The 129,108-nt window shown below is 39.4% G+C and overlaps 1 protein-coding gene across 3 annotated transcripts; it reads right to left on the bottom strand.

Moving 5' to 3' along the window:
• Window positions 1-43,354: 43,354 nt before the first annotated feature.
• Window positions 43,355-116,533, bottom strand: LOC134227046 (fasciclin-3-like). Of its 3 annotated transcripts, none has more exons than XM_062708255.1 (6): window positions 90,586-91,057; window positions 45,035-45,158; window positions 44,416-44,960; window positions 44,200-44,360; window positions 43,925-44,135; window positions 43,355-43,483 (listed from the first exon to the last, which is right to left on the bottom strand). In XM_062708255.1, coding segments are annotated over exons 1-6 (1,116 nt in total). In that variant the 5' UTR covers window positions 90,659-91,057; the 3' UTR covers window positions 43,355-43,481. The 3 variants fall into 3 exon arrangements, with proteins under 3 accessions (XP_062564239.1, XP_062564237.1, XP_062564236.1); XM_062708253.1 differs by lacking the exon at window positions 43,355-43,483 and adding an exon at window positions 116,402-116,533 and having other exon boundaries at window positions 43,722-44,135; window positions 90,586-90,873; XM_062708252.1 differs by lacking the exon at window positions 43,355-43,483 and having other exon boundaries at window positions 43,722-44,135; window positions 90,586-91,053.
• Between the last annotated feature and the right edge of the window lie 12,575 nt (window positions 116,534-129,108).

The following is a 129,108-nucleotide window of genomic DNA, read 5'->3' as shown; positions in this document are numbered from 1 at the left end:
CCGTCGATAACAAAAGTTTCGGAACAACCGCGAGTACAAAATAATCTACCAGAAGGCTTACTACTAATTCAAGAGCATGATTCAACAGTTCGAAATATGCAAGTTTTTAAATAAATTCAAAATCATTCATATCTGTAATCCGCGCGCGATGCTCAAACTTTTGTAGACTACACAAAGAAAGGTTAAAAATAAACTACGTCAATAAATTAAAATCCATCATCATCATCGAGGCGAACGTTATAGCTCATTAATGCCTCAATAAATAATAAAAATAAAAAATGGTCCATAAAAATCATCCGTTGTTAAAAACTTCGTCAAGATACATGTGTTATCGGGTTAAAAATTGCCGGGTAGCTGTTCAAAAGGCTGCTTTGACGTGTGAAATACATTGTCTCTTAAACTGCGTTAGCGTGACTGCACGTTTGATGTGTGAAGGCATCGAATTGAAAACATTTATACCTTTAAAAACAAAGAGTTTTGTGAAGCGCCATACAGAAAATAGGGTGTTCTCACATTATCCGCGTGTCTAGTATTATAACTATGAATATCACTTCCTCTTTCAATTCGATCACACAAATATCGAGGCAGTAAACCGTTTATTACTTTAAAAATGAACACCATAGTCAAGTACACTATTCTTTGCTTCACTGACAGCCATTGTAAGGCGTCCAACAGGAAAGTTGAGGAAGTGAATCTATCACATTTTAAAATCAAACGCATTATTTTATTTTGTAAGCGCTGCAATCTCGATATTTGTGTTTCGTTAGCCAAGAAAAGGATGGAAGGGCAAAAATCCAGATGAGGAGAGATGATTGATTTATACAAGAGTATTTTGCTACCAATAGTCAAATCGTGTTTTAATCGACAGAGCATTCCATACTTCTTGGCTATTTTCTTGATAACATTGTCAATATGTATGTCAAATTTTAGCTTGTCATCAATAATCACGCCAAGATATTTAATATCGCGGACGCGATCAATTGTCTCATCATCAATTTTAACAGAGACATCCTCATTTACTCAGGTTCGCGAAATTATCATGTATTTTGTTTTATTAATATTCAATTTCAATTGCTTGTATTTCAACCATCTACTTAGAGAGTTTAAATCCTCGTTCAAGCGTGAAACGGCATCTGCTAAATTTTTAGCTGCAATGAATATCACGGTGTCATCAGCAAAAGATTTATATCACAAAATCGTAAGACTCGTCGCATGTCATTTATATACATAATGAATAAAATAGGCCCTAATACACTTCCCTGTGGCACTCCTAGCGTGTTCTCCACGGGACTAGAAACAGAATCATTAAAAGCAGTCCTTTGAGATCTGTCAGACAAATAGCTTTCAAACCAATTGTATGCAGATCCCGAAATTCCAAAGCGCTTGATTGTGCTCAACAATAAGGGCCGAGAAATTGTCTCAAAAGCGCGTTTTAGATCCAAGAACACAGCAACAATCGTATCTTTACGCTCTACATTTTCCTTCCATTTAGCTAATACCAAGTTCAATGCGGTTTCACAAGAATGACCTTCTCGATATCCCGATTGTTCCGGTATCAGCAAGTTATTTCTATTCAAATACTCAAGCAGCTGGCCAAAATTTTCTCTAATGTGTGCAACATATTGATAGGACGAAACTCTTCGGCTTTAATCGTCCCAGCAACTTTTTGAATCGGAATCACTAGAGATTCCTTCCAAACTTGTGGCACGTGCCCAGTTCGTAAAGATTCATTTATAAGGTCCAGCAAGTTGTGTCCGATGACATCAAAGCAGTCTTGTATTACCTTGGCATTAACATTATCGACTCCAGCCGTTTTTCCAATTGAAAAGCAAATATTTTCAAGTTCTTCTAATGTTATTGGGTGAAATCCATCAAATCTACAATTAAAATTAATCGGCTGTTTTATTTCGTCAGGCTCATCAACTAACTCAATTGACTGGTTAATCAGTGAGACACTGTTGACGAAATATTGATTGAATTTATCTGCAATAACTTGTTCTGACTGTTCTAATGTGCCATCGAAGGTTATGGATCGCGGTTTGCTACTATTAGGTTTTAACAAGGATTTCAAAATTTTCCATAACTCTTTGCTGTTATTTTGATGCTGATCAATTTTCCTCTGAATATATTCGCATCTCGTTTTTTCAACATATGCGAATATTTATTACGCGCGACCTGATACCTTTTCCAATGAATAGCATTATTACTTCTACAAAATTTTCTGTACAATTTGTCCCTTTTACGTTTGAATCGTAAAAGATCCAGATTGTACCAGCTGTTCGAGTTTTTCAGAGATACATATTTATGTTCTATTAGATTATTGGTACAGGTTTTCAAAACGTCAGTAAGAACAGCTGATTTTGATATAACGAACCGACGTTTGATTGAAAATCCACGTTTCTTGCGACAAGACTCGAGATAGCTTGTTTTGAATATTTTCTCCAGCACTTTAATTTGATAAGATCACTATTATTATCACTATTATCATCTACGTTAATTACTAGAGTTTCATGATCGGTTATTTTCAAATCACAAATCGTTACCGTACTAACGGAATCGAAATTAGAATATACATGATCAATTAAAGTTCTACTGTGCTGAGAAATACGTGTATAATCGAAGACCTTTTGTTTCAAATCAAAAAGTCTGCTAACCGTTTCAAATGATTCGAATTATGGATGTCACACCAATTGATATTAAAATCGCCAGCGAGTATATTTAATTTACTAGGATCTATGAACATCTCCAACCAGTTCTCCAAAATTTCAACAAATCGCTGGTCATTTGAACTGGGAGAGTGATATAAAACTCCATAGTTACCCATCTTCATGCCACGTTCAACTGCAATGCCTAAGAACCAGTTACCATCACAAACTTCGTTCAATTGAAGCTTGAATTGAACCGATTCTTTGACATAAATAGCAACACCGCCAGTGTGTCTTGAATGTGATAAACAAGCAGCTACACTGTAACCCGGGATACTGTACTGTTCGAAAGAATCACTGTCAACGATATGCGTTTCAGATAAAAGACTAAAATGGACGTTTATCTTCTACAAGCTGACGTAATGCAACGTAGTTTGTAGAGAGACCTGCAATGTTCAAATACAAAATATCGAATTTATTTACATTCATACTAGAACTTGGTTGCTATTCATTGAAATGCAAGCTGCTCTTTTTGCGATCAACTAATCTTTTATACACTTTGCATTCAGTACTGAATGCTCCGTGTTTAACGTCCAAATTCGTTTTACGTTCTTGATTCATTTTATTACAATTAACACATTTCAATACAGATGACGTGCATTCAGATGTCTTGTGAGGTCCACTGCACTTAGAGCACGCGATAGCGTTTTGCAATCTGTGCTCATGTGCCCAAATTCTCCACATTGGAAACACCTAAGGATACTAATCTCAGGAACAACGAGGCACCGATCAAACCTTACATTTACTTTTCTCGCGGTCAACAAACAGCTATGACTGTCTTTATCGACTTCAATCACAACGTTGTACTTGTTGTATTTGAAACGAGGATTTTCAAACACCCGTATTACTTTTTACATCATTGATAGCGATGTCTTCATTCTGATCTTTTAAAATCTGAATGAAGTCATCGGAGGAAAGTTTCTCGCTCATGCCCATCACTTTTAATCTTGGCACCGATGAGGGAACAACAGCATTGTAATTTTCACCCAACTCGCTTTGAATGCCTTCTTTCACAACATTAATACTATATCCTGTTGCACACTCAGCAATAATAGAGCCGTTTTTCCCGTTTCTAAAGTTACTGATTTTGTGTGTTTTGGATCTAATTTGGTGGTCAAAATTTCCGAGTATCATCGCTACTCTGGTTGGACTCTTTCGGTTTTATCACTATAACCGGACGAGCCTTACGAACAACCTTCACATCATTAGCGGTCGTACTTTTGTCTTAGCTTTATTACTACTATTACTTTTCATCCCAGTGCACTTCTTCTTAACAATATCCGCGAAACTAACCTTTTCATTAAAAACATCATCAGACGACGCGTCTGCTTCCTGAACCTTTCGCTTTTTACCTCTGGGATTAAGTGCCGACTCCGAAGTCGAACGAGATGAACCTTGCATTACATTCATTGCATCTACTTTACTGCGCGCATCAAATTGTAAAAATGAACCTTTCATGTTTTCCAACTCATTTAATTCTTTTCAAAAGCACCTAAGTAACATTTTTCATGAATTAATTTGAATACTGCAATCAATAGTTTTCATATTGTTCTGTTGATTGCAGTACTCAAATTAATTCATTAAAAAATGTTACTTAGGCCCTTTGAAAAGTTATGCGAGATTTATAGTACAGCAAAACGCCATCTAGTAGAAAATCTAGATGGATTATTCCATTGCTGACAAACGTTCATTTCGAACCAAAAACCGCAAGTTGCTGGTTGATTTTTTGGTCATATACTCTGTCTCGCTCAAACCAACAGCGAATAATCTAACGACTACTTTCACGAACACTTTATTGTCAGATTTTCTGGATATGATACACTGCGCGGCGTTTGTAATGTTCCCAAATGGGTACTTGCACAAAACTTCACGCGGCGAATGACTGTCGAAAGGTACGGCCGCGACAAACGATACACCGCAATCCTATTCATCCAAAAGAATCAAGTAAACGGGGTGCAGAAAGCGCGGCGGTATTGTCTATCCGGAATAAATTTTACCGCTTTTTATACCGAAGTTGGATTTTTCTCGAGTTACAGGCAACTTTCCCAACTGCGGAGGTGGTGCGCTGGATTCGCCTAAGGATGCCCTAAACAACGAATCAATTAATTTGACAGGGAAAATTCCGGAAGAAAGTTCGGTTCGGAGGTCCTGACTTCCGAATTCTAACAGTGCTACGCCGACAATACCTTTCATGAAAGGTTCGCCGCGTGCAATTTTGAGAAAATCAGGCAATAAGGACCAGCCACTTTAACCGACCGTGTCCATTTAGCAAGTATGGTGTTGAATATAATCTGTAGATTAAAAAAACAGTTTAATAAAGTAAAAAACTCAGCAAGTAACCGCACAATATTGAGTAAAACAAATTAAGTGTGTAGCATTTCCACATTCAATGAATAAATTTCGCACCGTGTATACTGACAGCATTAAAGTTTGTGTTGCTTCTTTCGTGCTTTATTGATGATGCTAACCTCTCAAGCAAAGCTTTCCAAAGCTTCAAATGTGGAACACGAAAACTAACACACGCGCTATAGAGACCGAAGCCGATGACTTTATCCGCTCGCATCAACACAGTTGTAAAATTTCATCGTTGGAAATAAAAATCGCATTCGTACATGCTTTCTCGTGCGCTCGTTACGTTTGCTGCCATTTTTTCCTGCTTTGGAAGGAAAGAAGAGGCGTGTCATTGAGGCTAACTGCTTATTGGGTTGGGTGGTTTGGGTGGAATGATGGTGTAGTTTGGGCATTTGGGTGATTTGAACATAACGACATCTCACATTTAACCTAGTAGGACATTTGGCTGAATAGGGTACTGCACGGAAACATCTCTTTCTCTTTCGCTCCTCATAAATTTTGACGTTTACTGTCCTTGTTGCTTTCTAATTTCTTTGCAGCGTGAAAGAGACCAAGCAGTGCCCTATAGGACATTTGACTCAATAGGACATTTGGCCGAATAGGACTTATGGTCGAACAGGACATTTGGCCGAAAAGAACAAAAAGAATGTATACTATTTCGCCGAAAAACCTTTTTTGGATATTTTATCGCGGTGCGAATGTACCAATTCTCCAAAGAACTCATTGCTATTGGGTCCCCTTGCGGTTGCTGTCGAATCCTGCTGGAGTAGGCGACTATGTGATCTGTGAGGCATGCAGGGAGGATGCAAGGGTTGACACTTGCGTGTTCAGAGTTAGATCAGCGCTAGTCAGGAAAGAAAATCTGAAGCTATTCCCACCCTGTAGGCAAAACTGGGTGACAGGATCTGACGGCATGCTACAAAGCCTGGCCATTAGCCGACTCACCGTTTCAGGTCGGTGTAACCCGGCCCAACTAAGAGATTACAATGACTCTGCTTGCAGAATTCTTCTTTTTCTTCTATGGCTCCACATTCCACATGGAATTTGCCCAGCTAAGCTAAATCTAAGCTAAAGCTAAGCTAAAGCTAAGCTAAAGCTAAGCTAAAGCTAAGCTAAAGCTAAGCTAAAGCTAAGCTAAAGCTGTTAAAGCTGCTAAAGCTAAAAGCTAAGCTAAAGCTGTTAAAGCTAAGCTAAAGTTAAGCTAAAGCTGCTAAAGCTAAGCTAAAGCTGCTAAAAGTTAAGCTAAAGCTAAGCTAAAGCTAAGCTTAAAGTTAAGCTAAAGCTAAGCTAAAGCTGTTTAAAGCTAAGCTAAAGCTAAGCTAAAGCTAAGCTAAGCTAAAGCTAAGCTGCTAAAGCTAAGCTAAAGCTGCTAAAGCTAAGCTAAAGCTAAGCTAAAGCTGTTGTGCTAAAGCTTAAAGTTGCTAAAGCTAAAGCTAAAGTTTAACAGCTGTTAGGAAGCTGCTGTTAAGCAAAGCTAAGCTAAAGCTGTTAAAGCTGTTTAAACAGCTAAAGCTAAGCTAAAGCCAGTTGCTTAAAGCTGTTAAAGCTGTTGTTGAACAGCTGTTGCTAAAGCTGTTAAAGCTAAGCTGTTAAAGCTGTTAAAGCTGTTGCCCAGTTGCTAAAGTTAAGCTAAAGCTGTTGCTGCTAACAGCCAAGCTAAAGTTGCTAAGCTAAAGTGCTTAAAGCTAAGCTAAAGCTAAGCTGTTAAAGCTGCTGCTAAAGCTGTTGTTAAAGCTGGTGCTTAAAGCTAAGCTAAAGCTAAGCTAAAGCTGCTAAAGCTGCTAAGTTAAAGCTAAGCTAAAGCTAAGCTAAAGCTAAGCTAAAGCTAAGCTAAAGCTAAGCTAAAGCTAAGCTAAAGCTAAGCTAAAGCTAAGCTAAAGCTAAGCTAAAGCTAAGCTAAAGCTAAGCTAAAGCTAAGCTAAAGCTAAGCTAAAGCTAAGCTAAAGCTATAGCAAATGATCTTTTCAGCTGTCAAATGACCAGTTCGACGGAATCAAACTGTTTGATGAATGTTTCGTCCGTCCAACTGACATTTTTAGTCAAATAGTATTTACGTCCACATGATGTTTGGCCATAAATCGCTGAATGACTTGTTTGGCTAAATGGATCCTTCGATCAAACGTTCAGTTCTGTCAAATTGAATTCGGCTACCCGCCCTTGCAGCAGCGAAGGTCACAAGTCGTAGACTTGTATCGTTCGTTTGCGAAATAAAGACTTCTCGTATCGACTACAGTGTGAAATGAACCTTCTCTCCTGATTTTTGCGTTTGGGACTCTGATGACTATTTAAATATTTTTCCAAATAAGTCATGATGGAGCTAGACGCCAAATTAAACTAATGATGAATTCTATTCAGCTTGGAGAAATCACTTCAATAAAGTATTTAAGAAACTGTTATGAATCAAACCATTGAAGCACAAATATGCTTCGAACGCCATTCTTAAATCTCTATCAAACAACCAAATTGTTTTTATTATTATTTTATTCCCCCAAAATCTTAATTTTTCAAGATCAAAATGGTACTACCTATACGATGACAGAAATATAAGTCGTATTTAGATAAAGAAAAAGTGAAAAATGAGATATATAAATTACTGAAGGAAGGAAGAAGATGGCAACTAAATATGGTGGCGCCCAAGATTAAAACCGGTCATATATATTCGGGAAATCGGTTTCCGCGAAAACGTTACGGAATCGCGGATGACAGTGCTAAAGTGCGTCGATTTACATGACAGACAAACCGTCTCCTGCCGGGAGTGTATGAGGCGCGTCGTATTAATTAGCACCGTCAACCACCAGTCAATCTGCATATGATAATTAGCACGAACCGTTCGCCACTAATCATGCCAGCAAAATGTATATTCGCAGAAGATAAGGACTGATGATGATCTTCCATGTGGTGACGGAAACGACAGTTTCAACCCAATTATATTCTAGTTCTTAGTGTTGCGAGCAAACTGGCTTTGTTTTGATTTCGATGGGTCAATCGCGATTCAGCCTGATTTTTATAGTCGCTAATTTGAGTATCATTGATGATGCTACACGAGATGGGCTGGCGAAAATATCGAAGAACAACCAACAACCGATTGGGGTCGGTCTGTTTTCGGTTCACGGCGAACTTTAATCGTGTGCAAGAAAACGGAAGAGTTTTTATGAGCTTGCAAAGTTTTAGACGTCTTTGATTTTATTGTGGCTATTCTCAGCATGATTTATGTATCAGAAGGAAGTTATATTCTCGGAAAAAAGTACACGTGCCGTTTTAACTGGATGTAAAAGTACGCATTCTAAAAATACGCCATACATCTTTGGGAGAAGTATTTAAATTTTTATCTAACATCGACAGTGAACAGAATTTGCGGGATTTTATTTGTCTTCGATTTTTTTTCAGACCGGTTTTTGGGAAAAAATAGTTCGTTTATTTCTGGCTCAACAATCGCTGGGTTAGCAACGAAGCTTGGTTGAGGGTAAATATTTGCGCATAATATTGAAACGACCCCCTGGATAACTTGAGCAGTTCACAACTGACAATGATTTCCTGGAGCATCGAGGAAAACATAAGACGCTCGAGTTAGTCATTCACGCTGAGGTGACGAAATCCGGCTGACCCAATTATCTGTTTTGTTGACTTGCTCAGCTGATTGTGTAAACAATGTGTTAATTGAAGATGTGAGATCGTTCCGTTGATGATCTGCAATCGACACATTTCTGCCATTCTTGTACTTTTGCATCCGGGTAGAATCTACCCGGTAGATGGTAAAATTACTCGAAAGCCAGCTGAAACAAATATATTGGATGAATCTTGCTTCATTTCCTCGAATTTTCTGTAAGTAATCATTTTTCAATGGGTTCTCATTGAAATGCATCGACACCGTGCACACAGAAAAAATAATGAAAAGTAATCATCGCGTAAATAATAAAGACGTGGTAAATTACACTATTCTGGGCGTACATGGATCTTTTTCCAACAAGTTCGCCCTTAGTATGCATTTGCATAGCATTATGACACTTATTCGTATAAAAGTGACATAATGCCATTCAAATTGCATATATTCGTGATAATATCGTTTGAATTAACGCTCTTTTTAGCATTCCCTTTATGTGCATTACCTTCGTGTAAATTTCAACAACTTTTTCTATCTGTGCAGTTGAAATTTGAAAACATTCGGGAAGCTTTGTTCTTAATTCTATACTAGCATCTATTTGACAGTTTAGAAGTCCAGGCCAATTTAGAAGCGATTCGGTGGCCATGTAGAAGTGACGCAAGGGCAAAAAACGTTTAAATTAAATGGCAATTCCAAATTCCAGAAAAATCGAAAAAAAAGAATGGATTGCTAGCTACATCGATATCTTCCTGATCGGGTTGTAAGAGATGCTGGAACTTTTGGAATTTTAGAAATAATAACTTTTGTATAAGTTTTGTATTTTTGAATAAAGTCAAAGCATTACTACTAAGAATCTGTAGATTGAAAAAGTTTTTCATAATTTATAGGGACACGGCAGGTATTTCCGTCCATCGCCGTAGGGGCTCAAACCAACGGAAGCAACGTTCATTTGAACTCTACTGTAGCAGAACGTTTCTCTTGAGCTTACGATTTGGTACAGATGAGTTTGGCAAACAAGTGTCTCTTTTATTGGTTTTTGAGACTATGACGAAAAGACGAAAATACCTGCCGTGTCCCTACTTGCTGCTGTTTTAAATGTTTTAATTGTACTCAAGGCAGCTTATGAATGCTTATAGATAACTATCGAATATTGAATTTTCTTACAGTTCTGCATGAGAACCTTCTAAAATTCGTGCATATGGAGAAGCGTGGTACATCTTATGTTAGTGTCACTACCCGAGCAAAGTCGGTTGACAAAATGAGAGAAAATTGATATAAAGCCCTTATGTTGCGATTATACTGAAAATAAACTTTGATGTCAATTATTATTTAATAAAAATTGATATCGAAACATGTATTCAATAGGGGAAGGGCGACTTGATTACTTGGGAGACTTGAACCCCCATGTTTACTGCGAACCAAAATAATTTTGATCTAGTGTATGTTTTAGTATAGATCCTCTAGACAAATGATCGTTATGTGATGAGTTTTATTTTGTATTAATTCTGCAGGACGGATTGTTTGTTTTGACCCTCCTAAAGATGTTTTTAGTGGCCCTTAAAATTTGAATTTCTCCTAGCAATGACCAAATGCTATAATTTTTTCACAGCACAAAACCATGAATATGATAAATGATCTGTACTAATCGAAATGAATGAATTCCTGGGGGAATTCAGAATGAATTCCTGGGGGAATTCAGAATGAATTCCTGGGGGAATTCAGAATGAATTCTTGGGGGAATTCGGAATGACTTCCTGGGGGAATTCTGAATGAATTCCTGGGGGAAATCGGAATGAATTTATGGAGGAATTCAGAATGAATTCCTGGGGGATTTCAGGATAACTTTCTGGGGGAATTCAGAATGAATTCTTAGAGGAATTCGAAATGAATTCCTGAGGAAATTCGAAATGAGTCCTGGGGAAATTCAAAATGAGTCCTGGGGAAATTCAAAATGAATTCCTGGGGAATTCAGGATGAATTCCTGGGAATTCGGGATGAATTCCTGGGAATTCAGAATGAATTCCTGGGAATTCAGAATGAATTCCTGGGAATTCAGAATGAATTCCTGGGAATTCAGAATGAATTCCTGGGAATTCAGAATGAATTCCTGGGAATTCAGAATGAATTGCTGGGGGAATTCAGAATGAATTCCTGGGGGAGTTCAGAATGAATTTCTGGGGAATTCAGAATGAATTCCTGGGGAATTCAGAATGAATTCCTGGGGAATTCAGAATGAATTGCTGGGGAATTCAGAACGAATTGCAGGGGAATTCAGAATGAATTGCTGGGGAATTCAGAATGAATTCCGGGAGGAATTCAGAATGAATTCCTGGGGGAATTCAGAATGAATTCCTGGGGAATTCAGAATGAATCCCTGGGGAAATTCAGGATAAATTCCTGGGGGAATTCAGGATGATCTCCTGGGGAATTCAGAATGAATTCCTGGGAATTTAGAATGAATTCTGGGGAATTCAGAATGAATTCCTGGTGGAATTCAGAATGAATTCCTGGGGAATTCAGAATGAATTCCTGGGAATTCAGAATGAATTCCTGGGGAATTCAGAATGAATTCCTGGGGAATTCAGAATGAATTCCTGGGGAATTCAGAATGAATTCCTGGAATTCAGAATGAATTCTGGGAATTCAGAATGAATTCCTGGGGAATTCAGAATGAATTCTGGGGAATTCAGAATGAATTCCTGGGGAATTCAGAATGAATTCCTGGGGAATTCAGAATGAATTCCTGGGGAATTCAGAATGAATTCTGGGGAATTCAGAATGAATTCTGGGGAATTCAGAATGAATTCCTGGGGAATTCAGAATGAATTCCTGGGAATTCAGAATGAATTCCTGGGGAATTCAGAATGAATTCCTGGGGAAATTCAGAATGAATTCTGGGGAATTCAGAATGAATTCCTGGGGAATTCAGAATGAATTCTGGGGAATTCAGAATGAATTCCTGGGGAATTCAGAATGAATTCCTGGGAATTCAGAATGAATTCCTGGGGAATTCAGAATGAATTCTGGGGAATTCAGAATGAATTCCTGGGGAATTCAGAATGAATTCCTGGGGAATTCAGAATGAATTCCTGAAATTCAGAATGAATTCCTGGGGAATTCAGAATGAATTCCTGGGGAATTCAGAATGAATTCCTGGGGAATTCAGAATGAATTCCTGGGAATTCAGAATGAATTCCTGAATTCAGAATGAATTCTGGGGAATTCAGAATGAATTCCGGGGGGAATTCAGAATAAATTCTTGGGGGGAATTCAGAATGAATTCCTGAGGGAATTCAGAATGATTTCCTGAGGGAATTCAGAATGAATTCCTGGGGGAATTCAGAATGAATTCCTGGGGGAATTCAGAATGAATTCCGGGGGGAATTCAGAATGAATTCCTGGGGGAATTCAGAATGAATTCCTGGGGGAATTCAGAATGAATTCCTGGGGGAATTCAGAATGAATTCCTGGGGGAATTCAGAATGAATTCCTGGGAGAATTCAGAATGAATTCCTGGGAGAATTCAGAATGAATTCCTGGGGGAATTCAGAATGAATTCCTGGGGGAATTCAGAATGAATTCCTGGGGGAATTCAGAATGAATTCCTGGGGGAATTCAGAATGAATTCCTGGGGGAATTCAGAATGAATTCCTGGGGGAATTCAGAATGAATTCCTGGGGGAATTCAGAATGAATTCCTGGGGGAATTCAGAATGAATTCCTGGAGGAATTCAGAATGAATTCCTGGAGGAATTCAGAATGAATTCCTGGAGGAATTCAGAATGAATTCCTGGAGGAATTCAGAATGAATTCCTGGAGGAATTCAGAATGAATTCCTGGAGGAATTCAGAATGAATTCCTGGGGGAATTCAGAATGAATTCCTGGGGGAATTCAGAATGAATTCCTGGGGGAATTCAGAATGAATTCCTGGGGGAATTCAGAATGAATTCCTGGGGGAATTCAGATTGAATTCCTGGAGGAATTCAGATTGAATTCCTGGAGGAATTCAGATTGAATTCCTGGAGGAATTCAGATTGAATTCCTGGAGGAATTCAGATTGAATTCCTGGGGGAATTCAGATTGAATTCCTGGGGGAATTCAGATTGAATTCCTGGGGGAATTCAGATTGAATTCCTGGGGGAATTCAGATTGAATTCCTGGGGGAATTCAGATTGAATTCCTGGGGGAATTCAGATTGAATTCCTGGAGGAATTCAGATTGAATTCCTGGAGGAATTCAGATTGAGTTCCTGGAGGAATTCAGATTGAATTCCTGGGGGAATTCAGAATGAATTCCTGGGGGAATTCAGAATGAATTCCTGGGGGAATTCAGAATGAATTCCTGAGGGAATCCAGAATGAATTCCTGGGGGAATTCAGAATGAATTCCTGGGGGAATTCAAAATGAATTCCTGGGGGAATTCAGAATGAATTCCTGAAGGAATTCAGAATGAATTCCTGGGGGACTTCGAAATGAATTCCTGGGAGAATTCAGAATGAATTCCTGGGGGAATTCAGAATAAATTCCTGGGGGAATTCAGAATGAATTCCTGGGGAAATTCAGAATGAATTCCTGGGGGAATTCAGAATAAATTCCTGGGGGAATTCAGATTGAATTCCTGTAGGAATTCAGATTAAATTCCTGGGGGAATCCAGATTGAATTCCTGGATGAATTCAGATTGAATTCCTGGGAGAATTCAGATTGAATTCATGGAGGAATTCAGATTGAATTCCTGGATGAATTTAGAATGAATTCCGGTATGAATTCAGAATGAATTCCTGGGGGAATTCAGAATGAATTCCTGAGGGAATCCAGAATGAATTCCTGGGGAATTCAGAATGAATTCTGGGGAATTCAGAATGAATTCTGGGGAATTCAGAATGAATTCCTGGGGAATTCAGAATGAATTCCTGGGAATTCAGAATGAATTCCTGGGAATTCAGAATGAATTCTGGGGAATTCAGAATGAATTCCTGGGGAATTCAGAATGAATTCCTGGGGAATTCAGAATGAATTCCTGGGGAATTCAGAATGAATTCTGGGGAATTCAGAATGAATTCTGGGGAATTCAGAATGAATTCCTGGGGGAATTCAGAATGAATTCCTGGGGGAATTCAGAATAAATTCCTGGGGGAATTCAGAATGAATTCCTGGGGAATTCAGAATGAATTCTTGGGGGAATTCAGAATGAATTCCTGGGGGAATTCAGAATGAATTCTTGGGGGAATTCAGAATGAATTCCTGGGGGAATTCAGAATGAATTCTTGGGGGAATTCAGAATGAATTCCTGGGGGAATTCAGAATGAATTCTTGGGGGAATTCTGAATGAATTTCTGAGGGAATTCTGAATTCCTGGGGGAATTCTGAATGAATTCCTGGGGAATTCAGAATGAATTCCTGGGAATTCAGAATGAATTCTGGGGAATTCAGAATGAATTCCTGGGGAATTCAGAATGAATTCCTGGGAATTCAGAATGAATTCCTGGGGAATTCAGAATGAATTCTGGGGAATTCAGAATGAATTCCTGGGAATTCAGAATGAATTCCTGGGGAATTCAGAATGAATTCTGGGAATTCAGAATGAATTCCTGGGAATTCAGAATGAATTCCTGGGGAATTCAGAATGAATTCTGGGGGAATTCAGAATGAATTCCTGGGAATTCAGAATGAATTCCTGGGGGAATTCAGAATGAATTCCTGGGGGAATTCAGAATGAATTCCTGGGGGAATTCAGAATGAATTCCTGGGGGAATTCAGAATGAATTCCTGGGGGAATTCAGAATGAATTCCTGGGGAATTCAGAATGAATTCCTGGGGGAATTCAGAATATTTCCTTTGGGAATTCAGAATAAATTCCTGGGGGAATTCAGAATGAATTCCTATGGGAATTCAAAATGAATTCTTGGGGGAATTCAGAATGAGTACTTGGGGGAATTCAAAATTAATTTCTAGGGGAATTCAGAATGAATTCTGGGAATTCAGAATGAATTCCTGGGAATTCAGAATGAATTCCTGGGGAATTCAGAATGAATTCCTGGGAATTCAGAATGAATTCCTGGGGAAATTCAGAATGAATTCCTGGGAAATTCAGAATGAATTCCTGGGGAATTCAGAATGAATTCTGGGGAATTCAGAATGAACTCCTGGGGAATTTAGAATGAATTCCTGGGGAATTCAGAATGAATTCCTGGAATTCAGAATGAATTCCTGGGGAATTCAGAATGAGTTCCTGGGGAATTCAGAATGAATTCCTGGGGAATTCAGAATGAATTCCTGGGGAATTCAGAATGAATTCCTGGGAATTCAGAATGAATTCCTGGGGAATTCAGAATGAATTCCTGGGAATTCAGAATGAATTCCTGGGAATTCAGAATGAATTCCTGGGGAATTCAGAATGAATTCTGGGAATTCAGAATGAATTCCTGGGAATTCAGAATGAATTCCTGGGAATTCAGAATGAATTCCTGGGGAATTCAGAATGAATTCTGGGGAATTCAGAATGAATTCCTGGGGAATTCAGAATGAATTCCTGGGAATTCAGAATGAATTCCTGGGGAATTCAGAATGAATTCCAGGCGGAATACAGAATGAATTCAAGGCGGAATTCAGAATGAATTCCAGGCGGAATTCAGAATGAATTCCAGGGGGAATTCAGAATGAATTCCAGGGGGAATTCAGAATGAATTGCAGGGGGAATTCAGAATGATTTCCTGGGGGAATTCAGAATGAGTTCTTGGGGGAATTCAGAATTAATTCTTGGGGGAGTTCAGAATGATTTCAGGGGGGAATTCCCGGGGTAAAAACAAAGAAATACAGCAGCAATCTCGTTGCTGCTTTTTGTCAACATGCGTGCTCTCTGATCAAAACAGTGACAAAAATAATTTTGACATTGGAGCTTTGAGATGAAGTGATGAACAGTTTCTCTGTTTCACGCTTAAATTGGCAATATTTAAACCGCCTTTGTTACGATCTTTGCATTGAATACCCTCGACAACAATCATCGCTCTCACCGGCACCCTGGAAGTCGGATAGCAAAATCGTTCAAAAAGTTTCTTATATTTTAGCCTTCTTGCCCTCAGATACATTCAATCTAAATTACAAGCATTCTATGTAGTTGAAAAAGTGACCTATTCTCACCCCCATTGTCATTGACGATGGTACTCCTAAAACGTGTCATGCTTTGTCATGGAGTAAATTTTTCGGAATTCTACTTTCCTCATATTCTTTGAAATCAAAAAATAATTCTTAGATTTGCATGGCTAAACTATGATTCATTCAAACGTTACTCCTGCTCCATATAATTTTTTATACATGCAGTGTGGTATGACTTGCATGCTGGATAGTAGACTGGCCCAGATTACTATGGGGAGAAAAAAATGTTGTTGAATTCCACGGGCACCCCCAAGTGTGTCTTTGGGTGAGAAAATCAATCTCTGAAAATTTCAGCTCAATCGCTTGTTGCATAAGCTGGCGCATTTGATTTGAAGTTTGTATAGGATTTCAGCCAAAATGTATAGGAAAATACGAGCAATCAGGAACCAATTTCCAGATCAAATGAGTGAAGAAGGTGTATTTTCCTATACATTTTGGCTGAAATCCCATACAAATTTCAAATCAAATGCGCCAGCTTATGCAACAAGCGATTGAGCTGAAATTTCAGAGATTGATTTTCACCCAAAGACACAATCCTGGGGTGCCCTGTGAATTAGACAACTTTTTGTTTCCTGGGCCAGTCTACTGGATAGCCAAAACAGACCGCAAAAGACGTGAAACGGAACTACCCAGCTGGTTCTCAGTGGCCGTTTCATGAAAATATAGCCTCCTTTAGTAGCCAATTTTCGACATCCTACAGATTGTTCTGCGAAGAAACCAAGAGATTTGATTAAAAATAGCTGAGATCTGAATACTCAAAGTTGCCGTTCCACGTTTTATGCGACCTTGGTCCTTTACGTTACAAATCTTGGCTCGGCACTTGTAGTGTTAATCATCGTCTCGCAAAGCCACTTCAGTTAGATACCCATATTCGTTTTATTTCGATCTGTTATCATTTCATTATATTTCCGGAACCATAGCCATATCTCCTCTCCATATCTCTCGAGAATTCCTACTGGATGTAGCCAGATTTGGTCAACAAATGAGTTCTAGTTTCAGAAGGAAAAATGCATTTTTATCATGCCTTTGAAAAACTCGGCAAAATGAAGACAAAAATCTAGAGGAGTTTCTGTGTCCGAAAGTCTCGGTTTTACCAAAATCCGACTTTGCTATGCAAAGGATTGCTAATATAAATTTCGAATTTTTTTTTGCCTATCTCAACCTTTTCATCTAACCCATAAGTACATAAATTCTGTTTAATGATTTTTTACTAAAAAGAAAATTATAACGATTATAACGAACGGGTTGCTGAGTCAGGGACCTCTTATTAAATAAGTTTGCATTTTAAAAAAGAACTGTTTCGAATGGTGATAAAAAACTAAGATAGATAATTGCTTTTGATAAATTTCCAAACCGTCGGATGTTAGATTTTCTAACAATTCTGTATAAGAATCTACCAAAACCTGTATAAGAACTAGGCATATGCGAAATTTTCAGTACACGCTAAAAATGAACTACTCAAAATTGAGTCGAATCCGACTCATTTTCATTAAAAACGGGACAACTCAAAATTTGAGTAATATATACTACTTCAATAAAATAATGATTTCGCGAAAGTTAAGCTTGGCCTTCCATCAATTTTTAATACGACAGATGCGAATCAAGTCTATCTATCTATCTAAGTGCATTTTACGACAAACAGACTCCTTCTTTTAATCAAATTTTGAGTTGTCCCGTTTTTAATGAAAATGAGTCGGATTCGACTCAATTTTGAGTAGTTCATTTTTAGCGTGTAATTCAATACAGTTATGGCAAATGATTTCGCCTGTACGTATGCTATCTACATTTTCGGTTTAATTAAATTCAATGCTGTTACTAAGGATCACCCTGTAAGTTTTCCCTCCTCAAATTTGCGTTGAATACAACCAATCCTCTATAAAAACGACTCAATTTAAAATCTTTAAAAATGGGTAGACGATTCTATGTCTATTAAATAAAGATTTCGTGACAGATTAGGACGATCTTTCATATTCGACAGCTAGGTAGCAAGTCTCCTAGCAGTGGTATTGAAAACTTCTAAATTTTCACTTCATTCTCATTTTATTGGAGTAGTTTTTTTTTGCTCATTCATGAATTGTACCTTTTTAAACGCAAATGATTCGAATTCGACACAAATTTGAGTAGGTCAGGCCAGATATGCATTCTGAACAGAACATGAGCCATAAGCGTGCCTTGGTGTTCTAAATTTCGAGCTTTGAACACAGTTCAATGTGCACTGGGTTGGTACGCAAGCAAAAAGGTTAACGAAGGTTCCCTAGATTTGGAACCATGCAAAAACATACGAGCATGCTTGATTTCTATCCGTTAGATGCCCACGTGTTCCATTACTAGACGAAAAATGTGTAGCGCTTGAATTTGTTTTCCTAGGATACAAGTTGCTATGTTAGATCAGTGCTCTTGAACAGTATGCTGTGTTCAGAACGTTTTGAACGCAACACGCGTTCTCGTGCTTAGGATGCATCTCTGGATCAGGCTTAGCGTGTCGTTTCGGCAATCGGGTTCGCCTGCACATATGCTATCGACATTACGCATCAGATTTAAATTCGATGCTGTCACTTGGGTCTGCACGCTAAAAGTAAACTACTCAAAGTTGAGTCGAATTCCACTCAATTTCATAAAAAAAACACGGGACTACTCAAAATTTGAGTAAAATATACTACTGCAATAAAATGATGATTATCAAACTAGGAATCTGTTTGCTGAAAAATGCACTCAGATAGATAAACTTCAACTGTCTAAGACGAGTTCAGTACTTTCCATTTAATTCCACTACGTTTTGTTATCTTTTCAGATACGTATTTTGACCGACAAAACACTGGAGACGGCCTCACAGTTGAAGTCGAAATACGTATCTGAAAAGACAACAAAACGTAGTTGAATAAAATGGAAAGTACTAAAATCGTCTAAAATAGTTGAAGACATTCCACTAAAAGAGCTTTAATAATTTTTCTACATAAACTTGTTTCCCATCAGTCGTATCAAAAATGACGTGAGGACATACTTAACTCACGAAATCATCACTTTAATGAAGTAGTATCTTATACTCAAATTTTTAGTAGTCCCGTTTTTTTATGAAAATGAACCGTGTAGTTCATTTAAAGCGTGTGCAATGCACGCTGAGCCTGACTTGACTCGTTTGACTCAAAATTGCATCCATTCCGACTAATCGTCGTTAAAAATAAGACAAACAAAAATTTGAGTAAAAGTAACTTCCTCAATAAAATGCGGATTGCACTAATATTAAGGATCTGTTCGCTGTAACAAGCCCTCAGATAACTTGATTATTGGGATCACTTAAAATGCCATTCATGCGTGGCAATGATTTAAATGGATTGACTCATTATAGTATATAGAATTCCCAACCGTGACGGCATCTAACCATTCCTGGCACGATAATGCAAATAAGTTTCTTATATGTCCTAAGAAGGTTTCCATTAATGCCGTCATCGTTTGCTACACTACTGGGATCACGATTGCGATATTTCCAACCGGAGAGTACCATTGTGGGCGCATCGATTCCAAGATCGAAGATTAATCAAGTTTCTCACGCGGAAAGCAAACAGTCAAAGATGACTCAGAAAATTCATTTTAATATCAATTCTTTGGAATAACCATTCGAAAGAGCGTACCGCATAAAACTATGACGTTTACGATGAGTGATAATGAAGAGTTGAGAGATTTTCTCTTACAGCCGTCACGTAGGAAAATAATTTGTTCCTCCGCTGGCACATCCATGTCATCCCACGGGACGTCCCACCCGTCGTTTTTAGCTTATGAAGTTAGGGTAGGAAAAATGCGAAAGCTTTTTCCACATCTGCTGAGCTGATCAACGAACGATCGACTGCTGCCATGTCGAAAAGTCAGGCAGTGATGTACTGTATGTAAAAACAATGATAATGAAAATCGATTGCTTCTTCTTCTTCTTCTTATTGGCATTACATCCCCACACTGGGACAGAGCCGCCTCGCAGCTTAGTGTTCATTAAGCACTTCCACAGTTATTAACTGCGAGGTTTCTAAGCCAGTTTACCATTTTTGAATTCGTATATCATGAGGCTAACACGATGATACTTCTATGCCCAGGGAAGTCGAAACAATTTCCAATCCGAAAATTGCCTAGACCAGCACCGGGAATCGAACCCAGCCACCCTCAGCATGGTCTTGCTTTGTAGCCGCGCGTCTTACCGCGCGGCTAAGGAGGGCCCCAAAATTGATTGCTTGTTTATTTCTTTTACATGTTTAATTTTTTTAAGCAGAAATGTTATACTTCAAGGTTAACATAATCAATACACATATGATCGCTTTTTCAACTCCATTTTTCATAATTACCGAAAATTGCTGGAACACAACGTCGTAAGTAAGAAAAAATAATATACTCTATGATCATCTTGATGAAACTGATGATTTAACTAAATAACTCTAAAGAACAGCCTTTGTTTGAAAGAAGGCTTAATTTCAAAATGCAATTGTAACACTGAAAATGCCAATAATGATAAAAATATACAACTCGCAAAAGATGTCCTATGTTTAGAAGAAGATATTAATGTTCAAAACCGAAAGAACAGCCCATAATTAAAAGGATGAAAATCTGGAATAAAATCTCCAACTTTAAAGCATTGAAAGTGTTGTCCCAATTTTTTTATTGTAACTTCTACCTATTAACCTACAAGGTTCAGAATTGGTATCCAAAATAAAAGCTACTGTTAGGCTAAAGCAGCGGTACTCAACCTTTTTCTTTAGGGGTACCCCTTCGAACTTTTGTATTTTTTGAGGTACCCCTTTTTTCGTTGTAAATAAAATTAACGTAACTCGCAAAATATATGAAAAACGAACCTGAAAACTAACGAGATATATGGCTCTCCAAAAAGTTGTATAAAACGTTCACTATTCCGTGAAACTTTCCAATTCAAATTACGTTTATACATCAAGCTTCCTACAAGACCTTGAGGACTTTTAGAGCCTTCCGAGCCTCTTAAATTAAGGCTTCTGAGCATGTCGAAAAGGCGTTTCCTAGACCCTTGAACGGAGGTTTTCAAGCCTCTTGAAAGAATAAATCCGAAACTCTTTAAAAAAGGCTTCCGAGCCTTTTGAAAGTAGGCTTTTGAGCTTCCTAAAAGGATGCTTCCGAGCTTTTGAAATAACCCAGTCAACCACGGATCGTATATAAAAAGAGAAATTTTATCGCATATGTTGCTATTTCGTGTCACACTCGTATATGGCTACTTATAATGATGAGCAAAATATAGTTACTATCGTATTAAACACCTGCGCCTGGAATATTTACGATTGTTTTCAAAAAAAGTTGTATATCAATATAAATAATATCAGCCATCTCGGATTAAATCGCAAATGTCGTTTATAAATGCACGTAATGCCATGGGTTCATTCACAAATTACATAACGCTGAATAGACCATTTTCAACCCCCACCCACCCCTCGTAACGTGTTTTGTATGGAAGGGTTCTAAAATTTGTATGGGCCGTAACGCTCGGACAGACACCTCCCACCCCTAATGCGTTATGTAATTTGTGAATGGGCCCCATGTGAATCGTATATTAACGAGTTGTTTGACGTAGGGGAATGACGGCTTTGGCAGGTTTTGTTCTATTATTGGCAGGGGGGTTTTTTATGACTGACTATGCTCAAATTTGGCCTGAACATTCTTTGCATATCAAAGAATATTGTGGCCAAATTTCATAAAATTTGGTCGACAAAAACCCCCCTGACAATAATAGAACAAAATCTGCCAAAGCCGTCTTTCCCTATTTAACTTCTTATTTCTGCGCATTATTTGCAATCCATTGATAAACCTTACCGATTACTTTAATGAATTTTCACTTAGTTTATCCGATATTATGAACTTCTGTTTGACGTTTATCACTATTATGCTGTCGATTATCATCCAATTTGATACCACGAATGATTAAAACAATCAAAATATCACTAAACAAAACAAACTCGAATGTAAACACTGCGAGCACTGTGAATTAAAACATTACCGATGTTGACATTTCATCATCGTTTATCTGTGCGCAGAATCGTTTAGAATTCTACGTAATCGTTTTTATGTACGAACACTATCGAAATAATATTTGGCTGTTTTCATATACGATTTGGGCCCCTTTTATATTTACAACAACAAGGGACACATATCGTATAAATGTAACAAGTATCGTACACTGGACCATCGAAGCTTATATCAGTACTAAATTTTCCTCTACATTATGAATTGAAAAAATTCACTGCTTTTCAAGAGTTGCTGGATAGCATAAGGGTAGAGGGTTAGCCTTTAGATCCCGGGGTTGAATGTTCGAGGCAGGTTTTTTTCTATTATTTTTTATTTTTATTATATTTTCTGGATCGTAATAATGCTTACAAAAACTCAAGAAAATCGTTGTTTTATACGTATATGGCCTCCACTTTAGTAGGTATATAGTGAATCTATGCATTATATACGAATCATTTCGTTTCTATATGATGACCTATATCATTTGCTATACATATCAAAATGTTGACTGGGGGGGCTTCCAAGCCTCTTGAAAGACGACTTCCAAGTCTCTTAAAAGGGGGCTTCCGAGCCCTGTCATTTCGTCGTCGTAAAGATCTAGAAGATTCTCCGCTATCTGTGCCATCATTTGTAGAAGTACCGAAGTCCATGTCTTCTCCATCGAAAGCAGGACGTTTATCAATAATTTGATCGCCGTTTCCGGTCAAGTTTTGCGGCAATCGTTGGATTTTCTTGACGTCATTCACACTACGCGAATACTGGATCCCATTTGCGCTCATAGCAACCACTTTTGCACCATGCTTTGCTATTATCCTGAACCGTTCGTTGGAGAAAGTAGCATCCGTTTTGCTTCTTCGATATTGTGCGAGCAACACATCATCACCAACATTGATGTCGGATTCCTTAGCCCTCGAGACTGATCTGCGTGTCGCTTGCTAATCAATTTGGATAAATCATCCTGTTCGCGAATGTCAAGACGATCGAGCTCTGTTTCAGATGGCTTCCACAGGCTAGGAAAAGTTCCTCTGTACCGCCAGCCTACCATTAGCTCAAAAGGTGTAATGCCCAACCTAGAGTGAGGAACTAACGTGTTACGACGGTGAACATACTGCTCCAATGCATCACGCCAGTTAGAACCTTCCAACTTCGAAGCTGTCAATGCTTTATTATGCCTGGATTCTGCCTTTCCACGGCGCCATTGGTTTGAGGGCATAATGGTATCGATTTACATATCTTGACCCCTTATCTTCCCAGTACTTTGTAAATCCCACACTTTGAAACGGAGGTCCATTGTCGCTTTGGATCCTCACCGGCATCCCCATTGCTTAAAAATTCCGCAAAGCGCGGAGTTTGTTTTCTCTGCATCCGTCTGCTTCATTTCAACTACATTTAAGTATCTGGAGTACGTGTCAACGACTACTTACCAAAAATTCACCCGTTCCGAATCCTGGAACTTTCAGGAAGTCTATCTGTAGCACCTCCCAGGGTCCCTCCGGGAGCGCTCTGCTTGACAACGGGATGGGTGGATTCTTTCTGGACAACTGCGTACATACTTTACAGTCTTTCACGTACTTTTCCACGGATACTGACATGCCAGGCCACCAGAAAAACTGCCTCATGATTTTTTTCATGGCGACTATACCAACATGTCCGCTGTGTGCTGATAGCAAGGCTTTCTGTCGAAGTGATTCGGGTAACACAGCACGATCATCCTTGAAGATAAGAAATCCGATGAACCGCATATTATTTTTTTGAGCTTCGTACATTTGCAAATTTCTTGGCCAAGAGTTGTATCGCAGCGCTGTTCGTACACTTTTTAGCACTTCGTCTTCTTCGGTTTGTTTTTCGATTTCTCCCCATGTTATGTTCATATGCCCTACGTCGAGCGTGTACAAAAAATGGTGCTCATCATCCTCTTCGACCGGAACTGGCTCCTGTGTCTTGCAGATAAGTCTTGACAAAGCGTCGGCAACATTCTCATTCCCTGGGACCCGCTCGATGGTGAAGTCGAACGCTTGTAGGCGGAGTGCCCATGCGTCAACTCTTGACAAAGCGCGTTTACCCAAACGATGCATGCCGTTGAATATAATTTCATTCGCTTCAGCATCCGTTCTGATAACGAATGTCCTGCTAAGTAAGTATGTGGAGAACCGCTCTACTCCCCATACTACAGCTAAGCGCTTCTTTGTGACTTTGGGGATACCTCTTTCCGTGATTGTTAGCGATTTAGAAGCACATGCAATAATTCGAGCTGAATTATCATTGTTGTACTGAACCAGAATCGCTCCTAAACCTGCTGGAGAAGCATCCACATAAAGCTCGATCGGGTCAGTTTGACTATAGTATCCGAGAGTTTTATAGCCTTCACTGCTCTTGTTTTCAAGTGATGAAACTCCTGTTCCTCGTTATTTGTCCAATAGAACGTATCTCCATTTGCTAATGCCCTCAAATTGTTTGCCGTATGTTTCGTTCGTCCAACTGACATTTTCAGTCAAATAGTATTTGCGTCCACCTGATGTGTGGTCAAAAATCGCTGAATGACTTGGTTGGCTAAATGGCTCCTTCGACCAAACGTTCAGTTCCAAATTGAGTTCGGCTACGCGATCTTACAGCAGTGAAGGTTACAAGTCGTAAACTTGTATCGTCGTTGTGGAATAAAGACTTTTCGTATCAACGACAGCGTGAAATGAACTTTCTCTACTGATTTTTGCGTTTGGGACTCCGATGGCTATTTAAATATTTTTCCATATAAGGCATGATGGAGCTAGACGCTAAATTGAACTAATGGTGAATTCTATTCAGCTGGGAGAAATCACTTCGATAAAGTATTTAAGAAACTGTTGAATCAAACAATTGAAGCACAAATATGCTTCGAAAACCAAAGTTAAACGCCTATTGATTAAATATCTATCATATTACAAAATTGATATTAGTATAATTATTATTTTATTCCCCAAAAATCCTAATTTTTCAAGATCAAAATGGTAGTACCTATACGATGACAGAAATATAAGTCGTATTTAGATAAAGAAAAAGTGAAAAATGAGATATATAAATTACTGAAGGAAGGAAGAAGAACAACTAAATATGGAGGCGCCCAAGATTAAAACCGGTCATACGTATTCGGGAAATCGGTTTCCGCGAAAACGTTACGGAATCGCGGATGACAGTGCTAAAGTGCGTCGATTTACATGACAGACAAACCGTCTCCTGCCGGGAGTGTATGAGGCGCGTCGTATTAATTAGCACCGTCAACCACCAGTCAATCTGCATATGATAATTAGCACGAACCGTTCGCCACTAATCATGCCAGCAAAATGTATATTCGCAGAAGATAAGGACTGATGATGATCTTCCATGTGGTGACGGAAACGACAGTTTCAACCCAATTATATTCTAGTTCTTAGTGTTGCGAGCAAACTGTATCCTCCCCGGCTTTGTTTTGATTTCGATGGGTCAATCGCGATTCAGCCTGATTTTTATAGTCGCTAATTTGAGTATCATTGATGATGCTACACGAGATGGGCTGGCGAAAATATCGAAGAACAACCAATAACCGATTGGGGTCGGTCTGTTTTCGGTTCACGGCGAACTTTAATCGTGTGCAAGAAAACGGAAGAGTTTTTATGAGCTTGCAAAGTTTTAGACGTCTTTGATTTTATTGTGGCTATTCTCAACATGATTTATGTATCAGAAGGAAGTTATATTCTCGGAAAAAAGTACACGTGCCGTTTCAACTGGATGTAAACGTACGCATTCTAAAAATACGCCATACATCGTTGGTGGAAGTATTTAAATCTTTATCTGACATCGACAGGGAACTGAATTTGCAGGATTTTATTTGACTTCGATTTTTTTCAGACCGGTTTTTGGGAAAAAATAGTTCGTTTATTTCTGGCTCAACAATCGCTGGGTTAGCAACGAAGCTTGGTTGAGGGTAAATATTTGCGCATAATATTGAAACGACCCCCTGGATAACTTGAGCAGTTCACAACTGACAATGATTTCCTGGAGCATCGAGGAAAACATAAGACGCTCGAGTTAGTCATTCACGCTGAGGTGACGAAATCCGGCTGACCCAATTATCTGTTTTGTTGACTTGCTCAGCTGATTGTGTAAACAATGTGTTAATTGAAGATGTGAGATCGTTCCGTTGATGATCTTCAATCGACACATTTCTGCCATTCTTGTACCTTTGCATCCGGGTAGAATCTACCCGGTAGATGGTAAAATTACTCGAAAGCCAGCTGAAAAAAATATATTGGATGAATCTTGCTTCATTTCCTCGAATTTTCTGTAAGTAATCATTTTTCAATGGGTTCTCATTGAAATGCATCGACACCGTGCAGTTGAAATTTGAAAACATTCGGGAAGCTTTGTTCTTAATTCTATACTAGCATCTCTTTGACAGTTTAGAAGTCCAGGCCAATATAGAAGCGATTCGGCCATGTATATGTGACACGAGGGCAAGTTACGTTTAAATTAAGTGACAATTCCAAATTCCAGAAAAATCGAAAATAAAAAGAATGGATTGCTACATCGATATCTTCCTGATCGGGTTGTAACAGATGCTGGAACTTTAGAAATAATAACTTTTGTATAAGTTTTTTTTTATTTTTGAATAAAGTTAATGCGATAGTACTGAGAATCTGTAGATTGAAATAACAGTTTATCATAATTTATACTTGTCGCTGTTTTAAATGTACTCAAGGCAGCTATGAATGCTTATGGACAACCATCGGATATTGGTTTTCTAACAATTCTGCATGAGAACCTACCAACAAAATTCGTGCATATGGAGAAGCGTGGTACATTTTATGGTAGTGTCACTACCCGAGCAAAGTCGGTTGACAAAATGAGAGAAAATTGATATGAATAAAGCTCTGATGTTGACATTTACTGAAAACAAACTTTGATGTCAATTATTATTTAATAAAAATTGATATCGAAACATGTATTCAATAGGGGAAGGTGGAGCGACTTGATCTCTTGGGAGACTTGAACCCCCATGTTTAACCGCGAACCAAAATAATTTTGATCTAGTGTATGTTTTAGTATAGATCCTCTAGACAAATGATCGTTATGTGATGAGTTTTATTTTGTATTAATTCTGCAGGACGGATTGTTTGTTTTGACCCTCCTAAAGATGTTTCTAGTGGCCCTTAAAATTTGAATTCCTCCTAGCAATGACCAAAAGCTATAATTTTTTCACAGCAGAAAACCATGAATATGATAAATGATCTGTACTAATCGAAATGAATGAATTCCTGGGGGAGTTTAGAATGAATTCCTGAGGGAATTCAAAATAAATTTCTGGGGGAATTCAAAATGAATTCGTGGGGGAATTCAGAATGAATTCCTGGGGGAATTCAGAATGAATTCCTGGGGAAATTCAGAATGAATTCCTGGGGGAATTCAGAATGAATTCCTGGGGAATTCAGAATGAATTCCTGGGGAAATAAGAATGAATTCCTGGGGAAATAAGAATGAATTCCTGGGGAATTCAGAATGAATTCCTGGGGAATTCAGAATGAATTCCTGGGGAATTCAGAATGAATTCCTGGGGAATTCAGAATGAATTCCTGGGGAATTCAGAATGAATTCTGGGGAATTCAGAATGAATTCTGGGGAATTCAGAATGAATTCCTTGGGAATTCAGAATGAATTCCTGGGGAATTCAGAATGAATTCCTGGGGAATTCAGAATGAATTCCTGGGGAATTCAGAATGAATTCCTGAAATTCAGAATGAATTCTGGGGAATTCAGAATGAATTCCTGGGGAATTCAGAATGAATTCCTGGGAATTCAGAATGAATTCCTGGGGAATTCAGAATGAATTCCTGAAATTCAGAATGAATTCCTGGGGAATTCAGAATGAATTCTGGGGAATTCAGAATGAATTCTGGGGAATTCAGAATGAATTCCTGGAATTCAGAATGAATTCCTGGGGAATTCAGAATGAATTCCTGGGGAAATTCAGAATGAATTCCTGGGAATTCAGAATGAATTCCTGGGGAATTCAGAATGAATTCTGGGAATTCAGAATGAATTCCTGAAATTCAGAATGAATTCTGGGGAATTCAGAATGAATTCCTAGAATTCAGAATGAATTCTGGGGAGTTCGGAATTAATTCCTGGGGGAATTCAGAATGAATTACTGGGGGAATTCAGAATGAATTCCTGGGCGAATTCAGAATGAATTCTTGGGGGAATTCAGAATGAATTCCTGGGCGAATTCAGAATGAATTCTTGGGGGAATTCAGAATGTATTCCTGGAGCAATTCATAATAAATTCCTGGGGGAATTCAGAATGAATTACTGAGGGAATTCAGAATGAATTCCTGGGCGAATTCAGAATGAATTCTTGGGGAATTAAGAATGAATTCCTGGGGGAATTCAGAATGAATTCCTGGGGAAATAAGAATGAATTCCTGGGGAATTCAGAATGAATTTTGGAAGAATTCAGAATGAATTCCTGGGGAATTCAGAATGAATTCCTGGGGAATTCAGAATGAATTCCTGGGGAATGCAGAATGAATTCTTGGGGAATTCAGAATGAATTCCTGGGGAATGCAGAATGAATTCTTGGGGAATTCAGAATGAATTCCTGGGGAAATTCAGAATGAATTCCTGGGGAAATTCAGAATGAATTCCTGGGGAAATTCAGAATGAATTCCTGGGGAATTCAGAATGAATTCCTGGAGGAATTCAGCATGAATTTATGTGAGAATTCAGAATGAATTCCTGGGGTAATTGAGAATAAATTCCTAGGGGAATAAAGAATAAATTCCTGGGGAATTCAGAATGAATTCCTGGGAATTCAGAATGAATTCTGGGGAATTCAGAATGAATTCCTGGGAATTCAGAATGAATTCCTGGGGAATTAAGAATGAATTCCTGGGGAATTCAGAATGAATTCCTGGGGAATTCAGAATGAATTCCTGGGGAATTCAGAATGAATTCTGGGGAATGCAGAATGAATTCCTGGGGAATGCAGAATGAATTCTGGGAAATTCAGAATGAATTCCGGGGAAATTCAGAATGATTTTCTGGGAATTCAGAATGAATTCCTGGGGTAATTCAGAATGAATTCCTGGGAATTCAGAATGAATTCCTGAAATTCAGAATGAATTCCTGGGGAATTCAGAATGAATTCCTGGGAATTCAGAATGAATTCCTGGGGAATTCAGAATGAATTCCTGGGAATTCAGAATGAATTCCTGGGAATTCAGAATGAATTCTGGGGAATTCAGAATGAACTCCTGGGGAATTCAGAATGAATTCCTGGGCGAATTCATAATGAATTCTGAGGAATTCAGAATGAATTCATGGGGAATTCAGAATAAATTACTGGGAATTCAGAATGAATTCTGGGGAATTCAGAATGAATTCCTGGGAATTCAGAATGAATTCCTGGGGAATTTAGAATGAATTCCTGGGGAATTTAGAATGAATTCCTGGGGAATTTAGAATGAATTCCTGGGGAATTTAGAATGAATTTTGGGGAATTTAGAATGAATTCAGAATTAAGAATGAATTCCTGGGGAATTCAGAATGAATTCCTGGGGAATTCAGAATGAATTCCTGGGGAATTCAGAATGAATTCCTGGGGAATTCAGAATGAATTCCTGGGGAATTCAGAATGAATTCCTGGGAATTCAGAATGAATTCCTGGGAATTCATAATGAATTCTGGGGAATTCATAATGAATTCCTGGGGAATTCAGAATGAATTCCTGGGGAATTCAGAATGAATTCCTGAAATTCAGAATGAATTCTCTGGGGAATTCAGAATGAATTCCTGGGGAATTCAGAATGAATTCCTGGGGAATTCAGAATGCATTCCTGGTGGAATTCAGAATGAATTCCTGGAGGAATTAAGAATGAATTCTTGGGGAATTCAGAATGAATTCCTGGGGGAATTCAGAATGAATTCCTGGGGGAATTCAGAATGAATTCCTTGGGGAATTCAGAATGAATTCCTTGGGGAATTCAGAATGAATTCCTGAGGGAATTCAGAATGAATTCCTGAGGGAATTCAGAATGAATTCCTGGGGGAATTCAGAATGAATTTCTGGGAGAATTCAGAATGAATTTCTGGGAGAATTCAGAATGAATTCTTGGGGGAATTCAGAATGAATTTCTGGGGGAATTTAGAATAAATTGCTGGAGGAATTCAGAATGAATTCCTGGGGGAATTCAGAATGAATTCCTGGGGGAATTCAGAATGAATTCCGGGGGGAATTCAGAATGAATTCTGGAATTCAGAATGAATTCCTGAATTCAGAATGAATTCCTGGAATTCAGAATGAATTCCTGGAATTCAGAATGAATTCCTGGGGAATTCAGAATGAATTCCTGGGGAATTCAGAATGAATTCCTGGGGAATTCAGAATGAATTCTGGGGAATTCAGAATGAATTCTGGGAATTCAGAATGAATTCCTGGGAATTCAGAATGAATTCCTGGAATTCAGAATGAATTCCTGGGGAATTCAGAATGAATTCCTGGGGAATTCAGAATGAATTCCTGGGCGAATTCAGAATGAATTCTGAGGAGCATTCAGAGTGAATTCCTGGGGAATTCAGAATGAATTCCTGGGAATTCAGAATGAATTCCTGGGGAATTCAGAATGAACTCCTGGAATTCAGAATGAATTCCTGGGGAATTCAGAATGAATTCCTGGGGAAATCAGAATGAATTCTGGGAAATCAGAATGAATTCCTGGGGAATTCAGAATGAATTCTGGGAATTCAGAATGAATTCCTGGGAATTCAGAATGAATTTCTGGGGAATTCAGAATGAATTCCTGGGGGAATTCAGAATGAATTCCTGGGAGAATTCAGAATGAATTCCTGGGGGAATTCAGAATGAATTCCTGGGGGAATTCAGAATGAGTTCTTGGGGGAATTCAGAATGAATTCTTGGGGGAGTTAAGAATGAATTCTGGGGGGAATTGCCGGGGAAAAACAAAGAAATACAGCAGCAATCTCGTTGCTGCTTTTTGTCAACATGCCTGCTCTCTGATCAAAACAGTGACAAAAATAAGAAACAAATAAAATTCCTTTTCATTGCTTTGTTTTTGACATGGGAGCTTTTAAATGAAGTGATGAACAGTTTCTCTGTATCACGCTAAAATTAGCAATATTTAAACCGCCTTCGTTACGATCTTTGTATTGAATACCCTCGACAATGGGTCTGGGGGGTGAGAATTGGTCATCGCTCTCACCGGCACCCTGGAAGTCGGATAGCAAAATCGTTCAAAAAGGTCTTTTATATTTTAGCCTTCTTGCCCTCAGACACATTCAATCTAAACTACAAGCATTCTATGTAGTTGAAAAAGTGACCTATTCTCACCCCCATTGTCATTGACGTTGGTACGACCTAAAAACGTGTCATGCTTTGTTTAGGATGGATCCTATGGAGTAAATTTTTCGGAATTCTACTTTCCGCATATTCTTTGAAATCACAAAATGATTCCAAGATTTTCATGGCTAAACTATGATCCATACAAACGTTACTCCTGCTAAATATATTTTTTTATACAAGCAGTGTGGTATGACTTGCATGCTGGATAGCCAAAAACAGACCGCAAAAGACGTGAAACGGAACTACCCAGCTGGTTTTCAGTAGCTGTTACATGAAAATATTGCCTCCTTTAGTAGCCAATTTTCGACATCCCACAGATTGTTCTGCGAAGAAACCAAGAGATTTGATTGAAAAATAGCTGAGATCTGAATGCTCAAAGTTGCCGTTACACGTTTTATGCGACCTTGGTACTTTACGTTACAAATCTTGGCTCGGCACTTGTAGCGGTAATCATCGTCTCGCAAAGCCACTTCAGTTAGATACCCATATTCGTTTTATGTCGATCTGTTATCATTTCATTATATTTCCGGAACCATAGCCATATCCTCGGCCATTCCTACCGGATGTAGCCAGAAGTGGTCAACAAATAAGTTTCAGTTTCAAAAGAAAAAATGCATTTCTATCATGCCTTTGAAAAACTCGGCAAAATGAAGACAAAAATCTAGAGGAGTTTCTGTGTCCGATAGTCTCGGTTTTACCAAAATCGGACTTTGCTATGCAAAGGAATGCTAATATAAATTTCGAAAAAAAAAACTTTGCATATCTAAACCTTTTCATTTAACCCATAAGTACATAAGTTCTGTTTAATGATTTTTTACTAAAAAAGAAAATTATAACAATTTGGGTTGTTGAGTCAGGGACCTCTCATTAAGTAAGTTTGCATTTTAAAAAAGAACTGTTGGTGATAAAAAACTAAGATAGATAATTGCTTTTGATAAATTTCCAAACCGCCAGATGTTAGATTTTCTAACAATTCTGTATAAGAATCTTCCAAAACCAGTATAAGAACTAGGCATATGCGAAATTTTCAGTACACGCTAAAAACAAACTACTCAAAATTGAGTCGAATCCGACTCATTTTCATTAAAAACGGGACAACTCAAAATTTAAGTAATATATACTACTTCAATAAAATAATGATTTCGCGAAAGTTAAGCTTGGCCTTCCATCAATTTTAAATACGACAGATGCGAATCAAGTCTATCTATCTATCTAAGTGCATTTTACGACAAACAGACTCCTAGTTTAAATGTAATCATCATTTTATTGAAGTAGTATCTTTTACTAAAATTTTGAGTTGTCCCGTTTTTAATGAAAATGAGTCGGATTCGACTCAATTTTGAGTAGTTCATTTTTAGCGTGTAATTCAGTACAGTTATGGCGTTATGGCAAATGATTTCGCCTGTACGTATGCTATCTACATTTTCGGTTTAATTAAATTCAATGCTGTTACTAAGGATCATCCTGTAAGTTTTTCCTCCTCAAATTCGCGTTGAATACGACCAATCCTCTATAAAAACGACTTAATTTAAAATCTTTAAAATTGGGTAGACGATTCTATGTCTATTAAATAAAGATTTCGTGACAGATTAGGACGATCCTTCATATTCGACAGCTAGGTAGCAAGTCTCCCAGCAGTGGTATTGAAAACTTCTTTCTAAATTTTCACTTCTTCTCATTGAAGTAGAATTTTTCGCTCATTTTTTAATTGTACCTTTTTAAACGCAAATGATTCGGATTCGACACAAATTTGAGTAGGTCAGGCCAGAGATGCATTCTGAACAGAACATGAGCCAAGAGCGTGCCTTGGTGTTCAAAATTTTGAGATTTGAACACAGTTCAATGTGCACTGGGTTGGTACGCAAGCAAAAACGATCATGGTAACGATGGTTCCCTAGATTTGCAGCCATGCAAAAACATACGAGCATGCTTGATTTCTATCCGTTAGATGCCCACTCCATTACTAGCAAGGAATGTAATTGTCGCTGAAAATGCAAAAACAAGCGACAAAAGAAAATAGCGATAACTCTTTGTCCCCATCTGCAGAGGATAAAGACATTGTTGCGTTCCATTTTATTTGCAACAAACATGGAGAACCCAACAAACAACGACAAGCTACAAATAAGCATCTAGGTTGAATTATTGTTTATTTATGATCTTTGTAGTTGAATAAAATGGATGCTGAATAATTCGCTAGACAGATTTCATTTCAGCATTTAATCTAACTAATATTCGACATGGCCTATTTATTTGTTTACTACCTTTATTTGAAGTCGAACTTACGTTTTCGTTCTTACACATTTCAGCACATTTAGGAAGTTTAACAATGTGCTGAACTAATGATTTTTAAAGTTCTCTGTTCGACTATGATGTGATGCTCTGAAAGGGTGGTCGAATTGAGTTTGAATAGTAAGTTAATAAGCAAGCATTAGACATCCTTCTTAACCTTTGTCCTTCTTAACCATTGGGTTTCACATTTATCTGATCTATCGCACAGTGGAAAAAAACATTATGCTTTTTCAGTTTGAGAGAAAATCTGGATTCTAGATCTGGAAAATTTGATTTATAGGAAAATAATGATTTATTTTCAAGACATGCTTTTTATATTCGTGATTTATTAAGCTGTCGGAGATTATAACGAACAAAACTGCTGGAGCAATGAAAAAAAATCATGCATTCATGCGGAACTAAATTTATTAAAAAGCCGGCTTAACGCCGTTGAATAACATCGGAAAATTATTGAATCTTTGGTGTGGAATCCCAATATTATCGCATTGATGTTGATCTTTATTGCGGCGAAATTGGAATAATCTTAGCATTTGACAATAACATCGCAACCGTTTATCAAGAGATTCTGAGGAAGGTCGAATAAACATTAATTTTATTTTCATAAATTCATAAATAGCATTGAGGACGGATTTTATTTTATCGTTTATCGACATTATTTTTACGTATTTTTCCTAGTGTGCGATGGTTATGACTGGCTGAACAATGGTTGAAATAAAAATCTTGTACATAGTTAGCTATTAACAAACTGTAGTTTGACAGATCGACTTATTGAATAAGAGTCCAATTATGATTCATATTCAGCAATAAGATTATTTATGTTATGCATTGAGTGAGCCATATCTAACAAATCAAGGATGGCGCGGATGGCAACGTTACCGGCGGATGATCAAATGACAGCAGTTCGAGACCCGATTTAGGAAAATTTTAAAATGATTATAAAATGATAATTTTAAAATGAAAATAGCAATTGCTTCAAAATACGTCCATTGGAGATCTTGATGATGTGTTATGTTATACCTGCTATGCGTCATTATTTTCGAAGAATTCGCATGTAGCTGAATTGAGGCTTAGTTAAAATGCTTATTAAAGGTTTAACAAAACAGTTAATAAAGTTGTTTTTCAAAATAAGATGTTGTCGTTGTATAACTTCGCCAAAATTATGTGAACAAAGCTTGAACAGAATTTGTGATAAGAAATAGTACAGACATAATTCAACACAGCGCTGAATTAAATCATCACACTGATGTTAGTTCAACTAGTGAATGTTTGTTGGGGAGGTAATTGTTGGGAACTTTTCAAACTGCGATAACTTGTATATTTCAGAAGTAAAACGCAAATCATGTCAACAGATGGTTAAGTTTATGTCTAATCTATGATAACTGATACTAATTTAACCAAAAACATCATCGGAAACCGACTACTTCTCAAAATGCGTGGCAGGCGATCATTGTCCTATTCTGTTGCAGTTTGGGACAAACGTTTATTGCGAGTTGAGTTTGTCCCAACATTTACAAGAGAGGATAATGTTGTTGTCATTGGCAATGTTGTTATTTTACATTCCTTGATTACTAGACGAAAATGTGTAGCGCTTGAATTTGTTTTCCTAGGATACAAGTTGCTATGTTAGATCAGTGCTCTTGAACAGTGTGCTGTGTTTAGAACGTTTTGAACGCGAACACGCGTTCTCGTGCTTAGGATGGATCTCTGGGTCAGGCTTAGCGTGTCGTATCGGCAATCGGGTTCGCCTGCACGTATGCTACCAACATTACGCATTGGATTTAAATTCGATGCTGTCACTTGGGTCCGCACGCTAAAAGTAAACTACTCAAAGTTGAGACGAATTCGACTCAATTTCATAAAAGACACGGGACTACTCAAAATTTGAGTAAAATATACTACTGCAATAAAATGATGATTTTTAAACTAGGAATCTGTTTGTTGAAAAATGCACTCAGATAGATAGATAAACTTCAACTGTCTAAGACAAGTTCAGTACTTTCCATTTAATTCCACTACGTTTTGTTATCTTTTCAGATACGTATTTTGACCGACGAAACACTGAAGACGGCCTCACAGTTGAAGTTAAAATACGTATCTGAAAAGACAACAAACGTAGTTGAATAAAATGGAAAGTACTAAAATCGTCTAAGATAGTTGAAGACATTCCACTAAAAGAGCTTAAATCATTTTTCTAGATAAACTTGTTTCCCATCAGTCGTATCAAAAAATGATGTAAGAACATACTTAACATTCACGAAAATATCACTGAAATGAAGTAGTATCTTATACTCAAATTTTTAGTAGTCCCGTTTTTATGAAAATGAGCCGGTTTCGACAAAATTTTATGTAGTTCATTTAAAGCGTGTGCAATGCACGCTGAGCCTGTCTTGACTCAAAATTGCATCCATTCCGACTAATCGTCGTAAAAAACAAGACAAACAAAAATTAGAGTAAAGAGTTTCTCAATAAAATGCGGATTGCACTAATATTAAGGATCTGTTCGCTGTCACGCCATTCATGCGTGGCAATGATTCAAATGGATTGACTCATTATAGTATATAGAATTCCCAACCGTGACGCCATCTAACCATTCCTGGCACGATAATGCAAATAAGTTTCTTCTTTGTCCTAAGAAGGTTTCCATTAATGCCGTCATCGTTTGCTACACTACTGGGATCACGATTGCGATATTTCCAACCGTAGAGTACCTTTGTGGGCGCATCGATTCCAAGATCAAGGTGAGATTAAGCCAGTTTCTCACGCGGAAAGCAAACAGTCAAAGATGACTCAGAAAATTCATTTTAATATCAATTCTTTTGGAATAACCATTCGAAAGAGCGTACCGCATAAAACTATGACGTTTACGATGAGTGATAATGAAGAGTTGAAATTTTCTCTTATAGCCGTCACGTAGAAAAGTAATTTGTTCCTCCGCTGGCACATCAAAGTCATCCCACGGGACGTCCCACCCGTCCTTCTTATCTTATGAAGTTAAGGTAGGAAAAATGAGAAAGCTTTTTCCACATCTGAACTGACCAACGAACGATCGACTGCTGCCATGTCGAAAAGTCAGGCAGTGATGTACTGTATGTAAAAACAATGATATTGAAAATCGACCGCTTATTTATTTCTTTTCCATGTTTAATTTTATGAAGCAGAAATGTTATACTTCAAGGTTAACATAATCAATATCTCTTGAAAGGAGGCTTCCAAGTAAGCATATGCGGTATTTCGAAAAATTTCGTTTCAGGGTGTTCCGCGGAATTTGAGTATGGCGAAATCTGATATTCTGATTTCGTTTCGTATCGTATAAGTTGGAAAATTTCGACTGAAAAATCATACTTTTAACGAAATTTAACGGAATTTCGCGGAATTTCGAAATGAATTTTTAATAATTCAAGTTTTTGAACATAAAAAAATTCGGCTTCGCTACTCAAAAATTGATACATATAAATTTCTTCCTTAAATCTCACTGCGTACAATTCTGTATCTTCAACAGAAACGCATTCAGGTTTCCACTTTCTTCTTTCCAGGTGGCACCACTGATGAAGGAACCACTCCCATAGTAACATGGCAGTCTCGATTTAATTGTCACATCATGTCCTAGCTTCCAGCAAACACGTACCGTTTTGACTCAAATTCCAAACACTTGCATTTAAATTGCCATTTTGGCTTGATTTCTCGGGTACTTATTCAAAAAGACGTTTGTGATTTTGTAAAAAAAAAGATTCAAACGTCGATTAATCCAATCTGATGGAACTCCCACGCAAACCAACAACACCAATAGGTAGCCGAAGGCTTCCCTTATCTATCTGTGGTGATGGTTTGCGTGGGAATGCCATCAGATTGGATAAATTGACGTTTGAATCTTTGTTTACAAAATCACATACGTCTTTTTGAATAAATACCCGAGATTTATGTAATTTTCTCCATAGGAGCTTGAATTCTTTCGCAATCTTGATCCTCAGTACAAATAAACAACGATGAAAACTTTTGTTTCAGGGCGCTAAAACGCCAATGTTCGGGATTTGAGTTGTTTAGTTACTCAAAATTACCTTACTTCAGTAGACCCTTACGAACCTCAACTTCAGTAGGCTCAAGTTCTCTATTTTCTCTTAATTATTCAAATCTGTTACAGATATTCCATCTCAAATGGCAATACAACGCAAAAAGGCTGAACCCGGGACTGTCCCGCATGATCCGGGACTGGCCACTGTAATCTAATGCCTACATGCAGATAACATGATAATGTTGCTAGAGTAAGCGGCTATTATTTTTAAGGCTCGACTCTCACCACAGCGTATCATATATTTTTTCTAATTGTTCTCACGCGAAGCGAGTGAGAGGTGAAGTGATGAAAAAAGGTTTTTATCTAGCAGTAACGATTTTCGTTTATCTTCCAAGGCACAAAGAAAAGCGATGGATGAAAAATGCCCCTCGCCATAACCAAAAAAATGCTCGTCTAATATTCCCAACGGACCTCAGTAAACATAAGGCGAGTTTTCTACTGCAACCAACAGCTTTCATACTGCTTAGATCTGTTGAAAAGGCCATTTTGGAAAGTTTTACAGATTCAATAAATCTTTATGAACTTGGTTGAAAATTTGCCTAGGGAATGTATTCAAGATGTTAATTGAAATGGAGGGGTGGTACTTTGAATCTGTAATATTTTCAAAATGGTAAACAGATCCAATCAATATGAAATCTGTTATTTGCAGTTAAAAATTCGGCTGTTTTTATTTTTAATGAGGTCTGTTGGAAATATTGAGCGATGAATATTTTTACGTTGTTTATGGTGAGGGGCATACTTTTGAAAATGGTAAACAGGTCCAAAACTGATCTGTTACTTATGTCCGTTTATAAAATCAAGCTAGATTATCTCTATGGGGCCCCATACACGCTTCGACATGTTGTACAACTTTGACTCCACCCCCAGGAAATTTGGTTCGGTCGGAGTAAAGTCGGACCGTCTGTGGGCAAGTTGTACTGTCAAACCGTCGTACAACTTGCCCACAGACGGCCCAACTTTACTCCGACCGAACCAAATTTGCTGGGGGTGGAGTCAAAGTTGTACAACATGTCGGAGCGTGTATGGGGCCCCTATGGCATTTTGGGTAACAATATAAAAAACATGAAACAAAATTTTTTTTTTTTCGCGAATTTTTTTATTTGTTTTTGCATTATACTAAAAACCAGACAATAAAAATTCCGCGAAAAAAAAAAATTTGGTTTCGTTCCGTAAAATTTAAAATCAAATGGACTTCGATTTCGTTTCGTTCCGAAGTCTCGGAAGTAAATCTAAATTTCATTTCGTTTCGTTTCGAAACAACAATAGCTTTTCTAATTTCGTTTCGTTTCGTCAGGAAAAATTGTGTTATCGCATACCCTTACTTCCGAGCCTCTTGAAAGGAGGCTTCCGAGCCTCTTGAAAGGAGGCTTCCGAGCCTCTTGAAAGGAGGCTTCCGAGCCTCTTGAAAGGAGGCTTCCGAGCCTCTTGAAAGGAGGCTTCCGAGCCTCTTGAAATGAGGCTTCCGAGCCTCTTGAAAGGAGGCTCTGAGCCTCTTGAAAGGAGGCTTTGGAGCCTTTTGAAAGGTGCCTTCTGAGCCTCTTGAAAGGAGGCTTCCGAGCATCTTGAAAGGAGGCTTTCGAGCCTCTTGAAAGGAGGCTTCTGAGCCTCTTGAAAGGAGGCTTTCGAGCTTGAAAGAGGCTCTGAGCCTCTTGAAAGGAGGCTTCTGAGCCTCTTGAAAGGAGGCTTCCTGAGCCTCTTGAAAGGAGGCTTCTGAGCCTCTTGAAAGGAGGCTCTGAGCCTCTTGAAAGGAGGCTTGAGCCTCTTGAAAGGAGGCTTCTGAGCCTCTTGAAAGGAGGCTTCTGAGCCTCTTGAAAGGAGGCTTCTGAGCCTCTTGAAAGGAGGCTTCCTGAGCCTCTTGAAAGGAGGCTTCTGAGCCTCTTGAAAGGAGGCTTTGAGCCTCTTGAAAGGAGGCTTGAGCCTCTTGAAAGGAGGCTTGAGCCTCTTGAAAGGAGGCTCTGAGCCTCTTGAAAGGAGGCTTCTGAGCCTCTTGAAAGGAGGCTTCTGAGCCTCTTGAAAGGAGGCTTCTGAGCCTCTTGAAAGGAGGCTTGAGCCTCTTGAAAGGAGGCTTCCTGAGCCTCTTGAAAGGAGGCTCTGAGCCTCTTGAAAGGAGGCTTCCTGAGCCTCTTGAAAGGAGGCTTGAGCCTCTTGAAAGGAGGCTTCGAGCCTCTTGAAAGGAGGCTTCCGGGCCTCTTGATAGGAGGCTCTGAGCCTCTTGAAAGGAGGCTTCTGAGCCTCTTGAAAGGAGGCTTCTGAGCCTCTTGAAAGGAGGCTCTGAGCCTCTTGAAAGGAGGCTTCCGAGCCTCTTGAAAGGAGGCTTCTGAGCCTCTTGAAAGGAGGCTCTGAGCCTCTTGAAAGGAGGCTTTCGAGCCTCTTGAAAGGAGGCTTCCGAGCCTCTTGAAAGGAGGCTTCCGAGCCTCTTGAAAGGAGGCTTCCGAGCCTCTTGAAAGGAGGCGGCCGAGCCTCTTGAAAGGAGGCTTCCGAGCCTCTTGAAAGGAGGCTCCCGAGTCTCTTGAAAGGAGGCTATCGAGCCTCTTGAAATGAGGCTTCCGAGCCTCTTGAAAGGAGGCTTCCGAGCTTCTTGAGAGGAGGCTTCCGAGCCTCTTGAGAGGAGGCTTCCGAGCCTCTTGAGAGGAGGCTTCCGAGCCTCTTGAGAGGAGGCTTCCGAGCCTCTTGAGAGGAGGCTTCGAGCCTCTTGAAAGGAGGCTTCCGAGCCTCTTGAAAGGAGGCTTCGAGCCTCTTGAAAGGAGGCTTCCGAGCCTCTTGAAATTCTCCCGGTCCCGACAATATACCAGCCAATGTTGTTAAACTCCATCATCAGCTCTTTGCACTACTAATTATGGATGTATTCAACGATATGATTTGCACTGGCGTGTATTCCAACTGCCTCGAACTTGCACGAGTAGTTCCCATATTCAAATCAGGAAGTAGAAGTGAACTTATCAAGTACCGTCCGTGTGGGAAATAAAAGGAGCCAGAATAAAGCATTTGCAATGAAATTGAAATTCAATCGTAGTAGGTATTTGAAATGTTAGCATACAAAGAAGCTAATGAGAAAAATTTGAAATTCAATCTCAGTAGGCTGACAGATTGTTCAAAGGGTGACATAGAATATAAATGAAGATGATTCAGTGTTCGTTTCTTCTGGCGGAAGGACGCTGATTGTTTATTGGCGTCTAAAGCCTGTTTTTCACGGAGAAGGTATTCAAATCGTTTGGCTACGACATTCCGATATCATGTTTATCCACGCTGGATAAAATTATGGAGCAACTCTTGGCTGCTAGAATAACCGAGTTTATGCAACGTTACAACTTAATATTCGCACAGCTTGTCGTGATCTGGTAGATGATATTTACAACACTCTATAGACCACAAAAGAATTGCTGCTGCACTATTTATCGACCTTAGGAAAGCGTTTGACACAATAGATCACAGATTACTGATTGCGAAATTGAAAGTTTGAGGCTTTAAAAGAGTTACAAAATCAATACTTGTAAGCTACCTCACGAACCGGTATCAGCTTGTTCGAGTTCGGGATAGTGAAAGCCTTCCTGGTTCATTTAGAACGGGGGTTCCACAACACAATGGTTCGAAGACAGCCAAAACCTCAAAAATTGAAATTCGTATTTCGGTCGGAATTATATTTTTCTCATTTTATAGAATACTTATGTATAGTTCAAATTAAAAATTTGAGGGAGTTCTGTTGAGTTTTGACTTTGTTACATCATTTTTAATTGAACATGAGTGTTGATATTTAAAAACGCTGTTTGACAAAGCGTTTAGATCAGCATCGTACGGCTTCAATTACATCGCTAACCCCAATATTATTTCAAGACTGCATTATCAGAGTCTTAAATAGTATGCCTATGTCAAATATAGGTGACAGAACTCAACTTAAGTTAACTTTATTAACAAATTTAGTTAAATTACTCACATTTTTTTGATTGAAGTGCTCCAAAAGTATAGGCGCCAATGAGTGCCCATAATAATTCTATGCTCATTACAAAGCTGAAAGCAATAGCTTTCTATTAATTACTATTTTGTTTTTCGAAAAATTGCGATAAGCTGCTTTTTTAACGTTGTAGTTGTTGTAGTATTGTATTGTATTTTTTGGTCTGTTTCTAATTGAAACCTTACGAAACCTTTGTTCACAACAACCTTAAAATACCTGGAAACTTCTTCAGTGTTTGTTATCGACAACAAACACTGAAGAAGTTTCCAAGTAGGAAACGAAATACGTATCTGTTTGTTGATACATAAAAAGTGAATAGTGGAAGTAAATGGAAGAATAATAGTCTTTTAACCATGTAGCATTTCCCCTAAGACGCTCTAAAATAATTAATCACTTAAAAATACCTTTTCATAATGCATTATTTCACAGCACTGTTCACTGACCTTTTAAAATATATTATTACATTGTGAACAAATAGATGATTTTTTGTTTTGTCTTGTATTAGCACATAGACAGCCAGTATTCGTTTCATGGACTCACGCTGGATCCGTCGTTTAAATGGATAGGCCACGTAAACAGGCTCAGTAGCAAAGTTCTTACCGATGAAGTGATTAGTCAGGCTATACCGCGCACTATTCAATAGCAGACTACAATATCTTATTCAGCAAGTAAATCTGAACAAAAAGAGCTACAAGTTATTCAGAATAGATGTTTGAACGGAAAACCATGGAGACATCCAACAATCGACAATGAATTGTGAAGACTCAATTCTTCCAATAAAAGCGCGCAATCTCTAATGCAAGTTTGGAAAATTATTAACGAAAATTCAACACATCACAATACGTCCTTGAGGAGAGTTTAAAGAGTTCGGGATTCGAGGCAGAATGGAAACTTAGTGATAGGTCGACTTAACACTGAGTTTGGCAGGACAAAGTTTAGCTATACCGGAAGTAAACTGTTCAATGATTTACCTGCTTACCTGTGCAAGTCAGCACCAAATCTCAACTACTTCAAGCTGCGAATGAGAAAAGATTTGAGAAGAAACCTTCCTCGCTACATTATATAAAATTGAGTCATTGGCTAAGTAGCTAGTAGTCGCTTGATGATTCAATTTTTCTGTATCTTCTCTTATCGCCACCAGCCACCACCAGCCACCACCATCTACCATCACCCACCACAACTCAACGCCCACCACCCAATGCTTATCACCATATCATATCAGTATTATAACTAAAGATAAATGAAAGTGAAATGCACTTCCTTCGAAGAGATATTAAATCTCACTGGAAGTGTTCCTTTTGATGTATTCAAGTTGAAAAGACGAGGAGCCTTTGGGAGAAGGATGTTTGTATGATTCCACTCCTAGGGGCTTTTCCCTGCTCCAAATAAATAAATAAAATATAAAAAATAAATAAAAATAAACGGAAAACTATCTCGATGAAAATAGTTGAAGAAATGCATTACAGATTACACTCTTTTCGAATTTTCTAGGTATGTGCTTGCCATTAGCAAAGGAACCAAATTCCCATGTGCTTCATTCCGGACAAATACGAATTGAGATGTAATTAAGACCATGCTGAGGGTGGCTGGGCTCGATTCCCGGTGCCGGTCTAGGAATTTTCGGATTGGAAATTGTCTCGACTTCCCTGGGCATATAAGTATTATCGTGTTAGCCTCATGATATATGCAAAAATGGTAACCTGGCTTAGAAACCTCACAGTTAATAACTGTGGAAAGAATCTAACTGTACTTGAACACTAAAGCAAGCTATCGTTTTTCCAGCTTATTCCACAATGGTCAAAAAAGTGGAATAAAGAACGTTCCGAGGATAATTTCTCAAATTTAGTAAATTCAGTACAAGAAATTGACAGCTAGTTTCCCGATTTACAGGAATTGAAATCTTTATTGGCTGAGCTCGTTTTGTCGACACTGTTTAATTCTACCTTCAATAAATAAATAGTTAACACTAATTTTCACTTATAGTTTAACATCTCTAGAAAAAATAAAGAAAACATACAAATTGATAATGTGACTTATCAGGTGAAACTGACTTTCAAAGAAAAGAGTTATAATTAGCGTTTCCGTTTTTCCATTTTCTGTCAATTATAAATCATGGGGTTTTAAATGCAATATGGTTCATTCGATTTCTGATTTCTGCACGCCCTCACATCAAATTAGAGCAAGCGAATTAAAGGAAATTCGAACCGAAAATGAGATAAACTCTCGATCCATCAAATTCCCCGATAAGTCTCGAATAGGAAACACTATTATTAATACTGATAACTCCTCTGCGGAAGGGAACGAGCCCTGCATTGCTCGCAGATTGTCGCTGACAACCGTCCCGAGCAAAACAGGTCTCCGATCCGCAAGAGGAGCGTTAACATCTTTCGGCTTTGGGTAAAGGAACAGTTTGCTCATGGCATTCTCAACACACAGGTCACTATCACAGAGCACAAGTACGTCCACAAGCTGATGAGGAAGAATGTGGTGGTCCCCCGACCGGGAGCGGCCGGGGTCGGTTCGATCTTCTGCGCTCGGATCACGTACCCCCGCGATCCCAGCTCGTTGCTGGCAGTCAGTTCAATCAGGTCCGATTGGTTCGTTGGCTCGTTGATCCTCAGCAGGACCAGGTAGTTGCCGAAACCCTGTGCGATGAAATGGTAATGTTAAAGAGTTTGCTTTTAAGGAGAAATATTGTTTACAATTTACCAAATCTTTGGGGTAGTAGGCTTGATATGGTCCCAAGCTTTGACCTTCTACGATCGTCATATCGTTGACCTTCCAAGACGTGGCCGGACGTGGATTGGCTTTGATTGTAACGTTGATAATGCTTTCTCCGATGTTGATTGTCGGTACAGGCTCTGGAATGACTAATGGACGGATTATTTTTGAGCTTAGCTCATAGTATTAAGTGATTCAACTTACATCGGAAACTGAGCGGAAGAAAGCCTCGGTAAAATCCTTTTTGAATTGCAAAGTGGTCCGCCCGGCATACGATTTTCCTTCCGTGATCCTTCAAAGTGACGAAATAATTTAACTCCTGCGATACAGACACAATTCTCCTTCCCTTGCCATCGACGCCTTCGATGGTTTGGACTGGCTGGAGATAGGAAGGATCAATAACGTCGTCGTCCAACAGCCACGTCAGATTAGACGCCGGATTGGCATTATTCGAGCTGCAAGTCAACCGCAAGGTTTGATTCGGTGCAAAAGCCCCATGTTCAACGATTGCATCTTCGCCGATCGTAATGTCCGTCGGTTCCGGACTCAGGGCGGCCTCAATCTCGATCGATTGCTGGAAGACCTCTCCGCCGACGGTCATGTTGCACTGAAACTTGCCCACGTTTGTTGACTTGAGCGAGTTGAACATGATCCCGCACTCGCCGCGTTGCAAACTTTCCCCGTAGTACTCGATTCCATTGGGAAGGTCATGCACGTCGTAGGTGTTGGCGTAGCCAGGAATTCTGACGCTGCAATGAAAATAAAATGAAATTCCTTTATTGGTGTACTGGCTGTGACGGGAATGATGGCTGATATGACTCACGTGCAACTGCTGGCGGGCTTATTGCTGCGACAAAGCAATGGAACGTTACTGGCAGGGAGCTTTGCGTACAGTTTAGGTGGGATGGTTTCAATTCCTTGGGATACAACGAGCGAACTGGTGGTTACTGCAAAAAAGGAAAGAATAAAAAATTGAATGGTTGATGAGTCATGTGAGCTTTGAAAGAGTCGTCGCAGAGTCAGAAATCGTTGTACATAATTGCATCCAGATAATCATGACTAACTGTCCAGGTTGTATGCCCTTTTTGGACAACATTCAAGAGTGAAGTACCCATTCAGAAAAAAATTGTGTATTTTTAGATAATGCAGCGAACGAAGATAGATAATGTAACATTTCTTCTTACGATGATTTCAGTCAGCATTGAGGGTGTTGGATTCATTTTCTTCCTTATTTCTCAAGTTGTCGGTTTATGAATCCGGTTAATTGCAGTAAAAGTTTTACAAATGATTTAATTTGGAGAAGAAGTCGTCCAGATTTAGTAGATTGTTTGAAAAACTGCCCAATTCTGGCGCAAAGAATTTGCGAGCTTAATTACAAACATAACTTTTCTGAAGGCAAAATTCAAACTACTATAACTAAAAAAAAACCTTCAAATTTTATCAACACCTCAATCATGACAGGAGAAGGTAAACTATGCAATGCAAGTTTCCACACGAACTACATGAAATGAACAAACAAAATTTTAACATTTTAACAGATAGATAGAATCAAATTCTAACAACTTACAGAAGAAAGAAAGAAACCAAAAATACATACTTTGAATTCTAGGGTGAAATAAAATTCTGAAATAATTCAAAAACTGCTAGAAAGAGTGAGTGTTGTTCGAACGAACTAGTCACAACTTAGCGGAAACGGCATGTTTGGTCATTTTGCAAATATATCCAAAGATGACATTTGACATACAGGTCATACGATCGTCAATGTGAATAGTTTTTCGAGCGGATCATATGACTGAAGATCTCGTTTGGTCGAACAAATGATTTGACCAAGAAACGAAATTTTCTGCAACATGAACTGTTCTGTCAAACGAAGCTTATAAATGTTTGGGTCAAATGACCCGTTAGGCCTAAAGACCATTTCGGACAAACGAATTTTTCGGCCAAATTACCTGTTCGACCAAACAGCATTTTCAATCTAATGAAATGTTTGGGCGTATGTCCCTTCATCCGGGACAGCAGAGTCTGTGGTCATTCCAAGTACATGAAGGTTTCTCTTTATTTCCGTAGAGAGTTTATTCATAAAGGCAGAAACGTAGCCTGGAGTCTTAGAGCCCTTTAACGGAACTTATTTTAGGCGTCCACAGTTTTGAGGAAAATAAAATATGTGACAACACAAATAGCGTGACGAAAGAATTATTATCACCACTCAGAAATCAGTATATCTGATATCTCCATTTTTCGTTCGGCTGATAAACATGCATTTGAGTGGTAGAAGGTCATATCAAAATTATATCAGCGTATGCAATTGTGTTATTCTAAATTTCTATAACAAAAATTGTTATAAATATGGTGCAGGATGTTATTAAAATATCTAAATTTGTATCAAAATTACACTAGTTGAAACAAAAATCATTCATATTTTATTACAATGTTTGTGATAAAATACATATTTTGTTATAAATTTATAATTGTATGCATGTATGTATGTATGTAGTAAGCCACCATCCTGACTAGAGTCTTGCTCTGCATGCGGTTCCGCTTGACAGTAAGGTTAAATTTCAATATGATTTTGAATTCAACAGATTGCTGTATGAAGGGCTAAAAATGGGGGTGGTGGACCTGTAAGCAGAGACACTTACACGAAACCCACGGGAAAATGAGAATCTCCTTCCAGCAAAATGATCCAACAAAAAGAATAATGAAATTTGCAATACTTGTCAAGTTTTCCACGGGATGGTTTGTTTGAAGAAGGGCGCGTCAACTAGATGACAACTGTTGGAGAAAAAAGTAATAGACGCGAGCGATTAATACTTCCCTTCCTTGACTCCGATTGGCTACCACTTCATTGTCCAATTGTAACTTCATTGATGCCCTGATGCATCCTCCCAACCCCAGTATATTTACATTCAAATCAGTAATATTGTAAGGGAAATTTTGTTATAATTTTATAATTAGCTACAAAAAAATTTGTTTACTCTGCAGTTGGAATTATGACAAACAATCAGAAATGTTTGGTTTTGGCTGAGCAAGAACATAAAACTAAGCCCATTACAAATTAGGCAAACTTTTCGAATTATATCAACGTTGTGATATCTATGGCTGAGAGACTATGCTACATCCAAACTTTTGACCAAACTTTTGGGCAGGATATTTGGCCGAATAAGTCATTTGAAAAGTAAGAAATGGGGAGTGAAAAGTGAGACGTCTCATCTCTCACTGTATTTATCTTCCACTTCTCATTGTAAAAAGTAAGTAGAGCAAAATGAGTAGTGTAACGTCTCACTACTTACTTCACGCTTCTCACTTTTTATAGTGAGCAGTGAGAAATGAGAAGTGAGTAGTGAGATGTCTCATTTCTCACTCTTCATTTCTATCTTCTCACTGTAAAAAGAGAAACTTTTTTATTCAGACTAAGGCCGAAGTGGCCTGTGCGGTATATAAGAGTCTTCTCCATTCGGCTCGGTCCATGGCTACACGTCGCCAACCACGCAGTCTACGGAGGGTCCGCAAGTCATCTTCCACTTGATCGATCCACCTTGCCCGCTGCGCACCTCGCCTTCTTGTGCCCGTCGGATCGTTGTCGAGAACCATTTTCACCGGGTTACTGTCCGACATTCTGGCTACGTGCCCGGCCCATCGCAGTCGTCCGATTTTCGCGGTGTGAACGATGGATGGTTCTCCCAACAGCTGATGCAATTCGTGGTTCATTCGCCTCCTCCACGTACCGTCCGCCATCTGCACCCCACCATAGATGGTACGCAGCACTTTCCTTTCGAAAACTCCAAGTGCGCGTTGGTCCTCCACGAGCATCGTCCAGGTCTCGTGTCCGTAGAGGACTACCGGTCTAATTAGCGTTTTGTAGATTGTCAGTTTGGTACGGCGGCGAACTCTATTCGATCGGAGCGTCTTGCGGAGTCCAGAGTACGTACGATTTCCAGCCACTATGCGTCTCCGAATTTCTCTGCTGGTGTCATTTTCGGCAGTCACCAGTGAGCCCAAGTACACAAATTCTTCTACCATCTCGATTTCGTCACCACCAATGCAAACTCGCGGTGGGTGGCTCACATTGTCTTCTCTTGAACCTCTGCCTATCATGTACTTCGTCTTCGACGTGTTGATGACAAGTCCGATCCGCTTAGCTTCCCTCTTCAGTCTGATGTAGGCTTCCTCCATCTTCTCAAAGTTACGTGCCATAATATCTATGTCGTCGGCGAAACCAAATAGCTGGACGGACTTATTGAAAATTGTACCACTCGTGTTAATCCCTGCTCTTCGTATTACCCCTTCCAAAGCGATGTTGAATAGCAAACACGAAAGACCATCACCTTGCCGTAACCCTCTGCGGGTTTCGAAGGGACTCGAGAATGCCCTGAAACTCGAACTACGCACATCACCCGATCCATCGTCGCTTTGATCAATCGTGTCAGTTTATCCGGAAAACCGTGTTCGTGCATTAGCTGCCATAGCTGGTCCCGATCGATTGTATCATATGCGGCTTTGAAGTCGATGAATAGATGATGTGTGGGCACGTTGTATTCGAGGCATTTCTGCAGTACTTGGCGAATGGCGAACACCTGGTCCGTGGTGGAGCGTTCGCCCATAAAACCCGCCTGGTACTGCCCCACGAACTCCCTTGCAGTTGGTGCTAGTCGACGGCATAAAATTTGGGAGAGTACCTTGTAGGCGGCGTTCAGCAATGTGATTGCGCGGTAGTTGCTACAATCCAGCTTATCGCCCTTTTTGTAGATGGGACACGACACCTTCCATCCACTCCTGCGGCAAAACTTCCTCCTCCCAAATCTTGGTAATGACCCAGTGCAGCGCTCTAGCCAGTGCCTCACCACCGTGTTTAAATAGCTCTCCTGGTAGTTGGTAAACCCCAGGGGCTTTGTTGTTCTTCAGCCGGCCAATCTCCTCCTGGATTTCCTGGAGATCCGGAGCCGGTAGAATTATGTCCTGCGCGCGTTCTCCCAGGTCTATCACCATACCGCCATCTTCGTCTGCCACATCGCCATTCAGGTGCTCTTCGTAGTGCTGCCGCCACCTTTGGATCACCTCACGCTCGTTCGTAAGAAGGTTCCCGTTTATGTCCTTACACATATCAGGCTGTGGCACGTGGCCCTTACGTGAACGAAAAAGAGAAACTTAGCGCGTCTAATTTTTACAGTAAGAAGTGAGGAATTAGGAGTGAGAAGTGAGACGTCTCACTTCTCACTCCACATTTCTCGCTTCTCACTGTGAAAAGTGAGTAGTGCGAAGTGGGTAGTGAGACGTCTCACTACTCATTTCATGCTCCTCACTTTTTACAGTGAGAAGTGAGAAATGAGGAATGAGAATTGAGATGTCTCTCTTCTCACTCCTCATTTCTCACTTTTTTAATGACCTATTCGGTGAAATGTCCTATTCGACTGGATGATTATTTCGACCAAATGACTTTTGGCCGGATGGGTTTCGGCCTAATACTTTGTTTGGCCTAGTGACATTCGGCCAAATGGGTTTCGGCGAAACGAACCCTCCCCGTTAAATTGAGTCAGTGAAGAACAAGTGGATGTGAAGCAGCAGATTTACGTTAACGTGCCGATATGTGACACAATAATTGTTGAAATTATTCAAATCATTATGTTCTACAGTGATGCTCCTCTTAGATCACCGCATGTGGATGCATGCTGTCTTGGAGTAGAGTAAAATAACTTCTGAGATCGGTGAGCCTAAGATTGAATTTCATTCTGCGACATATCCTTCGAGTGTGCTTCTAAGCGGTGACGGATGTGCTCCTCATATGTCTCATATATTCAGGCCTTTCATTTCGACCTAAAAGCGATGGTGGAGAATGCCATCGTTTTGGCAACAGTGGTAGGTGCTTCCAAGCAAGGAATGAAGGGGCCGGTGATGGAACACACGATCATGCACCCTGGGTCCGGACAAACCCCCTTCTCCGCGGCCGCCGAGAGATACTCTTACCCAACACACTGACGCCCATTACACCTAGGCTTAAGCTCACAACCTTACCGTGAGTAATAAACCGCCACTAAATTCCCATACTTTCTTATACTAAACATTTCAATACGTTTTAAAGGTTCGATAATAAAATCGGAATCGGATTCCTTGGGAAATTCTAGGACGGAAACATGTATAAAACTTGTATAGTTAACCTGTCATAAGACGAGTTTATACAATCCCATTGAATTCCACCACTTAATTGTATCTTGACAGATACGTATTTCGACCTCAACAGTGAGGTTGTCTTCAGTGTCTCGTACTTGACTCGACTTGATAGTTAAGTTGAATAATCGCAGTTTTATACTAAAAAGCGTGATTTTTCGCATAAAAACAATTTCTTGGTGAAAAATCACGCTTTTTAGTATAAAACTGCCATTATTCAACTGAGGTATAAGTTTCCGGCCTAAAATTTCCCAAGGAATCCGTTTCCGTAGAGTTATATAACATATAAAGCGTTTTGAAAAGTTTAGTATAAGACAGTATGGGACATATTGAGGTACGTTGAAAAACAAATATTGTTACGTTTAGTTTGTTTTTTTTTTGGCAATACACTAATGTTAGGATCAAGCAAGGGATATTTGCAGGAAGTGGGATAGCGGCAGCCTGGTGCCCTGGGGCTTGTCGGAGATCCGCACACAACTGGTGAAGCTCACAGAAATTGGGTGCGGCGACGGAAGAAGCATGGAAATAGTCAACGTGAGCCGGAGAAGCCTCGGAGGGACCCCATCCAGCAACCTGCGCACACTGGACGGCCAGAGCATTGGTGTTGCGGGTCGGAGAGCAAGCCAGAAGTGCGGCAAGCTGAGGACGAAATGCATGCGTTGGACGGTGATTGTTGGTCGGCCGCGAAGAGGAAGAACTTGTGTTTTTGTAAGTTGAGAAGATGAGATGGAAGGAAGTAGAAAAGTATGAGAAGACAAGTAAGCGAATGCGGTATTTCGAAAAATTTCGTTTCAGGTGGTTCGAAACGAAATTCCGCGGAATTTCGCGGGATTTGAGCATGGCGAAATCTGATTTCTTGATTTCGTTTCGTTTCGATAAATTACAAAAATTTCGTTGTAAAAAACTAGCGTTTAACGAAATTTAACGGAATTCCGCGGAATTTCGAAGCAAATCCAAACTTCTAGCTAGCTTTATATTATCCAAAATTTCGGCTGCGCCGCTGAACAAAATTATAAAACTGTTTTCAAAATTTTAAATTATACAAATTTGTCTTTCAACGTCTACTACATAACCTCATTCAAAGTCGATAAATACGTATCAAGTTTCTTCTATAAAACGTTAATAGTTAAAACGTTAATAGACAAGTTTGTGATTTTTTTAAATAAAAATTCAATCGTCTAAGACGAGTAAAGTAATTCCATTTAATTCCACCAAATATTTTGATATCTTTGCAGATACGTATTTTGACCACAACTGTGTGGTCGTCTTCAGTGTCTTGTACTTTACTCGACTCGAAGTCGAGTCAAGTACGAGACACTGAAGATGACCACGCAGTTGTGGTCGAAATACGTATCTGCAAAGATATCAAAATATTTGGTGGAATTAAATGGAATTACTTAACTCGACAACTGATGTCGATTGGTTGTGTGAGTGCTCCGCTGTCAAAAAATAGAGCTTTTAGCTGAAAATTTAATTGTCAAATGCACATTTTGACAGTAATATAGATGTATGAGTGAATAAAATGTGTAAATGCTCTATAGCGGAAGCAGTCGTTGAAGACAAGTGTCAATGATTTCAGTGACGAAACGAAAAGTTTCAATGCAAAAAGCAATACGTACACACTTAATTTTTTTTACTGGGATCTCAGCAAAATGGTCCACTTTTACCGAGATTCGCACAGCCGTGCCCCAGCAATCATGTTTTTTGTCGAGATATCTGTCAAAATTACTGAAAATCAGCAAATATTTTGCCGAAAATCAGCTAACAAACGTCATTTCTGCCGAATTATCTTTTATTTTGCTGGCGCACGGCTGTGCGGATTTTTGCCGAGCTGCAGAAATAAAAACTAAGTGTGTATTTTCATAGAAATTCGGATTCTCTGTTTTGTGAAGACAAAAAATCCGTTTTTCACAACAAATCAATGCGCCATCCAATGTCATCCAACCAACCATATGCATTCTGCAATGCCTATTCTACAAAATTCAAACTTTATTCCCTAAGTAAGGAGCCGAAATTCATCTTTGCAGAGCACAGAATCCAAATTTCATTGAAAATACGTATATTTGTGAATTAAATTCCGTTTTTCACAACAAATCTAGACCAACATTTGAAAAGGGCGTAACCGCCAAAATTTATTCCTTCTGATTCTTCGTCTACATATATAGCTATATATGTGGGCAAAGAATAAATTTTGGCTGTTACGCCCTTTTCAAATGTTGGTCTAGAAATGAACGTGCCAAATGAAATCCAACAACCCGCATGCATTCTACAAGGCACATTCTACAAAATTCAAACTTTATTCTAAAAGTGAGGAGCCAAATTTCAGCTTTGCAGGGGAGAGAAACCAAATTTCTATTTTTTTGTTAAATATCTTGGCTGTGCATATGCACAGCATATGTTTCAAAATGGACAAATTGATATGAAATTTGCGAAAAAGAATCCACGTGTGTTGGAGGGACTCGAACCCTCAACCTCATCAATCAACCCTCAACCTCATCAAATGCTTTAGCCAAGCAAGCCTTTGGCACAGCAGAGTGCGATTGATTCGCATTCTATACCAGCCCGCCCAGCCCGTTGCTGGGAGGCATGGAATGTGATCCTCTCGTTTAATAAACAATGTGCACTCGCTTGATTGTGGATATACAACAGTAAAGCACATGTGGAGATTGGACAAATCAAGCATCCGAAAGATATTCAATTTGCAAAAAAGAGAGCTAACCGTGGTGGAGGTTGGTACTCGGATTCTGATGGCTTTTCCGCAAACGTGACCTTTAAGTGGTCTTGTTGTGTAGGGGTTATCACCCCTATCTAGAGAGTAGGAGGTTGAGGGTTCGAGTCCCTCCACCAATATATTTAACAAAAAAATGGTTTTCGTACGGCCGAGTTGCCGAATAATATGCAATTAATTCCAGTTTCTATGAAAATACGTACTTTCGTGAATTAAAATGCGTTTTTCTCAAAAACTGGACGTGTTACAGAAAATCTAAATATGTATCTGAATTCAGCGTAAAAAAATCTGTTGAGTACATTAAAAATGGTTGAAGGGAGCACAAAAAGTTCAATTTTGTTGGATAGTGTTATCGATCAGTTTCCACAGCGAAGAAGCACTTGGGATATATCTTCTGTTTTAGCTGTTAAAACCTTCGAAAATTGCTTTATTTTCGGAGCTATGCGAGAAACTGGCCAAATTAGGAACATAGCCAAAACAGTTACTTTATTGTACGAGAAAGGCAAAAAACTCAGATGAAATCTTTGGAAAACTCACGGTGGATGATTTTCTTTAGAATAGGAGGGATTTTCACCGAGGTTCTCTAAAAAAAAAAGAGAACTGGCAATGCTGGAGGTATTGCTGAATAACACTTAAATGTAAATAAACTTATTAGATGATTCTGTGAAGGAATCCAGTACGTCGAGGGTGACAATGGGTCAGCGCCCTCGCCGACAGTGTGGAGATCAGATAACAAAATCGTTCAAAAAGGTCTCTTATAAATCAGTTTTCTTGTCGTCAGATACATTAAATCCATCTACAAGCATTCTATGTAGTTGGAACACTGACCAATTCTTACCCCCATTTGACCCATTGTCACCCCCGGCGGCGGTAGTAATACTCGAAAAACAAATTATTAGAAGTCATAAAGAAATTTCATAGGATATTGTCATAAGATTTTTTCTGAAATATATGTTCATTGGCATGCTCCGATATTTTTTTTTTCAGGAATTGCATCTGATGATATTTAGGAGGGACCTCGAAAAAAAAATTCCCCAAAAATTATTAAAAAGTCTAGTTGAATTGTTTAAAAAATCCTGCAACAAATACTTTAGCATTTTCTGAAAAAGTTCTTGAATTCTTGAAAATATGTAATTTTTCGACGGAAATGCGCACTAATTGAAGCCTACTTTCTTTTATTTCCCTATTTTTTTTGTATCAGCAGATACGTATTTAGTTACCTACTGTGAAAGCTTTGTTGATACGATATTTTGTTATCGACCTTCATTGAACAATGATTGGCAGTTTTAGCTCGTACATGTGAGGTTCTTCACAGTTCTTGTAAACATGAAGCGCATAAACGGAAATGACATTCGCATCGAATTCATTGATTAGAAAAAATATGTCCGAACAAACAAACTTGAAACATGACTCATTTCAACTGAACTCGCAGCTCACTTCATGTTATCTCTTATCATCTCCAGGCAGATCACGTTGTTGTTGAATTTGCCGAAGCTTGCAACACACGTTTCCTCGTTGACCATCTCCATGACTAACAAGCGCGCGGGGTGACGTTACCCGTTTGAAATGCTCAGGATCATGCAAAAACTGGCCGTCCTTAATCCCAGACGCCATAAAATGACGCCAGCCATCTGCAGGTTCCCGAGCAGAAGTTGTGTTGTTATCAGGATCGGCGAACATTCCGTCACGTTCACCACGAAGAACGTGCTGAGGCACTATGTATACCAGACCTACTGGTTTCGTGAGAGCTCACCAGTGCGATCGAACCGGCTGGCTGAAATTTCGATCGTTATTCAAATTATGCTTGGTCCCAACTTCCAACTGGTTGCCTGAAGCAGTTATGTGCATTGCAAATAAACTCATTTTACTGCCAAAATTCTGACTGCGGATTAGGTAACGAAAGGTGCAAACAGCAGCGAGTTCAAATATCAACAACAGTCTGGGCCGGACGTTGGTTATTTGGCGCCCAGTGCTTCCGGGCGCTTTGATAGCAAGGTCTTGTGAAAAAGTAAATATTCAAAGTATCAAGCTGTTGTGAGTAACAGACATGTTATTCATGCTGGCTTACTTATATCAGAATACACTAAAACTATCAATAATCTCTCTGTACGAACGATAAATTTTTGAGTCGTTCTGTCTGATCAGTATTTAATTCCATTTCGCAAAAAAAAAATCACATTAATTTGCTTTTTGTAGCTTCTTGCTAATTGTAGATGGAGATAACATACTCGAAACAATTCAAAAGTGCTTGACAGTTTTTAACGATTTGATTTGATCTCAAGCACGTCAATCAAACTCTGCGTTCAACTAAACAGTATGACACATCAGATAAAATTCGAACTTTACGCTATGAATATTCAAGCCACATTTATGCGATCGACGCATATCGTTCTAAATCAAACCCAGATGCGACTGATGGAGATACATTCGCCATCCACACTGTGGCGTACGTCCCACCTACTTCAAAACAAAACAAAAGAATTATACACTCCACGTCGTCCCATGCAGAATCCGACTCTGAGATCATCGTCACCTTTAGGACCTCTCAGCGCAGTCTGGATCACCTCACCTTCGCATCATGTGCAAACAGATGTCAGACGTTTGTACTCACGACCATCAGCCGTTCATTGTTGCCACGAGTATCAATATTGACTTTAGCGTAACCTTTTGGAGTATTGATGTGCACGGGACTCGATGTAATAAAACCCTGATTTTTTGCCATTCTCCATAGCCAATGCATCGATTGGTGTGGATGAAAATTTATTATTTTTGTTAACACATCGAACGTTCACTTGATGGGTCGCAAAATTACTCCGCACACAAAGAGTCTCAATCGGCTTAGCTCGAAAACTTGAGGTTATGTCTGCATATTTGTTTGTTTGTATTTAAGCAATAATTTGTGGGCACACTTTTCGGTAGTTAACTTGTGCTGATTTAAGTGTAACACGCTCAATTTAGCCTTTCGGTGCACTTTGATGTTCGAAAAAAGTAAAAAATAAATAAATACATTACCTTCAAGCATTTTTTGACATTCATCGTCGAAGTGCTGTTGAAAATAGCTTGTGTCAATGGAAAATTTGCAACCGACGATTGATATGGCCGGCAGATGAACAAAGCAAATCTAGCCGAAATAACGACAACTGTGACACGAAAATGAAGGAAATAGCTTCTGCCACATCTGTCAACGCAAACCACCATAAACGACCCACTGTTTATGATCGGAACGGCGTTAAATTACCACACCCCAGTCGCTCGTTAATCTTAATCATACTTGCCGATGTCGTCTTGGTAGCGTCACCAATCCTGCGATAACTACTTCCCATTCTAGACTCATCTCAATCATATTTTCCATATCGGTGCTCACCGAACTACGCTGGTGGGTATGTGTCGAACCCACTGCTCCCTGGCTCGTCTTCTTTAATGTTCATACGTGTCGAATATTTAAATGTCTGTAGATAATAAACAATCGTAAAAGAAACACCGGAATGTGTAATGACAACAGTTCTAGTAGCCACTCGTAACAATGTTCACGCTTCAAACAGGTATTACTGTGTAAACACGTTCCGCAATTCGCTTGTTAAACGGTTCAACATGGAACAGGAAAAAGCGATTTTTTCCCAATGCCCTCCATTCGCTAGGGCTTGGATGGGATTCCACGGGCTGCGAGTACAGTTGAAGAAGTTCACAGCTGACACAGAACTGACAAAATACGTCCATAACTAGATTCAAAGTCACATAGTGGAGGTCATAAAAATGTTCCCTGTACGATGATTTGATGGAAGGTCAATTCAGTTCATTCGGTAGAAACGGTCATCCACAAAAATAAAAATAAAGCAGTAAATTGATTTATGACAATTCTTTTATAGCGAAGCGGTGAAATGTCTGTGCATCATTGAAAAAATGCGAACTCTCGAGTGTTGATATTTTTAGATTATTTGGGTAAAACCAATCCATCGTACGAACAACATGTGTGCACTGGATAGTATTCCAGAACGCCCACTTTGGATATCATCGAGCGGCTTATTGCGCCTACAGAGTGAACTGCACTGTCAGGGAAATCCGATCATGCCTAATAAGCCCTAAGCTGCATGGATGCTGTGCCTATATCCAGAGGTAGATACAAAACTGTTTCGAATAGCGCTTTCATTGGAAACTACACTATTCATATAGATATAACATTGTCAAAAGGGATTGAGTAGCAAAGGAATCATTGTTCATCAATTTGTCAAAGAACAGATGATGTATGAGAATGATATTTTCTTTAGCTGAGTTGTTCAGTTGAAGGTGTACTAAGGTAGTTTGAAACATCTTGCATTTGCTTGTTATTGGTAGTTGCGCTGTTCCCAAGAGATTCAAAATATTTTCTCATAAAGAATTGGTTTCAATTGCTTCGGTGGAAAATGATTGGAAAAGAATTATTGTAAGTTAAGTTTATCGTCAATCCAGTAATAACGGTTAGAGTAAATTAATAACTTATCAAAGCACTTTTTAGTATTTTTGTTTATAGTGTGCCTAAGATTAACACCAAATACATCAACATCAAACTTCATCCCTCCGGTCAGGATACACAAATGTGACCTACAGGGACCGGCATAAATAAAAGCTCACCACTTTATTGTTTTTATACGATAGTTAAGTGTTCTTTGAGATACGTGTATGTTCAATGGATTTAAACGAATAGTACATTTTAAAAGTTTGCATTTTGACTGCATTTTTACGATTACTAAAATGTTACTAAATTTCTTACTTAACGATAAATAAGGGCCTACAAATAAAAGTAAACAAATTCGATTTTAATACCTTTTGATAGCATCGTCTAATGGCCATTAATCATAAAAAAAGATCCGTATTTTCGATTAAATTAGTTAGGAAAAATTTATTTTTGATTAGGCCTATACGCTAACCTGAAACAACTCAGTCGCTGGGTCGTTTGTACCCGGATTTTTCTGATGTTAGCAGTTGTCAAAATCTGGGTATGTCAACAAAATGGATTTGAGTCAGGTGGACCCGAAATCTGGGTAACTGAGGACTTAAAAATGTCGGAAATAGCAACATGGCGCCGATGTTGCATACCGAAGAAAATGTTGGAATTTTTCCCGAGCCGTCATCTGCACGAGCTCTGAGAGAATATTTCTCTCACCCAAAAAAGCCTTATTCCATATTTACGTTTGGAAAATGCCATAAACAAAGGGTATATAAATGACAAACAAACACAGAATGATTTACGAATTAGGAATTGAAATTGTGGTGCATTTTTTGAAGGCATTTTCGAAATGTTTACGTTTTGAATGTATGCCCTTTCCAAATGTTAAGCGAGATTGAAATCTGTGCGAGTGGTATCACAAGTTTTGCATTTTAGTATAAACTCGAAGTATCACTACCGATGCTTATGAGAATCTGTAGATGAAAACGACAGTTTTTTTTTTAATTTACCTTTTTGCTGGATAGTAATGGAAAGTTATGTAATTCATATCTGTGAGGGTAATCAGATCGTTTTTGTTTTTATTTGCAAATCTGATTAATTGTCTTAAATAATGTGACCAGACATCCCGCGTTTCGCGGGACAGTATCGCATTTTTGCTATTTGTCCAGCGCTCAAAAGCGTCCCGCGAAACATCCCACATTTAACTTATTTCTAGATAATGTCGCGCGAAATAGAGAAAAATAGAATACATAGTTAGCTATTTCTCAGTATTTTCACAGAAATATTAGATTTTTAAAATCTATGATTTTCATTGAAGCAAGTGTTTTGTAAGGCGATCGTATGGATCATAGAAGTCAAGAATAAAATGTGCTTCTGAGACTCAGACAAAATTATCTTTTTAGTTTGTTTTATTCAAGTCTTGTAGCAGTGTTGAGAAAGACTCAAACTCTCAAAACTCATCCAGGATTCAAATCAAGCACCAGTCAAACCTCACCCGACTCATGACCCAGAGAATCGATCATCGTTCATGTTCGACTCGCAATTCGCATCATTGCATGATTTCAACTTCTTCGATGTGTTCATCAAATGCTTTAAACAATGGATAGTTAATGCACAGCTAAACATAAAATGCTCTTCGATTGGGTTTTGACAAATTTGGAGCGAAATATTTTTTATAGTTTTTTATGTGAAAAACTTAAGCGCCATGCTCTGCTTACATATCGCATGCAAGTTAATTCGCGCATGAGGCTTCAATGATTGAGATTTAAACATGATTCTACCAACACTGGCTTCATACCATAGATATAATTATCTTCCATTTGTGTGGATTGTTTCTGTTCAAAGAAGAAACAACATACGAAAATGTTGCTATGACAGCAGTGCTAAGCTTTGTTCTAAAAGGAGTATCAAAATATTACGTACTGAAGCGACGATTTTATTACTGGGTACCGAAGATCGTTCACAGCTAACGAAACTGGAACCTCAAAAAATCTCCAATCTTCATATTGATTGCTACTTATACCCTGGAAATCTTGAAAATGCTCTCATTGCTAAGATTTCGACTCAGAACGGCAAAATCCCACTCCATTTCAGAGTGTTGATATTGGATATCAAAAGTGCTTTAAAAATGAATATTGTGTTTAAGGAAGTCTCACATTTCAGGAAAATTTTAGGCCGGATTATGGTCTCCAAGTAATCTGAAATAGGACGGGATTTTGGATAATCTGAGCCGACATCTATTCAGCCTCACCCGTTTGGAAATAAATTGGAGCAAAAAACCGTGGATCATATTCCTGGAGGCGAAAGCTTCAACCAGAATAGACTTTCGAGATTCGATATCATTGCTTATATCGCTACTGAAGTACAATAGTCTAACACAATTCTATACACCAGACGTTCAAAAGCTAAAAGTCGTTTAACTGCAATCCTATAGTTACAACAGTTTTGCAGACCGCTAAGCTTCAAAACTATGTGAAACTCAATGACAGCTACATTGCGCTGCACATTCAACGTTTGAATAAAGCTTTGATTTCTCACTTAACTTTTCAAAAGGACCTAAGTAACATTTTTTTCATGAATAAATTTGAATACTGCAATCAATAGCTTTCATGTTGTTCTGTTGATTGCGCTATTCAAATTTATTCATGAAAAAAAATGTTTCCTAGGTCCTTTTGAAAAGTTAAGCGAGATTTCTCAAATGAGTTACCGTTTATTGAACAGATAGCAAACTAAACCTTGATAATAAATAAGTTCTGAGCGCATTTCTAAAACAACTATGAACTTTTTTTGTCCCGCGCTCACACAATTTTCTTCTAGTCACATTAGTCTTAAAGATAAATCGTCTAGCTCAAACCTTTGTAGGGGTATGTGGCGGGACCATCATCATCATCATCATTTATTCAATTTTGTATGATTACCCTCAAATAAGTGTGACAAATATAAAAACCCAGAATGACAAAATAATTCATGGACACACTCCTCATTTGATGTTGTATTCCCTATTAACATTTTGGCTTTATGATGGTTTTATAACACTCTGGAAGAACAAATTATGGTCTTCAAGAGGGATATAAAACTTAAAATATTACTTAGGTTGCTCCCTAGGGACTGTTTACTTTTGTTCAATTCAATTATTCCAGTTATTTAAGTGCAAAGCTGGTAGTTAAAGTTGCCTCAGTGCGGTAGATAATATGAGAGGAAACAAATTTCTCTACATGTCCGAGATCTTGTACAAGATTATTTGAACCAAGTTTCAGCAACAGAAAAGTTCAAAATCAGCAGAGGGGCAGTTTGGGGCAATTGTGGCTAAACATAAATCTTTGGGGTTAGTCGCGGATAGGTCTTGAAGAGGCCGTCCAAGAAAAACAGATTTGCGAGCAGACACGAGAATCATCCGGAAAATAATAAAATCGTGAAAAGTTACGGTTCCTGTCATCAAGGAGAACTTGTCGCTTTCTATTACGGACAGAACGATTCGTCGAAGGCTGAACAAGGGATGAAGAGCAGATTTACGAAGCGATTTCCGTATAATAAATAATTAAAGCAAAACGCCTACCCGAGCAGAAGCGACTACCTCGATACCATACTCTGTTATGAACTAGCCTTAACTAGCCTAAGGTGAAATACCAAAAATTAATATGCAAAATACTTTAAAAAATACTTTGGTATTCCAATACCAAACGAATAATAATTTGTGTTGCGTTTGGTATTGTATTAACAGAGTATGTTATGCCTGAAATATTGTACATATTAGTTTGTGGTATTTTACCTCTTATGCAAGGCTGGTCAATAACAGAGTATGGTATCAATAACAGAATGAGGTATTATTGAGGCAATCTCTCCTGCTCGAGTAACGTTTGCTCGGAAATATGTAAAGATGCCCAAATAGTACTGGAGACGTGTTTTGTGGACTGACGAATCCTAATTTAAGCTGTTCAACAAAAAGCGACGTGAACGAGTTTGGCGTAAGAATCAGGAAGGTTTCCAGGAACGTCATTTACAAGCCAACTATGAAACATGAAGGTGGTAATGTAATGGTGTAAAGATGTTGCTCCTGGGCCGGCGTGGGAAATTTGGTACGCATCATCGGAACCATGACAGCTAATGTTTATATCGATATCCTGAAAGACAATTTATCTGGTTCTCTTAGGAAAGCTAAACTGGGCAGAGACTTCGTGTTTCAACAGGACAACGACCCCAAACACACTGCTAAAAAGACGAAGTCTTATTTCCGATCACGTCGTATCAAACCCCTTAGCTCTCCCAGAGTCCGAATTTGAACTCCATCAGGAATCTGTCGGTAATTCTGGACAACGGAGTGATTAAGGATGGAGTTACGAACAGGGATAATTATTTCTCAGCTCTACAGAGGGGATGAGCCAAAATCAACCCACAGCACCTGCAAAACCTTGCCGAAAGTATGTCAAAACGTTTGCAAGAAGTCATCGAGGCTAAAGGAGGTCACATTAACTAAAAGGAGTGGGAACTCACTGCTTTGAATTATTCTACCCACTATGAATTGGATATCGGCTTTTATGTTTGTCCTACCGTTTTTAATGTTTTTTTAAATAAATAAGTGTTTTTTATTAGTTGTAAGAATATTCCATTGGAATAAAATTTTAAAACAATGGGGAACAGTGTAATAATTATTATACCATTCAATATAACGGATTTCTTACACTAACGTTTTTCAACCGAGGCGTTGGGTTGGCTTTCATTTTCGCCGGTCGCTGTACATGTACAGTATCAAGTTGAAGCATCACATCTATTATTCTCATAACTGATAAACAAACGATAGAGGATCAAAACAAAATCCGTTTGTCGCACAGCAATGCTACGGAATTGAATAAGAAATAAATGAAGGATCCGGCTTTTAGTGAATAACTGCTGGGCCGATCGAGTGCATCACATAAGCGATCTTGGATGCAGATGACCGGTAGGAGATCAATTAGGGGTTGTATATTAGGGTGCCAATGAAAATCGACTTTTCGAATTTCAAAAACGGGTAGTGTTCAAAAGTTTCATCTCCTTGAAAAAAAGTTCTTATGCAAAATTTCAGCTCAATCGGACTTCGTTAAGTGTCAAAGCGGTGACTTTTTTAAAACAAGAAAATTTCGAAATCGAATTTTTATTTTTGATGCCAAATGTCTTAGGAATGCATGAAACGTCGAGATATGGTGTTATCTCTAAAACAATTTTTTGAAAGACATCTGTCAGAAAAAAAATTCTGGTCCCAAAAATTTCCAAATCCCAAAAAGACAATCTCCCTAAAAAAAAACATTTTTTTCGGGATGACACCAGATCTCGGCGTTTTATGCATTTCTAAGACATTGGCATCAACAATAAAAATTTGATTTCAAAATTCTCCTGTAACCAACCACGGCCCTCCTTGTGAAATTTTCCTGTTTCAAAAAAGTTAAATTTTGAACCTTTTGGTTGAAATTCGATAGATAGGCGTGATAACCTACACAACAAGACCACTTAAAGGTCCCGTTTGCGGAAAAGCCATCAGAACCTAAGTAGGGAAAATACCTATTCTTGGCAGTCTAAGACATTCGCCAAATTGAATGGTAAAAATAATTAATAATTGTACTAAAACACAGGTACAGCTTAACTGATATACATTTGTATGCTCTTCCTTTGATGATTGGCGTTCACTTAATACAATATCTTTTACCACAAACTCAGTAAATTTATTATAAAGTAACAGGTCAACGTTTCTTCTATTGGCATAGCAATTTCTATTATCAGCAATGGATTTGCTCTCTTTAGCAACTAGACATGGAAGTGAAAAACTGGTAATGTATTGGTGCCAAATGCTGGTTGTTTATATCCTCCAGTAGTGAAATTCATTCATATTAATCTGCCGCACGCTCATCTCGCTTCACTCAATTTTGGAACAAACTTTATTGTTTATCAAAACTGGCATAACACAAAACATAAATTTTTAGCCTTGGCATAAATTTTATGTCATGTACACAGATAGGCAAAAGCATTTAAACACATTGTAAAACAAATTTAACCCTTATGAAGCCAACAAAAATCAGACATGAATGGTGTTGTGACCGGAGATGCGATTGAAAGCTTTTCATTTTTGCTTCTGTACTTCTTGACAATCATTGGAAGACTGATTTACAATTCTATTCTTCTGACATTTATAACAAACCAAAGCCTCCTATGGTAACTATTATAAGCACTCTATCCATCACTACATTACTCCCTTTCTCTAATCTCTTTATGTTCTTCTATTTGTACAGAATATAGCAATCTAAATAAATAAAACCCAGATTAATCCACCTAGCGGTGATGGCGCCTTTCTCGCGCAAAAGGTAATAAATGTAGCCTTTACGCTTACACCTCGATGATGTACAAGGCAAAACAGTTACACCGTCTAATGTTATGATAGAAAATTTACACTAGTAGACGACAGATGGCGCTGCCAAAAGTTTCTCGGATTTCCTATGTTCGAATTTTGACTTTCGGACAATTTAGTACTATGTACATAGTACTATGAAACTGAACGAAGAGCATACTTACGCCTAAATGCGTGCAACACGAGCATCTTTATAGTACGATGAAACTCTTAATGGGAAGCCACGGATAAAATATTCATAGATGCAAGGCATTTTTCATAACACATTATTGTTCTATGTGACTATGTCTCATCACTATTTTAATACTATCTATTTTTTGCAATTTGCAATTATTATGAAATTCAATAGTGATCAACAGCGTTTTAGTCTCTGTCGGATGCAACTTGTTGCAAGAAAATCGATTAAGAGTTTCTATGTGAAAATTTGGCTAATGTTTTTTATGGCATTTTGTGCACACACACACGCACACACATACACACACACACACGCACACACGGACAGACAGACATTTGTTCAGCTCATCGAGCTGAGTCGAATGGTATATAACACTATGGGTCTCCGGGAGTTCTATCAAAAGTTCGATTTTGGAGTGAAATGATAGCCTTTCGGTACAACTTAGTTGTACGAGAAAGGCAAAATGAGTTGAAGGCTCGTTTGTCATGATTCAACTCATGAACGAATTGCGTGGGATCAGCTTTCTTTTGCTTCTATCTTCCTCGACATTTGTTGGATGACTGATTTGAAATTCTATTTTTCTTACGTTCATCATAAACCAGAGGCTCATATGTTTCTAATCTACATTGAAATATGTTTACTTTACAACACATACCATCTTTTTACAATATTATTTGAAAGAAAATTGTGAACTTGAATTAATTCAGTTTGCAATAAAAGCCACAGTAACTTTATCACTTTCTGTTAATCATCCTTCTGGATGTCTTCGTATTATCTGTTGTTAAAGGGTGGATAACTACCGTATTTTCATTTAATTTATGAACAGATCACAACCTTTCATGATGATTTGATCACTTAGAACATTGTATCTGCTGCACACAAAATAATTCTTTTCTATCTCGAGCGTACAGTGGTTCGGGCTATAGTCACGCATGTAAGCATAGTTACAATAGATTAATATTCAACAATAAAATTTTGAAATCTTTAAAAAATACAAACGTGGATAATATTAAATAATCACAACATTTCTTTTGTCATTTCATTGCCTATCAACTCTATGATTTACTCTGTAATTTATGTCCAAAATAATGAACGGTGTTTTCTATGCCCATGATTTGTTTTTTTACATGAATCCATGAAATCCGAATATTGCTGTATTCAGTTCAATTAAAACCAATTTCTAAACAACTGTAAGTTTATAAATGAGTTCGTTTCAACATTGAAAATGATATCTATTATTATCATCAAGTTAGTAATCATTTGGAGAACTATATATCTCATGAAAGCAATCCATTTTCTCTTTATTGGAGTTCCTAATAATTAACTAACTAAGGACATTGATATATTGATCGGTACTCCGTGTACAATATCGGAGATGACTATTCCGCATTCTTTATCGGACTTATCAACAGGGTTACTCTACCTTATCCAGCAAAGCTTAGTTCAAGTATGGTTCTCCACCTTCTCAATTGGACCAACCATCATCAGGATTGTCTGTGCCCCTAACACGGAACATCTTTATTTAGTGACAACTAGATATTCCGCCTTCTCAATCGGACTTATCTGAATTTGTCTCTGCTTTATAGAACTGTGGTACTCAACCTGAACGTAGAGCATCATTCCAGTACTTTGCTTTATTTTTTTCTTACTCGCCGAAGTAGTATTTGCTTGACCTAACATTGTCATTGGAAGCCATCAGGTATTCCAGGTTGCATTTAGTGTAACACAGTGTTAATCCAGTCTGAAAAGTTCTCTGCTGTTGTTTTTATCTGCTCTATAAAAGCATATTGTGAACTGGAATACCTCACTACTTTTATTGGACTTCAGAATATTCTGCAATCTTTATCAGAGCCATACAGTAACACCAACAATCAATATGAAACTAGCGATTATTTCGTGGTTCCAGTTGCGCAAATTATTAACAATCCTCGGTAACCAGAAATGTCATCTCAGTAACCAGTACGTAATCTATTAGTGGCACCTTAGAACAAGATTTAGCACTGCTGTCATGGCAACATTTCAAAGATTCATTTTTTCACCAAACAAAAACAAACTTGGAAAATGTTTGGTAAAATCTTCTGACTCCTGAAAAAAACATAAGCATAATCTCTCATTTTGCTCTATAAACTTCCTTTTAAATTAACTTTTTGTTCTATTTTAGCCACAGTACGAAAAATGACTTAATATCAATGAGATGAACACATATTTATTGATAGGAAAATTTTAACGACTTCCTTCGGCAAGCAAATATATATATGAAAAGTTGGATAAGCTTTAAAATCAGCAAAACTCTCGAATGAATAGAAAACCTAAAAAAATGCTATATACCTATAATATAATCAAAAGGTCCCATATTGCCCCTATTCAAAGCATGGCAGCACATAACATTTAGGCATCTTGCATTATATTCCTGTAACCCCCCTAGGACTCATTATGGTTTGCTGGCGTAACTACGGAAAGAAGGATCCTGTTCGGAGTGCTGTTCGGTACCCCTTGTACATAAGTAGGAAAAGGTTCCATTCAAAAGCCAAAATAACTCCACGCAGAAATCCAAAAGTATTCCTTTCGAAAGTCTAAAAGGACTCCGGTCGAAAGTTTAAAATAATTTTGTTCAGAAGCCAAGATTCTGTTCGGAAGTTCAAAAACGCCATCCTGAAGCCCTAAAGAAATCGGTTCTGTAACCCAAAAGCGTTCCCCCCTTCAGAAGTATAAAAGGATTTCTTTCGGAAACCCAAAGAACGAGACGAACTTCTTTTGGGATCATGAACGGAGACCTTCTGGTCTTCCGAACGGAACTTTTTTTGATTTCGAAAGAAACTTGGTTTTGGAACAGATTCCTCTTGCGCTTCCAAACAAAATCCTTCTAGGGATTCGGTAGGAAATCCTAGGATTTTGTTCGGAATCCCAAAAGGATTCTATTAGGAATCCCTTTCCCAGAAGCAGAAAAAGATTCCGCTTAGATGCCCAGAAAGCTCCATGTGAAAATTCAAAAATATTCTTTTAAAAAAGTCAAATAGGATTCTGTTCAGAAGTTCAATAGAATTCCATTCAGAATCCTCAAACAATTTTGTTCGGAAGTCCAAAAAAATATGCTTTAAAATAATAGTAGGAAGCTTGTAAAGTTTAGTGTGTAAAAAATGTATCAAATAGCAGTAATTGAACGACGAGCGACAGCAAACTGGACAAAATTTGTAAGATGTCCAAAAGTTTGAAAAAAAAATGTGAGGAACCTTGAAGATTTCTGTTAAATAGGATGAAATTCTTAAGAAAGGAACATGTTTAGTAAATTCATAGGATCGATGATATTTTTTTGAGATGTACAAATTTTTAGCAATTTCTGAATTCATGTTCGATAGAGGACCAAAATTTCTGTAAGTAATTTTTAAAATCCTTGAAGTAAATGTTGGTAAACACTGTCGCTGTCACTGGAATAGATACGCTTGTTCAATGTAAGTTGAACATCAATACATTTAAACTATGTTCCTTTGCTTAAAACAACTCAAGTCTTTCCGAGACGGACAGTGGTGCAGAACGGTGTGGTCCCAGAATATCACGTATTTTAAATAAAAATTAGTCAGATTTAGTCCGAACAGGTTATTTTTAAATAAATGTATTGTAATGTCTTCTAGTATTTGAGAAGTAGTCAGGCCCAAGTGAGAGGAAACCAAGATTTCTGATATTTATTCCTCGGGGCTCAGCAACCTAAATCCTTCATGTGATGGTGTTCCTGTCGGGTTCTAGACTAGGAGGTAGCTTATACAGGGAATCGGCCGTTCCGAGTCCTCCAGGTGGATCTGAATATATGGAAATTTGTAGTTTATGTAGGACTCAACCCCCGATCAGCTGAAAAATCAACGTACCTACGAGTCTGGGAGAGATGCACTTACCCCGACAATCAGATCTTCAACCGTCGGAAGCATTCCTCCTCACTTTGAGGTCGAGACTGCTGGAAGTCTGACGCTATTCGATCTACATGCTACCACTACCCAGTATTCGATGTTTTCAAGGCCTGAAACGACTCCCATTACATAATCTCCGACACACCGGCGGCGAGCTCATCACTACCCCTATCAATCTTCGTCGTACCGATGGCTTGATCAGCACATACGAGAGAACCTTCGTAGCTCCGAAGGCAAATCTCATCACCAAAAACATTCGCTTTTGTCGCACTGGCGGTGTACTCAGCCTAGACTGGACATCGTTGAACAATGCTCGAGCGGAGCGAGGTTAGTCATTTTCATATTATAACAACGAGTATAAGGACCAAAGCAAGTAATCCAATCTGGACCGTAGGGGGCGATAGGAATATGAACAGCAAGAATAATTTTGTTAATTCCGTCGCAAACGGGATTTAAGATATTAGATCAATTGCATGCCGTTTGGTGATGCTTGTGGTCGGATAAGGAGGGTTCCTATTTGAATAATTCCGCGTGATTTTGATAGACTCGTCTCGCTTGGTATACATTTACTGCTTCACATAAAAACCATCCAATCGCCTGCATCCAATCAAATTCTGAAACGTTTCAAAATATATCAATCATAAAGAAAAAAGAATTGACCTTCCTCATAGTTGAGAAAAACGTCCAACTAAAGAAGTTGGTAGACATTTTCAACATTATTATATATTTACTTTGACGTTGTATGGTACTAATTGTTGGTGCTGAGGACTGAATGGAAAGCATTTTATTTCATGTTTCTCTTCGAGCAATTGCAGATGTCCAGTTTCAGGAAAGATCGCGGTTATCCCGGGAAACAGAAGACAAGTCCAAGGAACGTTGATAACCTCTCTAGTAACATTACTCAACTCAGTGAAAGCAGAAGAAGAAAAAGAAGGCTGAAGGGTGCGAACTGGATTGAGATCATCTTGTTCAAAGATTAGGAATGCTTATTTATTTAAATAATCGATGTTCCATATTAGTATGAATGTCCACATTAGCTTGTCTACTTTCCTCATCGAGCACAGTTTTTCCAAATGCGCTTTCACATCCGTCACTGTTGCCAATATGCTTTTAAGTACTCTAGCCGAATGGTACTCGTATAAGCTACAGATGCCGACCCAGCGCCCAATCATGGTACTCCGAAAAACTTAAGCAAGCCTTTTGCGGTTGCTCCATCATGCAAACCGGAAATGGCGATTGATATTCCGCAACGGACGACAGACCGATCTAAAATATAAGACCACTGTAAGGCCTACAGCGAGCATGTAAAATATTTGGAATGGTACTCACCAATTTCGAGTATGTGCCTTGATTAAAACAAGGAAACAATACAACATTGTCACCTATCCATGACGAAACAAAAGTCTTGGAAAGCCACAGAAATTTTTAAAAATACCTACGTACATTTTTAAGAAAATTATCAACAAAATGTGACATTTAAAGGATGTTCAGTGATTACTAGAACAATGCTATAAATGCTGTACGCTGTACATAGCAGGTGTCAAAATTGAATTGCCATAGTTGATCTTATGCTATAATAAAAAGCTGCATACAGAATGACTCCCATCAAGTATTTGATCTGTTCAGTAATATGAGTTGCTAGTCCTCCAAGCTATTGGATAAAATTTGGTTTTACGTCTTACTTCAGATCAATAATAAAACACTATTCTACAAATACGTGTATGCAAAGAAAAATTAAATTCACATCCCATAACGCAACTTCAAGAAACTCACATTATTCGAGATCGCACTTTGTGTCGCAACACCGTTCACTAATTTGATTACCATTCGTACCGAACCGGGAAGGCTGGTTTTCTACAAAGATCCAAGCAAGCAGACGCTGAGTCACGCATTGTTGGTAAATATTATAAGATAGAGATGCGTTACTATGACGACCAATATAATGTCTCACCGCACTGGCACTCCACACCACACTCAACTGCACTGGTTGCTGTTGATAGTAATGAGAGCGCTCTGCGATAAGCGCGTATGGCATGCTTTGTACGTTGTCCTTCGTTTGACGGCAGTAGGACTGGCTGCAACAGCTGATATCATTGATGCAAGTAGGCGACAAATAGGAATCGGTAGGGTGTCGTTCCAAAGTATACGACTACTTTAATCATCACATCTTAACTTCGACAAACAGCGATTGAAATCGAACTTCGTTTAACAATTTTGAATAAAATTAAATTATGAAAATCATGGTTTTTAGCAGTCAAATGGACAAAAATCTATTCATGGCGTGAAGTCGAATGCGTCTGGTTCCAACAAGTGTGTCTATCGAATGCACCTACTGGAAAGGTCAAGTCCAGGAATAATTCAAAACAGGTTCCCCCAGGGGAACCGGTCCACGCTACAGCTGAACCGACTGCCAATAAATAAGTCGTTTGTTTTGGCTCCTCGTGTTTCCAAGAGGGTTGTACTTTTATTCAGCTACAGTTTTCGAAAGAAATGATAAATGAGCTATTGATGAGAACCGCCACCTGGGTCAATAGCACAAACGATAAAGATGGTTTGTTACAAAATAAAAACTGCGCCATTTACGAAATTGCTGAGCGCTCATGCCGCCGACTGTAAATATTGCAACGTTTTGTAAATGTTTGTCGATCTGTTTCTCATGGCCGGTTCATTCTTATGTACAACTGTTATGGAGGCTCTCTGTTGCGGTCGATTCATTATCTGAAGTTGTTATCTAAAGGCATGCTGCGTTCCATAGCTCACAATGGTTCTTATACATTGGGCTTGTGTTACGTCAATCAAACTTGACACATGTGCTGGAGTCACATCGATTGGTTTAATAACTTTGTCTATTTTCGAATATACATATTGGGTCTTGAAAATAAAAATTTGTACGAGACGAGCCAGCCTTGGGCTGAGAGTCTCGTTAACAAAGGTAAAAAAAAGTGTTTGAATATGATTTTCACGTTCAAATTTTTTTTAACATTTTATTTTTTTTTAAATTGTTCCAATTGAAACATGCAAAATGTCATTTAAATTATTTAGGCTCTTTTAGTGTAGTCGTGTAAAATACGTGACACTGAGAACGGCCTCACTGTTGAGGTCAAAATACGTATCTGTAATGATTACAACGTGGGGGAGTTCATTGGAATAGTACTAAACAGGTGATACAAAATGTGTTACTTTTTAACCACACGCACAAAATGTTCACACCTCTATTTCAGAGGCGAGCTCAAAGGTAGATAGTCGAAACAGAACCTATGGTGCACTAGTCTAAACGATAATACCATAATTCAAGGATAAATTTTCAAATTGGCTTATCTCCTTTTGTAAACAAGCACGCTTCGGCAAACTCCTAACCAACGAATGAAAGCGGAAGTCTTCGTCTACCAGATGAAGGTGTTGGTTCACATGGGTGTGCTATCAAACTCATCAAATTGACGTTTGAATCTTTGTTTACAAGAACGTATTAGACGTTTTTTTTTTATTTTTGTTTGTTAAACTCTACAATATTTAGATATCAGAGTTTCAATTTAACTTTAAGGTCGTCATGGAGTTCATGATACAATATTGCCGCCGCAAGCATAATTGTCCCATATTGATATGGATTTCATACTAATGTGGGACAGTTATGTGTGGTGGTGTATGTCTGGCGGTGTATGTGATAGATACTGCAGCAGTCTTCTATGAAATGGTCTTGCATTGCCATTCGAATTCAGTTGAGAGAGTGCACATCGTTATCATTAGCATTGGGATTTATAATCAGCACATCCAACACTGAACTGTTTTATCAGTTAAATCCCCGATACTGCTCCGGTCATAATTTTCACCCAATACACATTTGAACAAATGTGAAGTATTCTTGGGCCTACACACATCCATTTGTGACAAAACTATTCCTTTTGCTCATTGCCAACGGAATGAGTGCCAACTTGTGGGTGCTAGCACAAGTTTTCGGGTTCTTCCGAATAAATTTGGCCCTGGTAATCATATGAGAAAAATAATAAAATATAACTCTTTGAACTGCGGATACGCTTTCTACATCTACACACTTAATTTTTACCGGGATCTCAGCAAAATGTCGAACTTTTACCGAGAATCGCACAGCCGTGCCCCAGCAAACATGTTTTTGCCGAGATTTCTGTCAAAACTGCTGATAATCAGCTAATAATTTGCCGAAAATCAGTTAACAAACGTAATTTTTGCTGGAATATCAGTTTTTATTTTGCTGGTGCACGGCTGTGCAGATTTTGCCGAGCTGCAAAAATAAAAACTGAGTGTGTATGTTTATGTTTATTTTATAAATCCATCAGACATTTGGTAGTCTTAATGAATATAATAAATATTAAAGTAAGTACATTGGTGAAATTACAATCTACTTAAAAGGGGGGACTTTGGGAATTATAATCAAATAGCCTATCAATACTGTTCAATCAAAGCTAATTACCTATTTTCCGAGTATTAAACCACCCCACGTGGACATTAATTTACAATGTTTTGAGAACTCAGATGTAAATATGTACATTATGTGGAAGATTTTGATATGAAAAATGTATTGGAGGTACCCACTTTCCCTTCGATGGGACTCGACCCCACGACCCTCAGTCTGAGCTGATATCATCAGTCTGAGGGTCATGCACACTTAATATTTTTTAACGGGATCTCAGCAAAATGGTCAACTTTTACCGAGATTCGCACAGCCGTGCCCCAGCAAACACGTTTTTTGCCGAGATATCTGTCAAAATTGCTGAAAATCAGCAAATAATTTGCCGAAAATCAGCTAACAAACGTTATTTTTACCGGAATATCAGTTTTTTATTTTGCTGGCGCACGGCTGTGCGGATTTTTGCCGAGCTGCAGAAATAAAAACTAAGTGTGTGCGTTCGAGTCCCATCGAAGGGAAAGTGGGTACCTCCAATACATTTTTCAAATCAAAATCTTCCACACAATGTACACATTCACATCTGAGTTTTCTGAACATTGTAAACTATCAATACTGTTAAACGCAGCCACAGCATCACGAAGAGGTTCATTCATGCCATATAGTCGATTACGTGGAGAAATATGCAGGAAATGTCGTTCTCGCATTGTTTGTTCCAGAGCATATAGGTGAAAGGGACCAGACGTGACCCAGATTCTGCGCGACAGTCGCGGATCAAGTTTGGTAATCCCGCATTTGAAAATGTCCCGCTTTTCACAATGAATTTGTAAAGATTGGAGAATCTGTGGAATCCGTAAGAAAAGGGATGTATAGGAAATCTGTGACAGATCCTAAATTTTAATCAGAAGAAAAAAGGGCAGTCCAGAGGGTTATTGAATTTGAAGAATGAAGTGGCAGGGGGCCCTGGCTCCCACAAATCTTATGTACCAAAACCAAATTTTTTTGTACATTTTGGGGCCCCCACAAGGCCCCTTTCGGCTAAATCCGGCCCTGTAAGAGATCAATAAGTTGATTATACCCAGAGTTTGATAATGCAAAAATAATGGAATTAGAGAATTTGGAAAAATAAAGGATTTATATGGTCTGTGGAATGGAAACTATTTGAAGTAAGGTATTCTGAAACGTTTAAGTCATGACAAAGATCTGAATCGCAAGGATCTCAGTCAGAACCCAGGCCATATATAATGCATAAAGTGTCCCGGATTGGATCCAGAAAAATGTGGTCACTTTTTAATATAGGTTCAACCTCATGTGAAATTGTTAGGGAACGTCCACAAATTACGTAACGCTTAGAGGGGAGGGGGTTGAGTGAAGTGTTACGATCAATACAAAATTTTCAGAGGCTTCAGACAAAAGTGTGACATAGGGGGGGGGGGGAGTTGAAAAAGTCCAATTTTTGCGTTACGTAATTAATGGATCTTCCCTTATTTGAGAGTCAATTTCGCTAGTCATGAGTGAAGGCAGCTTGCGATCTGTTTCTTTTCATTTGAAGAGTGTCGATACCAAGTAATCTACAGCGGTCCTCATATACGGAAAGATAAACGAGGTCCTACCATGATAAGTGCCGAAGTGCATTACGCAAGAATCTACGCTGCACGGGTTCAAGCCTTGAGATCCAAACGCTTTGATAAGGGCTCCAGGCACAAAATTCAAGGGTAGACATAGAACGAACTAGAGAGCAGTACATAGATTGCAGACAGAGAGGACCTCAGAAGTTTTCAGATAGTTTGAAAATAAATCCGATTAGTTTTTGCGATGATGCCGTTATAGTGCGGCTTGAATGTCATGTCTTGATCCAGTGTGACTTCTAAAGCTGTAATCTAATTGTACTTCCGATGGTAGGAAAGAGCATTACATTTTTGAATACTAAAGCGTCAAAAGATTAACAGCACACTAGTGCGCCATTCTATCTACACGTAATTGCAGTTCTTCGCAGTCCCCGATGCTGTTGATAATAATAAAAGTGATAACATCATCCGCGTTGAACAGACGGCAACCAGGAGGTAGAAGTCGGTTAACAACGTGAACATGAGAGGTCCAAAATTACTTCCTTGTGGCACACCAGAAATATTGGAGAAGTTTTCAGACTGCAACGATCCAATTTCCACAGAGAGCAAACTATAGGTCAGATATGACTTGAACCAACACACCGTCCAGATGGTGAAAAACACCAAGTTGATCTAGCCTTACAAGCAATATTCTATATTCTACGTTCTGATACCTGGAGCAATATTCCATGGCTGACGCTGGCGCGATCGAACGCTGCCTTCAAATCCGTATAAACTGCATCAACTTGACCGCCAGGGTCCATTGCACGAACACACGGCGAGATAAACGCAGTTAGACTCGTAACTATAGATCGCTTCGGATAGAAACCGTGCTGAGCAGGCGAGTTTCATTTGCGGCGAAGTAGGACATAAGAAATTCTCCTGTCCGAAGACGAAAAAGAGGTATTGCAAGGCTTAAGTTGCGACTGTACCGGTCGATAGTGAAATTGCGTTAGTGCTGTCTCAGAAATTAGAAGGAAAGACCTGAAGAAGGAATTATATATCAAATGGATCCTAGATTCGGGAGCAAGTCAGCATATGATGTCAGATGAACATTATGTTCAAGGTTTATGCAAGTTCCACGAGAGCGCTAAGGAAGATGAGAAGCTAACTGCTACAAGAGAAGGTACGGTGAAGGGTAAGTTTATAGTCGAAGGAAGCAGACTGACGGTATCGCTGGAAAATGTGCTTTTCATGAATAAACTTTAATTAAATTTGTGTCGTTATCCCGTTTGCTGGAAACTGGTGTAAATGTAGATTTCAAGCTAGATCGAGCGACATTATCCAAGGCTGGTAAAACTATAGCGAACGAAATGGTTTATGGACTTACCAAAATAAATGGTTAAAAGCGGACTTTGTGAGTGCTATGCTGAGAACGAAATAATCCGATTACCGTTCAACAAGACTCGACCAAGAGCAAATAAAACCTTTGGAGCGTATCCATATAGATGTCTGTGGCCAGATAACACCGAAAACATTGGATGGGTATCAGTACTTTGTGTCGTTTATTGACGATTACACCCATTTTGCTGTTGTTTACAGGGTCCAGCAATTGAACTGCTACATAAGTGAACAAAAATAATATAATACAAAATACGTATTGGGAATCAGTTCTACAAAACGACGTCGAGCCGTGGGCACGTCGTTATAGTGATACCAGGGTTGGGTATTACGACAGGATTAGACGCAAGCTCAAGAAGGGAAGAAAACCCAACTAAGGGGTTTTCAAGCCAGTTCGCCGGACCTAAACGCTATGAATTTAACTGTCTGGAGTATGTTGGAGGCCGCGGCTGCTCTGAAATAGCATGTTTTTTGTGCAAGTCCTGAAGCGCCATCTGGTGGCCTCTGGTTAAATAACACAAGAGCTTCACCTGCTTCAGCTTCACTAACACCTGCGGGCTTCGTACAATGCGTTCCTCGATCATCTACGACGAGTGGTTAAGCTCAAATTGCAAACATGAGATGCGACCTAGGAGGAGAGTACTTTTCAAGAGAGCAACATGCATATTACACAAAGAAAGGTGTTCAAGTGGAATCGACCGTTGGCCATACCCCGCAACATAATGAAGTTGCGGAGAGATTCGAACCGAAGTCCTACCGAAGCCTTGACTGAGAATGTAACACCTGCTGAGCATTGGTACGGTGAGAAACCAGATGTTAACAAGCTTCGAGTATTTGGATATCTTTCGTTCGCGTGGATTCTTAAACAGAAGAGGAGTAAGTTGGATGTTACTGCCCAAAGCAGTGTGATGCTCGGGTACTCACTGACGCACAGACGACAGTCTGTGAAATATGGAAAAGAGATAAATGTTTGTAGCGCGAGACGTTAAATTTGATGAGTCAAGTTTTTGTTCAAGACGCAAGAAAATGAAAAAAAAAAAGCGAAACTAGTGATACTGAAGGAAGCCGTCCCCATCCCAGAAGATGTCGGAGAACAGAAAGAAGCTGAACCAGAAAACGAACTTCGATACCAGAAGTTGATGAGACTGATGATGAACAGGCATGCGTTGAGCATGTTCCGAGCTTCAGTGGTGAGCGCAGAGCTCCAGGTTGGTTTGCTGACTTTATTATAGAGCACTTTATTATAGAGCTACGCATCAGTCTACGGACATCAAAATGAGTTGAAATGCAGAAAGGCAATCAATGATGAACAAAGATCTCTGGAAAAGAATCAAACCAGAACGATTGTGAAATGCCGTGAATCCGTGAAACCGGGGTTCAGCAAATGTTTTTGACGTAAACTACGTCTAAGGGGAAGACTCGGATACAGGGGGTCAAATGAAAATTTCAAAACTGGGGACCGTCACGAAATCATGTAAGATTTGTAACGTTAATAGGTCCTTTATCTCTCAATGGATTTTAATGATTTATTTATCAATCGATTCGTAAACTCTCCACCAATTTGCCAGTAGTATTGAAACTATTGATTATCAACGCTAAACTATTGAAAAATTTAGTTCTTTCATGCATCATGCATCCCCTATACAGCGCGTTCCAATCCTTGGTAATTGCCTACTTTTAGGGTATTATCTATTATTGAACTGGGTTGTATCAATGGGGTGGCCCAGCCGCTAGACAGTGGAGTCGTAGAGTAGGAGATGCTGCTAAAGCTGGGTAGTATTGTCGTGGTTGTCGATGGTTCCTTCTCTTCTATATAGAGCGGAATAGTTGGTTCAGTGTACTATATTTGGTTTTACGTAGTTTACGTCGAGCGGTCGTGTCTTGTATGCAACCCCAATTTTTACGTTAAAAACGGATGCTGACGGTAATCCTGAGCGCTTCAAGGCCCGCTTAGTTGCCAAAGGATACCTGCAGCGGAAACACGTTGCTTATGAAGAGACATTTTCACCAGTAGCAAAACATTCAACAATTCGAATGATTCTTGCTGTTGCTACCCATCATGATATGAAGGTCCACCAAATGGCCGTTAGGATGGCATTCCTCAATGGTGTTCTTCAAGAGCAAGTGTACATGCGTGTTCCATAGGGGGTAAAAGGTCAGTCAAACGAGGTTTGCTAGTTAAGAAAATCCCTTTATGGTCTCAAGCAATCCCTTCGCTGCTGAAATGGCCAATTAAATAAGGTCCTTCTCAATAGTGGATTCGTGTGTTCCCGGCACGACTATTGTATTGCTCAATATTACCTCTGTGATGATTCAAGAGGAAGCCCTGAAGAAGTATTTGATCGACGGGAGAGTTCAAGCACAGAACGAACTTCAGTTGGTTTAAGTTTTGATGTTTGAATTCAAGCCCAATCAATATTCCCTTATTTCCTGGATTGCTTTCTTTTTTGTTTTTCATTTTCAATGGATATTCTTTTTCTTCTATGGCTGCAACTTGACCTATTTTTCAACTGTATTCTCTTAATTACCATTCTGTTTCCAAAATTGCGGTCGTCAGTCAAAATAGACTACATATATTTTGATTACAATTCTCGGGTAGGGTAAATGATGTATTTTGGACAAGCACAGGTCATTCATTAGAAAATATATCGAGATTGAATAGTATAAAACAATTGAAAACCACTAAGTTCATCCAAATGCATAACCTATCATTAGTCTTGTGTCTCCATTGCCCAATTTTTGATTAAATTACGTTTACTAGGTGTAAACTGTGATATACTGCGAACTGAAATATTTTATTTTTGGACATCAAATATATAATTTCGACATGGAAAATGCATATATTTTGGACAGAGTCATTTTCTCCTAATTTAAAAATGGCCACCTACAGATCTCAATGGTATGACTTACCTAAACGTATCCACATTCATTTAAATGCATTTATTTGCTTAACTGACATAGATTAAACCAGAAATTAACATTGTTTCGCAATCTTATCGATATCATTGAAAACAGCCTGAAAGTTGGCAATTAATGGTTCATCCATGTACTGTACATGGGGTGACCAATAAATGTCTGATACATAAAAACATAACTTCATTTTGGTCACTCCTTTTTCATCCGTCTCAAGTTCATGTTAAGCGATTGGAATATGTTAGTATCTCAATTACAATCAAACTTTGGCCGCAAGACCTCAAGATTGCCGTTTGAACCAATTTAAACGTGTTTCAGGTGCATGTTACGAAGAGTCCTATAATGCATGTTCTCCTGCATACTGGCGTCCAGCAGGCACTTTGGTAGAAAGTTTTACATTTTAGGCAATTTTAAAGATAAATACTAGTTGATTTGTGAATTCTTATTGGGAGCCGCTAGAGTTGAGGTAAAAGTATGCAATGATCATACTTTCGATAAAAATGTTCCTACACATTATCTAAAATTGATCGAAGAAGCTCAGGCTTGTCCAAAATATGTACATGTCCAAAATATATCATTTACCCTACTTATTCAAACGAACGTATGTCATTTTGTGAACAAAGATTCAGACGTCGATTTGATAACACTCCCGCGCAAACCAAGGGGAGGCTTCGGTTACCTGTTGGTGGTGTTGGTTCGCTTAGGAGTGCCATAAGATGGAGAAAATCTACTTTTGAATCATTGTTTACAAAATCACATACGTTCTTTTGAATAAGTACCCGAAAATTATGGCAATTTATGTTTACTCATTTTTAGTCAACCGCATACGCAAAAAAAACAAATCATCCTTACGGAATGGTCTTCTCTGTAAAATCTCTTGTTTTGGCTGTTTTGATACAAGCAAACGGCTCACAACCGGTTCCAAGCGGTTGCCGGTTATGCTGTCTTTTGACTTTTGAGTATACCGTTTTGGATCACGGGCTGATCCAATTGTTTTTGGCTTCGTAGAATTTGAATATTTTTTATCTTTTCTCACACCAGCAGAACGCTAACCACAAACAGCGAATAGCTTGTATTTATGATAACAACAGTCATGCTGCGGACAACTGGTCGGAATAAAATCATACTGAATAGGGAATAATTTCTACTATATGTACATTTAATATTTTATGTATATGTAGCTGATCATGAAATGAAGCTGCCTATCAAATTGAATGTCTAGGGATTGACCCTTCTGACCTTGCGCCGACCACGTGGAACAGTCTGCTTCTTTTCGACATGCTTCACACTTTCTTTTGTGCTCATGTCAGCGCTATGTGCCACTTATCAAATGCAAGCATTCGGTACGTCACACAGCTACTTTGAACGGCGATTTCGTTTCCCTTCAGGGGAGCATGAAATATTATTCAATAACTCTAAAAAATTATTCGATTATTGTTTTTTTCTAATTTTAAACTTTAAATTCAATAAGATCTAACGATAATAGTAGTTTGTGCAACAAGTTGCAAAAAGATGATTTTTTCAGCACGCATTTTTTCAGTTGTACGTTTATCCAACGAGGCTTGCCGAGTTGGATAAATACTACGAGTACTGAAAAAATTGAGTTTTGCAACGAGTTGCACACGCTATTTTTTGCAATGACGAAAATGGACTTTAATTTGATAAATCTGTACCAAAATTGTACAAACTAATTTACTCCACATGATCATTCTTGCCAATAAATTATGTTGATGCGGAGAACAATCAGATTTCATGTTACCGTGCCACATTGCATAGTTCGATAAGCCGTTGAGGGATAGATGTACTTGACTTTGGAAATTTTTGATGTCGTATCCACCAAACTATTTAATTTATTACGGGGCGCATAGAATACACTATTTGAGCACTTACCGAAGCTAATTTAGCAATATGTAGTCATGTAACTACTGTTCTGATGTTGGTTTTTCATAATAGCACCCAAATGAGTGTTATAATGAATATTATGCAACACATTTGAGTTGCATAATGTTCATTAAAGCACCCATTTCGTTGATATGGAAAAGTAGGCCGTAAGAAAAACTGTAAACCAGATATTATGATCTGGAATTGCAAAAATATTTTAAAACCCCAATTTTTCTTTTTATTTTCATTTACGGTTTTTTCTTCAATTTTATCTACAACTTTTGTTAAATGTTTTCCATTATCAGAGAGTACAATACACTGAAGACGGCCTTACTATTGAGGTTGAAATATGCATCTGTCAAAGGTACAGTCGAGTGGTGGAATAAAATAGAATTTTACAAATTCGTCTTATGACACGTGAAAGCATTCTACTAAAAGCTCAAAATAATTTTCTTATTACATTTCACTTTATTGCAACATTACGCATATTTCGATGCGTATTTCGACTACAACCATCAGGTGGTCTTCAATATCTCGTACTAGTCGTACTCGACTCGACAAAGTAAGTAAATTTGTGGACTTCGTGGCCGTGCGGTTAGTAATGTAAATCTTCTAGACGCATGCGCTGTGGAGTGTGGGTTCGATTCCCGCCCCGGTGCACAGTGGGAATAAAAGGGCCCGTAACAGTACTTATTTAGATGCCGCTATTTTAGAGGTCCGGAAAAGACCCATTCTTATGTAAAAAAATCCAAGGAATCGATTGGTGATATTTTGCCCGATTTTCCCCAAAATACACCATAAAAACGAATTATTGAACGGAAAATCTTATTTGCCGCTCTCGGAGAGGACTCAAATATTACTCAAATGTTGATAGAATATTGGTGAAATGGATTGCATTGAATTCTGTGCGTGACATAACTCAAAATTAGCCTATTTTGCCCGATTCTCCCCTAAACTCATGATTTAGGAAATAAAAGCTTCTGGAAAGTAATTTCTCGCGTTTAAAATTATCTTTGCTGTGCTGTGTAAATGTCCTGTCCGTTTTCTCATGATAGATGTTAAGTTTTCAGTCTGTGCGACCTCTGGTCGAAGACGGTGATTCTGTCTTTTAATAAATTATTTGACGAATAAACTGAAATATGTCTCCATTGTAAATTGTGTAGTAATTTGTTATAAAAGTCTGTATGAATATTCTATTATAAAAATGTAAAATATTCCATTATTAAAAATAACTTCCAATTCTTTTAATTCCTGAGAATATCCGAAGAAGAATATTAAGAAAAATATTTTTTTAGATTTTAGTGGAATGTCTTCATCTATCATAAGACGAGATTGTATTCGAAACAAACAACAAAAAATCTTTTTTTTTTTTGCTTTAAAATTTTTTTGTTGAGTTCACGGTGGCTTTTAAAGGGTTAAAAAAGAGTTCCTAAATGTTCCTTCACATAATATATGCTGGATAGAAACAGTTTTCAATGGAAACATATTTTTGGCAATGAGAATTCCCCATAGCGCATAGTAGGCGTTAACCTAGGAGTTAAGCGGAGGTGAAGGAATTGGCCTCGAAAATTCGAAATTCGAAAATTCAAAGAAATAATTCCAACACAATTTGGTTTTTTTTTACAAATTATTTAGGGAATTTCTTCAGAATTCTTTTAGAAATTCCTTTGGAAATTCCTTTCAAATTCTTTTGAAAATTTTCGTCGGAAATACCTCAGGAAAATCCTTCAAAAATGCCTGAAAGAATTTCAGGATAATTAATAATTACGGAAAAGTGTCTGGAAGATTTTCCGAATGAGCCAATAAATTAATGAAATATAAACTGAATGAATGCTCTTAAAAATTCTTTCGGGGTTCTTTTCATATTTTTAAGGAAATTCCTTAAATAATTCCTTTAAAAACTTTTCATGTTGTTCTGTGGAAATTCCTTTAAGAAATCAATCTGAAATTTTTTACGTAATACATTTGGTAGTTCAATCAGGAATTTCTTCTAAAATTACATCGAATAATCCGCCAGAAATTTTTTTGGGAACTCCTTCAGAAATAATTTATAATATTCCCTTTATAGTTCCTTGGAATATTATTCGTAAAACCTGCATAAATCCCTTAACTGAAACAATATAACATTCCTTCCAAATTTCCTGAAGGAATTTCAAACGAAATTTCTGAAGGAATTCCCAAATTAAATTTCCGAGGGATTCCCAATAGAACTTCTGATGAGATTCCCGAGAAAATGCTTAAATTTTAATAGGAATCTTCGAATGTCTATAGAAATTTCTGAAAGAGTTGATAAAAAAACTTTCAAATGAATGACCGAAGGAATTCTTTAAAAAAATCAAAAGAACTCCTGGAGTAAGTTCTGAAGAAATTCCTGAGGGAATTTCTTCCTACAGTCTGCATAGGGATCCTTCGAAAGAAGAAAGGAAGAATTCGAATAATTCCTCAAAAATATTTCGAAGGGTATTTAATTTAGATAAATTTCCAAATGAATTTTATAAATTTTCCTATAGTTCCTCCTTCAAGTTTTCAAAGGAATATCTTTAGGAAATTTCAAAGAAAGTAATTTCTGGATGATTTTCTGAGCCATCCCTGGAGGATATTGCAAATTAGTTCATGAAGGAATGTCTGAAGAAACTCTAGCTGAAATTTAAAAATGTCTTTCAGTATTTAGTTCGGAAGCTCCGTTCCGTTTTTGTAATTTTTTTTTCGGAAATCTTCGGAAATCTCTTGGATTTCTTTCTCTTAGATTTTTTTCGGAAATTGCTTAAGAAAATCCTGTCGTGATTTCTTTGAATTAATTTAGGAAATTCTATGGAAATCTCTACGAAATATCTACGAAAATTTTGTCAGGAAAAACTTACAAAATTTCCTTAAAAGAAATCCCATTTATGAATTTCTCTATGAATACTTTTGGAAATTGCTTTAGGAAATACTTCGAACATTTCCTTCAGGAATTTATTGAGAAATTCCTTAAGACCTTCGTATATTCATTTAAAAATTCCTCGGCAATCTCTTCAGTATTTTTTTTAGGAATTATTCATAATTTACTTCAAGAGTTTTTTCAGCTATTTATTCTGGGAACTCCATTGATATTTCCACAGGAAACTCTTCCAAAAATCCCTAGGATTTCTCATCTCATTCTTTAATAAATTTCCGAAAAATTTTCCAACAAAATTCCGACATAATACCTGCACGAATTGCGGTAGAAACTATGTATGGTTTCCCATACATGAAGCTACGAAAGAATTTCCGGATGAATATACAAAGGTCTTTCTAGAGCAGCGGTTCTCAACCTGGGGTACATGTACCCCTGGGGGTACCTAAAACAAAACTGCGTAAACATAAACGTTGTATTAAAATTGCAAAGAATACTTAGGTCAGGATTTTTTTCGATTTTTTAACCTTCTTCGGATATTAGAAAAAACTTACGAATAAGATGTTGGGGTCATATTGACCCAGAAATGTAAATGCTTATAAAACAGTCAAATTTTACCCGAATTTAAAAGTTTATATACCGTTCGAAAGATTTTTGTGGCTATGTGGTGATATGCTGGTTCTGGAGACAATGGCCACCGGGAAACGCCTTCCACGGGGACCTTGTCGGTCATATAAGGGGAGCATAAAATTCGCTCCGTATATGCCATTCGATCGCTAATTCTTCATATATTCTCTTAAAACGGTAATGTATGGTCCATGAGAGGGCTTCCGACGAAAGTGGCCACTCCTGGTACATGCAAGGTGCCCCCGGGGAACCCGGAGGAGGGGACATTTCCGTTTTAGCACCAAAATATGCCGTGCGGCGGCTCTTTCATCATGATTTTCCACAAAATAGATGATAATGCGCTCGAAATCGCTAAGTGACCACATTGGCCACTCTTGGAGCCTATGAGGTGCCCCCGGGGAACCCGTAAAAGGGGACATTTCCGTTTTAACACCAAAATATGTCGTGCGACAGCTCTATCGTCATGATTTTCCACAAAATAGATGACTATGTGCTCGAAATCGATAATTGACCACATTGGCCACTCTTGGAACCTCTGAGGTGCCCTTGAGGAACCCGTAGAAAGGAATATTTCCGTTTAAACTCCAAAATATGCCATGCGGTGGCTCATTCGTCATGATTTTCCACAAAATAGATGATTATGCGCTCGAAATCGATAATTGACCACATTGGCCACTCTTGGAGCCTATGAGGTGCCCCCGGGGAACCCGTAAAAGGGGACATTTCCGTTTTAACACCAATATATGTCGTGCGACAGCTCTTTCGTCATGATTTTCCACCAAACAGATGGTCATGCGCTTGAAATCGATAAATGATCACATGGCCACTCCTTGTATATGCAAGGTACCCCCAGGGAACCCGTAGGAGAGGATATTTCCGTTCTGGCACCAAAACGTGCGGTGCGCAGCTCTTTCGTCATGATTTTCCACAAAATGGATGATTATGCGCTTGAAATCGATAACTGACCACATTGGCCGTTCTTGGAGTCTACCAGGGGCCCCCAGGGAACCCGTGGAATGGGATATTTCCGTTTTAACACCGAAATATGCCGAGCGGCGACTCTTTCGGTGTGTTTTCCCACCAAAGAGATGGTTATTCTCTCGAAATCAATAAGTGACCACATTGGCCACTCTTGAACCTATGAGGTGCCCTTGGGGAACCCGTAGAAAGGGACATTTCCGTTTAACACCGAAATATGTCGTGTGGCGGCTCTTTCGTCATGATTTTCCACAAAATAGATGATTAGGCGCTTGAAATCGATAAGTGACCACATTGGCCACTTTTGGAACCAATTAGATGCCCACGGGGAACCCGTAGATGATGACATTTCCGTTTTTATACCGAAATGAATAAGTGACGTTTACGTGTGCATTACTCCATTTGATGCTGGGCACCTTGCGTGAACGCGGCGTGCAAGCTGCGTGAAAAAACTTTACGTGGAAAACTTTACGGCCCTTAAAGACATGCCGTGCAGCGGATCTTTCACTATAATTTTCCATCAAATAGTTGGTTATACTCTTGAAATCTAATATCAACCCGGGGGAACCCCAGGCCCAGTTTCGGTAATTGTGGAGTTCCGTGAAGATTTCATTGAAAGTGTCTGTGCACACAAAATCTCACTCACTTTTTAGGAACTTTTTCGGAATTTTTTCTGGCACTTGGGCTCATCCGATTGGCTTGCAATAAGTTGCGTTCAGTAGAATATTTTAGAATGCAAATAAACAAATATGAAAAATAAGAGCTATCTACCTATTAGTGTTATATTAGACTTTTCTTATATATTTCTCAACCCTTTTGAACGAACGATAAAGGCACCATCACCACTAGGTAGATTAATCTTGTTTTTTTTTCTATCAAATAGGTCATTCATTCTGAACTTAATATCTACAACCTACAAGGTACCCGCAGGATTCTCACAGAAAGAGAGATTTTTTTTATCAAAATGTTGCGTTTTCTTATCATTGTCCACGGCGATCGGTGAAAACCTCAAACTTCTATGAGTCGATATTGAAGGGACCATCGACTAATGGTAATATCGAGATGCGGAATAGAAAATCCTTGGAGAGCTGTTCAAAGGAATCATCACAGTAGCCCAGAAACTATTTTTTAATTTGACTCAGTACTCAATTGCAAATGAAGAACAATTTCAAGCGCATAATCAACTTTTTGAAGACTTGTGGCCAGGGTAGACAATGATAGACGAAGATAGAGCTGCCGCAAGCGGCACAGTACATTTGATATAACCATGAAAATGTCCTCTCCTACGGGTTCGCAGGGCATCTCAAAGGTTCCAAGAGTAGACAATGTCACTAATCCACTCCAAGCGCATGACCATCTGTTTGGTAGAAAATAACGACGAAAGAGCCGCTGCATGACATATGTTGGTGTTAAAATGGAAATGTCCCCTTCTACGGGTTCCCCGGAGGCACCTCATAGGTTCTAAGGGTGAACAATATGTCAATAATCGATTTCGAGGGCACCTATTTGAAGGAAAATCACGAAGAAAGAGCCGCCGCATGACATAAGTTGGTGTAAAAATGAAAATGTCATCTTCTACGTGTTCTTCGAGGGAGCCTCATAGGTTTCAAATGTAGCCAATGTGGCCACTTATCGATTTCGAACGCACGTCCATCTGTTTGATGGGAAAACACCAAAAGAGCCGCCGAACGGCTTATATTGGTGTAAAAATGGAAATGTCCCCTTCTACGGGTTCCCTGGGGGCCCCTCATAGGTTCCAGGCGTTGCCAATGTGGTCACTTATCGATTTCAAGCGCATAATCATCTATTTTGTGGAAAATCATGACAAAAGAGACGCCGCACGGCATATTTTCGTGCTAAAACGGAAATGTCTTCTCACACGGGTTCCCCGGGGGCACCTTGCGTGTACCAGGAGTAGCCAATGTGGTCATTTATCGATTTCAAGCGCATAACCATCTGTTTGGGGGAAAACCATGACAAAAGAGCCGCTGCACGGCATATTTTGGTGTTAAAACGGAAATGTCCCCTCCTACGGGTTCCCCGGGGGCACCTTGCATGTACCAGGAGTGGCCAATGTGGTCTTTTATCGATATCAAGCGCATTATCATCTATTTTGTGGAAAATCATGACGAAAGAGCCGTCGCACGGTATATTTGCATGTACCAGGAGTGGCCAATGTGGTCAATTATCGATTTCAAGCGCATTATCATCTATTTTGTGGAAAATCATGACGACAGAGCCGCCGCACGGTATATTTTGGTGCTAAAACGGAAATGTCCCCTCCTGCGGGTTCCTCGGGGGCACCTTGCATGTACCAGGAGTGGCCAATGTGGTCACTTAGCGATTTCGAGCGCATTATAATCTATTTTGTGGAAAATCATGACGAAAGAGCCGCCGCACGGCATATTTTGGTGCTAAAACGGAAATGTCCCCTCCTCCGGGTTCCCCGGGGGCACCTTGCATGTACCAGGAGTGGCCACTTTCGTCGGAAGCCCTCTCATGGACCATACATTACCGTTTTAAGAGAATATATGAAGAATTAGCGATCGAATGGCATATATGGAGCGAATTTTATGCTCCCCTTATATGACCGACAAGGTCCCCGTGGAAGTTGTTTCCCGGTGGCCATTGTCTCCAGAACCAGCATATCACCACATAGCCACAAAATTGATGAGTTTATCTTTCGAACGGTATATAAACTTTGTAATTCGGTTATAATTTGACTGTTTTATAAGCATTTACATTTCTGGGTCAATATGACCCTAACATCTTATTCGTAACTTTTTTTGTGGGGTCGTTCCTGTTGCACCTTAAAATACTTTTTTCATGTCAGATGCTTCATTTCCACAAAATATTAAAAGTCAAGAAATTTCAGAATGATCGGATTATCAGGTAAAAAGTTATTCTACTTTGAAGTTTCGTTTTGGGTCATATTGACCCCAACATCTTACTAAGGTTAAGTTGCCAAATATAACAACATTAATACTTTTGTTGTGTATGTTTATGAGTGCGCGACGTTAGGCATCAATACGTTAAACATTCTTCTTCGCACACATAAAGTAAAAAAAAAACACATAAAGTGGGATTCATGTCCATGCGGTGAGCTACTTCAGTCGATTTTTTAAATCAGTTTTAACTTAACATAGTTGTTATGTACACTGTTCAGCTGCACATAACAAGTACAGTCATACAAGACTTCTTTTGAAAAAAAAATCGGAGGTTACTTTGGACATTTTGGAACAATTACAACGTAAATTACTATTGCCAGTATCACCATTCGGGTGTCTTGTTGATAGTTGGATGGCAACTTTATGTTTCACATTTGGTATTTTGTACGTTTGATTTTTTTTATAAAATAAAGAATCTAAAGTAGCCCCCGGAATAAAAAAAGAAGTCCCGCAAGACGGTATTTGACTATTTGACTAATCACAATTTTTACTTCGTAGTTGGCAAGAGCTAGTTACCCTCAGTGGAGTTTGAGACAAATCGGGCACTAATTTAGACATTCTATTAAATTAATTAAAAGCCTAAGTAACTTAATTTTTAAAAGATCCATCAAAAATCAACTCTTCTTTCATACTTTAAAGTACAAAATGTCAGAACAAAAATGTGCCTGAAATGGATACCTAGTAATATCCTTTTATTTCCTGGAATTTCGTACAGGATTCCAAAGATTCACTCAGAGTCGCATATTCTCAAAATATTATCTGATACTAATAAAAACCAAATTTCGAAAATTTCCAAGAATTTTAAACGATAATTTTTATTTTTCAATGGCATTATATTCAAATTGATGCATTCCCGAATAACAGCTCAGTGTTTATTAGGCACTTCTATGGTTATTAACTGCGATGTTTCAAAGCCAAACTATTATTGTTGCATGCATATATCTTTAGGCTAACACGCCTAGGAAAGTTAAAAAAGCTTCCTAACCCATATCGGGAATTGAACCCAGCCGACTTCACTGTGGTCTTACATAAAAAGACTAACACTCTCAGGAATTATTGGCGCAAGATCGACTGTTACTTTTATATTCAACTTTACGGCTATAAAGTCTTTATTGATAGAAACGGGTTTAGTCGTTTCAGAACGTTTCAACACGGGGATTGTGTCTTTCTCAGTTGATAATTATTAGTAGGGGAGGAGGTTCGGTTGTGGGCACCCTTTTGTGTTTGGTCCATAACTTTGGCCCTGGTTGATCTTATGTCGACATTTGCATAGCAATCGAAAGCTAAACTTATAACCTTACTACTAGCAAAGAAATTATTATGATTTCATCGATTTAGAAAAAATATGGACAATTTAGAAAATTTGACATTTTTGGACATTTTCATTTCGTGGTTCGGTTGTAGGCACCCTTGAAAACTTAGCTAAAAATAAAGAAGCATGAATAAAAACCACCCAGATTTAAAGACAAGGAATAGTTTATTCATTCTAAAAGCCAGGAGATGCTAAAAAACTCAAATCAATTCACCTAGCAGTGATGATGCCTCCCTCGGTGCATTAAGGAGGATGTTGAAAAAAATCACATAAGAAAGGTCTAAAATAGCACTTTAGGTAAAGGGGTTTTAATTTTTCATTGATTTACGTTTTATTGGTATGCATCACAGTCAAAAAAATCCTGATTAATCACCCTAGCGATAATATTGCCTTTCTCGTTCATTATAAAAAATATATTTTTGCCATAAATTTTGGTCCCATAGTTCGATCTAACCAATTCTTAATAGAAAACAATGGGACAGGATTCCACGTCTAATGGAACTTATTGCAAGCAAATCGGTTGAAGCTTAGTTCCAAAAAGTGTGTGCACAAAAACTAGACATGCCCAAGGAACAAAATATTAAATAAACTCTTAATTTCAATCAACTATGTCTAAATAATTATAAAAACTAAAAGGTCTGAAGGGGTACACCGCATGAGAAAAGTTGAGATCCGATAAATTATTTCTGGAGTGGAAAGAATTTCTGAAGGATTTTTAGAAGAAATGTCCTAAAAAATCCTCTGAAAGAGTTTTTAAAGAAATTTCCGGAGGAAATCTTACAGGAATTTACGAAGGAATTTCCAACTGGAATTTCCAAAGGCTTTTCCTACATGTATTTTAAAATTCTTCCGAAAATAACTCCAAGAATTCCTTGGAAAGTTCTTTTAGGATTATTAAATTAATTAAATTTTAGTCTAAAAATTATTCCAACGGGTTTACATTTTTTTCATTTCCCGACGTTTCAGTCCGATTATTGGGTCTTTTCAAGAAAGCTTTTCTAATGACGAGATCCTGCTATTAGGACTCCAAACAGAGGATGTAATATCCCTCTCAAGGCGTGTCATTTGTACCTTCAGATTTGAATTCTAGCATCATCTTCGTCGTCCGGCTATTCGATCATCCCCAGAAAATCGTTACCTTCAAAATCGTTTTTCATCTAGAGCAATTTACAATTACAATTACTTTTGAATTACCAGAACAAATCGCCCTAGCTCGAAAAACAAATGAAACTTTATTGGTCGGTTGGGTAGATCTTACTCTGTAACAAACCACGTGAATGTGTCTTCCCAGCGTCACGCGTTACCCTACTACCAATATTGTTTATTTTTCGTATCGATATTTCCGCTGAAACACACATCCACATCCATTTATGTACTCGGCTTTCCGTAGCATTTGCAGAGTCACTTTTGCCATGCTAATTCCTACATTAATGATGCACTCGTGAATGCTTAAATTAGAATACGATGAAGGCATTCTCCGTGGATGCTCGCATTTTCTTTTCTCACACTCAAGCGCCCACATAACTTTGCATTATCACCCAGATTACTTCTCACTCAATGCCACTGCCACGCGCTGTTTTTCTCGTTTCCTTCCACCACACCGACTATTTTTGGATCAACAATCCACACAAATCGATTTCCATTTCACTATGTTGGCTATATGAGTTATGTTGGCCATCCAACATCTGGACCACTAATTGCACGCAATAGTTCACCGGTACCCGCCCCCACTTGGCCCATTAGCACCTACTTACCAATGCAGGCAACCACCGACAGCAGAACTGCCCCCGTAGAAGATGCGAACCGAAGGTGCCCCTTATTCCCCATCGTCTCGATGTTTATTTTGGTGCCCGTTGGCTAGCCGCTTTGACGAAGGTCACACGAAGAATACGGCGACGGCAAGCGATCCGAATGGCGGCGAGCGTAGTTTTTCTTCCCGACAACGACACGTACGCGATCGAAAACTGCTCAGATTTATCACTCCCCTGATGGTTGCTGATTGCGGTGTAGTCGCTAATTGCCGCGGTGCATGTCAACTCGAACTGATTAGGATAGACGCGATGCGATAAAGTTTTATTCTTCACTTTCGAGGGGTGCTGATTTGTGTATCGCTATGCGTTACAACACGGAGCGGAACCCGGGCCCAAATGCTCAGCCAACTGTCCACAGCTAAGTGTTTAAATGTGGGTTGAAGCTCGGATAGCACGCTACATGCACGCTAAGGATTGTCAACTCAGATTTGAATTGGATTTCCATTCAGCTCCGTTACTTTATGTTCAAAAAAAAGTTCAGGAAAATAAAACAAAAAGGTTCAACTTTGATGATGAATATTTTAGAAACTAATGAAATTTTAATGACATTTTATTAGTGATCCCTTTAAATAACATTGACGAGAAGTTTTGAGGAAAGGTTGACATAATAAAAAATCGGCTTTATTTGTTCAATTTGTGCCGTCAGTATGCGGATTTTTCTTAAAAATTTTAAGAAATTTATTGATTTAAAACATTAATAAATGACAGTTTTTAAGGATTAAATCACGGAACACAATAAAACTTGAATAAGAAAAAATAATGCAATTAAAACAAATTTGAAAGTATTTTTTTAATAATATTTAAGTTATTTTTAATGTGAAGCAATGATTTGTTAACGATCAAGATTGATTTTTAGTTAAATCACCTCGGAGTGTTGGCGAGGTTTTAGCGCTCCTAAAGTCTGTTTCTCTCTATGTTCTCTTCTGGATTTAGCGTTGCAACGCTCTCGACGCACCACATGCTACATGCAAGGTAGCTTACTGGCTGATTGTAGTCGAAGAGGTTTTATAAAAAATGTATCTTCGAACTGGTTAATATGGGCGAACGAAAAGCGGTTGATGAATTCCATCGAATATATTTGTGTCAAGTCAAAGTTATTTTATGACATGTGAACGCAGCTCTTTTTATGCAAATTTTCAAATTTTCAAGGTTCTTCAATTCGGATTAATTCCATGTTAGAAAATGAGGGTATAGGAAAACTGCCAAACAAAGGAACGAAACATCTTTTGAAGAACTAAGAATCTACAACACTCAAAAACAGATGGAAGATGGAATAAGGAAGAAATAGTGTACGAGAAAGGAGAAGCAGAAGGAATAAAAAAGAAGAAAGAAGGAATAAAGGGAGAAGGAAAGAAGAAGAAGAAATAATTAGAAAGGAAATTGGAAAAAGGAAGGAGGAAGGAAGATGGAGGAAGGAAGATGGAGGAAGGAAGAAGGAGGAAGATGAAAAAAAGAAGGAAGTTGGAAGTAGGAAGAAGGAAGTAGAAAGAAAGAAGGAGGAATAAAGAGGAAGGAAAGAGGAATAAAGAAGAAGGAAAGAGGAAGAAATAAGAAGGAAAAAGGAAGAAAGAAGAAGAATTAAGGTTTAGGAAAATGGAAGAAGGAAAAAAGATTAAGGAAGAATGAAGAGAGAAGAAAAACGAAAGAAGATGGAAGAAGGAAAAAAGGAAGGAAAAAGGAAGGAAAAATAAGTAGGAATAATGAAGGATGAAAACAAAAAGTGGGACATAGAAATATTAATGGATGAAGATATAACGGAGAAGGAAAAACTCATGACAACATTGATTCTCATTGTATAAGTCAAGCAGTGAATCGGAATGAATATCCCACATTTTCCATAAAAATATTGGCTCTCTTATCAGCAAAATCTACGATTCATCCGGATTCAGCATAATTTGAGTTGAATCAATGGCTTACAAAAGAGGACACCGCACCGACTCATGTCTCTTAATATTTTTCCCGCCGATCGGAAAACTCCGTGACCGAATCGATCGCACACGAATGTCGTCATTGGAAACCGCCAATTAATTCATCACTTTGCGATAATGATTTTAATCCGCAGACAAGTACTGTGTGGTTCCGATGGAACCCCAACACCTCCAGTGGCGAAATGCACATTCACGAAGCGGAGCACTGGGTTCGTATCCCTCTCTCCGGACTGGGAACTGCTTTGATGTATTTACTGCAAATGGGCTTGAAGAACGCAAAAGTATGAGAAGGCTATGTCCCAGTTGGAATATTGACTGCCATTAAACTAAAAGATAGTACCTGTCAATTCGAGTTAATTCTAGCTTAACATGGCTAGTTATCGAATCGACACGCTATTAATATTCAGCTTGCGGCACGTCCGCACGGATTATCAATAAAACATAGATTGGATGGACAATTTTAAAAATTTTAGTTGTCCTGACGAAGTAACCGTACTTTCGAATAACTATTACGTATTTTCATGATAGCCTGCATTGATAAGCTGACCTTCTTTTCTATGCTGTGAACTTGACACTCGCTATGTGCTTGCTGTAGTTAATTTGTATATTGTTCAACCAGGAAGTCCAACAAATTGTCTCCACCCTATGAGATCTTCAAACATACGGAAGTCGTAGAAATGTTTAAAAATAAAACAAAGAAACTCATCTATTCTCTGATTGCAATCCACAATCAAGCACCAACCCCCAACAGTCAATTAATAAGTCTACAAACATCTCTTGGTAATTAGTATTAGCTATTAGAGAACCATAAAGGCAGCGATCGGATCGACACGGACGACCACCTTGGTTCATAAATATCGATCGTGCCGTATCCGATTGGTGAAGAAAAAAAAAAGACGCTGAAAAGGTCTCACAATACCCATCGGGGGCGCAGCTTAGTAATAATTGATTGCTGTTTGATCAGTACCGCCCCCTTGATGGCGCTAACAAAGTAAATGAAGCAATGCATGAAGATGGACATGGCGTGGTGACTATGTGAATTACTATGCGGTGATTAGGAGTGATTTTGCCACAGTGGCTTCCCATTTTTTGTCAACGATTATGTTTATCAATCATAAATGTATTTGGTCTGAAAGATTTCTTGCGATACTTTGAAATATTTGAAATATTTAGCCACATATGGAAATGCAATAGCGAATGGAAGGAATGTCATTACTCATGTCTAATGAATGGATACCATAGGGTTCAGGGAAACTTAAAAAATATTTGCGAAGAACACCGCACCGGTTGCAGTGAGAGTGCAAAGTTGTTATCTTATTTACTTTACAAATGACACTGTTTGGAAGCGACGTCAAGAAGCCGCTGATAGCGCAGAGATTGGTTTGAATAAGTGAATCATGGTGGAATTCCAGAACAAGACCGATGTCCCAATGATCGAAATGATAAAGAGATGAATGCATCTTACGACACTTGATTTTATGACTGTTGCATATAAGTGGGTTATGGCGATTTACAATGTTCAACACTCATATTCTATTGCATAACATTTCAACATGTTTTTATTTATAACTTTTCGGATCTATAACCAATCACATCGCCACAACTAAATACAGTTTTGCTCACAAAAAGGATCTCCAACATGAAATGAAATTAAAAATTGCTATCCCTAGTTTTTTATGATAGGAAACTTGCAAGAAGGGAAAATAACTTCTAAGCGGTGAGCTGTCAGATATTTACAACTAATACATGGCATTTTGCAGGATTTGATGTCCCATAGAAAATATTCTCAATTTTTTATGTAGACCTTCTGTTTTTCGAAGACGATTCTTCTAAAATCTGTAAATAATAGGAAGGACTTCGATCGATACTACACATAAGTATTACTTATTACGGTTCGAGGAACACGATATAGGTCTTTTAAAAGAACCGGTCATCCAAAGATTGAACTAAAAGCACTAAAAATGCACAGAACACAAGAAGCAAGTACCCAAAAATGAAAAGAAAGTCTTGGTAGTACGATAAATGTTGATGATTTGTATTGATTTGTTCAAAATTCTCAAAGAAACTCAACAAAAAAATCTTAGCTTTGTAATTAAAATCCTTCATACCTGCTGAGTAAACTTTACAAACCATATTATTTAATTTTATTATTGGGCGTTAAGCTTAATATTTAAAAACCGTAAAAAAACAAATCCAGACGGGAAATGACCGAATGTCCTGATTAATTTTTCCAGCAAACTACTCCCCTAAACAAACCATCTGACTATCATTCTCGGACAATTGCAGCTACTAAAAGCACTCCCTGCCATCGTTTACTTTTTGCCACCAATCACACTTTTTGGCGTTCTCATGAAATTGGTCTCAAAATGTTGTTTGAAAGAGTTTCTTCATCAAATTCTCACGACAGGTATCATTGTTGAATAAACATGATGATTATGAAAAACCGATGACAGATCCGTTTTTAGCCTTTCTCGTATACCGGTATCAACCTATGTGTCCATCTACTCTTAGTGGAACTGTCCCACGCGCGCTGCCATTTGACCATTGAGGCCAACCTGACAGTCCTACGGATGCCTCTCGTGCCGCGCATTTCGAAGCACTCTATGTCTCACCGATAACGATGTCAATAGGGATCATACCGGTGATGACGCAAAGTGCATCGTGCGACACGGTATGGTACGCGCTCGCAACTCTTAGGCGCATGAGCCTATACGTACCCTCTAACTTCGTTTTGTAGCAGTTAATACGCAGGGCCGTCCCCCAAGCTGGCCCCCCATCCCCAGTAGCATATTTGTTTTGCATAGGTTACTGCAACTTATATGTGACCAGATTTAGTCACAATGAAGTTGCTGCAACCATTTTTGTCTGACTGGTGCTGCTCGGGATGCCTCAGTATGGATAGAGCGACACTAGCCAGAAGCTTGCGCTTGCTGGCATAAACCGCAGAGCAATTTGAATCCAGGACAATGCCACTATAGCTGTGGAGGCACGCTTGCAGGCGTAAATGACGTGGCTACCAAAGATGAGCTTATCGTCGATCATTACCCCCAAGAGTTTAATGGAGCGTTCAGATGTGACCGCGCAGTTTCCTGCCCTTCTTACTGCTTGTTTCTCCGACTTTCGGTTGGTAACAAAAACCACCTCAGTCTTGTGGTGAGCCAGTTCTAACTTCCTGGAACTCATCCACACCTCCACAATTGCGATCGAGTCAACTCCAGTCAACTCCACCTCTTCGATCGATTCGCCGTAGACCTCCAGTGTAATATAGTCAGTGAAGCCGACGATTACCACGCCCACCGGGAAATTCAACCTCAAGACACCGTCGTACATGACGTTCCATAATTCCGGACCCAGTGTGGAACCTTGCGGAACCCCTGAGATTATGTCAACGCACTTCCGATCCGCCTCCGTGTCGTATACCAATACTCGATTCTGGAAGTAGCTTCCGAGAATCTTGTACAAGTACTCGGGAATTCCAAGACGCAGGAGCGCATCTGCAATAACTGCCCAACTGGCACTATTGAAAGCATTCATCACGTCGAGAGTCACTACTGCAGAATAGCGAACTCCTCCTCTTACGCTGGATAGCTATCTCCGCGGATTTGATAACCGACAAGATAGCGTCTACGGTCGACTTACCCTTTCGGAAGCCAAACTGGTTAATCGATAGACCATCCGCACCCTCCGTGTGTATCAACAATCTTTTGAGGATGATCTTCTCGAGCACCTTCCCCGCCGTATCAAGCAGGCATATTGGTCTATATGCCGACGGATCCCCCGGTGGTTTTCCCCGCCTTTGACAAAAGGACCAAGCTCTGTCTTTTCCATGCTTCAGGGAAGACACCCTCGTCCAGGCATCTCTGCATGACAGATCTGAGCTTCTCGGGAGCCTCAGCAATGGCCGTTTTGATGGCCAGGCTTGGAATACCATCCGGTCCTGGCGCCATACCTACACGAAGGGACTGTGCAATCCCCGCAAGTTCCGCCACAGTTACTCTTCCCTCGTCGGCCACCCTGGCCCCTGGCAGCTCCACAAAGGGAGGCCAGGGACTTGGGTCGTGACGTGGAAAGAGCCCCGCGATGATCCTCTCCAGCATCTCTGGAGACCGCTCCATCAAGTTAGCCGTCAAACAATCTAGCATTCGACCGAACTGCTCGATCGACCATCGAGGAGGCGCATAGCAGCTGCAGAAGAAAACCCCGTTGATTTTGGCAATGACGAAGCCCTCGTGTGTCGAAGACACCAACTCTTGGACTGGGTATTTCCCCGTTGTCCATATTGCCGCCATTTTAGACCCATCGGTGACCAAATTACCGTTCCTGGCAGGTACTCGGTAGGAATCCGTTATGATGGCGATATTCGTCTCGTTTCGTCACACTGTCGCCGCAGTGCCGTGACGAGCTCTTCGACTTCGGTGATCTCGTCCAGATCTTTAACCCTTAAATTCCCCTCCGTTGTGAGTGACCGTCTCGCCTAGGACTTCCTCCGTCAACTTCTTATAGGCGACGTTCTTTTTCGAGACGCCCCGCTTCAGCTCGAGGATAATCTTGCCCATGCGGGTACGTCATATTCGACGTACGTCGGCGCCGAGTTCACCGAGTTTGACGTCACTCCTCATCGCCTTCAAGACGTCCGAGTACTTAGCCTAATCCGTCATGATGACTAGGGCATCGCCCCTGGAGCGATTGGCGCCTATCCTAGACTTCTAGTAGTATTAAAATTCTTCATTATTTAATCATTTTCTGTAATACAATTATTTTTTTTACATGTACAGTGCTCGGCCGGCTTGTCCCTCCAACTTCAATTTGTATTTTTTATTTACATTGTTATTTAATTTTTAAGATATGATATATCATAACGGCCTTTAGGAGGCGCTAGTGTGTTTTTAAAATTTGATAACCTAACTACTATGTACACTAATATTTACAATAAAAATTTGATAACCTAGATTGAAACTAGCGCCTATTTGGAGCTTGATACGAATGCAAGCAACGGACCCTAAACCTTTCCTAACACTCACCAAAGCGTTCATGTAAAGGTGGACCTCGGATGTTCTTGTCCTGGGAGGGGTGTTGAGGATCATCCTCAGGAATTTGTTTTGAACCCGTTGAAGTTTGAGGTGGTGGGTTTTAGCGCAGCTCTCCCAGACCGGCATGCCGTATTCGATCACAGGGAGGATGATTTGCTTGTAGACAGCAAGCTTATTTTTCAGGGACAATGACGACCGGCGGTTGATCAAAGGGTACAGTAGTTTCAACAAAATGTTACACTTTGTCACCGTTTTGTCAACCTGTTGCCTGAAAATAAGCTTGCTGTCGAGGGTCAAGCCAAGGTAGTCGGCCTCATTGATCCATTCCACAGTCGTGCCATTGAGAATGATTTTACAGTCCCCAGGCGGAACAAGTTTAGGGGATCTAGAGTGGGGGAAAATGGTGACCTGGGTCTTCGTCGCGTGGATACAGATCTTTCAGCTGGTGAGGTACTCTGTCAGGGCATCCAGACCTAGTTGGAGTTTTGCCACTAGCGCTCTGATCATTCTACCGTTGTAGACGATGGAGCTGTCATCTGCGAACATCTGCCGCCTTCTGGAGGTTCTGGCATGTCGGAGGTGAACAGATTGAAAGCAGGGGCCCGGGGATACTGCTCTGGGGGACACCCTAGATTTCTTGCTACCCTCATTCGCCTGGGCCTTCTTTTCGGCCCTTGACGTTTCCGGTTTCCTCTTGTTCTTGACCAGGGTCCAGGAGGCGTCATCCCCCTCTATTTCCCTGGTCTGGGGCGGCTGAGAGCTCTCAGCCTGCCGTAACCCCTTACCACCGTCTTTCCTGGGTGGACGGACCTTTCCAGGTCCTTCCTCCCCCGGTTTTGGAGGTACCTGGCCGGGGTTCAGCTTCCCAGCCCCACTACCCTTGTCGGTGGAAGTAACCCTCCGCGTTTTAGAGCGGCCCCCACAGAGCTCATCCCCTGGAGACTATCTCTCCCGTTTTTGTGTCTGCTCCGTTGGAGCAGTCACCCCCGACGTGCCCGCGAATACTTGAGCCTCAGTCTGGGTAGACTTTGGCACCACCGTCTTCGCTGGCACGCCCTCGGTCATTCCTTGGGCCTCAGTCTGGGTAGACCTCGACTCCACGTATTTCACGGGTTTGCGCTTGACCGTCCTGACCGTCCTCTCCTGCTTGGCGTCCAACATCGACTTTCGAAGTTAAAACAGGCTCCTCTTAAGGTCCTTACTGATATTATGCTTCGTCCAGCTGATCCGTCGCCACCTCGAAGGCCGAAAGCCCATCGCGTGTGCGGTTCATCGCCCCCTTAGACATGTGCCGTCCATAACTTCTACCGGCGTAGCCGAAGAGAAGGCTAAGTGACCCACGATGGCGCTGCGCACCGAGCTGCCGACTATTGCATCTGGCCTCCTAGGCGGAGACCAGAGCAACCAACCTCTTGCGAAGGCCTTGCGCCTACACTACTACCACTAATTGAAGAATTGACTTGGTTTTCCATTTTGATACCACGAGTTGCTCGGGAAAAGAGGTGCACCACGCCAGAGCCCAGCATGACGCGGTAAGGGACAATTACTGTGGGGGGTGCCCAGGTACCCCACAGGCTCCGTTAAAGGCCTAGCTTATTATTTCACCCCCTGGCCATGCATCCCCTCGGCACGGGTCGCTTAACGCCTTGTAGCAAAAGTGTCACTCATTTTTCGGGCACTTATCCTCAACCGATTTGCTCGCAACAAGTTGCATTCGACGCAGACTTCTATCCCTTTGTTTCCTGGCCAGCTTGGAAGTTATGGCCAAAATACCATTTTTTATTTGCACGAGAAAGGCAAGGTGGATTAATTAGGGTTTTTTGTTATACTACTTTGGCAAAAAAGTATTAGGCTAGATGTCGTAGCTATAGCACCAGTTGTCGCACTAGTACTTTAAATGCGAAATGGCCAATCAAATCACCACAAAACAAGTTCAGATCGATAAAGCATATTCATATGACACGGTAACACCTTTGATCTCCTCCAAAACAAGCAAAGAATAATTGTAAAAATTGACTTTGTTTAATTTTTGATGTCCTTTGTACCAGTTGTCGCACTAGTGGTCCCTATTTGACCAATCCCATAAGAAAACAATGGGATTTGCCAAATAAGGAACCAAAATTAAGAATACTGCCACAACTGCTGCATGCGTTCCTATTATGGATTAATCAATTTTAAGGATTATAACACATTTTATTGTGGTTTTCACAGCTGTTCCAAGTTGCAGGTAGTAACACCTTTCGCTTGTATGTAAAGTCGACTCGCATGCCGTTTACTTATTTAAAAAAAAACAGTTGTTCTTATGTATGGCAACGATTGGTACACCCACCCTAAACATTTTAATAATAAATATAATTAATTTTTTTACGTGCATCAATTAAAAATTACTGTTTAAGAATATGATTCACGCTCTTATTTGTTAGAAAAGATGTAGAGGAAATTTATTTTTGCAACAAGAGAGGGATTATAATGTTAGCAGATATGAAGTTGTCGTTTCATACATTCATCGCACCGGTTTCTGTGCCTTGGGTTCGATGCATGTACATTTCAGTTTGTTTTTCATTAAAACTGTGGCGATTGTACTGAAACTTTTGTGTGCATCCAAATTGACTGAAAAATACATCTCAAATCATATTACGTCTTGTGGTATTGTGACAGTTTTTTCCATTACGTCATCTGTAACAATAATATTTTTTTGGTGTGAAGACAACAGCCGAATTACTGTTTACTTGGCTGTTGTCTTGTTCTCTATTAGCTTACTTCTGTAACAAATGTTTTAGGTGGCAACAACAAGCAAATCTTTATTCACTTTTAGAATGAATAAATATTTCTCTTTTTGGAACACTAATTATTACATAAACCAATACTTCAGAAGAAACGTTTTTATTCAGCGATGCGCAGTATTTTTAATTTGTAACAGAACAAAATAGCCAATTTATGTGTTAAGCACTTTATTTATCTGAAAATCTGATGCGAAGTTTGAAAATAACAAAACGCAAGACAAATCCTGTAGAATAAAGAGATCATTTGCACTGTAAACAGAAGAATATCGCATAGTTAAAGGCATTGCTCTTCTTCATGCGGGAGATAATTTTCAGAATATAAAATACACATTTGGTAAATAACTGTACAATACGAAATCAAACTGCATCTGATTCAGATCCATATGATATATGAAGGACCAAATTATTTTTCACTAGAAAACCATCTAAAAACCATTAAAATAGCTTTAACGAAGATGTTGTTCAAATATGCCCCCACTGGCCCCAACTGAACAACTGTGCAGAATTTGGGACCGATTTGTTGCTTCCTCGCTTTCCGCATCGCGTTTGAAGTTTGTATGGAAATTAGTATTGGAGAACGTATATTTTTGCGTTTCTACTACTATAGGTTTCAGTTCACCGTAAACCAAGTGGCTCATTGCGTTAAAGTATAACCCAAAGGATGCCGAAAAACTTTGCTGAAGAAAGCACGTTGCTGGAACGTCCACGAAAAAAGTTATAACGCTTCGAAGATTGAGTGTTCAAACCAGATGCAAAACATCGTTTATTCTGCCAGCACTGCCGAACTACGTTGACCATTAATTTAACTGAGTGTCAATTCAAAATAATTTATTTTAGAGCTAATGGGGGCTATTCGTCATTTCACAAAGAAAAAAATTCAACAGGAAGGAAGATGGGTTTTGCCTTTCGAAAACCATAGGTTGTCCATAGGTTGGGCCCTCCTTAGCCGTGCGGTAAGACGTGCGGCTACAAAGCAAGACCATGCTGAGGGTGGCTGGGTTCGATTCCCGGTGCCGGTCTAGGCAATTTTCGGATTGGAAGTTGTCTCGACTTCCCTGGGCATAAAAGTATCATCGTGCTAGCCTCATGATATACGAATGCAGAAATGGTAACCTGGCTTAGAAACCTCGCAGTTAATAACTGTGGAAGTGCTTAATGAACACTAAGCTGCGAGGCGGCTCTGTCCCAGTGTGGGGATGTAATGCCAATAAGAAGAAGAAGAAGAAGGTTGTCCTGTAGTGCTGGCAGAAACATTGATTTCTTGGTTTGAACAATCAATTTTCGAAAAGTAATACCATTTTTTGTGGATCTTCCAGCTTCGTACCTTCTTCGGCAAAGTTTTCCAGCATCTTTCAGACTATATGCTAACGTATTGAGTCACGTGATTGATGATAAATTGAAACTGCTAAGAGCTAAAATGTAAAAAAGTACGTTTTCCCATATCAATCTCCATGTGAATTAAAAACGCGATGCGGCATGCGAGGTCGCAACCAATCGAGCCCATATTTTGCACAGTTGATTGGGGTCCCAAAACGATTCAGAAAAACCTTGATCTCACTTGATCGAACGAAGTTTGCGTTTTCCCATACAACTGCGCCCCACTCTAATGGACATGGAAACTATTTCCCTATCATGCCGATTCACGACGCCGCCATTCTCTTTCGCTTTGGCGTGATGTCGAAACCGCTGCCGTTGTCTCGCAGTCGCAATATTTCCGTTGATGACGTTTGAACCAGGATTATATGGCCGTCGTCAAAGCACGCCGTAAGCTTAACTGTCCCTTATTGATACGAAATACGTATCAATATGGGACAGTTATGCTTGTGGCAGAAGTTTAGAACGTAGATCATTTCACATTTATGACGAGATTCTCTGACAAAACACATTGATTCCTCGCTTAGATCACAGCATTACAAAGCCAAGAACCATTCGAGACACACCTTCTTCGGTTTCGTGAGCCGCAACATTCAATGACGGCGTTGGTAGACTCACATTCTGTCGGTTATACACAATGGACACAATGGTGCTCGTCTCCAACGTGAGATTATGATACGGACCGTTAGGTTACTATCATAGCTTACGATCGACGGGTGGTGAGGTAGCCACCCTTGAAGTCGATGTTGTGTGTATTGACGTCAAGTGCGTTAGCATAGGCGTGAGCGTTCTCAATAGTCCCCCTGATGTATTGCTTCATTGCGGGCCGGGGTACGGACTGGCGAAAGGGTTTTGGTTTTAGTGGGTCGGGTAAGAGTTACATGACATACCCATCCCCACACTACCTGAGTACCTCCTCAGGTGTCTGGTTGCAGATTTCCGTTTACCCTTGCTCAAGAAAAAAAAAAAAAAAAAAGACACAATGGGCGAGATGACTGACGGTGATCTCAATGCTGTGTGACTCATGTCTTTGCCCTGTTTCAAACCGCCGACAGTGGGCGATGTGAGGTATTTTTAAATTATCCAAACAAGTTTAGAATTTCAAATAAACAAATGGATTACGTTGCACTGTTGGGGAAAACTTCCATGACTCCCATCACTTATGAGCATCACGGTATGGTTTCAATCTGTTTTGAAGATTGCGAAAATATTCAACGTTCCATCCATTTCACAAGTAGGAAAATGGCAACAAAAATACTTAACGTGCGTTTGACAGCTGCATAAATAAGCACCTCTAATTAGGGAGGTAAACAAAATTTAAGCCCGCTCGTGGCAAAAGCCACAGAAGCATTCACATTCTACGCACGCCACACGGAAATTTCATTTGATGCGTCCGGAGTGGTCGAACGCCGCTCGGTTACTGAGAGTCTCTGACGCTGCGCATCGCAAATTAAACGACGAGAGAAGCCAAGAACGAGACTGTGGAGAGTTTTGTGACTGAACAGGGTGTTTGCACAAGTTATGTGATAGCGACATCTATTCATACTTTACATTAAATTGAGTGAATTTAGTATTCAATATTTTTATTTTTATTTAGTAAATTTCCCCTGCCATAAACTGAGTTAGTACTATTCCATTTAATACCACCGCGTTATAATCTTGACAGATACGTATTTTTACCTCAACAGAAAGGCCGTCTTCAGTGTTTTGTACTTGACTCGACTTGTCGAGGTGACGGGCGAATACTTTCCGCTGTAAGAGCTCAAAAATTTTATTTTTGGTAAATTTGATAAATTCAATAAATTAAGATTATTTAGAACATTTAGCAACATTAGTGAACTTATTTTTTTTTTAAATTAGTAAATTTAGTTTATTTAGTAAAGTAAATAATTTAATCCAGATATTTAGATAATTAGTTGAGTCAGTCTGGTTAGTAAGTTTTATGAAATTAATCAAATTTAGTAATTTAAAAAAATATGATTTTTAAATCGCTGTTTTTCTGTGACTTTTCTCATTGGCATTGTACCAATTCACACATGCTCTGCAAAACCTAGCAGCATGATTCCAATTTGCTGGGTTGTGGTGAAGTCGTAAAAGTTGTTGTCGATTTTGATGATCTCTTGTGCGGTATGTACCATCATGTTCCTGACCGATACTAAGTGGTCTTTCCAGATTGCGTTGTTCAGCCACTCTCGCAGTGGCAATCAAACCCAGCTATACGGCGGCGGGGTGGCAGAATTAGTGCGCTATTACATTATTATGATACATCTTCACAGTGCCATTTGCCAACAGTGAATTAGAGTCGATTGCTTCGTGAGTGGAATAACTTGTGTCAATTGCGTGGCAAGCTGGGGCTGTAAGCACCACTGGAATAGCGTCGGATAGCCATCGGGGAATAAAGAAGCAGCAGCAGCAGCAGCTTCGAAGCGGAATGAACGGCAATAATCAATCGGTCTATTGGAAGTGCGAACGGATAGCAGCCGGCACGGTCCGTATTGGTCGTGAACTTGCATTCGAATGGCCCTGATTAAGAGCATGGCTGCTGTCGGTGCAAAGTGAATCAATATTTTTTACTACGCCTTGTGATGTGCGATTTGCACGTGGGGCATTTTACGCCTAGATGTGAAAAATTGCAATTTAAAGCAAGTAAACAAGAAAGTTTACAAATGGTGGAACACGATAACAGAATCTGTAGCATAAGTGGGTTTAATTTCAAGGTGAGCTACAAATTACTATTACTATAAATATTAGTTGATTTTTTAAAATTATTTTTAATTGAATTTTTAGAGCCGACAAATGCATGAACTGCTATCAGTTCTATGAAGGCTTCAGTAGTAAGAGGGTACAGATCAGTGGCTAGGATCGAAATCTGGCCATAGCTGAAAAGTCATTAATTGGAGAAATGTCCCAACTTTCCAAGGCATAATGAGTTCCGTGCTAGCCGCATGATATATGATGACATGCAAAACAGGCTCAACGACTTTTTTATTTGGCTTCATCCAATTGATAATATCTCTCATATGGATGTATTTGGTGATAGATATAGTAGATGATAATTAGTAATCAATAAAATCAACAGATTTGAAAAACATTCGTTAGAGTGGAGCCAGTGTAAAACGGAAAAAAGTTAAGGTAGAACTGGAAAAGTCCTGAGTACATGGGTAAACGTAAATGAAATGCGCCTGGCACCATGTATAAAATAATTACCAAATAAAATAAGTTTTTTTTCCTGTTCGGGTCTGCCACTGCGACCAGTTATTAGATCTATTGTAGCGTTACGGGTATTATTAGCGTATAAGTGGTTCTCGAGTTACTTCATTACTATTGAGAAGTAATGAAGATATTTGGATCTTTTTACAAGACCATTTCAATCTAAAGATTTTGTTCAGTAATAAGAATTTACATGTGCTTTGTTTACCATTGTTTACCAGTCCATGAAGTGTTGGTACGTATTTAAACCCCTAACTCGACTTTTCCAGCAGTCAGTTCAGCCTAGGACAATGGGCTCCGAGTTTTTTTTAACTAATTATTTGAAAAGTTGCTTCCGCTCCATACATTTTAGCCTCATACGGAGATCGAAATTCGAATCTTTCATCTATCTGCAGGGTAACATTTATTATGTTTTATTTTTGAGACTGCTGTTGGCAGCGAGAACTAAATACGATGAATCCTTAATTACCACAACTTGTTGTCCTAGCTAGAAAATGGATTAAGCTAGGGCTCTGTTTGGTAGATCTTACACCGCAACACACTACGTCAAAGGGATCTACCGTGTTACGGGGAAAATAAGTAAAAGAAAAAGAGAAGAAATTTTTTTTTCTGGTAAATTGTACTTTTTTTAGATAAAAAATATTTTTTGTTATAAATCAGTCTACGTACTTAAAGCTCTACATGGAAAAATCTATGAGGAACACATTCTACCATTTTACAAAGCACAGAAAGGTCCTGTAATGTTAGTTAATGTTAGATAATATCGTTAATATATTGGTATATCATATGAGCTTATTCATAAGTTTTCTCGCAATCGCAAAGTAGGCTATTCTGGGATTTTCTTACAGGCACATTCGTTGCCATCCCGACACACAAACTCAAATGAAATTGGTTTATCTGTAGAACAAAGATGTTTGTCACAGATCACATCACAATGAATAGCATAATAACTCGCTTTAGAATCGTAAACCATACATGAACTACCGTGTAACGTGGGAAAAAAGTACACACATCAGGACCAGTTTGCGATTGGGGCGTAACTTATTTTGTAAACAAACATTTTTACTTTAAAACAAAGCACGGCTGGTTTTCTGGCGAAATTTATCCAAGGGGCCACGATACTTTCATTTGGTCACCTGAGATATAGAAAAAGGCGCTTTGCTCTCTGTCTCATGTCAATCACGACCGTTTGCAGTAGTGGCATTCATTTTTTCTCTACGCTAGTCACCTGCCCAACTAACAATTTAAGCTAAATAAACAAGTTTTATTTCAGCTAAGGAACCCTTTTTTTGGCTGTAAAAGCGCTGTATTCCTCTTCAATGTTTGTTGAATGGGCTACGAAATGGTGAGTTGTCATCCGGGAAGGAGCGCCTAACATACATAGCTCTGGTCCAATCTAGTCCCATTACTTACGCTTCCACGGGTCTTCCGATGACAAATGCCCACCAGCTAAGGGCTGCGTACTTAGCTGCTAGTGTAGCCTGGGCACTGTTGTCCTTCTGACATCAGCTAGAGTGAGAGGGTGCGTCCTGTGGGGTCTGCCTAGGATGTGGTGGGGTTCGACAGTGGGCTCTGTTGAACTCCTATAAAAAGCTGCATGTGTCCCCGAGCAGGCCCTATCAAAGCGACCATGTGCCGCTCAAAGCGGTCTAGCCTAGTCCTGGTGTTGGGTGGGACTTTAAACAAATTTGACCCGACTGATCGAGCGTCTGTCCACCAAGGCTCCAACAGCGTCTGTTCTGGCATCTAGCGGCTGAGTATGAAATGCTATTCCCCGGAAGCTATACCAAAGATGGCAGCCCCATCCCGGTGGATAGGGAACCTTGGGTCAACAACCTACTGTTCCCGAAACATCAATTTGTTCGAGAATCCGATAATGAAAGAATACGGACTGATTTTACGGCGACGACTCTTAGCGCAAAACAACGGACACGAAAAGGAACATGGAACGTTTTAACCCTAGCCCAGCAGGGTAAATTGGCACAACTTGCCAATGAGGCACGTCGCATGAAGCTTGAGATCCTGGGACTGAGTGAAGTCCCGGACAAGTTCTGCTATACTCTGGTTTACGAGGTGAACACGCTCCCCGGCATCGCGGAGTTGGCTTCCTACTAAGCGCCCAGGCACAATCTGCGCTTATGAAGTGGGAACCTATAAGTTCAAGGATAATCGTTGCTAGACTTAGAACACGGTTCCGAAACCTTACTATAATCCAATGTTTTGCGCCAACCGATGCTGCCGATCTGCAAGACGAAGAGAGCTTATACAGCCAACTCAATGCCGTCGTAGATAGAATTCCGAAGGGTGATATCAAGATCTGTTTGGGCGACTTCAGTGCGAAGATCGCATCCGACAACTCAAACCATGAGCGGATTATACGACGCCATGCTCTCGAAGAAATGAGCGAAAACAGAGAGCTGTTTACAGAATTCTGTGGTAATATTCCGGAAGGTGGCAGTGTGGAAGACCAATGGACCGCCATCAAGAATGCCTTCATCGCCACCAGCGAGAACAATCTGGGCGAACTACGCACCCAGAGAAAACAATGGATCACCGACGTGAGCTGGAGGAAAATAAAGGAGCGAAGAGAAGCCAAAGCCGCGATAGAGTGGTCAAAAACCAGAGGAGCCAAAGTCTTAGTCCTTCAACGATACTCGGCTCCTGAGAAGGAAGTAAAACGCTCATGTCGACGGGACAAGCAAGCGTGGGCAGACTCTCTGGCCGACAAAGGAGAGATAGCCGCAGCAACCGGGGATATTCGCCTCCTCTACGATATCTCACGACGCTTAAGCGGGGCGAAGATGAATGCAACGATGCCTGAGAAAGACGCGAATGATCAGTTATTGACCGACCCAACTGACCAGCTGAAAGGCTGGTTCGAGCACTTCGAACAACTTTTTCAAGTGCCAGCCAGGCCATCACCTCCTCGGCATGATCTGCCTAGGATCCGACGTATAACACGCGCCAATATACCGAAACTCCATCACTGCTAGAGATTCAAACAGGCATCCAAAACTATTCTATCACCGCTACTGTTACTCATCGTAATCGATGAGATTTTGGTCGCACAGATTGGCCGAGAACCAAACCGCGGGCTGCTTTGGCAGCCTATGACCATGGAGCACGTAAACGAATTGGAATTGGCTGATGATGTTGCACTCGTCGCTCAATGGCGCTCTGATATGCAGAGTAAGCAAATCGACCTCCCCAAGTGGTTCTCTCGGCACGAATAACACCAAATCGTTGGATGTAAACACGGCGACCTAAATTAGGGACCGGAAGTGGTACTGGGTCGGCCATACCCAGCGTCGGATTCAGCCGGAAGGGGCCCCGTAGCTCCCAAAATGCACAAAATAGATTGGTTTTGGCATATCTCAAAATTAGCCTATTTTGCCCGATTCTCCCCTAAACTCATGATTTAGTTAAATAAGCTGCTGAAAAGTAATATCTCGCATTTAGAATGATTTCTGCTGCTACAAATCTATTCAAGATACATGCAGACAGCATAGTCTAATCGTTTCGTGATTGAAGATTAACGAAATGGTCTAATTTGCCCGATTTTCTCCAAATTACTTCAGAAAAGCGAATTAATTAACGGAAAATCTTATTTGGCTCTCTCGAATATGTCTCAAATATCACACAAGTGTTGATAGAATATTGGATTGCATTGAATTTCTTCGGAAGTTCCTAAAAGGAATTCCTCCAGAAGTTCCTTGAAGGAACTCCTCCAGATGTTCTTCAAAGGAATTCTTCCGGAAGTATCTCAAAGGAATTCCTCCGAATTCAAATTTTGAGTTATGTCACGCACAGAATTCAATGCAATCCATTTCACCAATATTTTATCAATACTTGAGTGATATTTGAGACCTCTCTGAAAGAGGCAAATAAGATTTTCCGTTGATTAATTTTGGGGAAAATCGTGCAAAATGGACCCTTTCGTAAATCTTCAATCACGAAACGATTAGAATATGCTGTCTGCATGTATATTGAATAGATTTGTAGCAGCAAAGATCATTTTAAACGAGAGAAATTACTTTCCAGCAACTGTTTTTTTTTTTCAACTAATTCATGAGTTTAGGGGAGAGTACCACCAAGCATTACATTATTGCACATATATCAATCACAAATCGGCATGCTGAATGTTAATTGCATTAGATCAGTTTTAGCGATGCGAAGTTGCATTTATTTATCATTTGTCAGACAACGATACTCTAAATCAGCATGACGAATGCAGCGATACATTTCTGATGCTTTATTTCGGCATGTCAAATTAATGAACCATTAATTCGGTCTTATAAGTGCCCTTTCCACTTTAAGTCAACTTTTAGGGCTGTATTTTTTACAAGCATATATAGCTTCATGGTTACTTGGGTAATGTCATCCAGCAACCCCTATTTTATTGCTGAGGTTAACTATTAATTTGAAATGACACTCGCGGTCTTGAAATTACTTATAAATAAATTTGACATAAAAATGTGCTATTATACTAACATTGTGTGACATTATAAGATTATGTAAAATATAATAACGTTAAGTTGTATGATAAATATTGATTTTGAATAGTTGAACCAAAATAGCAGTATTCAAAAAAATCCAACAAGCTTTCAACTTTTGCGATACACGCCAAGCTTGTCTTTTGCTGACACTCTTGGCCCATCCATAAACACCGTGTCTTTGTCCAAAGGGCAAAGGTAATTTTTCCATACATTTTTGGGAGGGTCAAATTGGCTATCATTCGAGATTTCTATGGAGTTTTCACAAAAAAAAATTAAAATTGTTCTAGATCCCTCGATAGAACATTTTAGTTGGTGGGTGCCTGAAATTAATATATTCCCCTTAGAGCAGCGGTTCTGAACCTTTTTCTTGAGAGGTACCCCTTACAACTCATGCTTTAATTGAGGTACCCCCTATTTTATTTATGAATAAGCGTGAAAAAGACATATCGAACCACAAAATAAAATTGTCTGAAGTTCTTTCGTGAAACTTTTCTAATCGAATTGATTTTATATATCAAGCTTCCCACAAGAGGTCTTTTGAAGGCGTCCGAGCCTTTTGAAAGATGGCTTCCGAGCCTCTTGAAAGGAGGCTTCCGAGCCTCTTGAAAGGAGGCTTCCGAGCCTCTTGAAAGGAGGCTTCCGAGCCTCTTGAAAGGAGGCTTCCGAGCCTCTTGAAAGGAGGCTTCCGAGCCTCTTGAAAGGAGGCTTCCAAGCCTCTTGAAAGGAGGCTTCCGAGCCTCTTGAAAGGAGGCTTCCGAGCCTCTTGAAAGGAGGCTTCCGAGCCTCTTGAGAGGAGGCGTCCGGGCCTCTGGAGAGGAGGCGTCCGGGCCTCTTGAAAGGAGGCTTCCGAGCCTCTTGAAAGGAGGCTTCCGAGCCTCTTGAAAGGAGGCTTCCGAGCCTCTTGAAAGGAGGCTTCCGAGCCTCTTGAAAGGAGGCTTCCGAGCCTCTTGACAGGAGGCTTCCAGGCCTCTTGAAAGGAGGCTTCCGGGCCTCTTGAAAGGAGGCTTCCGAGCCTCTTGAAAGGAGGCTTCCGAGCCTCTTGAAAGGAGGCTTCCGAGCCTCTTGAAAGGAGGCTTCCGAGCCTCTTGAAAGGAGGCTTCCGAGCCTCTTGAAAGGACGCTTCTGATCCTCTTGAAAGTAGGCTTCCACGCTTCTCTGAAGGTGGCTTCCGAGCCTCTTGAAAGGAGGCTTTGAGCCTCTTGAAAGGAGGCTTCCAGCCTCTTGAAAGGAGGCTTCCAGCCTCTTGAAAGGAGGCTTCCGAGCCTCTTGAAAGGAGGCTTCCAGACCTCTTAAAGGAGGCTTCCGAGCCTCTTAAAGGAGGCTTCAGGCCTCTTAAAAGGAGGCTTCCAGGCCTTTTGAAAGGAGGCTTCCAGCTTCTTGAAAGGAGGCTTCCAGCCTCTTGAATGGACGCTTCTTAGCGTTTCACAAAACGAGGTCTCTTGAAAAATTCCAAATCTCTTGAAGAGAGGCTTCTCAGCCTCTTGAAATGAAGCTTGCGTCTCTCTTGAAAGGAGGCTACCGAGCCTCTTCAAAAAAAAACTTCTGAGTCTCTTGAAAGGGGATTTCCGAGCTTTTTGAAACAAGTCTTCCAAGCCTCTTAAAAAAAGGCTTCCAAGCCCCTTGAAAGCAGAATCCCGAGGAATCCTTGAAACGAGGTATTCGAATTTCTTGAACGGAGGCTTCCAAACTACTTGAAAGGAGGCTTCCGAACCTCTTGAAACGGGGCTTCCGAGCAGGAGGTTTCCGAGCCTATTAACAGGAGGCTTCCGAGATGCTTGAAATAAGATTTACGAGCTGCTTCGGAAGAAGCGTCTCGAAAGGAGACATCCAAGCTTTTTGCAACGATGCTTTTCGGAAAAAAGGCCTTCATGTCTCTCGGCTGGAGGCTTCCGAACCCTTCAGGTATTTGATTTTAGTTCGAAAGCATATTATTCAATATTTTGTCTCAATCAGGTAGATTACATTGGAGATTTTTTTAAATTTGTTCATTGGACGTTTTGTTCTTTCGATCTTTTGCATCACAGCCCTTGATACACTGTACTCCCTAGGATGGAATGAATTCAAAAGTTTTTGATTTCCTGATCTTACTTACTTACTTATGGATCCTGTACACCTCCGGTGGTGCAAAGGGCCGACTTGAAAGATCTCCATCCTGAGCGTTGCCCGGCTATCGCTTTAACCTGTTGCCAGGTTAGATTTCGGTCGACTTCTTTTATTTCTTTATTAAGGCTTCGCCGCCATGAGCCTCTGGGTCTGCCTCTGCTGCGATGTCCCGCTGGGTTCCAGTCTAATGCTTGTTTACAGATTTCGTTTCCGCCCCTACGTAGAGTGTGGCCGACCCAGCCCCACTTCCGATCCCGAATTTCTGTTGCTATCGGCCTCTGGTGACAACGACGATGGAGCTCGTTGTTTGAGATCCAGTTGTGAGGCCACCAGGTCCGAATTATATACCGCAGGCATCTGTTAATGAACACCTGCAGCCGTTGAGTGTTCTCCACTGATACACACCATGTTTCGCTAGCGTATAACAGCACAGATTTCACGTTAAAGTTGAAAATTCGTATTTTGGTGCGTTCACTTATCTGCCTGTTTTTCAAATATTTTTAAACTAGCAAAGGCAGCCCTTGCTTTCTTGATCCGTGCGCCTATGTCGATCTTGGGTCCGTATTCTTTCATTATCGGATTCTCGAACAAATTGATGTTTCGGGAACAATAGGTTGTTGGCCCAAGGTTCCCTATCCACCAGGATGGGGCTGGCATCTTAGGTATAGCTTCCAGCTGCTGGATGCTAGAACAGACGCTGTCGGAGCCGCACCTCCTTGGTGAACAGACGCTCGATCAGTCAGGTCAAATTTGTTTAAAGTCCCACCCAACACCAGGACTAGCCTAGTGCGCTTTGAGCCGCACACGGTCGCTTTGATAGGGCCGGCTTGGGGACACATGCAGCTTTTTATAGAGGTTCAACAGAGACCACTGTCGAACCCCACCACATCCTAGGCAGACCCCACAGGACGCACCCTCTCACTCTAGCTGATGTCAGAAGGACAACAGTGCCCAGGCTGCACTACCAGCTAAGTACGCAACCCTTAGCTGGCGGTCAATTGTCATCGGAAGACCCGTGGAAGCGTGAGTATTGGAACTTGTGAGGACCAGAGGTATGTTAGGCGCCCCTTCCCGGATATCAACTCACCATTTCGCAGCCCGCTATGATCGCTATGCATATTATGTACAATACAAAATTTTGAAATAAGAAATTTTAAAACTATAAGTTTTACTGGAATTGTAATACATCGCCATTACGCATTTTTGTCTCAGGTACATGTACCCCAGGTTGAAAACCGCTGCTCTAGGGAATTCCTATGGACATATCGTCCATTTGTATGCAATCCTAGTTTCACAATATCCGATGTTGACGCGGGTGCTGTTTTTTCCACATCTCCTCAGATAACCACTGTTTCACCACACTTTTTCACTAGCAAGCTTTACACAAAACATTTTATCAAACATTAAAAAGGATCTCTTTTTGCCTTTCTCGTATACTAAGTATACGTAAAGGCTATATGATCGCTCCAAAAACAAACTTTTTATAGAAGGCTCGGAGACCCATAGTGTTATATACCAATCGACTCAGCTCGACGAATTGAGGTGATGTCTGTATGTCTGTGTGTATGTGTGTGTACAAAAATGTGAGACACACTTTTTGGTACTTAGAATTATCCAATTTGTTTTTTTGCCAAGGGTCCCCACTTGGAAAAAAAATCAAAATCGATTTTTTTTTTCCAGAAACCGCTGCAATGCACTCAAATGACCGCAAATAAACATAGATTAAGAGAAAAAGTAAAATCTATCCCCCAAAGGGCAAATTTGACCTCTCTTATATGTTTTTCTCATTTTTATAATGCACGAGAAAGACACCACCAACGGATAACATTATATTTATGAATTTATGTTTCATTTATGTTTCATTTGTATGAGAGCCCCCCCTCCCAGAAGGGGGAGGGGTCACGAATCACAACAGAAACATTTCTTGACTTCAAAAACCTTAACATGCCAACTTTGGTTGCGTTTACTTGATTAGTCCTCGAGTTATGCTGTAAATTATTTTTTATACATGTGGAAGCCCCCCATTCAGGAGGGGGAGGGGTCTCCAAGTATCCCAAGAACCTTCTCGACTCCAAAAACCCCTGCATACTAGTTTTCACGCCGAATGGTTCAGTAGTTTCCGAGTCTATAATGATCAGACAGACAGACAGAAATCCATTTGTATGTATGTAATATATGAGACTATTTTACCCCATATTCCCCTAAAACTAACATACTCTCAAGATAGAATAACACTGCGCTTACCCAACAATATTCTAATCATTCAGATTCAATCAGAAATATGCCTTAAACTGCTTATAACGGATGCATTCCGTTCTTAATACTAAAGTTCTGGGGAAGTTGGGGGAAAACGTCCAGAAAGTCCTATTAGGAATGGCGTGCCGAATCCGAAATTACCCCCATTCGATTCCTGGGAAAATTATTGTCAAAAAATTTTTTAATCTTCAATCATAATCCTTTATCATTGTAAAAAATGAACTATTCATTAATCATAATCTTTAATTATAGAGTTGAATTATTTAATCAAAACAAATTTAATCTTTTATTGGAAGCTTTATTCATTAACGCTCTGCTTTTACTGTTCTCTTGCACTATAAAATTGCCTCGAATGCCGCCGGAGAAGCATTATAATAAAGAACCATTTTGATGTTATCCGAAAAGTAGCCCAATATCGTTGTACAATCAGCATTTGCTTTCTTCGTGGTCCAATGCCCAAATAGGGTTTATTAAGTCGAATTAGTTCGGTATGTACCGGCTTATGTGCGCCACAAGCTTCTCAATTCTGAAGGCGTTCCAGGTGGTCGAATATTTAGATACGGTTAATCTTCGCCGAGTCAGTGTTTCCGTCTTCGTCTATTCCGGTTGCACGGAGTTCCTCAAGTGTTTCAGCAAAAGCCAAGATATTGCCTACATATAGTGAAGAACAGTGCATCCCACGAGATGGCCTCACCCATAAAATCACTCATGTAATCTTTCGTAGGACATTTATGAAGGAATATTACCATTAGAATTCAATATTAGCTATCCATTATTGAGCTGCAATGGAAAAAATAAGCAAAATCCGTTCATTTCAACTTTAATTGAACGACTTAAATTTTGCTATTCTTTCATCTCCTTTAAAATTTTTGTTGAGTTCGTTAGGAATAAACAAATAACCATGCGTTCACCATTATTTTACATGCAATTGAGTCATTTCACACCACTATTCCATTTTTGTTGTTTTGAATAAGAGATCATTGTGAAAAGTAGCAAGTTTTGTAAATTTTGCTTCTACACGAAATGAAATGATTCGGTATTTTTGTTTATGTTGGTGAAAATATCGAAAAAGCTTAAGGGATGCATTTTGGACTGTTCTCTCATATCTATAGAGTTGATCTTAGCGTCACGACGTTGATGTTGCCGTCGATGACATCGTAGAAGTGCCGTCCATCAATCATAACGTGATCGATTTGTGATTCGTGGCGATCGTCACAAGCAGCAACAAGGAAGGTTGTTTTGGAAATAGATGGTGTATATGTTTAATCATATTCTTAAAAGCGATGAAATCTGTTAGTAACCCTTTTTTTAACCAGTGGGAAGGCCACAACTGCACCGTTCAATTATTTTGCATCACTAAGCCATGAATGCTTTATATTTATGATATTAGTTTAACAATTGGAAAGAAAAAAGAATTTGCCCCCATTTCTTTCAATTTTATCACCACAAAATTCAAATAGGTACTTTCAAGTAGAAGCCAAACAATCAATTTGTTTCAGAAATGCTCATCACCATAATATTCTGAAATTAATCGATAAAGAGCGTATTAAATGACCAATTTACATGTAATCAAATCATACACAAACATTAGAAAAATGGGTAACAAGTGGCTAATCAAATTAGAGGGTGATTGAATACTGATAAATCATTAACAGTACAGATTCACTTCAGTACGAGAATATACACAAAACCAGTCATTCATGTGACCGTTGTGAATGCTTTTGTTCAAGAGAATGTTAATTCGTATAACCAGTCTGCAGCACTACTGACGACACTTTCTTCGGCGCGGAAAGGCGCTAAATGCCGTTGTTATTGGCAACCGCGCGGGCAAACTTTCACGGGCCACTGCCGCCATTCGGAACCGCCACATAAAAGCCGGGTTGGCAGTGCTCTACTTTCCGCACAACCTGTAAACATTCCACATGTAGGTATTGCCGGCTTTTGCAGTGACACACCGATCAAACAAGATTCAATAATTATTGTAGGACAGGGGTTGCCCCGAAACAACTGACAACACTCGCTCTCGTAAATCTCCCATAGATAGAGAGAGAGAATTGAATACTCGCACTCTAAAATAAAATGACTAATTTTTAACAAATGTTGACTTTTTGAGCATTTTTTCACGTAACACTGATATCACACACCATTCAAGAAGTGAAAACTATAGATAGTAGAATCTATAGATGAGCGAAAGCATGGCTGAGTCGATTTTTTGCCCGTGCACACACGCGTATGACGTCACAGCCCTTAACGTTTCCATTGAAATCATGACGTCATGCTCGTTTGGAGACACGTTTGACAGTTCGTTTGGAGACAGAGGATTTATCTTCGCTCATCTATATATTCCACTATCTATAGTGAAAACTCATCTAAACTAAAATAACCAATGTTCATAAATACTATCCTAAATTTACATTTAATGTTTTTCGTGAATATAACTTAAATTTTTTGCACTGTGACAAATGAGAAAAAAATATTATCCTTACATTAAACGGAAGAAAATGAAAGCAAAAAGATTTTTTTCCTTATCACACTTTGGTCATATTCAAATAAATTTAAACTACTAACTGTTGTACAACCTTCATTTAGTGTGCACATCAACGCGGGATTTGCGTCACCGTGGGCAAGCTTCCCGCAGGCAAGGCCGAACCATCGAGAGTGATAAATCTGAGCGAGTGAAACGTGCGCTTACGCTCACTGGATTCGCGGAGATAACCATGCGCGCGATAACCGACTGACACAAAAGCAGCAAACAACAGAACGAACGAACGAGCGACGCGATAGAACCATCCACGGAAGCGATTCGCGATCGATGGAAGTTGAAGTTGGACTGGTTGATGCTTTTCGCATCTTCGGTCGCAGTAGAGTTGGAATGGAAGTTTGGCACCGACCATGGATTCTGCGATAGGTTTGTCGGAAAAGCACTAACTAACACTTGCTGTGGGTACAGTGGATTGGGGTATGGCACGGAGGGAACTGGTTGGTTAAAAACCTGTTGATGAAATTATGACGGAATCAAACAATATGGAGGAGGCGAAATTAAGGAGAAGACATGGAAGACGGAAATCGAAGTCCCAGAGAACGCAAATGACGATGATGTAAATAAATGAAGGAAGTGAAAAGTCTATCAGAATAGTTTGTATTATTAATCCAATTAATATTCTTATTTTTGGTTCAAGAACAAAGCACTCAAGAAGATCTTAACTTAAATTAGGATTGAATACACGTTTCTGTCTTTCGGACATGATACTCCACTAAAAAGCTTCAACTTGTTTCTTTTAGTGCCAACAAGCAATACCAACACCGATGACTTTACCAATTTTTATCGCACCTCAACACATTTATCATCATGCGAATTTTTCAAACATCATCGCGATCGTCGTTGCCAATCCCCGATTTATGAAAGTAAAAGTAAAGAAACCGTATTCGATAATACTCACAAACAGGTGCCCACAGCTGGAAATTTCACCAAACAGTCAATCAAAACAAAAACCGGCCTGGACTTATCGTAACACTGGGCTCGAATCGTGTTTGCAGTTTAGTCATTGGCGCACAAAACCAGTTTACATTAGCATACTTAAATGTCTAATGAAATTTGATTCTCCAGGATCACTGTTCTCTGGAAAGGGGCAATAATCCTGGCTCGATCACCAATGCGTTTGCATGATTTAACCAGTTCAACCGACATAAAGATGAGTGGAATTCGTCGCATGTTCTGGCCGCACGAAGCAGCAGAAACATCAACGGCAACGGGATGCCACTGGTTGACGGTGATAATAAGTGCTGTGTGGTTTGAAAGCCGGTTGCAGCTGCTGCTCGGCATTGAAGATGCTGCACTTATTTATTCGCGGAAGATGACGACGCGACGGTTCGATAGAATAGGTAATGATCTATTGATAGCTGTAAATTTATGACAACGGCTCAGCCAGGCCGGTACATACAGCCGTGTGGATGCGCTGCGCTGTTGTTTGATTGGGGGAAACGACACTGACTTTTAATAGGCAACCAGCATGTAAGCATTCTCATTTGTTCAGTTCGGTGGCGTTGGGAAGCGCTGTGTTTGCTTAAATGGTTACAGCTGTCTATTATGGTTAATTAATCAATTGTTACTTGAACCTGTGCCTGATGGGTTGAGATGTTTGTTTTTTAAAAGAGGCAGACTAACGTTGTGCTTTGATTTCTAGAAAAGCAAATTCGAATTGATTTCATTTATTCATTCGTAGCTATTATTTTAAATTAGTGAACCGTTGTCAATGCCACCGAGCTAAGATAGGCACACCAGGGACGATTTTAGCAAAATTTTATACGGCCTCCAATTTCATGTCAACTACCAGTTGACCCGTGAATAAAAAAACCACGAAGAATATCGGAGGGTCATTAAAAATGTATGCAGGCTTAGGTAGACTAAGAAATCAAATACCTAAATCTAACCGTGAGAAATATGACCTTGCTGTACCACCACAATAAAAGGTTCTTCTTTGAATCAACTCAGCTTTTGCGAGTGATTAGATGACACGTATAACACGACGGGTGAGCAACAATTGTCTAGGTGCTGCATTTTCGTTGCGCCTCGCTTCTTTCGTAGATTGAAGGTACAATGGCTTGACAAACCATGGATGGGAGAATGAAACCGTTTCGAGGTTGAAAACGGTATTCAAAACCCAAAAATGCACGCCATGGTGGTTATAACAGGTCTAACTTTTACTCGAGCATTGTTATGCGGCGCGCTGCTGGCTGTAATATTTGGCAAAATGAGGCAACGCACAGCGAATTGTTTGATAAAAAATTCAAAGAGCAAGTAATGCTAGAGAAACCAATTTCAGTGAAAAAATTTGAGGAAAGGTGGCTTCGGTAGTAGATGTTTTTTTTGTAAATGCGATTGTTGAAATGATGTAGGGGAGAACAGTCCAATGTGCACCCCTTAAGCTGTTTCGATGTTTATTCATCGCTATAATCAAGAATACCGAACCATTCCAATGCGCAGATGCAAATTTTACAAAACTAGCTACATATCACAATGATCTCCTCTTCAAAACAAAAAGGTTTGTACGTTTTAATAGGCTGACCAGATCATTTCAGTGGAAAAACGGGACAACGTGCTTGCCAAACGGGACATGTCAAAAAACCTTGTAATACAATTCAAGAGGAATTATTTTGGAGTGAATGATTCACCACCATAATCTTCTAATTGTATTAAGTTTAAACTTCCAAACTAAAATTTTATTAAGTTTAAAAATACTAAACTACACATAAATCACTCTTCAAAGGAACGCGGACAAAAATACGAAGAAACAAAATTACGCATCTCTCAATATAAAAAAAAAGTGGAAATTTTAAATTTTATTCTAATCTACTCTTAGACATGTATTAGGAATTTTATTATTGACCAATATCAAAAACTTTTCCAATTCCGAACAATTGAAAATAACAAACAATAATCAAAGTGCCCTGTCTAAGGCCGGTTTTAGGCATTAGAAGGCTAAGAAAAAATAGTTTTAAGAAAAAATATCAAATTGAATGACGCGAAAAATAGCCTCACATCTGAGGAATCTTGTCCATTGATTTTGTTTCCATGTGCTTCCAAAAAAGCGGGACACATGCAATTTTGTCGCGAAAAGTGAAAAATTCTGGACAATTTATAGAATGGTTTACAGCTCGGACTCTCGGATTCTATTTGAAATCGGGGTGATTTTCTACTTTTTTATAAAGGAATCCCAAAAATTTCGTCCACATACATGAAAATGAAATTTGCAGACAAGCTCTTAAAGTACATGAGGACCTTAAATCTAGCATTTAATTGGGTTTGGATCTCCATTAATCCCCTTAAACTCGATTTTGTTCAGTTGATTTAAAATTATTTTTTATGCCGTCGTTTTTTACAGTGAATGATTTCGAAATATTCAGAATTATTTAGAAAGACTTTGAATGATTCTTAATGTTTCGAAAGAGTAGATTTAAAAAAAATTGAATTACCTACTTTGGAAGATTCAAAAAGAATAATCGAAAATGAACTTAATCTGAAAATCACTCTGTCTTTGTGCTTCATTTTCTTGACGTTGATATGTGACCTGTTTATCAGGAAATACTTGCCCACCATGTTACTAATTCCGTTCAATTCAATCCACTGATCAAATTGACCAAATTGTAATGCCTCTAAAAATAAGCAGAAAAATATCATTGAAATGAAATTGTATGAAAAAATCTTCCGAAGAAGCACCTGTCCTGTGACCTGACCTGACCTGTGTTAAACTGGTCAAAACCTCAAGAAAAGTCAATCAATGGAAAATACATAACGGTATAGAAAGCATTATTTTAAGGAAAATCACGACGTAGTCCAAAAAAGCCGGCAACAATGGTCGCCCTCACCTCGCGTTTTTCCTCCCACAAATGACAATATTTATAGGCGATTAGCACATCTGAAATATTCTTTTTTCGTGGGGTGCTGCAAGTGTGCATGAGCATGAGCATGATGACCGTGCATTTCGTAGTTGCTACTCCGTGATTGACCAGAGTAATCGCAATTGCATAAGGAAGCAATGAATGGAAGCATGGGATTTGCTCTCCAACCTGAATGTGCACAGTCAGAGAGCTCTAATATTCTGAATGGTCAATAACGGCGCTGGCCACGTCCTCACGGTCTATCGGGGATGGGAAGGAATGCAATCACTCACCCACTGCAAGCCGAGAACACCTCTGCACTCGCAACGAGTTCCTGCGGAATTTTGTTGGAATATGAGGGTTAGGTTCTATAACAGAGGTTCGTCCTGGTTAACGGGTTGCCGATGTGATAGAAATGAAAGGGTGGTATATTCTAATTGAATGCCGAAACGGGGCTTTTTTGCTCATTTCGAATTCTAACAGTTACCTGCTAGAACTAATTAAGTTTGTAGGTAGGTATAGTGATAGAAGATGGAAGCCCATTTCCATTTGCAAGTGCTGCACGTGAGCATAGGTGAAAAACTGCTTTTCGCTGCTGCGCCTGTTATTTGCTTTTGGAGTTATGTGCTCCTGAAAGCACTATGTAGCTTTGAAATTGGATTCCAACGCGATTCACTCAATAACATAATATTTCATTTCGTCCACTTTCATTGTTGATAAATGAACCAGCCAAGGACTGCAAATCTCTCTAATAAAGACACACAAAAAAAAACACTTTCTATGTATTTGATTTTTGATTTCTGCCTTAAATATTGAATTTGTTTGAATAATATTTTGGAGCTCCTTGGGACAAATTGAGGATTTTGTAGATAACGACGGGACATCACATAATAAATATGTGTTAATAATGAGCAATACGTCCGAACGAACGCTGGTATAAAACGACGCAATTGCATGTAAAATAATGGCGACCCCATAGTTGTTTGTTTATTGTTAGCGGATTGAACGCAAATCTTTCATGTGAGTTGAAACTTTTGATTGCATCTCGATAATTAATATAACTATTTATAACAAATTTATAACAAAAGCGGGCATGCCAAATGCTGGGTAATGCGTACCTGAAGGAATAAAATAGACCCCATTTCGCGGTCCTTAGCCTCTTACCCGGCAACTCTTATCTTTACCTCCTCGTGGCGCTGACCGGGATACGAGCAACCTTAGATAAGTTTGGGTAACCAACCCCGGTGAGAACTATATTCGTATGCTGACAGGGAAGAGGGGATTTGCATCGAGAAGGCAGCCCCTCCAACGCGATGTAAGTAGCGCAACCCTGGTAAGGTAGCATGCCGAAGATTCTAAAGTTACCAATAAAGCCAAAAGTAGGCAACAAACCCTGGCAACGAATAAAAGCCAACGGTTGGAAAGTCGGATCTTGTCTTGTGGAAGTACGATGGTCCAGAACTGGAGAACGTGAATTCCGGGCGGTGGATCCCATAGCGAACCCTTCATTCAAGTACCATATCTACTATAGCGGCGGTGACAGAGCAGAACGAGGAGTTGGCTTCATGGTGATTGGGAAGCAGATGAAGCATGTTATGAAAGGTGGAAGCCGATAAGCGACCACATTTGCGTGTTGAAAATGAAGGGCAAATTATTCAACTATAGCCTGATCAGCTTCTATGCCCCAATGAACGATAAGCCTGATGACGTGAGTTCTATGAGAGCTTTGATAAGGCCTACGGACTGTTCCCAACACACGGAAGAGAAAGTTTCTTTCGCTCTGAAAGGTACAGAAGGTACAGAAAGCCTTCATTCCGCTACCAACGATAATGGTCTGCGACTTGTAGCCTTTGCTGCTGGGATGGCAATCAGCAGTACCTACTTCGCACGTAAGAATATCCGCAAACACACTTGGTAACATCCAAGTGGAGACACTTGCTCACAAATAGATCACGTGCAGATCGACGGACGACATTTCTCTCATGCTATAGATGTAAGGTCCTTCAGAGGGTCGAACATTGACTCGGATCACTACCTTGTAGTTGCAAAAATTCGAGCGCGACTTTCCAACGTCACGAATTCACGAAACAATGCACTTAACTATCCAAAGCTTTTCAGTTGAAGGAGTTGCTGAACAGTACCACCAGAAGCTGGACGAGCGGATAGATCTGGCGACGTCAACAGATTGTGACAAAATATCCTCAAAGCTGTGACTAGAACAGCGCAGGTAGTGTTAGACACTGCACAGCGACGCCAATGAAATGGTTGGTTTGATGAGGAGTGCCAGCGAGTCGAATGCTAGTGACTCGTATCCGTTCCAACAGAGAGCGGTACAGTGTAGCAAGAGCAGAAGAGAAACGAATCCACCGCAAAAGAAAAAGGCAACACGAAGAGAGTGTGGCTGAAGCGCAGGAGAACATGGATAGAAACGATATGCGAAGGTTTTACGCAACTGTCGATGGCACGCGGTATAAGACTGTGCAAGTACCTGTCATGTGCAATGACCGAGAGGGGAATTTGCTGACAGACAAATCTATGGTGGCAGCCAGGTGGAAGGTGCAATTTGAAGATTTGTTGAACGGTGAAAATGATGGTGTATTAAGGAGCAGGATGAACATAGCCGGCGACGGGCTAGCTGTGAAACCACCAACGCTGGACGATGTGAAGAAGGCTCTAAACGAGCTGAAAAACAGTAAAGCTGCTAGGCTGGACGAGATCCCGGTCGAGCTCCATAATATTTGTGCTTGGTTCCTCAGCTTGTTCCGGAGTTTAGATCAATTAGCACCAAGCCAAGCGCATTCAAGCAAGTCCGTATAATTCTCCAGAAATGTAACGAATGAATAACTCACACACAAAACGCGACGTGGTCCTGTAGATGGGCAACATCGAGCCCGAAACCGGTCGCAAAAAGGTAAATTATAAAAAATCCTTTTTCGTTTGTAAGAACCATAAGTGTTGTGTCCAGTCTCGCGTCGGGTTTTGTGTGTGTGATACAGTTCTTACGTTAGCACAAATCTCTCAAAAAATGAGTGAATGATTAACTATTCGAAATAATCAATAACAGATATTCTAGGGTCTCCAAACTAGTTCACATAAATTGGTCTATCAGTTCAGCCAAAACTGGTTCCAATCCGACAGCAAGCCCTGGCGAATGATCCACTGTTTGAATAAGCCTACATAAGTTATTCTGGGTCCTCTCAATTGTTCATCAGTTGATATCAATTGTTATACCAAGTCAACTACGCTCATTACAGATCCGGAAACAATTTATCATGTAGTGGCTAGGTTTTCTAGGTTTTCCATCCTTGTTATGGCAATAAGATTATTCTTCCACCTTTCTACAGCGCCTGGTCCATACCCAGATATGCTCGGTTACTATCGGTCACTCCAGACAAAATGTGGAGTACCTTGCAAATAACAGGCAAGAGTTTTAGAGCATGACATTGACACGTTAGACCGATTGCTGTTCGGTAACAGGTACAGTTGATCTTGTAGATCACTGGATTTCAACTCCAGAATGCTTTGGATAACATAGATCATCTACTTTTAACTTATTTAAGTTGCTAAGCATTCGCAAGGGTCATTGGGACTTAAAGCGACATGCTGGATCGCAATAGACTTGAATCATTTGTTTGTGATTTTGCATAAGTATTCACTACCCGCGAAAAATATGAAAGCGCAAAAATAAGTATTGCAGCCACTGGTGGAGACAGAGGTGGGGCACCACGCGATGCAATCACACCATTATTCTCGAAGGCTATTGTTCTTGCGCTTAGTGGTGCCCCACCTAAAAACAATAGCTGTCTCCGCCAGTGATTGCACCATAATGATGTATCAACGGATCTTTTCCATTTTAAATGTCGAATTCTTCAAAAAAGTTGTTCATGACGATATGTGCATTAGCAAGGAGGGCAATTTCGCTCCCTGGGGTGTATTGGCCACTGGGTGGACATAAATTTTAGGGTAGTTCAAATTTCAAAAATGTTTAAAAATTTCAACTCCCATGTGTCTACACCCAACCAGCGGATGGCAGATTTTAATACAATTCTGCATAAGAACCTTACAGAAACTGTATAATAATTTGGCATAGGGTAAAACGTCCTATCGTTGTGGTATATCCTAATGTTGCGGTAGTCCATTCTGGATATAATAGCATTAAAAACAATTGTGGATACGCTAAAACTCATCGAATTAACGACTAGAACAGCTTTTGTTTGATAAAATTCCGTTCGAAATTATGGAAAATCAACATTTTTCATTAAAAATTTTAATCCTTTGAGCCTATTATTGTGATAGTGCTAAGGTCCTATTGTTGTGGTATCGATTACCATAATGATTGTATGAAATACCGCAACAATAGGACTGACCTTGAAAAAATGTCGCAACGATAGGCAACTGCGTCCTATTATTGCGGTAGTTTATTTTTATTGTTCCAAAAACAAAACAACATAAGTTTAGCTCAATTGACGTAATATCTACGAATCTATAGTTAACGAGCAACCTATTCGACCACTGCAATGTGGAAAAAGACCAACAGGTATTTTTAAAGCATTTTCTAAATCAATTTCGTTTTGACACGGTGCTTAACCACTCCATAATAGCTCGTTTTACCCTATACAATTTCGGAAAATTTTAATGCATTTTTTGTAATAAAATAATAGAATTGTATATGCAAAGATTTTATACAATGATTGCCAGATTTGTTTTTTGGTTTCTTTTTGATGATTTAGGAGTCCTGGCCAAATTTCAGGCAATTTGGGGGTGGTTAAGGGGTGGGATTCTTAAATCACTAAAAAGAAGCAGATAGACACATGGCAGTTGAAATTTTCGAACATGTTGTAAATCTGAACTATCCTAGTGGACATACGGATGATCCGGATTTAGGACCGCGTGCAAAGCGCCACTTCGTAAATTCTTTCATTCCAGCGAACAGCAAAATTGTCTTTCGTAATCGCAAAATCAATGCTGATTGTCGCTTGCCCGATTCCTGGTGATTATCCCACCCCGGGAGCTTCGGAACAATCGCTGAAATAGTCAGTAGTTTGTCCTAGAAAACTGATTTTTTTTCTATACTGCTTGTTGTAGCAATATCAGAGCAAAATCAATGCGAGCACACACACATCGACCATCAATAGCCACCTACTGGCCTTATGAAATTTTTGGAACGTCCGGTAAAATGGTCGATGTCAATTATGCATTCTAGAAAGCTGTGACTTTTTACTTTTTGACCACTAGTGACCATCTACTGGACGTCCAAGAATTCCTGAACATTCGGAGAGTTGGCTGCGGCTTTTGTCAAACCGTTTATTGTAGAAATGTCAGTGCATAATCAATGCATAAACTACTCATTGACCCCTGGAGGCCATCTACTGGTTCTCCGGGAGTTTCAGAACATCCGGTGAAGTGATCATTTCCATTAATTGTTCATGCAATTTGAATGCATAGAAAACTCATTGACTCCGTGTGTCCGTTAAGTGGTCTGGATCATTCGAAATTTTAGCAACTCAATCAGCTGGAACTAATATAAAAAGTAACGTCAATGGTCCTTATCGTCCTTATCGAAAAGTCATTTGACAAGTAGTGAACTATTCCTCACTCTTTATTGAAAGGACCATTAAAGTTGGATATCATGGAATTAGGAGAGATAACAGTTTGATATCGGATTGAGGAAACTGATAAGAGTATCCAGGATCTCCGTCGAGTTAGGGAGTACATCTTGTTATAAAACAACGAGTATGAGAGAGTTCAACGTAAGAATATCGCCTTGATTTAGCGAACGATTTTGAGAAACTACAGCCAGAATAGACAGTGTCAGTTCGTTTCGCCTGTTAAAGATCAAAAGAGAAAATATTTCTCGATAATCCGATCAGAAACATGCGCGCTGAATCAGGATTTGCGCTGAACAACAACTCCGACGACCCCAAAGCGATACTCTTACGCACCACTATCTACTCGGATTAGTCCCTGGCTGTGGACCTTGCCTACTCCGACTAGAAGCTCTCTGGTCACGGATACTCCTCCGAAATCACTGTGTGAACTTTTAAGCCATTAAGCTTCCGACTTGATCGGAGTATACTCAGATAGTCCCCGGTGGCGGATCTGTCCTACCCCGACAAGACGTTTTCCGACGGCGTTAACTTCCCGTAACCGACCGTGTTACAGTGGACGCTGTGCTTTGGCCCTCACGTCATTTTTGATGCAACGACAACATGATCTGTGGTTCCTCGCAGTTCGGACAAGTCAGGGAAATGGGGAACTCTGCGTGTCTGAATCTGTGCACATACTTCCTGAAACATCCTTGGAACGACAGGAATTGTGTTAGGTGGAAATCGACTCCCCCGTGCTTTTTGTCCACCCACAACGGCAGGGTCGGAAAGAGTTGACTGGTCCATCTTCCTTTCCAACTGCCGCTTTTTTATCGAATCGGTTTTCGCAATCTTGCGAGCAGCAATCGTTCCTCGTAGTCTGTAGGACTCACAGTTTTGCTCTATAGATGCTATTGAGCCGTGACAGATTTTTGCTCATGATTACGCCAGCCGCCTAGACGGGAACTTCGAATCTTAGTATTGTCGTGGATACGTTGGCCAGGTGTCCTCTCTTACTATTATTAATAGCAAAGCTGTTTGCTGTGATCCCTTCAGTTAGTTTAGCCTTCTCGCAAGCATAATTGGCATGGCAGTTGAAATTGAGTTAATTGTCGATCACCACCCCTAGTTGCTTTACCAATCGCATCGAGTCGATGGTAACTTCACCGACTGTAATCGTAGTCTGCTGCACTTCCTTCCTGTTGCTTTGTGATGGACACCCTTGCATACTGTTTCTCCGATTATCATGAGCGACACGTCATCCGCAAACCCAACCCGAGCAGGAATGACGACCTCAATAACAGAAATTGGTATGGAGTAGCCTTGCCGGGCCGGATTTAGCCGGAAGGGGGCACCGGGGCCGACGGTATGTGGGGGCCCCAAAATGTACAAAAAAGGTTGGTTTTGGTACATAAGATTTGTGGGGGACCGGGGCCACGGACCCCCCGCCACCCCATAAATCCGGCCCTGGCTACTACGTAATTTATACGTGATTTATTTGCAAAAAGATAGTTTCGACAGGGAATTCGGTCTCTTTGCTATTGATCATTGGCGTCTCAAAATGATTGGAAACATATTGTGAGATTTTTTCATGAAGGATGGCAATGTAAATAACAGGGTTTGCAGAAATCGCTCTCAATAGATAACGAACAACGATAAAAGAGAGGCAAAAACTGTTCCGAATCATAACAAGCCATGATAACAAATTTATCAAACTTGTATACAATTGCGAAAAAACAGAATCGGATAGGCAGCCCCACAGAAAAATGGTGATTTTCGCTTTGTTTTCGCTCCTTTCGTGTTGGTTACTGCACAGCTGTGTAGAACAAGTTGAAATGCATCATCAGAGCCAGTGCTCCCCACATTTGGAGCTTTCTAAAAGAAATTTATCATGGGGTATAACATCCCGAATCAAAAGTTGCTTGCGAAAAAAGTTTCTCGCGGTATGCTACATATCGTATATGTATACAGAGATGATAAGTGAGAGACTTGCTCTTTCTCTTTAGGATTCAATCCCTGGTAAATAAAAAATAAATACATGTGAATAAATGCAAATCGGGGCTTCTACTCATAGCTTTGAGTAGCCCTGATTTTGACGCAATTTGAGTAAAATTACCGTGGGAAAAAGATGGAGAAGAAAAAAAGATAGGGCAAAACATTTTTACTCAGTGTCTGAGTAGATGAAAGTTGGCGTGTTAATCGGATGTATTCCTTTAAAGTGTTTTTCAACCTTTTTGCCTTTTTTGTATACAAAATATACCTAAAGGCTAAAGGATCACTCCAAAACCGAGCTTTTGATAGAAGGCTCGGAGTGTTATATACCAATCGACTCAGCTCAACGAATTGAGGTCATGTCTGTATGCATGTGTATGTGTGTATTGTAACGTTTTACGTTTTTGTTGTTGTTAATTAATTATTCGTAATCTGAAAATATTATAAGATTAAAATATTAACTTAAAAAAAAGCTAGTGTTGATAAAATCGAGCTATCTCTGTGCTCAACTCGCGTACATGGAGCATGTTATAAAAGCTCTGCTTTTATAGCATGGCGCTAAATTTAAAATAAGCGGTTTAAATTCGCCATGCTTCTCGGCGCCATGCAAATCATTTGGCACGATTTTCAAATAATGCATTCTCCTGAAGAATAGTTACAGAGTAGTCTTTTAAAATACTTGAATAGGGCTCAAATTTGAAAAGAGGCACAGTTTCTTGTCTTAGCTATTTCATCCGCTCGATCATTTCGCTAGTAGATCGGCTGGAAAGCAGAAGTACGCGATTAGAGATACTAACGTTTTGAGAATATCTTGCGAGATTTGAAGTACAATTTAAAGGTAACATTAGTGAGTGAGTTTATAAAAATGATAAGTGGTGTTAAACGTTTTGTGTTTCTTTCTTTGTTTAGTGGACTGAGGTCCATTGTATCGCAAATTCTGCTTGATTTTTTTATTAAATCTTCTACTACGAAAAAAGGAAATTATACTCAATCATGTGAGCGATTTAACTTAATACTAAAATAAATTCGAGTTGGACACGGAGCGCGCTGCGCTTTTGCGTAGGGCTGGAAATTTCCGTCGTCTTGTGCCGCCCGTCCAAGGTTCCGTCGTGGTGCGAGCCACGAATTCCGTTCAAGATCATCGAGACCCGTGTGTACCGTAAAGGCCCGCCTCAAGTAGGTAGTTAAACGGAGTGTGTGAAGTCGTTCAAAACATCGCACAGTGATTTCGCGATGGCAAAAACCCAAAAAATTTTTTTTTTCTGGTATCACAATTATTTCATATTTTCCGACTTCTATAATACTTCAAGAATCAACAGAAAAAAATTCAA

The sequence above is a fragment of the Armigeres subalbatus genome, chromosome 3 (genome assembly GCF_024139115.2).
Source record: "Armigeres subalbatus isolate Guangzhou_Male chromosome 3, GZ_Asu_2, whole genome shotgun sequence".
Lineage (NCBI taxonomy): Eukaryota > Metazoa > Arthropoda > Insecta > Diptera > Culicidae > Armigeres > Armigeres subalbatus.
This window is presented reverse-complemented; position numbering and strand designations above follow the sequence as displayed.

What these genes read in the sequence shown, in the direction of transcription:
- LOC134227046 (XM_062708253.1), bottom strand. Translation starts at nt 90,658, where the DNA reads ATGGGGAATAAGGGGCACCTTCGGTTCGCATCTTCTACGGGGGCAGTT. An exon ending in GTCGGTGGTTGCCTGCATTG is followed by an intron (nt 45,159 to 90,585) that starts GTAAGTAGGTGC and finishes CCTTTTTTGCAG; the next exon opens with TAACCACCAGTTCGCTCGTT. An exon ending in AAGCCCGCCAGCAGTTGCAC is followed by an intron (nt 44,961 to 45,034) that starts GTGAGTCATATC and finishes TTTTCATTGCAG; the next exon opens with CGTCAGAATTCCTGGCTACG.